The 144,179-nt window shown below is 44.7% G+C and overlaps 1 protein-coding gene across 1 annotated transcript; it reads right to left on the reverse strand.

Moving 5' to 3' along the window:
• Positions 1 to 18,566: 18,566 nt before the first annotated feature.
• smad6b (SMAD family member 6b) lies at positions 18,567 to 74,942 on the reverse strand. The gene is made up of 4 exons (XM_048562520.2): positions 74,186 to 74,942; positions 71,359 to 71,415; positions 70,121 to 70,189; positions 18,567 to 19,469 (listed from the first exon to the last, which is right to left on the reverse strand). Exons 1-4 carry the CDS (start codon positions 74,601 to 74,603, stop codon positions 18,928 to 18,930), a joined length of 1,086 nt encoding a protein of 361 aa, XP_048418477.1. The 5' UTR covers positions 74,604 to 74,942; the 3' UTR covers positions 18,567 to 18,927.
• Positions 74,943 to 144,179: the final 69,237 nt, after the last annotated feature.

The following is a 144,179-nucleotide window of genomic DNA, read 5'->3' on the forward strand; positions in this document are numbered from 1 at the left end:
CAAGCAAGTCCTGCTTGAAGGTCTGTGTGTAATAATTCTAATGAGGGCTGGCTGTGATGATCGATTAGCTCACCTTGCACCACCTTGGCATCTTTTCTACCTATTGCATCTACTATCCCCTGTGGCATTCTGTATAAGATTGTCTGTAAGCTTCTTGTGGTGTGGTGGAACTGCCCCTACCTCTGGGCCAGGATGCCTGCTTTCATGTCCCAGTTCCCAGCAGGGCAGTGACTCCTGCCCTGACAGTACAGGGACACATCTGTTCCCTTGCTCACTGCTGCAAATGTCAGATCGGTTTTCCTGGGAGTCAACCCAAGGAAAGTGACAAGCCTGGACAGTGTCCCCAGCCAAGCACTCAGATCCTATGTGGGAGTATTCACTGAGATCTTCAACCTCTCCCTCCTACAGGCCAAAGTCCCCACCTGCTTCAAGAAGACCACCATCATCTCTGCATCTGAGAAATCACATGTAATGTACTTTAATGACTGCCGCCCAATGACTCTGACCTCAATAATCATGAAGTGCTTCGACAGGCTGGTCATGGCCCACATGAACTCCAGCCTCCCAGCCTGCTTCGATCTCCTACAATTAGCCTACCGACGTAACAGATCCACAGAGGATGCCATATCCCTAGTCCTGCCCTCATCCCTGGAACATCTGAACAACAAGGACATCTACAACAGACTCTGGCTTATTGGCCTCAACACCGTTATCCCCTCCAGACTGATCTCAAACCTGTGAGACCTTGGTCTCAGCTCCAACATCTGCAACTGGACCCTTAGTTTTCTGACCCACAGACCCTAGTGAGGATAGGTACCTGCACCTTATCCACAATAACACTCAACACTGGAGCCCACCCCCCCCCCCCCAGAGATGCACCCTCAGCCCCCTGACTGTACTCCCTGTACACCTACAAGTGTGTTGCTAAATTCCGACGAATGCCATCTGCAGGTTTGCTGACGACATCATGTCTTGGGACGGATATCTAATAATGACAAGTCAAAATACAGAACAAAGATAGAGGGCTTGGTGACGCAGTGTGATGAGAACAACCTCTTTCACAACGTTGGCAAAACTAAAGAACTGATCATTAATTTCAGAAAGAATGGAGCAGACCACACCCCTCCCATCTACATGAATGGAGCTGAGGTTGAGAGAGTGAAGAGCATCGAGATCCTCAGAGTGACGATAACCGATGACCTGTCCTGGTCCTCCCATGTAGATGTGATGGTCAAGAAGACACAACAATGCCTTTTCTTCCTCATGCAGTTCAGTAAATCTGGCATGTCCATAAGGGCCCTCACCAATTTCTACAGTTGCACCATTGAAAGCATACTGTCCATGTGCGCAACGGCATGGTACGGCAACTGCTTTGCCCAGGACCATGAGAAACTACAGGGGGTGGCATGTATAGCCCAGACCATCACAGAGGACAACCTTCCATCCATGGACTCTATTTAGGCGGCTCACTGATCCTGCTAATGTTGATCTCACCTTGCACAAACTCTGTGCAATGTAACCTGTATGCTTCCGTCTTTTTGATCTGAACATCCTTACTTACTATAGTCTGCCTGTACTGCTCATAAACAGCGCTTTTCACTGTGTTTCGGCACAAACGACAATCAATCAATCAATCAATCTAGAGGACTTAATAACATCTCAAGCTGATTGGAAACTATAACTGCAGTGGGTACAAATTTGCTGCAATTGGAATTAAAACTTCCTAAACCCTCAACCACTGGTCTCAGTAATATCAAATACAAGTTCCAAAACCACTACGGCCTCATTCCCCCTGGGGGTTATACTTTGGCTGTGTGGCCTGTGTGCAGCATTGATTTACCATATAAAAAAATTAGAAAAAATATATAAAAAATTAAGCGGTGATTAGATAGATGTGTTTAGGATAATGAAAGGAGATTTCAGTTACACCGTGTACCCTCTTTCCCAGGATGGGTGTTTATACAACAGGGTACAATTTAAGGACTGAGATCAAGAAACATTTGTTCACCCTCCAGGTGGCGGAAATGTTGACCTCTCTCACTCCAAGGGAGACTGTTGAGTAGGTGGAGGCAGGGGAAGACTTGCAAAATTGAAAGCCAAGATGGATAGATTTTAGTTCAACACGGGCGTCAATAACTACTGAATCAAGACAGTTAGATCGAATTTAAGGTATAGATCAGTCATGCTCTTATTAAATGATAGACCAGGTTTGAGAGGCTGGGTGGCCCCCTCCTGTCCCAATGTTCCTGGACTGTCGTTGTATGATGTTCAGTTTCTTCAAATTCTAAGTGCTTTTCAGATGCTTTACCTTCGAACCATCCCTTTGGCCCTTGCTTTGGCCTGATTGTGTGGCTCACTCCATGTGATACCACTAAAAATACTTCCAAGTAAATGATAAACAAACAATTGGGGGTCTAGAGACCACCAAGGAAGCACAAAAGCATTTACACAATGGTCACATTATGTCCCAGTTGGATGTGTCTTGTTTGATCTCATGTATTTACATAAGTACGTTCTTCGTAGTTATCTGGTATGAGTGTCAGTCCCAAAAATAACTAGCTGGTGTTTTAAATATAATGCAGAGTTTAAGTCTATTTTAATTAATCACATCAAATGTGGAACGCAAAGTGATACCTAAATAAATCCTAGGAGTCAAGTGTGCTGAGGAAAAGTTGAGTTGCAGCTTTCTTAAAGGGGCAATGTCTTCACATAAATCTGGCAACATGTAATGATCTGAATAAAGTAACTGAGCGCTGGCTTCTGCCAAAGTGCTTATGTCATCCTATTTTCTTTTTAATTTTCAGGCACTGAGCATTTTCAGCACTGTTTAGCTTTAACGACGGTTTTTCAGGTTTTTTGATCAAAGTTTTTATTTACTTTATGATCGCACATAGGCTGACCACCTGAACTGGGAAATGTTTGGGCACTCAGCCAATTTCAACCTGCACAATACCACTGCAACAACAGTCTGCATTCTTACAGTGCTTTTAATGCACTAGATTCTCCCAAGGCACTTCCCTTAAGCATTAATCAGAGACAATTTTTTTTTCTATTCATTCGTGGGACGTGGGCATTGCTGGCTGTCCAGCATTTCTTTCTCATCCCTACTTTCCCCTTGAGAAGGGGGTGGTGAGCTGCCTTCTTGAGCTGCCGCAGTCCATCTGCTGTAGATTGACCTACAATGCCCTTAGAGAGGGAATTCTAGGATTTTGACCCAGCAACAGTGAAGGAACAGCAGATATATTTCCAAGCCAGGATTGTGAGTGGCTTGGAGGGGGTCTTGGCATGGTAGTGTTCCGAGGTACCTGCTGCCCTTATCCTTCTAAATGGAAGTGGTCATGGGTTTGGAAGGTGCTGCCTGAGGATCATTGGTGAGTATCTGCAGTGCATCCTGTAGACAGTACAAACTGCTCCTACTGAGTGTCGGTGGTGGAGGGAGTAAATGTTTGTGGATGTGGTTCCAAACAAGCAGGATGCTTTGTCCTGGATGGTGTCAAGCTTCTTGAGTGTTGTTGGGGCTGCACTCATCCAGGCAAGTGGGGAGTATTCCATCACACTCCTGACATGAGCCTTGTAGATGGCGGAAAAGCTTTGAGACATCAGAAGTTGAATTACTCACCACTGTATTCCTAGCTTCTGGCCAGCTCTTATAGCCACTGCGTTTATGTGGTGAGTCCGGTTGAGTGTCTGGTCAATGATAACCCCCAGAATGTTGATAATGGGGCATTCAGTGATGGTAACACCATTGAATGTCAAGGGATGGTGGTTAGATTGTCTCTCATTGGTGATTATCATAACCTGGCATTTGTGTGACGCAAATGTCATTTTCCACTTGTCAGCCGAAGGCTGAATATTGTCCAGATCTTGTTGCATGTGAACATGGCTTGATTCTGTATCTGAGGAGTCACAAATGCTGAACATTGTGCAATCATCAGCGAACATCCCCACTTCTGACCTTATGATGGAGATAAGGTCATTGATGAAGCAGCTGAACATGGTTGGGTCTAGGACACTACCTTGAGGAACTCCTGCAGAGATATCCTGGAGCTGCGATGATTGACCTTCAACAACCATGACCATCTTCCTATGTGTCAGGTATAACTTTAACCACCAGAGAGTTTGTCCCTTCATACCTATCGAGTATAGTTTTGCTGGGGTTCCTTGATGCCACACACTGTCAAAAACAGCCTTGATATCAAGGGCTGTCACTCTCACCTCACCTTTTGTCCAGGCTGTAATGAGTTTAGGAGCTGAATGGCCCTGGTGGAACCCAAACTGGGCATCACTGAGCAGGTTATAGCTGAGCAAATGTTGCTTAATAGCGCTGTTGATGACACCTTCCATTACTTTACTGGTGATCGAGAGTAGACTGATGGGGTGGTAATTGGCCGGGTTAGATTTGTCCTGCTTTTTGTGTACAGGACATACTTGGGCAATTTTCCATGTTGTTGTGTAGATACCTGTGTTGTAACTGTACTGGAACAGCTTGGTTGGGGGAGCGGCATGTTCTGGTGCACAAGTCTTCAGTCCTATTGCCGGAATGTTGTCAGGGCCCATAGCCTTTGCAGTATCCAGTGTCTCCAACCGGTTCTTGATACCACATGGAGTGAATGGAATTGGCTGAACGCTGGTATCTGTAATACTGGGGACCCACTGGAGGAGGCCGAGATGGATCAGCACTTCTGGCTGAAGATTGCTGTGAAAGCTTCAGCCTTATCTTTTGCTCTTCCATCATTGAGGATGGGGATATTTGTGGAGCCTCCTCCTCCCAACACCATTCACGACTGCATATGGCAGGACTGTAGAGCTTAGATCTGGCCCATTGGTTGTGGGATTGCTTAGCTCTGTCTATCACTCGCTGCTTTTGCTGTTTGGTGTGCAAGTCATCCTGTTTGGTGGCTTCACCACATTGACACCTCATCTGCAGGCATGCCCTCCTGTACTCTCCATTGAACCAGGGTTGATCCCCTGGCTTGATGGTAATGGTTGAGTGGGGGATATGCCGGGCCATGAGGTTACAGATTGCGCTGGAGTACAATTCTGCTGTTGGTGGCCCACAGCGCCTCATGGATGCCCAGTCTTGAGCTGCTAGATCTGTGCAAAGTCTGTCCCATTGAGCACAGCAATAGGGCCACACAACACGACGGAGGTTGTTCTCAATGTGAAGGTGGGACTTCATCTCCACAAGGACTGTGCAATGGTCTCTCTTACCGATACTGTCATGGATAGATGCAACTGCGGCTGGCAGTTTAGTAAGGATGAGCTTCAGCTTGTACAAGGGGCCATAGCTACAAATTGAGGGGTGATAGATTTAAGGCAGATGTCAGAGGCAGGTTCTTTACTCAGAGAGTAGTAAGGGCGTGGAACACCTGCCTGCCAGTGTAATTAACTCAGCCACATTAGGGGCATTTAAACAGTCCTTGGATAAGCATATGGATAATGATGGGATAGTGTAGGGGGAGGGGCTTAGATTAGTTCACAGGTCGGCGCAACATCAAGGGCCAAAAGGCCTGTTCTGCGCTGCATTGTTCTATGTTCTATATTCTATGAGGTCAAGTATGTTTTTCCCTCTTGTTGGTTCCCTCACCACCTGCGCATACCTGGTCTAGCAGCTATGTCCTTTACGGCCCAACCAGCTCGATCAATATTACTGCTGCTGAGCCACTCTTGTTAGTGGACAGTGAAATCCCCCACCCAGAGTACATTTTGTGACCTTGCCATCCTCAGTACTTCCTCTAAGTTCAACATGGAGGAGTACTGGTTCATCAGCTGAGGGAGGAAGGTACATGGTAATCAGTAGGCGGTTTCCTTGCCCATGTTTAACCTGAAGTCATGAGACTTCATGGACTCTGGTGTCAATGTTGAGGACTCTCAGGACAACTCCCTCTCGATTGTATCCTACTGTACCACCCCCTTTGCTGGGTCTGTTGTGCTGAGGGGACAGGACATATCCGTGGGGCTAGTGATGGTGGTGTCTGGGACATTGTCTGTAAGATATGATTCTGTGAGTATGACTATGCCAGGCTGTTGCTTGACTAGTCTGGGAGACAGCTGTCTCAATTTTGGAACCAACCCCCAGATGTTAGTGAGGAGGACTTTGCAGGGTTGACAGGGCAGTTTCTGCCTTTGACGTTTACAGTGCCTAGGTCAGTACCAGGTGATCCATCTGGTTTCATTTCTGTGAGACTTTGCAGCAATTGGTACGACTGAACGGCTTGCTAGGCCCTTCAACACACACACAGTCACACCCACCCACACATTGCTATGGGTCTCGGGTCATGTGAAGGCCAGGCCAGGTGAGGGTAGCAGATGTCCTCACCCGAAGGACATTTGTGGACTAGATGGGCTTTTCCAAAAATCAGCAATGATTTCATGGTGATCAGTAGATTCTCAATTCCAGACTTTTTAAAAAACTACTGAATACAAATTCCACCATATGCAAACCTGGGTTCCCAGAACATTAACTGAGTTTCTGGATTAATAGTCTAGTGATAATACCACTAGGCCATCACCTACGCCCACTGGGTGAAAGTTGCAGATATGTGGACTAAAAGGTTTGTTCGAGGTAGGCTTGGAGGAAATTTTTTAAAGGAGGGTACAAATACAGACAGGACGAGTCAGAGAAGTGTACTCCCACAACTGTTAGACACAGAAGGAGGCCATTCAGCCCTTTGCCCTTATGGTGGCTCTCCATATAACTGAAAGAGGAAGATGTTCAGCCGAGGGATCATTCCCAAGTAACTCCTGCTTAGAAGATTATACGTGTGGAAATCTTATGGAAGTGGGGTTGGGGTTGGTTGGCTGTGATGCTTCAATAGTTGAATAGTTCACTTTGCTTCTCTGTGCTCTCTATCTCACACACCATCATCATCAGCGGCCCCTTGCAGATGAGGATGACTCTCTTCCACTCTCAGCAAGAGTCTGTAGGTGGCTGTACAGTCCGTGAGGCTACCGCAGGCTCTGTTACACTTGGGGCAGGTAGTGGTCACAGGAATGGGTGGGTGGGGTATTGGTGTGGCAGGGTGCGCCTTTCGCCCAGCTTCCACTATTGAATGCTCCTCCTCCAGTTTGGACAGTCTCGGGACAGTGATACCCCAGGTGTCTGTGGGAATGCTGCCCTTCGCCAGTGAGGCCTTGAGGGTGTCACTAAAGCACTGCCTCTGTCCACTTGGGGCTCCATGCACACTCATACACACACACACAGACACACACACACATACACACACCCACACCATCATACTGACACTCTCTCACACACACGCACACCCACACACGCACACACACATACATACACCCACACCCACACTCACACAGTCATACTGACACTCTCTCACACACACATAAACACACACAGTCACGCTGATATTCTCTCTCACACAAACACACACACACTCTCTCTCTCACATGTATACACACTCTCTCTTGTGCACACACATAAACACACACACACCCTCGCATACAAACTCACACACACACATTGTGTAGGATGTTATATGCATGAAATCTACATCTTCACCACAGTATACTGTACAAGAAATCAATCCTCGCTGCTTCTTCCCTCTGTAAAGACAGTGACATTTCAGTGAACAGCAAATAGATGTACAACCATGGTTTCAGTTATAAAGGATGATTTTTATAAGGTGAGGATGTGATATTGCAGCGGCCTGCTCCTCTGATATGCCAGTTGCCGGAGGAGCTGCTTTTTTCCCCAAGGTACAATAGCCCTTGCCTTTATTAACTTCTTTCTGAGCTGCAGTCTTTCCAGTTCAAGGACGGTGCACGATACAGTTCAATGGCTTGTAAAAATACCCAGAGAGGCAGACTGTGCAGTGCCCATGAATTCACAGGATAAGTAATGAGTGCAGGATATTATTTGAGCTGACCAGTGAGATAATGATGGTGGATACAGTGTGGGGTGGGGGGGGGGGTGCATACACAGGTCACTACCATTTAATTGTGCCCCTTAGGCAGCCTTATGGTCCGCAGTAGATTTCCTGAACTGGGGAATATTACCCTGTGACCAGTTTTATTTAGCTGTTGTGAAAAATTCCTATTTGCTCATATGACAGGGTAACTACTCTGTAAACAGGAAGCAATCTAGTTTTCCTGAGTTTAAACAAAATACCAAACGCTCCTTTAGAGACTGACCTTTGATTGACTTGTTGCTCAGTGTGATTTTGAATGGAGTGTTTTTTATCGCAGTAGCTCTTGTCTACATTCTAGCAGCTGCCCACAAAGCAGGTCAGTGAGAGGACCATTCAGCCCACGCTCTTTTGCAAAGGGCAATCACAGGATGGTTACAGCACAAAGGTGGCTACTGAGGCTATCAAACACACACTGGTTTCCTGCAGGAGCAATTTTGTCAGTCCCCTACCCCTACCCTTTCCCTGCAGTTCTGCAACATGTTCCTCCCCAGGAACTTATTCAGTTCCCTACTGAAAACCATGACATTTCCTCTACCTTGACCCCCTCATGTGTTTGAACATCTTTATCAAATCACCTCTCGACCTATTCTCCCTAAAGAGGACAAAGCCAGATCTTTAATCCACCCAATTAGCTGAAATCCCCCGCCCTGGAACCATTCTCATGAATCTTTTCCTCTGCTTCGTTGATGCTTTCACATCCTTCTTAAAAAAATGATCCCCAAAGTTAGTCTCACAATACTCCAGCTGAGGTCAATCCAGTATTTCCCTATAGTTCAGCCATGGTGCTGATTCCAATAGTATCTTCAAAGCCCATTCATCTTGATTGTGGCTGTAAGTGATTTGTTCTGTAAGTTAAAACTTCTAGAAGAACGTTGATTACCATTTTCAAGAGACTAAGAGAAACAGATAACTTCTTTCAACAATTTCACTGGTGATGAGTCTGGAACTGGGGCACACAATCTAAAACAGACAGCCACGTCTTTAGGTGTGAATCTTGGAAACTATTCCACTCACATGCAGGCGCATAAATTTGGAAATCTCTTTCATAAATGACAAGCAATGCTGGGTCTTATATTAATTTTGAGCCAAAGTTCCTCAGGGATTTAGGGCATGGTGAGGTATGTGAAGTTAGTGTCCAGATCAGCCAGGCTCTGGGTGGCAAAACAGGTTTGAGAGGCCAAATAGCCTTCTCCATTCCCTCTCATTCATCAACTGATTTTTATTCTTCCAAAACACTGTGACAAAAAGGCCATCTCCACGTTAGCTCAGTAATAATTAAGTGCAGCATTAAAACTGATCCAGTCTACTGTTACTATAACCAGCCAGCAAGTAACTCACCTCCTCACTCCCCAAAGCCTGCTCACCATCTATAAGGCATGAGTCAGGAGTGCAATGGAATGTTTCCCACTTGCAGCCCCAACAACACTCAAGAAGCTTGACACCATCCAGAACAAAGCATCCTGCTTGTTTGGCGCCCCATTCACAGGCATCCACTCCCTCCACCACCGACCCTCAGTAGCAGCAGTGTGTACTATCGACATGATGCCCTGCAGGAATTCACCAAAGACCCTTGGACTGCAAATTCCAAATCCATAACCATGGCCATTAAAAAAGACAAGGGCAGAAAATACCAGGGAACTGTAAGTTCCCCTCCAAGCCACTCACCATCCCGACTTGGAAATATATCATTGTTCCTTCATTGTCACTGGGTCAAAATTCTGGGAGGCTTCTTGCAGTTCAAGAAGGCAGCTCACCACGGGTTTCTTGGAGTCATTAGAAATAGGCAACAAATGCTGGCCCAACCAGAGATATCCATAATCCCTTGAATGACTAAAAAAATTGTGAAATGAAATTTGTGACTCAGAACGTAAACTTTCCTGCTCCTCTGATGCTGCATGGCCTGCTGTGTTCCTCAGCTCCACACTGCGTTGTCTCTGTTTCCAGCATCGGCAGTTCTTACTATCTCATTGTGAATTAAAACCTCTGTTTAAGAATGCATTGCAACATCTGTTCATTTATAATATTGAATGTTACCAATTGTTTGCACACATGTCAAAAAAATTCTCTTTAAAAAGTTTCACCCCATTTTTCTCCCTTATTCCGAGTCCAGCAATTGGACATGGCTTGAATCCAAGAGCAAAAAGATCCTTTGTAGTCCAGCCAAAGAGAGCCACAATATTCCATTGCTGGGCATTTAGTAAATCTGGTCACTACTTTAAATTAAACAGCAACATTAAGACAAGGGGCACAGGTTCAAACCAGCAACTGGCAAGTTTAGGACTGATGACAGGAAGTTATTAACAGAAACAGTGATCAACACATGCAATGGACTTCCTGGCATGCAGTGAAAACAAAAACTCTGGAGTCACTTAAACTGGCAGCTGGATTCTGGAATGTGGAGACTAGAGATTATTTCTAGTCAGTTACAATGGCTTGAATGGAATTACATTGAATTTTCAACAGAGGACCAGGCCATTCAGCTGAAACAATCTGTGCTGGCTTGGTTCCACACAACCACTAACCCTTCTATTACTTTTAACACTATAGGCTGTAGGAGTAGAAGTAGGCCATTCAATCTGCTCTGCCATTCAATAAGATCATGGCTGATCCGATAATCCTTGACTCCACATTTCTGTCTTTTCTCCATAACCCTTGATTCCAGGCCCGATTAAAAGAATTTCAATCTCAGTCTTGAATGTCCGTAATGACCCAACCTCGGCCCTCTGCTGTAAAGAATTCCACAGATTCACTAGCCTCTGAGAGAAGAAAATGCCTCCATATTTCTCTGTTTTCAGTTTGTAATTCCTTATTCGGAGATGATACCCTCTGGTTTTAAGGTTCTCCCACAAAGGGGAACAACCTTTCCACAACTTACCCTGAAATATTGCTCAAGAGTCTCACAAAATTGAGCTGCAAATGATTTAATACTATTGCAGAAAAAGGCACTTTCTGTCAAAATCTTTTGCAAGGCTTTCATCAGAATATTTCACAAGAAAATCAAGGCAAAAGGTTTCTTTCCTGTACGATAAATCCATTTGACATCACAAGTGAAGCTTCACGCAGTCTCTAACATTAACCCTTTCAGAACCATTACTTTATACAACAGTTTTCACTTGTACATGCTGGCGTTGGAGGGGCCTGGTGTCAGACTAGAGGGGCTTGAGCATGTCCTGGATTATTCTGAAACTGACTGCAATGCTTGATGTGGATTCTAGGAGCTTGAAATAGGCGAATGGTGACCTCTCATTTCTCAGCTTAATGTGGAAAAATTAACAACATCCTTTAGTTCACATTGATCCACCCATTGGCGACAATGTAGCTGTTGGCAAAGGAAGCCACATTGAAACAAAAGGGAGACACATTTTACAGACAGTCCCCGCGCAGTGGTAGTGACACTACCCCTGGACTTGGAGGCCCGGCTTCAAATCCTACATGCTCCAGAGATGTGTAGTAGCATCTCTGAACAGGTTCATTAACAAAAAAGGTTAAATAAAAATGAAAATTGCAGGCAGTCCCCGAGTTGTGAAGGGATTCTGTTCTAGGGTCTATTTCCGATACAAATCGGAACCTAACGCAGGACTATGTGAAGATGTTTTCTGTTAAGTACAGGAGATATTCACATGTCGTGTCTTTATGTTTACAGCCCTGCGTGGCGTCGCATTCGTAGTTACAAGCGTTCGTAAGTCAGACGTTCGTAAATGGGAACCTCCTGTATCAAGCTCGACTGTACAGACTGTTTAGATGATGTGAGAAGAATTGCAACGAAGCCGGTTTGGTTTGCTTTCTGTGCATGTGAATGTAGAGCGGGACTAGGCCACTCTGCCCTTCAAACTCCATCCCCCATTCGCTCAGATCATGGCTGACAACAATCCACCCGCCCCTCAATAATATTTCGCTCCATTGCTCTTCAATTATTCTAATGCACAATTGTGTGGTATTTGTTATGTTTTTATATATTTGGCCCGTGCAAAATAATTGACAGAAAAGACTGGAGAAGATACAGATGTTATTCTTCTTACCAGAATTTAGACATTATTTTTAGTGAGGCTGACTTTCATGACAATGTACTAATAAAGTCTGCACGCACATCAAGGCTGTAATCACACCTTTATAAAGTACCACTCCTTCATTACAGGGAGGCAGTTGGTAGTGGTTTAACCTGGGGGTCACTAGGTGAGGGAACTGCTTGAGATGGAGGTTATCTCAGCCACTGACAGGAATGTTTATTTACTACCTTATACCGAGAAGAGCTGTAAAGTTGAACTTTTAACTTACTTCTGTCTACTTTTTAAAAATTTAAATATAGAATCCTTGCAGCGTGAAAACAGGCTCTTTGGCCCAATAAGTCCACACCAACCCTCAGAGCAGCCCACCCTCCCTATAACCCAATCTACAAATCTCTGAACACTGCAGGCATTTTAGAGATAATGGGAACTGCAGATGCTGGAGATTCCAAGATAATAAAATGTGAGGCTGGATGAACACAGCAGGCCAAGCAGCATCTCAGGAGCACAAAAGCTGACGTTTCGGGCCTAGACCCTTCATCAGAGAGGGGGATGGGGGGAGGGAACTGGAATAAATAGGGAGAGAGGGGGAGGCGGACCGAAGATGGAGAGTAAAGAAGATAGGTGGAGAGGGTGTAGGTGGGGAGGTAGGGAGGGGATAGGTCAGTCCAGGGAAGACGGACAGGTCAAGGAGGTGGGATGAGGTTAGTAGGTAGCTGGGGGTGCGGCTTGGGGTGGGAGGAAGGGATGGGTGAGAGGAAGAACCGGTTAGGGAGGCAGAGACAGGTTGGACTGGTTTTGGGATGCAGTGGGTGGGGGGGAAGAGCTGGGCTGGTTGTGTGGTGCAGTGGGGGGAGGGGATGAACTGGGCTGGTTGAGGGATGCAGTGGGGGAAGGGGAGATTTTGAAACTGGTGAAGTCCACATTGATACCATATGGCTGCAGGGTTCCCAGGCGGAATATGAGTTGCTGTTCCTGCAACCTTCGGGTGGCATCATGGTGGCAGTGCAGGAGGCCCATGATGGACATGTCATCAAGAGAATGGGAGGGGGAGTGGAAATGGTTTGCGACTGGGAGGTGCAGTTGTTTGTTGCGAACTGAGCGGAGGTGTTCTGCAAAGCGGTCCCCAAGCCTCCGCTTGGTTTCCCCAATGTAGAGAAAGCCGCACCGGGTACAGTGGATGCAGTATACCACATTTTAGCATGGCCAATCCAACTAACCTGCACATCTTTGGACTGTGGGAGGAAACCCACGCAGACACAGGGAGAACATGCAAACTCCACAGAGTTACCTGAAGCTGGAATTGAACCTGACTCCCCTGGCGCTATGAGACAGGAGTGATAACCATTGAGCCACAATGCTGCCCGAGTACTTTGTACCTAAAACGACACTGTGAATAGCGAGCGACATTGTAAACCTTTCACCATACTTCTCCATCCATGTACTTGGGAGCACATGACAATAAAACCAACTTCCAATTTGTTCTACATTAATAAACCTTCTGTACAGCCAATTGTATTAACCACTCATGGTGAAACTGACGTTTCTGCGTGTGTTCTTTAGCTTAATCCAGGCAATCTGATTTTCTATCTATAAACTTGAATTAGATTCCAGTTTATAATAGTCCTGCAAATCAATGACTTTTGATACATAAGCTAGCTGAATCCTTCAGTTAGATTCCAATCAGGCCCAGTTACCACTTGATTAAATCTGTTCAAAATCTTCCCCTCAACCAACATCATTAAATCATTCATCCTGCAATGGCTAGGTGGGAACTTGCTGCCATATTTCTTACATTAAGACAGTGACTACGTTTCAAAAATACTTCATTGGTTTTGGTGTGTCCTAAAGACAAGGTGACAGCGGAACACAGATATCCTCTTTCTGGAAGCATTTGGACTCCTGAGTTAGACTCCAATCTGCAAACTTCAAAATTCCCAAGTAAATGTTAATCTATACAAATATCATGACTCCGACAATTATATTCCAGACTTTAATTTGCCCCTGGATATCCATTATATCAACATGTAAACTATTCAAATCCCCCCAGTTAGATTCCAGTCTGTATCTCAGTCCTAGAATGCCAGTATTCTAAAAATAAACTATCTTAGAGCATCATTTAGATTTTAATCTGCTGTTCCCTCAGGTATTGGTTATTCCATATTTATAAACCATCTAAATCCATCAATTAGATTCAAGTTTGTGTGTATGTTACAGAAAATAACCTCATGGCCTTTGTTAAATTCCAGTCTGCAACTTGTGCCGTGGGTAGACTTTACTAGGTACGTCAGTTTTAAACATTCCAAAAGGGGACCACTGATGATGGGACCTAATTTTTCAAGATAAAAGATAGAAGTCGCCACATTGTCCTCTGCTATGCAACTTCCAACTATTCCACTTTGTATATAATTTATTCCCCAATGAAGCAACGGATATTAAGTGCATATTCAATTATGTCACTGACTGCATTTCCTGGCCTCAACCCTGACCTCTCTCCACAGTTGTATTCAGGATTCATTGCTCTTCATATTAAAACTGTAAATCTTCTGAAACAATTCCTTTGGTACCGAAAGGTGGTCATAATCTTACCAACTCAACCATTTTCCAAATCAGCCGAGCCACTGTCAACAGATAGAGATAAATTTGTCTCTTGGAATCCGCAGATATCATTCTCACGAAGAAACAGTAGCTGGGAATGGAAATGATGTCTCATTTACTACTACCTAGTTCATAGGCAATTCCCTACTACTGCCGAGATAGTTAGCATGGAGTGGAAATCCATCCCAGGATAGACTGGAGAAGCCTGACAGATTTTGGTAAAAGTTTTCCAAATCATGAGGAGTCTGAACAGGGCAGATAGGAGAAACTGTTCCCATTTGTATGAGGATCAAGAACCAGAGTGCATGGTTTTAAAGGGTTTTGCGAAAGAAGATGAGAAAAAAAAACTTTCATTCAGCGAGCAGTTAGGTCTGGAAGGCACTACCTGGAAATACTGTGGACGCTGGTTCAATTGTGGCATTCCAAAGGACATTGGATGGTTATTTAAACACAAACAATTTGCAGGGTCATGGGGAATAGGCAGGAGTTTAGCATTAAATCAAAATGTTCAGTGAGCCAGTGCAAACACGATGGACCAAACGGCCTCCTTATGCAGTCGTATAATTCCCTGATTTTCTACAGGCACAGTAACACAAACCCAGCACTGTCAGGGATCAGGCTGTGTTGCATTTCTGACATTTCACCATTTCAAGTCGAGTGGTTCAAGCCATTGGAAGTTCAGGTCAAGCTGGATTCAAGGGTCACTCAGAATGTGGAACGGAATGGGACATGATGTGGCAAAGCCAGCAACTGCTCTGGAGTTACACCACGCGAATGTAGCATGTCACTGAATTGTCCAGGTAAGTTTTCTTTAAATGCAAATTGGACAAACAAAAGTGATACATGGATTATTATTGAAACATCTTCAGATGCCACTAGTTTTTGGGTTGCTGGATTTGAGATCATCTATAAAACAATCCATATGTGTTATGGATATATCTCACTGTAAGTGGCTAGTTTTTATACTATCTGTTCTATATAACTAGTTATACATTTGAGTGAGAGATAGGTGGAAATTACAGAGATCAACACTATCTGTAGAATCGTTTAACTTTTCTGGATTTCCATTATGTCACACCTACTTTACACCATATTTTATTAAGCTGGAGAATGGGAAAGTACAGCTTCTGCATTTGTTCAGGAAACATTAACACCAGTTCTTTAACCCTCCTGTCATCCATAGCATTGTTATGCAGGTCTACCATCATTTCATCTGGTTACACCAAAACAATGTCCTCTATCCAGGATAATTAATGTCGTGAAAATTGATCTCAACATATTTTGACTGTTATTTGCATTGTTATAGATTCCCAAAGTAAAGACACAGGTATGAACCTCAGATGTGGCTTATTATAATCAGCCTCAATGTTCAATGGTCAGTGAATAGATCACATAAACATCAACTTTTGTATCAGAGATAATGGGAACTGCAGATGCTGGAGAATCCAAGATAACAAAGTGTGAAGCTGGATGAACACAGCAGGCCAAGCAGCATCTCAGGAGCACAAAAGCTGACGTTTCAGGCCTAGACCCTTCATCAGAGCTGAAACGTTAGCTTTTGTGCTCCTGAGATCTGCTTGGCCTGCTGTGTTCATCCAGCTCCACACTTTGTTACCTTGGACATTCCAGATCAAAACTCACTGACTGGGTAAGAAAGTGTTTCTTCTGCCATTGGAGCATTGACTCTATCTAAGCATAAGTTAAGCACTTCCATGGATGATCAGTAAACACAACAACATATTTCATAAAATGTCTGGGCAAAGAGCAATAAAAGATTAGATTCCCTACAGTGTGAAAACAAGCCCAACAAGTCCGCACCGCCCCTTGAAGCATCCCACCCAGACCCATTCCCCATAACCCACAAACTCCTGAACACTACGGGCAATTTAGCATGGCCAATCCACCTAGCCTGCATATCTTTGGACTGTGGGAGGAAACTGGAGCACCCAGAGGAAACCCATGCAGACACGGGGAGAATGTGCAAACTCCACACAGACAGTTGCCAGAGGCTGGAATCGAACCCAGGTCCCTAGTGCTGTGAGGCTGCAGTGCTAAACACCAAGCCACCGTGCCACCCAATGTTTGTGTTTACTGGTATATGACATACTAAGATTACTGATATATACAACTCTCATTATCAGTCCCTTCCCTCACAAACGTGTGAAGTTTTTGGAATTATGTCAATATTTAGGATTTCATCCCAAAAGTTGGACAATTCCTTTAACTCATCCCTACAACAAATTCCTAATAATTAGAGTCACCTTGCTGACCTTTCTAACTTCTGAAGGGCAGTAATCTGGCTGGGAGATGAAAAGGTACAATATTGGGAGGTAGGAAATAGCAAGGAAATGTGGATTTTGGAAGTCAGAGTCAATAACCTGTGGAGCTGGGGGAAGCACAGCAGGTCAGACAGCATCAGAGAAGCAGGAAAGTCAAAACTTTAGGTTGAGGCCTTCATCAAACTTGCATTTCAGTGAGAATGAAACAAGGATGAGTAGGCCCTAATCAAATACTAACTCCATGATTCTGGCTATTAAATATCGTTCAATTAATGATTAGTTAATAAACAGTAAATCAGATTTGAAGTGTTTTTGTCAGTATTTCATGTTAGAATGTGGGGTAATCTAACTAGGGCCATAGATATGTATCTTCACCTGACATCAAAATGACATGCTTTCTCAGCAGTGATCAATCAGAAATTCCAGCTCTCAGGATTTCACGCAGATGTCCCACAAAACAACCAAACCCTAAACCCTACACTGCAGATTGGAACCAGGAATCTTACTGTTTCAGTCACTTGTAAATGGAGTGATGGTTTAACGGAGATTGACAGGTCAATCGGGATCGTAAGAATTTAGATAAGTGGTACTCATTAGAGAGCATCCAGCTCTCCTGTCCCTCATCTGCTGCTTGAAGCATCACTGGGTGTGTATTTGAGGCCAGCCTCTTTGAATGACATCAAACAACAAAAGCCAAGCTAATGCCAGGAGGACAGAAGGCTACATCAGCTCTATTCAGGTGACAGTGTTCCACTAAAATATCTTATTCCACTTAATAGAACTACTGGCACTAATCATAGTTACAGAAATCCTGATGAACAGGGTTTGTATTCCTCATGAATATCCTCCAAATGTTTACCTAACTTCCCTTTAAATGTAGCTTTAATAACCTTCCCACCCACTAAAACTCCAGAGTCTGACTACTCTCTGGGAGAGAAGTTTCTCCTGAATTTCTTTGCCAAGTGCAAGTGTTTTGATGTCAGACGAAGATATTATTTTACATTTGCTGTTTGGTCTCCCCCACAGTATAACATTTGGGACGTTTTGTGGAAGATGCTGCAAACTGCAGGGGTGCTACTGAAATGCAGAGTTGATCATATGAGGATATATGGTCCATCATTAACTACTGTACTTCACTCTTCACAGCTGGGGTTAGGGGGATAGTTCTTCCACACTCACCCAGGGGAGAATACAGCATGTATTTATAACGCACCTTAATTGTAAGAAAAGTTTTCAAAGCATTTACAGCAAAGTTAGCAAACAAAATCTGATTGCCAATTACTTGCTCAGTCAAAGAGGGAGGTTTAAAGGATTACGTTTTAAGGTAATCAGGTTTAGAAATTGAATTCTTGAGTTTAAAGAGAAGAAACTGCCAGTAATGGAGAAATTAATAACAGGAGGTATATGCAGCGATCTCAGGGGATGGTATGGAGCCAGTGGACATTACAGAGTTGGAGGTAAACTCAGATATGGAGGTATTTGAAAACAAGTATGAGAATTCTAAGCCTAAGGCTTAATATGACTAATACAGGTTAGCAAGGTTAGTAGGTGATGGGTGAGTAGAATTTGTTATCAGTTATGACAGAGTTCTGAAAAACCTCAACCTTCCAGAAGCTAGAAGGTGGAGTGCCAGCCAGAGTGCTGGAACAGTCAATCCCCCTGGGAAGTGGAAATGCCAAACCACCCTCTTCACCAAAAAGAGATGATAGCCTACAATCTGAAACAAAGACTTGGCACAACTGATTTATAATGCAAATACTTTATTATCAATGAGTGACTCATTTTGTTGTTTTACGGGTAAGTTAGCTTTTCGTCTGGGTACTAAAAGTACGGCAGAACTATACATCAAAACTAGGCTCTGTCCCCATTTTTGCTGTATAATTTAATCTGATGTTGAATGAGCATATATAAACCAAAGTGCATTTTCCTGTTGTGTTCTGTATTCATACACATTGCACCATACATAAATAATTACAATGTAAAAATGACTCCATATTTACAAGTACAATATATATTTCATATAATATATAAAACTTTATATTAAATCTAGGTAGATGATATTTGGAATAGTCTTGTATTTTTTTTCTAATATAGGATTTCATTCCTGGAGGGTGACTGTTGTTATCTGCTACTGTTCAGCATTATTTCCAGCCAACATGGGCAAGATGTTATGAACTGTCTCGAATAGCAAGGTCCCCATCCTTTTGCAAAGCTGATTCGAACACTGTTGGGATCATATGGCCCGTCTGCGTAATCCATATCTGTGGCTTGCTGCAGCAGGCAAGACTTTTCATAGTCAAAAACCTTTATTGAGTATCCTGGCATCACCTTCCGAACAATCAAAGTCCTAGAATTGGGAATGTCCAGCGTCGGAGAATTGACAAAGATTGGATGCTCGCTCCGGTTGTAGGCCCAGACCCCATCTGGCTCTCTGCTCAGCAAGATCCCATAGCCAATTTTGCTTCGAGTCCTTTTGACAGTCTCGCTCCTGTTGTGCAGGGCTAACTGTCCAAGGCAGAAGCCGTTCCCATGAGGTAGGTCATAGAATATACTGACAGACTGTTCATAAACAGTATACAGGCGGCCAACCCTGGTCCGATGTTCCCAGTATGCCACAATACACCAGTGGCATTGCTTCATTGTGTCAGGTGAGAGGCTGACATCTGGAAGGGAGAAGAGAAACCAAAACATTAGGACAATCCAAACTCAATTCACCAATACCTGATGAGAAGCTTAACATCAACCTGGTTCTGTAGGTAGCAGTCCTCCTTTCCACATTACGCATTGACCCTCCCACAGACAGGCAAAACACCAGCACTCTTACTAGACATGTTGATGTCATGGGTGGACAGGCATCGTTTCACTCGAATGGTGAGGAACACCCAATGAAACATTCAGACCATACAACCTCTACTTAAGTGAGGCGAGTTTCACGTATGGGTGGGTACAGGACAGCTGGTGGCTGTGGTTGGAGCTCTAAGTGTGGGTGGAGGCAGGTGTGATTGAGACATTTGAGAGGGTAGAAACACAATGCAAGCCCATGGGGGACACGATGGGCTGATAAGTCTCTTTCCGCTTTGTATCATTTCCATGATTACAGAAAAATTATGTGGCATTAAGGTGTGCTTAAGATCAATGTTCCCAAAGGCCACTTGTATCCATATCCAAGTTTAACAAACTTGCTCACTCCAGTATGGTCTCTTTGATGATACAGTGGTTATGAAATAAAGTGAACACAATAAGTTACTCAACTTACTGTAGATAAGGGACTATTACATCACCTTTTGTCTTTGATATCATGACTTCAAGTCTCACTGCAGAGCCTTGAATACTGAAACCTATAGTGCTTGGGAGTGCCTTACAGTCACAAATAACATTTCTTTTCCCTTTATTCATTCATGGGATGAGGGTGTCGCTGGCCAGGCATCATTTGTTGCCCATCCCTAATCGCCCAAAGGGCAGTTACGAGTCAACCACATTGCTGTGGGTCTGGAGTCACATGTAGGCTAGACCCAGTAAGGATGGTAATTTCCTTCCCTAAAAGGACATTAGTGAACCAGATGGGTTTTTCCAATAATCGACAATGGTCATCATTAGACTTTGTTGTGACACAGCTTCAAAGAGGGGTAGGCGAGGTCTTTCATGTGTCCTGCCCAATATTTAAGCTTCAAATCAGTAATCACTAAAAAACATTATCTGGGGACTACCACATTGTGGTAGATTAGCTACAATGGCAAGATAATAAAATGTGAGGCTGGATGAACACAGCAGGCCAAGCAGCATCCCAGGAGCACAAAAGCTGACGTTTCGGGCCTAGACCCTTCATCAGAGAGGGGGATGGGGGGAGGGAACTGGAATAAATAGGGAGAGAGGGGGAGGCGGACCGAAGATGGAGAGTAAAGAAGATAGGTGGAGAGGGTGTAGGTGGGGAGGTAGGGAGGGGATAGGTCAGTCCAGGGAAGACGGACAGGTCAAGGAGGTGGGATGAGGTTAGTAGGTAGCTGGGGGTGCGGCTTGGGGTGGGAGGAAGGGATGGGTGAGAGGAAGAACCGGTTAGGGAGGCAGAGACAGGTTGGACTGGTTTTGGGATGCAGTGGGTGGGGGGGGAAGAGCTGGGCTGGTTGTGTGGTGCAGTGGGGGGAGGGGATGAACTGGGCTGGTTGAGGGATGCAGTGGGGGAAGGGGAGATTTTGAAACTGGTGAAGTCCACATTGATACCATATGGCTGCAGGGTTCCCAGGCGGAATATGAGTTGCTGTTCCTGCAACCTTCGGGTGGCATCATTGTGGCAGTGCAGGAGGCCCATGATGGACATGTCATCAAGAGAATGGGAGGGGGAGTGGGAATGGTTTGCGACTGGGAGGTGCAGTTGTTTGTTGCGAACTGAGCGGAGGTGTTCTGCAAAGCGGTCCCCAAGCCTCCGCTTGGTTTCCCCAATGTAGAGAAAGCCGCACCGGGTACAGTACTGCATCCACTGTACCCGGTGCGGCTTTCTCTACATTGGGGAAACCAAGCGGAGGCTTGGGGACCGCTTTGCAGAACACCTCCGCTCAGTTCGCAACAAACAACTGCACCTCCCAGTCGCAAACCATTTCCACTCCCCCTCCCATTCTCTTGATGACATGTCCATCATGGGCCTCCTGCACTGCCACAATGATGCCACCCGAAGGTTGCAGGAACAGCAACTCATATTCCGCCTGGGAACCCTGCAGCCATATGGTATCAATGTGGACTTCACCAGTTTCAAAATCTCCCCTTCCCCCACTGCATCCCTCAACCAGCCCAGTTCATCCCCTCCCCCCACTGCACCACACAACCAGCCCAGCTCTTCCCCCCCACCCACTGCATCCCAAAACCAGTCCAACCTGTCTCTGCCTCCCTAACCGGTTCTTCCTCTCACCCATCCCTTCCTCCCACCCCAAGCCGCACCCCCAGCTACCTACTAACCTCATCCCACCTCCTTGACCTGTCCGTCTTCCCTGGACTGACCTATCCCCTCCCTACCTCCCCACCTACACCCTCTCCACCTATCTTCTTTACTCTCCATCTTCGGTCCGCCTCCCCCTCTCTCCCTATTTATTCCAGTTCCCTCCCCCCATCCCCCTCTCTGATGAAGGGTCTAGGCCCGAAACGTCAGCTTTTGTGCTCCTGGGATGCTGCTTGGCCTGCTGTGTTCATCCAGCCTCACATTTTATTATCTTGGAATCTCCAGCATCTGCTGTTCCCATTATCTCTGATAGCTACAATGGCAACTATTCTTTAAAGCTACTGAATTGGATGTAAAGTGCCTTGGGATATCCTGAAAAGGTATTAGATAAACAAAAGCCTTTCTTTTTCTCCAGCTCATTGTAAGATGCAGTGGGAACTGTGGAATAGCATTAAAGAATACCGGAAAACACATTGACATGAGAGAAGCAGTCAGTGTGGTTTGAAATAATATTGGACTCTCTGACACAGAAATTTCTCACCATTTGTCGCATTGTTATTAAACTAAAACTCTCATTTCACACGGACCTTCTGTTGACATGATTTTTGGTCACAATTTTATGTCAACATTCGAACTGCCCAGATAAACGTTGAGCATCAAAATCCCCAAAGTGGAAACATGTGAAGTTGCAGGTTATATCTACAGAGTAACACCACGGAATGAGACGGTCACAATTTCTTGCCTAAGGGTCCCATGGAATCTGCTCACTTCTTACAAATGCTCTTCATTATTCTCAATTCGTAGCTAGGTTAAATAATAATTTGCCATGGTCATATTTGATGAAATTGCTGACCAGAGAACCATCCCTTCAGCAATGTAACTGTCGGGTTGTGTAGATTTGGGGCTCTCAAAAGGATTCATAACATTAATGACGTAAATCATTCATTGATAACTTAAGATACTGTCGATGGAAGGACTGGATTCTCCTGTCTGACACTTGGAACAATTGAGTGACCAACTCTCAATCTATGTGAATATCAGAAGACCTCAAGTGCTTGGGGAAACCTGCCAAGAAAACCATGTATATTAAAGATTAAAACAAGGGAACCCAGATACTGGTTTCATCAGATGAGCTGCTACATTCAGCTTTTACAAATCTGCATTTATTGCCTGTCCACAAATACCCTGAAGGAGAAGGCTTGCTCTCACGTCCTTAAGTCACTGTAGTCCACTCCAACAGTTTTGGTATGCCAGATATCTTGCTAGGCTATTTCAGGAGGCAGGTCGACATTAACCAAATTAACATGCAGTGGGGTTCACTGTAGGCCAGACTAGATGAAATAGTTGGAATTTTATGACATGGTCACCATTACAGAATACTAGGTGTTTATTCTAGATTTATTTAATGCACTGCATTTAAATGCTGCTGTCACAGTGGGATCCAAAGTGGTAGGGTTTATTTAGACCAAGTTTCTCAAATACTAGTCCAAGAACGAAACCACATTGTTGTCCCATGTAATTGCAGCCTCAAGACTGACTGGGCCTTGCGTCTGGTTCAGTGGTCAGGGCTGAGAGACACAAAACTCAGCAGTAATTGTGCCTGGGAAATCCTAGGATATGAAGCTCATTTCTTCTCAAAATTGTAAACCCAGACTACAGCAGAGGAAAGTTCACCACCTCAGTGGTGGGATTCACCCACTTTTCCCATTGTCAGTTTACACAATGTGAATCCCTGATCAATCCGATCCACTGCGTCAAACTTCACTGTGAAAAAGTAAACACCCGGAATTACATCCAACTTTTCCTATACAGTCTTGGTATGTTTACATAAATTTTCCTGCAGATATACACACACATTTATGTCATTTATCTCACTTAAGTACCAAGCATTTCAGAGCTATTACTATGTAGTCATAGTATCGGGGCAGATCTAGTGGGGGCAATTGGGCTGATTTGCTAACAACACCACACCAGTACATCCCATGTTAAAGTATGTGAATGAAGTCTGGCCTGATTTTATGCCAATTAACTAAGCAGGCCTCATAACAACACTGACTGGAACCACTCTTACTTATTAATATTCATTCTTGATTAAAGCTCAATTGTCATTGAATCCAGAACTTCTGGCCATTTGTTACATAGAGTGTACTGTAAAGACAAGGAAACATTTGCCAGACAACAAACTTTTCAACTGCAATCCCTTCTGCTCAACATCTTCTTATTCAGACACTTTTGGACTTGCCAAAGAAAGGGAAGTTTAAACTATGGAATACTACAGCCCAGGATGAGGCCATCCAGCTCACTATGCCAAATCAAAAAGGTGGTGGATAGAGAAGATTTCCCCATTTCAGCCACACTCTGCTCTAGCCAAGCTCCCCAACGCATGTACATTTTTGTTTTAATGCTAGGCCAGCATTTACTGACCACCCCTAATTGCTCAGAAGGCTGTTAAGTTACATGTTTGGAGTCACATGCAGGCCAGATCGGGTAAGGATGGCAGTTTCCTTCCCTAAAGGACGGTGAGCCAGATGGATTTTTCCATCAATTGGCAGTGGTCATCATTAGATTCTTTATTCAAGATTTGTACCGAATTCAACTTCCACTATCTGCTGTGGCGGCATTCCAAACCAGGTCCCCAGAACTTTGCTTGGGTCTCTAGATTAATAGTCCAATAATAAGACCACTAGGCAATTGCCTCCCCACTATGAAGTAGATGTTAGTAGTTCCCTCTGCTCGTCCTAGAGACTCACTGGGTGGATATTGGGAAGAACAAAAAAAACCTATCAGCACTCCCTTTACGACATGTAAATGCTGTTTCCTCCACTTCCCCTGGCTGAGATTGGTACAGTTTTGTTAGTCAGGATAGTCAGAGATATGGAAGTGGAGCAAATGGATGGAGTTAGGATCATGATCATCATGACTTCCATGAATGGTAGGGAGAGTGAATGCCACCCCTGACTTATTTTGGAATAACAATTTTCCATTGCCTGAAACATCTGTCTGTTACCTCACTGCGAATTGGTGAAGGCTGGGTTAACAGAAAAATCTGACTCATCTCTTCCAAACACTTCAGGATATTATCCAATGTAAAAAACTGAAATAAACTGCGGGGTCAGGGCTTTGGATCAGGAGAGTGACAAATTCAATATGAAATATCAATCACTGGGGTTTCCTCTGCAAAGACAAAAAAAACATGAGATTACGTGCATCTGAAATTTCAGACAAAACCTAATTATTAGGTTTACAATTTGAGTTATTAGCAGGTCCCATAAAGTCGAAAAAGAAAGGACAAGAGTTAGGTTCCTGAGAACTACTCCCGGGATGGGAAGTGTCAGTGAAATGATGGATTGGAGAAGCTGAGACGGTTTCCCTTGGAGAAGGCCAAGACAGCATTTGATAAAAGTTTTCAAAATCATGAGGGGCCTGTGCAGATTAGATATGGAGAAATTGTTCCCACTTGCTAGAAGGATCAAGAGCCAGGGAGCATAGATTTAAAGTGATTCACAAATGCACCAAATGTGACCATAGAACTTTTTTTTTCCCCTCCACAGTCACTGAGTAGCTAGCGTTTGGAATGTGTTGCCTCGAAGTCTGGTGGAGGAAGGCTCAACTGAAGCATTCAAGAGGGTATTAAATAATTGTTTAAATAGGAATAATGTGCCAGTGAAGGAGGGGAAAGGCAGGAAAATGTCTCCAAGTGCTAACATGCACTGGGGGAGCTGACGCAGGCATGATGGTCCCCTTCAGCACTGTGACAATTGTGTCAACCCTCTGAACTCTGCAATCGACACGAGCGAGGTGAATGCACATTATGGCAAGGTCTGAGCCATCTCTCAGGAACATCACAAGGAACTACGTCAGAGGGCAGCATTTGTGATTTAAGCAAGTGCCGAGCAAAATTTCAGACGTCTACTTTGTACACAACGACATCTCAAAGGGGGTCAGCAGAAATTGGCTGAATGCCAATTGCTGCCTAGGGTGTGAATGGACTCTCTACGGCACACCTCACCACCCACTGGAAGAGGCCTGTTGCTTTGATCAGTGGCATCCTCAGGCAACCCAGCACTCCCTCAGTGCACCAGAGTGTCAGTGTGGCATATCACAACAGTTCCACTTGCAGCAGGAGGACTTTTGCCCACAGCCCCTTGAGCTAAGTGGTTAGTGGACTGAGCCCACTGTTATAACAGCTGCTCAACAGACAACATACAAGCCCCTGGGCCCTTTCCAGCCAGTTAAGGACCGAGGATCTCACACACGCGTGTGTAGAACACGCACCCCAAATCTCATGGGACTGTGCGGGTTAAAATAGCACGGAACATCATGGACACTAAGGGTAGACTCATATTGCTTCAACTAAGGCTAGGTTCTGGAGAAGCTGTGTGTATGCCAGGCCCATTAAGCACAGTACAAACATGTAATTAACGAGAGTTAAACAGTTCCATGCATTTTTTCCATATACAACACACCCACAAGTGATTAAATAGCAGACAAAGTAAGCACACGAAGGAAGGCCATATCCGTTTGCTTTAACCTTTTATTTTAAAGAAAAGCTCCTATTGGTCACACTATGCACTCATTTCTAACCCTACACTAACAATTAAAAGGAAAGAATTATGTCCAGCGGTCTCTATTTGGGCATTGGTCCCAGGTTTTCAAGCTGAGTACAGGGGTGGGTTCTGAGCCAGTGCGTCTCTTGGCTCCCACTGACAACTTATCAGCAGATGAAGGCCTCTTAACCTCCTCCCCCTCACACCATCAGCTCTGATCAACTCACTCACGTGACAATCTCATTGTTTCCCTTCAATCAGCACAGCACCGGTGACTGGTGTTCCCAAACCTCTGCCACCCCACTCCCACCTCTTCAAATTATCTCTGAACTCACTCACTTTTAAACCTCCTATCCAAACCCTGGCCTCGGAAAAATAATTCCCATCCCTCACCCAGTACACACTCTCCATTCCCCTTCTGTCAAACCGTCTCTCCAGCTCTCAGCTCTCCCTCCCCCCCACCCCATTGCCCCTTCTCTCCCTCCCTCTATCATCTGACAAAACACTCTCTGCACTATCTTTCCTCTCCCATGCCCGAGGACTCTTCCCATCACCCCTCAGGAGGAGTGCTGTTGGCAGAAACATGTCTGCCACAACAAACTGGCCCCTCTCTCCACATCTTTGGGGCTCTGTTGCTTTTTGCGGGTGGGTGTACTGAACTCTGGGGACTTTTTTTAGTTAAAACAGTCAATGCAAAAGGCAGCCCTATCCTTTGCCCCCAATTTTGCAACTGCTTCCAAGGCGAGGAACGCGCCTCAAAAGAGGATAGAATTTTCTCTCAACAGAATTAACTAGTTAATTAATTAGAGCTTCCTGTAACCGGTAAACTAATGATTCTCCTCAGGAGAAAATTAACCCTTTTTAACTGTTCCATTGTTGTCTCCCTCTGAACTGACCCTCTGATTTTGGGGGGCGGGGGCGGGGGGGGGAGAAAGAGGGGGTGGTGGGGGAAAAGTCCAGTTAAATACATTGCCCCTTCCTCACGTCCAACATTATCTGACTACTGCGGTGATCCATTTCAGTGGGACCTTGGTCAGTCCTCCCTCACTGGCAGGTACAGGCCAGGGGCTTTGTTTGTCGTGATGGATCTGAGCTTTCCTGTGATCTCTCAACACTGGGAGCCTTGTGGACAGTCACAATCTGGAAAACACAGGTTTAAACACAACCAGCAACAGAACCAGAAGGGCAAACATTTTCTTATCCACAGAGAGCCGTGAGCTGCAATGAGCTGGTCTGGAAAGGGTGGTGCAAACAGATAGGGGCTGCGTAACCACTTAAGGGGGAACTTTTGCAGGAGCACCGCAAAAAAACAGCATGAACTAACTGGACGCACTTCTCAAAGCTTCAGCACAGACATGGGAGACCCAGGTACTGGATCATTTGCTGGTTTTGTATACCTACCCCAGTACTCCAGAGTGAAGGTCCCAGAGTTAACTTCAGCTATCTCACAGGCTGGGAATTCATACAGTCTGAATGTACCCGTTCCTCACTCTCTCTCTTATCAGAGGCTGGATTCCCCAACAGCTAGGTTGCTGCTGACTGATGAGGGCTTAACACGCTGTGTTTAAGTTCTTTAATCAACAGATGCCAGTGTGTAAGAGTTTCCAAGCTTAGGTGTCCTGATTTCAATCTGGTTGAGACCCTACAGCCCACCAATTTGAGATATGAACTGACTGCCTGTGTCTGAGTCTATGTATCCTTCGCTAAGTGGGTCACATGACATAGCCAACGGTTCTCCCAGCAAAACTGGAGATGGTTAGTAGCCACCCACCAGACTGGTTACAATGGTTAGGGAGGTGGGAGGTGGGAATTGGACCAATCAAAAACCAATTCAATCAAGAAGTACAAACACAGAGGGCACCTGAACCAATAGGGCTGAAGGCTACTGTTACTAACTGACTGGCTTTGACAATCCTCAGCCCCACCCTCTAGCCAATCAAAATCAGATGGAGGGCAGGACTGAAAATTGTTGGGAGACTTATGTCTGAAACCTTTCATGACCCCTGGGTGTCTCAAAGTGCTTTACAACCAATTAAGTATTTCATATAATGTGGTCACTGTTCGAATGTAATAAAGACAGCAGTCAGCCCATGCACAGCAAGATCCCACTGCTGCCATGAAGAATGCTCCAGTCTGATGGCTACAGAAACAGCTTAAAATAAACAGATGACAACCATTCTTGGGTTTATTCCCCGGGATAATGCTTTGATGAATGAGAACCTACCTGCCCAATTTAAATTTAAAATGGAGATTTGCAGTTAACTGCCAGTCATCACCTAACTAGTGCATGCTCCACAGCATCACCAAATCTGCCTAGGGGCCTATGTTGATATGGATCGATGAGGCAGACTGGTTTAAGGTGCAGGTGCAGTATACACATTGGTGGGGACCAAAAGGCATGTTCCTGCACATTGTAATATCAACAACAAAATGCAGTTTACTTATAATTTTGTATATATAATGTTATTTCTAAGAAGAAAACTTGGCCACTGGGGGAATACAGGGTAAGTTTACTGAATGATGTGCTGTACTACATTCACCACACTTTTGCCCTCTCATTCAACTTGTCTAAATCACCTCAACATCTCCTTGTATGAAATCTCAAAACCAAAATCCCACTTCTTCACTCCAGTGCAGACAAGAGGTCCCAGGATGCTGTTCGGAAGAAGAGCAGGAAGCTTCAATACCACAGAAAATCATTCTCTGGTTGTGTGGCTGGATAACTTGCACAAACACAGAAGGAAATCTGAGGAGAAGAGGTGGGTGGGGGGGTGGTGGGTAAGATCAACTTCGTTATTGTCGAATATTTTTATGTGAAGGTTGGCAATGACAGTGTAGCATCCTCTCAGCACAGCATCAGTCTGGATCTGTAAGATCAGCTCTCTGGTACAAACTGATCCAGGGTGCTTTACATGGGATTCTCTTCATCCTGTGTTTAATTGCCACTAGAATGCATTTCACATGCTGTTAAATGAATTCCTGGTACGGACGCTTGAGTATCGCATCCATTAAAATACTCTTGGCAGCTTTGATAAACTGCACGGTTAAATTTAAGAGGACAGGACAGGTCCGCATTTCCATTGGTATGGAGAGTTAGGGGATGTTCTTATCAAGGCAGTTAAAATATTAAAGACGCTGATTGATTGGTAAATAGAGAAACATCACAACTTCTGCCATTGAGAATGTCAAGGGCAGCAGATACATGGGAATCCCACCCCTGCAAGTTCCCCTCCAAACCACTAAACATTCTGACTTGGAAATATATCATCGTTCCTTCAGTGTCTCTGGGTCAAAATTCTGGAATGCCCTCCTTGAGGGCATTGGGGGTTAACCTGCAAGGGGGGGGGGGAGAGAAGGGGGGGGGGGGAGAGAAGGGGGGGGGGGAGAAAGAGGAGGGGGGGGGAGAAAGAGGAGGGGGGGGGAGAAAGAGGAGGGGGGGGGAGAAAGAGGAGGGGGGGGAGAAAGAGGGGGGGGGGAGAAAGAGGGGGGGGGGGAGAAGGAGGGGGGGGGAGAAGGAGGGGGGGGGGAGAAGGAGGGGGGGGGGAGAAAGAGGAGGGGGGGGAGAAAGAGGAGGGGGGGGAGAAAGAGGAGGGGGGGGGAGAAAGAGGAGGGGGGGGAGAAAGAGGAGGGGGGGGGAGAAAGAGGAGGGGGGGGGAGAAAGAGGAGGGGGGGGGAGAAAGAGGAGGGGGGGGGAGAAAGAGGAGGGGGGGGGAGAAAGAGGAGGGGGGGGGAGAAAGAGGAGGGGGGGGGAGAAAGAGGAGGGGGGGGGAGAAAGAGGAGGGGGGGGGGAGAAAGAGGAGGGGGGGGAGAAAGAGGAGGGGGGGGGAGAAAGAGGAGGGGGGGGGGAGAAAGAGGAGGGGGGGGGAGAAAGAGGAGGGGGGGGGAGAAAGAGGAGGGGGGGGGAGAAAGAGGAGGGGGGGGGAGAAAGAGGAGGGGGGGGGAGAAAGAGGAGGGGGGGGGAGAAAGAGGAGGGGGGGGGAGAAAGAGGAGGGGGGGGGGAGAAAGAGGAGGGGGGGGGGGGAGAAAGAGGAGGGGGGGGGAGGGGAGGGGGGGGGAGGGGAGGGGGAGGGGGGGGGAGGGGAGGGGGAGGGGGGGGAGGGGGGGAGGGGGAGGGGGGGGGAGGGGGGGAGGGGAGGGGAGGGGGGGAGGGAGGGGGGGAGGGAGGGGGGGGGGAGGGGGGGAGGGAGGGAGGGGGGGGAGGGAGGGAGGGGGGGGGAGGGAGGGAGGGAGGGAGGGGGGGGAGGGAGGGAGGGAGGGAGGGAGGGGGGGAGGGAGGGGAGGGGGGGAGAGGGGGGGGGAGGGGGGGGAGGGGGAGGGAGGGAGGGGGGGGAGGGGGAGGGAGGGAGGGGGGGGAGGGGGAGGGGGGGAGGGAGGGAGGGAGGGGGGGAGGGGGGGAGGGAGGGGGGGAGAGAGAGAGGGGGAGGGGGGGAGAGAGAGAGGGGGAGGGGGGGAGAGAGGGAGGGAGGGGGGGGAGAGAGGGAGGGAGGGGGGGGGAGAGAGGGAGGGAGGGGGGGGAGAGAGGGAGGGAGGGGGGGGAGAGAGGGAGGGAGGGGGGGGGAGAGAGGGAGGGGGGGGGGGGAGAGAGGGAGGGGGGGGGGGGAGAGAGGGAGGGGGGGGGGAGAGAGGGAGGGAGGGGGGGGAGGGAGGGAGGGGGGGGGGAGAGAGGGAGGGGGGGGGGGAGAGAGGGAGGGGGGGGGGGAGAGAGGGAGGGAGGGGGAGGGGGAGAGAGGGAGGGAGGGGGAGGGGGAGAGAGGGAGGGAGGGGGAGGGGGAGAGAGGGAGGGGGGAGGGGGAGAGAGGGAGGGAGAGAGGGAGGGGGGGAGGGGGAGAGGGGGAGGGGGAGAGAGGGGGGGAGGGAGGGGGGGGAGAGAGGGGGGGAGGGAGGGGGGGGAGAGAGGGGGGGGGGAGAGAGAGAGAGAGAGAGGGGGGAGAGAGAGAGAGCGCGAGAGAGAGGGTGGTGGGGTGGGGAAGAGAGAGGGAGAATGGGGGAAAAAAATTAGCCAAAAAGGAGACAGACAGCGTGCGAGTAAGTGAGAGGCAATAAAAAGGATTATGCCTTAAGGAAACTATTAGCGAGCGGAGGAAGGAGGCGAGCTTTGTTGTGTTGTGTGCTGTGCTCATACTGAACTAGTGTTGTGATTCTTGCCTAATACTCTGCTGAAATGAATTTGTTTCAAATTTTTCTCCCCACTTTGACTTCCAAACATACACTTGAACAAAGTCTTGAGGTTCAAGCAGCAGAACCCAATGAGAAGCAAGTTTTCTCAGCCAGGCCCCTGATACACGAGGCCAGCTCTGTCTCATCTGCAGCCAACTCTGAGCTTTGCCTGGAGCTATTAGGTGAAGCCATTAAAGAGACAGCGGGAGGTCTGAAAGGCTTTGAATGTCGAACAACACTTTGCCACATAAAATGGGAAGAAAATGCAACATTTGAACTCAAAACCTGATGCTGCGCCATTAAATGTTTTGACAGTAAAATGTTTGCAATGACAAAAAGAAAAGTTAATCTCATGGTACACTTCTTCTCCCCCCCCGAATGGAATGGTAAAAGCCCATAGCTTTGAACAACTATTATTACAGGGACAACCAGAAATTATAACAGCAACATTCAGCCTGGCGACACAGCTATCTCTCCCATCAAAAGCCAACTTATCAGCCAGACATATACACTGAAACACTGCCCTTGTTTATATATGAGGCTGTTTCAAGCAGTCACCATTTCCCCTCTGCAAGAACTGTGCTTGTTGGCTGGCAGACCAACATGACTGAGCAAACATACAACATGTCCCTCAATAAGAAAATATTAAATACCTATTCCAAAATAATTATTTTTAAAAACTATCAAAAGAACGAGGGAAGAAAGATTTAAAAGAAAAACTGGGTGGGTCGGTTTAAAAAAAAGACAAAGAAAGTGACTGTTTAATGCAAAACTCAGGATTTTTTTGCCGTTCTAATTCCTTTGTACTCTAAAAAAGAAATTGCATTTATGTAGCAGCTTTCACGACATCAGAATTTGCCAAGTTGCTGGACAGCCAATAGTGTGCTTTTCTAAAAGAAAACTTGGCACTGTTGTAATACAGGAATTGTGCATCCAATTTGTGCATGAAAGACTCCCACAAACAGCAATGTGAAAGTGCCCAAATCAGCTTTTTAGTCATGTTGGGTTGAAGTATCAGGCTGCAGGAGACAGCAGACTGGTGTGGATGTGATGGGCCAAAGGGGCTCTTCCCCAACCCTAAAATCTCTTTGCCTCTCTACTTTGGGGGATGGTAGATATTGCAGGGGTTTGTGGGGCTCGGGGGAGGCCACAGAGAAGGTAGAAGAGGGTGAGCAGTTACCTATTGGCCTTTCCAGATTATATGATGGGGCTACAACTGAAGAACTTCTGTGCAATGGGGCATGACGTTTGAGAGCCCAGCAAAGAAACAAATCACAGTCAGCTTTCAGTCTCAGACCGGCCCACTGGAAATTTTACTCACTTTGGTCAAGCTCCCAAATTTTATTTTTGTAGTGATGACTGGGAAAACTCCCTTCTTTTTCCTTTGAATCATGGGATATTTACATTCAACTGAGAGTCTATGGACACAGGAGAAGCAGGCCATTCAGCCCACTGACTCTGTGCTGCCATTCAATGAGCTCATGGCTAATGCTCAACTCTACTTGGTCCACTTACTGATTAAAAAAAATGTCTCTCCACCTTGAATACACATAACAGCAACAGCCCCAAGAGTCCTCTGTGGTGAAGGATGCCAAAGATTCACTCTCCTCAAAAAATTCTTTCGCATCTGTCTTAAATATGTGGTTCCATATTCTGAGGTGATGCACTCTGGTCTGAGGTTGTCATACAAGGGGGAAACAAGCTTTCTGCATTTACCCAGTCAGGTCCCCCAAGATCTTAAATGTTTCCATGAGATTGTCATTCTTCTAAAATATAAGTACAGGCCCAATTTACTCGATCTCTCTCCACCTGGGATCAGCCTAGTGAACCTTTTCTGGACAGCCTCCAATGGCGATACATCACTCCAAACAGGACGGGCCCAAAGCTGATCACAGTATTCCAGCTGGGATGCAGCTAGTGCCTGGTGTACTCTTCGCAAAAACCTTCCTACTTTCAAATAAACGCCTTGCTCTCAGCTGAGAGGCAGTGCCAATGACGGTGCTGACCTGGCGCGTCAGCCTGGATTTGTGTGTTCCAGTACCTGGGAATGAGAACTGAGCCTTTTGGCCCACCGGCCGCAGTGTCGTCTGATGTGTCTCTGCTGACACTGGTACAGGCATTCCAGGAACTTCGTGCCACTGTTGAACAGCGCAGAAAATCCCAGGCACTCGCTCAGAAAGCAAAACATACTCCTCTCTCTCCCGCTCCTAGAAATAAGGCCACTTTTTCGGCCGAAAGGTGTTTTGCCCTCTTCGAGAGAGCAAAATGGGATTACTCAGTTTGGGAAGAGGAATGCGGGTTTCACCAGACAGAATTCCTGACGACGAGGAGCCCCGCGAGGGGCCCAGCTCAGAGCTGTTCTTTTTCATGAGGTCCAGTTGCTGACCTCCTTCTCCTTATCTCAGTGCAGTGTAGGGATGGAGTCAGATTACATCTCGAGGGCAGGCTCAGAGAGGCAAATAGCTTTACATTGTTTCTCTCTCTCTCTCTCTCACCTTCATTCCTTCTTTTTTTGCTTTGTCAAGCTACACTTTACTGCTCATTCAGCAGCCAAAAAAGGAGACAGAGATCACTGCATCAGTTTTGAGTTTCCACTCTCTGTGATTGCCACATATCAGGAGACACTTCTGCCAAAACCCCAGAGTCTGAGTGACCACAGAGCTTAGGGAAAACAAGAAACTTCAGGCTTAATGGCTGATCACTGATGCGGTCACACTTGAATGTACTGCAGATTCCCCCATGACACAGGAAGCAAGGCAGCTCACACGACTATCCCCACCTTGTCACCCCCAACCCAAACCCTCTCCCGGCACGTCTCCCAGCTAAAGGTCTTCCTTAAGCAATATCTGTGCTTTAGTGCTAACTTTCACTGAGACAGACAAAGACAGAGACAGACACACTCCCACAGACACATACAAAGACAGACCAACACACAAAGACAGGCATGCTCCCACACACAGACAGACACATACAAGACAAACGTGCTCCCACACACAGAGACACGCACATACAAAGATATGCATGAACACACAGCCAAATGAAAATTCTGCAGGAAGACCCCCTTCATTCTGAACTGCTGCTTATTGTGCCAGTTCCCTGCAGCCTGTATGGGAGGCAGGTCAGGCAGCAGAAGGCACATTCCTGGGGTGCTGGGGGTTCGTGCACAAGCCCAAACCGAGTGAGTAACAAAAAAAATATAAATAATAAGCATTCACATCATTAGTACACAGAGTGGGAGTGAGGGGGATGTAACATAAACCACCAGAACAGAGAAATATAAATTATGAGCGAGAGGCACAGCAAGTAAAAGCAGAGAACAAGAAGGTGAGACGGAGGAAAGAGACTCTCTTTGCAGAACCTTTTCTGGATCTTGGGACATCGCAAGGGAAATCCGGAAAGCTACAGAACACAGAGGTGGTGCCACGGTTTGTGGGTTCAGCAGCTCATTTATGCACAGCAAGCTCCCACAAAAACAAACATTACGACCAGACCATCCACTGTGGTGATGTCTGGTGAGGAGTAAATATTGCAAAGGACAGACAGACTGACAGAGAGAATCTATGACTTTTGTGTACGCGCAGTATCGCCGACCACATGCAGATTCGTATAGTGTTTCCTGCTTTCAGAAACTTTGAAGGAGGTTTGAAACACAGGCATTAGGTAACGATTGATAAAGATCAGTGTTATTTGCATGTAGGGTTTACTTTGCCTGCATCCATTTCTACCCTTAGAGCCTACAGGCAGTGAGGAAGAACCAGCTTGAAGGATGGCATTAGAAATCCCCTTCTTACTTGCTCAGTGAGTGGAAAGCCCCTTCTGTAAAGGCTGAATGGCCTCCGGCTACAGCCACTCCCCACCCAAGGAGCACAGATAAATTTCCTACCGATTAGCGAAGGAAAAATAAGAATTGCATTTACACAGCACCTTACACAGACTCAGCATGTCAAAGAGAGATTTCACAGCCAAGAGAAGTATTTGCTGAACAGCCATCATTGTTGTGTTCTCAGCCTAGGCTCCGCACACAGTGATGCTGTCTGTGTGAACTTATTGGGCCGAAGGGCCCGTTTCCACACTGTAGGGATTTTATTCACAAAAAAAACACAGGCATGTGTGAAGCACTGGCTAGGACAGGGAGCACTGTCCCTCCCCTTTGTTCTTTACATTGTGGTAAAGGATCACCTTCCAACTGTTTGGAGGGACAAAGTCACTACTTAACATTCAAGCCCAGAAGGGATAACCTCATCAGTGTAACTCCCTTCAGGAGCAGAGACAGTGTGGCCTGGCTGAACTTTCTGTTCAGCGTTCCAGACTGGGACTTGGCCTTTGAACCTGGAGGGGAGCATGGCACCCACTGAGCCACGTGGAGCCAACCCCACTCTCCCTGATGGAAGCAGCCGGGCAAAGTGGGTTTGGGGCCGAAGTGGGGTGATCCAGAGCCACATCGGCTGATGACGACTAAAGTTAATTAAGGCAACTTTGATCACTGATGTAAATAGACCATTCAGCCCATCAAGTCTGCTCTGCCATTCAATGAGATCATGGCTGACCCTCCACTCCACTTTCCTGCCTTTCCCCCAGCCATTGTCCTCAATTTCGCTATTGATCAAAAATCTGTCTATCTCAACCATGAATGTATTTAAAATGACTCAGTCTGCACAACACTCTGCAGTCAAGAATTTCAGATTCACCACCCTCAGAGACAAAATTCCTCCTCATGTCTATCTGAAACGTGGAACCCCTGACTTTGAGACATTGCCCTTTGGTCCTACGCTCACCCACAAAAGGAAACAAAAGTGGTGCCCACATTACATGACTGGTCAGAGCATCTCTTCAGCTGTTTCGAATGGTATTTTTTAAGTCCCAGTGCTCTTCAAATAAGAGAGACAGGGAGAGAAACGATTCTCACTGATGCAATGGTAACCCTCAGGAACACAGTTTTTTGCCCCGGATCTCCAGAACCACTTCATCCTGAACTGAGTCTCAAACCTGTTAAACACGACAGAGACAGGAAAGAGCATCATATGTCTCAATCCAAACTTTTTCAACTATACCTAAGTACTGATTGCAAAACGCATAAACTTTTTGCATTTTCCTTTAAAAACAAGAGCAGTACAATTTTGGCTCGAAGAGGTTTTTTTTTAAAAAACAAAAAATATCTTATAAACTTTATGCCCTGTGTACTTTTTCCAGCTCCATTTGCCAGTAAGTTAAGGGTCACTTCTGTAATAAATGAGTCCTAATAGATGCCAAGAACATAGGTCTCCTGCAACAGGGTAATTCAGCTCAATAAATCATTCATTTCTGTACTTCCTACAATCCTCATTCCACCACCCCCCCACCCCCACAACCACATGCCAGCCTCAGCAAATTACAATGCTCTCCCCTCACCAAGAGGCCTGCCAGTCCTCCTCTGGCTTTATCTCTTCACAGTCCTTGCAATGGCCAGCATCCAAGCCTCATTACTAGCTAATCTCAAAGACACAGGGCATTCCAAACCATCAAAACCACTTCTCTTCGCTATCTCCCACCCATCAACTCAGCAAGCAAGGCAGCCAGTTTTTCGACTCCATAGCCAGAGTCCTTATGCCTGCCTCGCTGATGGCCAACTGGAAGAAATTACTACCGTAATGCGAAAGCAACAATTTGCATTTATGTGGCACCGTTGAGTCAGTGGAAAAACCACCCCATAGGGGCAATTATCAACCAAAGCTGGACTTGGTTGTAGACAGACGACTCATGGTTTGATCAATGAGGAATGTGCTAGAATGACAGAGGGATGGAGAGATGGAACGGTTTCAGAGAATGGAATCCCAGACCCTATGGCAGAGAAGCAGAAGTGAGCAGTAGGCTGCAACTGGAGGGACAGAGGCATGGCAGGGTTGGAGGACATAACAGAGATAGCAAAGTGATAGGTCATGGAAGGATTTGAATAAAGATGAACAAGTCAAGCATTCTGCGACTAGGAGCTAAGGTCAGTGACCACAGAGGGTATGGTAATTAAAATGCATAGAATAAATATGTAAAACCAAAAAAACCCAAAAATTATTACACTTTAAGGTTACTATTCATTAACTTCTCCAGGGATTGGGGCTCCAGCCTCACCTCAAAACTGAAAAAGTTACCACGGTGACAGTTACCAGATACTTAGGATGAAGCAATCTCAGTAGACATGGTGGGTCTCAGGTCCTGGAGTTTCTAAGCAATGTGCCAGGCGGTCAGAAAGAATAGCTTTCAGATTTCCTAAGAAGGGTCCCAACCCAAAACATCAACTTTCCTGCTCCTCTGATGCTGCCTGTCCTTTTGTGTTCCTCCAGCTCCACTCTGCATTATCTCTGACTCCAGCATCGGCAGTTCTTACTGTCTCTGTCTTTCACACTGCATAGCACAAGTATTGAGAGCACCCAATATAATAAATCAGCCAGGTATAATCTTTAAGATGTAACTCCTTTATTCTCTGTTCAGTTGTGTCCTGTGTGGTGCCATTCAGTTATTCATGGATTAAACAATATGAGGAGGGTGGTGCGTGTATGGAATGAGCTGCCAGATGTAGTGGTTGAGGCAGGTACAGTTACAACATTTAAAAGATATTCGGACAGCTACATGGATAGGAAACGTTTACAGCGGTATTGGCCAGCAGCAGGAACCTGATCAGCATGGGCAAGTTGAACCAAAGGATCTGTTTCAGCGCTGTATGATTCTATGACTGCGACCAAATGAAGTTTTACACTTCTATAGAATCCTTCGTAACCTTTAATGTGTAGCAAAGATTTTATGGGCAAAGGAAATGCCTAAGGGGGTCCTCAAGGCATCCCTGAACACAGGACTGTACCACCCCCACCCAACCCAGGAGTAATCCTTGGCCCAAGACAGCCCCAAATGGAGGAGCAGCACCAGTGAAGGTACCAAACAGTCCAAGCACCTCCAAGAAACCCAGCTAGCGGACCCGAGTATCAAACTGCTCACTTCTTCAAACCCTGGCTGCCCCATCACTGGCGGTAGGGTCTGCAGACTCAGCGTTAGACTCCTCACTCACCTTAGCACCACAACCCTGGAGAGGAAGGAAGTCATCCTTGATGCTGAGGGCCTGCCCATGGGAAAAGATACTGGCAACAACCAATAAAGGGTCTTTGCAGTTGGTCACTGTTGCAATGACTTTAAGAAGTGGGAATTAAAACTGTAATCCACTCTCCGCAGCATGGGTTTCGGGGACAGTCAGAGACCAGAATCTGCGCCTATCAATGACTGGTGGTAAAGGAGTACACAGCCGTGGTCTCACTATTCCGTGAGGGGACAGCTTGAGCAAGTGTGACAGAGTGCAAAGAACACGCAATGGCACAGGCTGAGTGAAAGCCATCACCATTGTTCTCCTACTTACCAGGGATCATCACATCAAGCATCGGTTACCGTTCAGCCTCCAGGATTAACTCCTCTCTACAACTCAGGCCCAACAAACCCACTGAAAATAATGTAAATTCCTGGCATTCCTCAGGGTGAAAGGGTGAAGGCTGAAGCTACTATCAGGCGAAGGGTTAGCTTTGCAGTTTAAGACCATTAATTAAATCTCTCTGCGGGTCCACCAGATAACAGCCTCCCTCCGTTTATGAGCATCTCAGTCCTTTATGAGTCCCAGACAAGGAGAACTGTATTCAACGTGAAAGAGTCAGCCTGTTTATAAATTCATGCTTTTCTAACCTTCCCAAGGCTGGTGTGTGAATTTCAGGGAAGTGAAATGCACCAGAGGGTGTGTGAAATCTTTGTTTAATCTTCAATTGCACTGTGAAAAACCACACTATTTAAACACATGCTGGTGTCCAGAGGAAAGGTTGCAAGCCATACAACGCGAGGGAGAGGTACAGTTGGGTGTAGAGATGTCTGCGCTGGGGAAATATCTCACAACAATGACAACATTCCACAATAAAAAGGTGCTGCACAGATTTTGCCAATTCCTCTGGCAGCTCTTGCTGCAGTTCCCTTCTTGGTTCGCTCCTCACTCGCATACAAAGTGGTCAATGAAGTGAAGGAAAAATCAGCCGCATTTTTATAGATCCCTTCCCTGACATCAAGAGGTCCTAAAGGCCCATGTAGATAAAACAGATGAGACAGGAAGAGGCACTCTGTCCTGGAGCCAATTCGACCTTACGCTCCGATCCTGCTGATTTATCAAAGAACGTTATCCCACTCCCCGTCATATACTCCTCACTACCTCTTTGCTGAGCAAAAAATCCATCCAACTGAGCTGTTACATTTTCACTTGACTTCGCTCCTTCAAAAAGAAGTTTCAGGGCTAGAATTCCAAATTTCCTCTTTTGTCCCGAAAGGCCTGACTCTGATTTTAAAGGATATCCCACCCCCCCACCATTGTGTTTGTGACCCCTCCCCACACTTCACCCGAAGGGAATAGTTTATGATCTTCAGGAAATGCTGTCAAAAACAAGCAGTCCTCCAAGCTTATCACTTTTTACTGGAGTATTATTCGGGTAAGTCTGTGTTACACTCTGTTTAAGTGAAATTTCTGCTTGCTATGTTTTTCACTGTGCAATTTGTTGTTTACTAATGAGCGTAAAAATTAGGAACAGGAGGCCATTCATTCCCTCAAGCCTACTCAGATTACTTCACATTTCCACTTCTTCCTGATAACCTTAGATTCTTGAACGGCAAAGGAGTCTACCTACATCTCTGTAAAATTGATCAGCACCTCCTTTAGTGTCTAAGGAAGAGAGTTCCTCGGGCTAAAGACCTCCGGTTTCATCTTAACTGAGAGGCACTTTGCTTTTAAACTGTGTCCCTTCATTCTGACCATCCACCATGTCACGCTCTGCAGGAAGAACAACTTTCATTCCTCTGAACTCAAATGGATACAGGCCCAACCCGTGTTCACAATAACCTCTTTGTCCCAGCAATCAGTTGAGTGAATCTTCTCAAAGCTTACTCTCAAGTATTCCTGTCCTTTCTGAAATAAGAGACCAGTCCTCTAGGTGTGGTCTCACCAGTACCCTGCACAGCTCTGGTTTAGATAAACAAAGCCAGAAATTGCTGGAGAAACACAAAGTCTGGCAGCATCTGTCGGGGGAAGACAGAGTTAACATATGGACGCTGTCTCTGAGGGTAACTGGAAATTTTAATTCTGTTCTCTCTCTCCGCAAGCTGCTGAGTTTCATCAGCAATTTCTGTTCCGGTTTCAGGTCTCCAGCCTCCGCAGACCTACACTCTAGACCACCAGTTTCAATAAATACCTACAAGTTAGCTAGCTGTTAGCCTCTCACGGCCCATGGGCTGTTTGGCAAAGGAAGGTGCGCAGTTGCTCCACCTAAAACCTGAGGTTCAAGCCACACGCTGTAGATCTGACCAGAGCCCAGGCCGAGTCGGACAGAATTAAAAAAGAAATGCCAACCCAGAGATCACAGTATCCTCACTGTCCGCGAGTGGGCCCTGGTCACCACAGTGCGTGTGACAAGTAAGAACAGGAACGTGTGCTGCTTCTCCCCATACTGTCACTGTCCCGAACAAAATACCCTGAGGAAACCCACCAGCAGTGGATGGAAAATGGGAGAAGAGTTGTTTATGTTCTTCACAGGTACCATGGGGAAAAACAGCTGCCCTTTGCACAGTTATCACCCCATCGTGTACCAAACAAGTTTAACTTGTCGGCATTATAACACCATGTCAAAAATTGACTGCATTATCAGAGCCCACAGCTAAAAGGTGCATGAGGAAGTAGTCATCTCCAGGAAGCTTACCCTACCAGGGAGTTAGCTAGAAACCAAATGAGGTGAGGATTGAGGCAACACAGTCATTAAAAAAAAAGAGATAGAAACAGCCAAGTCGAAGCTTGTAAACTGGGCCCTAATTTTACGTTCCAGTTTTCTTCTCACTGCTCAAAAATGTCAGCCAGCTTTTAAAAGATGAAAGTTACAAACTGTACACTGTTTAAACAGTCTGAAGATCCAAATTCCAGAGTCAGCAAAGATGTTCTGATTGTTGAAAGGCACAGAAAACCCAAAGGAGGAAGCCTGAATTTCAAAAAGTTACTGTTGTCATCTTCAATTAAGAGCTGCTTGGAACGCTGGGAGTGGATCCAAAATGGCCTCCACAGCAACAAGAGGCCCACATTCTTCTGCTCCTTTTTAGCAGGGAAATGCGAGTTTACGAGTCACCAATGCATAAAAACCCCCGTCCTGGCAAGTCTTGACCCACTGCCACGAGACCTTATGCTTACACTGAGGAAAACAACCACCTATTTGCAATCTTCTGGAAAGAAAACCAAGTGGCTGGGAAAGTTAAAAAAAAGCAGAGTGTGGGGGTGGGGTGGTGCGGTGATGGGCAAGAGACAGCAGAGAGTGAAGAAGAGACAGAAGACAGAGAGAGAAGGGAGAGAATGAGAGAGAAAGAAAAAAGAGAGGGAAAAAGCAAGAAAAAGAAAAAACAGAATGAGGAGAGTGAGAAAGAACAAGAGACGCACACAAAGAGAAGTCAGGGAATGCCCACCATACTTCAAACTGGGTGCCATGGCTTTCTCCAAAAGGTCAGGTGTCATGACCCTGACAGAGAAGGCCTCTAACTGAAAGGAAACAGCCACTAAGAGGCCCGAAGCCGTTTATACAAAGCCAGCTGAACCCAAGGGTCAGCACAGCATGGATCAAATCTGCTCACAAAGCAATGGGAGCTCATTAAGGCGGTGGTCAGCTTTCTATCTGTGCTGCTGCTGTCTGCATGGCTGTTCGTCTAACTGAAGGCAGTGTAACGAAAGAAGAGCTCCTTTAATAGTGTCCCTCTCGTTCAAGAGGAAGATTCAGCTCCGTGTTACAGGTTCCACTGCGTTATGTTAAGCAAGAAGATTTTATTTTCCATAGTGACTCAGGGAAATCCCTTGCCCACAGCTGTTCCTTTAAAGTGATAACTGTCAAGAAGCTGAGATTCCCAGATTGAGCACCATGACTTTATCCTCAGTAACCCTGGTTTGGACATAAGGTCAGACCTATCTGTCAAAACACAGATCATCCTATGCATAGTTTCCACAAATTTACAAAGTATTTAAAAGCCCAACACGTCCAGGTTAGTGTTTACCACGCACACAATCTCCTTCTCCATCACCCCCATCTGCTCCTCCTTTCAGCTTCATCTGTTTATCCAGCTCCCTTCCCCCCACCTTTAAACTATCTATAGTATTCACCTCAACCACTGTTTGTGGTAATGAGTTCCACACTCCAGCCATTCTTTAGGAGATAGGAGGTTCCTCCTTGTGTCCCAACTGGATTTCTATTAACTGCCTACACATCCTGAAGACTGCTGCTTTCGCCAGCAATTACTAACCATCCTTAGTTGCTCCTAAGAAATGGTGAGTTGCCTTCTTGAACCACCGAGCTCTGTTTATTGTATGTAGATCCAATACCATTGGAGAGGGAGTTCCAGGATTCTGACCCAGCGACACTGATGGAATGGTAATATATTTCCATGTCAGGCTGATGAATCGTCTGGAGGGAACTTGCAGGGAGTGGTGTTCCCATGTACCTGCTGCCCCTGCCCAAGGTTCTCGTGGGATTGGAAGGTGCTGTCTAAGGAGCTTTGGAGAATTTCTGCAACATATCTTATAGATGGTACACACTGATATTACTGAGTGTTGGTGGTGGAGGGGGTGGATGCTTGTGGATGGGCTGCTTTGTCCTGGATGGAGCCAAGCTTCTTGAGTGTAGTCGGGCCTGAACTCATCCAGGCGAGTGGGGAGTATTCCATCACGCTCCTGGCTTGTGCCTTGTAGACGGTGGACAGATTTTGAGAGTTGGGAGAGGAGTTACTTCCTGCAGGATCCTTAGCCTTATTAGTGACCATCGAGTATTTATCGTTTGTAGCCACTGCAATTAGAAACACTTTCTCTACATTCGCCCAATCAAGCCGTTTTGTGCTTTTAACAAAGGCTACTCTTTGAAGGTTTGTTCAGACAAAATCAAAGTTTGGTACCTGCTCTGTACTGAGCTGCAGACCACAGCCTGAGCAATGTGTCTTACAATTGATCACAGCTGATCTAATTGACTAAAGCGCATGGCAAACAGGTCGAACAAAATCTCCTGAGGCAAAGGGCTTGACTGTGTGCGCAGTGATCTACCCGTGGTGATCTAGTGATCTCTGAGCATCCAAGTACATCACTGATGCCCACTGTGTAGGTCATAAACAAGGCAATGCCATTCTCACAAGTCACTGGAGCGTTGTCAGTGCCTACGGAACTCTCATTTTAACAAAACTCAGCAGCTTCTGGCTGCAGTACAAGAAAACTGGGGCGGGCACAGGTGGTTTGGGGGAAAACTAGCAAGGCAAGGAAATCCATAAAAGTGAAGGTACAGAAATGAAGTGCAGAGAGAGTGCCCAGAGAGCCATGAACACGATTGGACAGCAATACAGATTTGACTTGTCTCATATACTTCGAAGTGGAGCCCCTGTACCTTCATTTCAAAGTGGGACTGTTTGGAGGTTTCTCTCTGGTTTGTGTCTTCACTAACTGAACCCTAGAATACAAAAGCCAGGAAGGCTACGTTGGAGCTGTTTAAAACCGTAGGTAAAACAAAGCTGCTGTTCTGGGCATCTAGCTTTGGAAGGATGTGAATGCATTGGAGAGATCGACAGAAATGTCACCGAGACAGAGCAATTTTAGATTTGACATGCTTGAGCTGTTTACCGTGGAACAGATCAGGGTGTAGAGGAGAGCCAAATGAACAGCAGTAAATTATGACAGATGTGGATAGAGTAGACAGGCAGGTCCTACTCCCCTGTTGCTTGAACAGTTTCTAATCAGGTTGGGGATGGGGGCAGTTTTAGATTCAGTGGTAACAGGTGTAGAGGGGATTTGAAGTAAGTGCTTATCACCCCCACATGTTGGCGGGGGGTTTGGAAATCACTGCCTGATAGGCTGGAGGAGGCAGGTCAGATTTGAAACATTACTGAAATATCAACAGCTACAAGGCTCCAGGTCAAAAGATGGCAAACGGGATTAGACTGGACAGCTCCTTTGTTGGGACAGCACAGGCCACTGGCTGAATGGCCTCCTCCTGTGCTGTAAATCTCTACGGTTCTGTGAAGTGAAAGGTCATAAGACCATGAAAGAAAATACAAAAGCACAAAAAAAAGCTAAAAATGCTCCTGGCTTTGTGGGAACACAGATCTGAAAGGATGATCTATTCCAACGGCGAGGGAATTCAAATCCCAACGCACAACTCTCCCAATGGGTGGGCGATCCCATTGCTTTTAAATTGTTCGGGCCAAGGCCTGTCTTTATTGGATGCTTTCCAGAGAACAACTGTCTTTGCAATTCCTCACAGCAAGAGGCCTGCCCAGCAACTGTCACCTACACTGTGCCTCGCTCTTTAAATAGTCAGTGCTGGGAAAACGAGCCAGGCACCAGTTAGACTACCATCGACCCACTTCAGGCAGACTTCCTGACTACTCTCTGCTCTGCTTACGAAATGGGTGCTAGCAGTCAGGCCCCAGGGGTTCGGAGACAGAGAGAAAATTCCGACTGACAATTTTCCCCAACCGGTGGGCTGAGGCACTCTGTAACCATGGGACCCAAGGACCCTGCGAGAGTGAGCGATGCACTCTGTCCTTTTACTGCACGCTTCTAGCTGAGGGGGTGGTATATCTTATTACGAGAAAACGGGGTTTTTGAACATATTTAGAGAAAGGAGAAATTTTTTAAAAAACTTTACATCTGGACTCTGCCAGCGAAGAACATTTGGAGTTTGAATTCAATCCAATTTGAGGCTGACAATATCCGGACCACTGAGATTATTTATGGTGGTTAGAAGCCAAACAATTGTCCTGATGTTTGTGTAGTGGGGCAGTAGTTGGGGGGGGAACATAGTAGTTGATATTGAAGAGGGCAATGGGGTAGTGACGGAGCCAGGGGTGGTAAGGGAATTCAGCTCCAAAAATACCTCCTGTGTAGGTTCCAGGGGCATCACTCTGCTGAATGGTGATGGTTCTGCAGTCAAATAGTGATACTCAAATAGTGATACTCACTTTCACAACCATTCATTGGTGTGCGTAACGAATGGGTCTCTAAGCACTGGACAAAGGTACTGTACAGAGGCTGTTGTTTGTGGAAATCTCTCATGGAGAGAAACCTGGGGAGATGGACTCAGAAGTGAAGATTATTTCTCAGGCTGTCGCAATCAGCTGCTGGCAAATCATGGAGCTCACTCTGCTCCTGAGAGTGATTCTAAGATTAGTTTTCTGGCAGTGAGAGGGATCAGAGATTTTCGCTGCAAGTGTAGAACATGTAATACAACAGACAGTACAGCTTCCATGTAGCCCTGTGCCCAAGGATATTTGCCCTTCCTATGAGGGATGTGATATTCAATTAGCTCAGTCCACCTGGCAACACAGATTCACTTCTCCAACTCATCTAATCAACACTGACACCACTCACAAAACCCCAGTGCACCACCCTGCTGGACAACCCAATGTACACAACAACCTGCATTTATATAGCAACTCTGACCACAGCAAAATGTTTCACAGTATTTGCTGAGAGCCAACTACAAAGCAACTCTACGAGCAGTGGCTTGTTCTAAGAAGTCAAGATCAAAAACCGAAGAAAAATGGCAGAGTTAACGTTTCGGGTCCAGCGACCCTTCCTCAGAACTGACCAGACCCGAAGTAGTAACTCAGATATTTTTTTCTTCACAGATGCTGCCAGACCTGCTGAGTTTTTCCAGCAACTTCTGGTTTGATCCTGATTTACAGCATCCGGTCGTGGGTCTAAGAAGTGTCCCTTAAAACGAAGAGGACAGTTGTTGCGGGGGGGGGGGGGGGTGTGGGGATTTAGGGAGCGCGTTCTGGAAGTCAGGGTCTGGTAACTGAGCGCATAACCGTCAGTGGCACCGAGGTGAAAACTGGGGAAGCACGAGAGGCCAGGAGGAGGTTGTTCACTGAGATTTCGGAGGAGGTGACCACAGGGTTTTCTTGTCCATATTTCAGTGACCCTGTGGAAATGTTCCAGAGCACACCATCAATGTATTCAGGAGAGGAGTGGGCAAAAATGGGAAGAGGTCACAAGATTAGTGACACCCTGAAAACACACAGCAGTGAGGCAAAGAGCCAGGGGTGCCCTGGGAAGACAGGAAATCCATTCCCAAACATTGGCAGGGCATGCAAGGAGGAATGAGGGAGAGATCCTGCCGTGGGATATGGTTCGTGAGAGGTTTCTGGCTCTGCTGGGAACTGGCCATCTGATGTGGCCAATTTATGTTCCAATTGCAGGGGTCAACTCCACGCACATTGCCACAGGAGGGCCGCCAGTTCAGTCAATAAGCAAACTGGAAGACTGATCGTTTACTCCTCTGCATTTTTCCGGAGGTTGCAGTCTACTCTGATCTTTCTTGCTGTTACCCGATCTTTACCGCGTGAGCACTTCTATGTCAACAAGCTACAGTTTAATTGCTGCTGCCAATTTGAAATGCTGGAGCTGAGCAAAATATTCTCTGAATGCAAGACCCAGGGAGGATCACATTTCCCTGGATACTATAGGAAGGCTGCTGAGCTCTCCGTGAATGGATTGCAACAAGTACCCTGAACTCCATTCGCTCACTCTGTCCAGCACACAGGCATGGAATGTGAAGTCATATTGGGACTCTCAGTGACCTGTTTAACATTCTCATCTCTGTTTTCCAACCAACCTGCCACTTCACCACCATCCCCACCACCACCCCCGCCCCCAAATATCCGTATCTCCCCAGTTCTCAGGAGAGCTCTGCACTCCTTGGATTCTGGCCTTATCCGCTTCCCTGATTTTTGTCCGTCCTACCATTGGCTGCTGCTCCCTTAACCGTCAAGCACTGAATTTGTGGAATTCCATCCCTAAGTATCTGCAACTTCCCGTCTTCCAGATATTCCTAAACACCTACATGTTTAGCAAGCCTGTCTGTCTGTCTGTCTTTATATCATACAATCCCTTCAGTGTGGAAGCAGGCTATTCAGCCCAGTGAATCCACACTGACACTCTAAACAGCATCCCACCCACCCACTATTCTATCCCTGTAACCCCCCATTTCCCATGGTTGATCCACCTAACCTGCACATCTTTGGGCTGTGGGAGGAAACCGGAGCACCCGGAGGAAACCCACACAGACACGGCGAGAATGTGCAAACTCCACACAGACAGTTCAGGGTGGAATCAAACCCAGGTCCCTGGCACTGTGAGGCAGCAGTGCTAACCGCTGAGCCAATGCACCGCACTGACGCTGTTCAGTTTCACATGTCATTGTGAATACTCCTATACACAGTGCTTTGGAACATTTTACTACATTGAAAAAGGCATGATTTAAACATAAGATGCTCAAGAATTTTGAACAGTTCCCAATTCAGTCCATAGAACAAAGGTCGTTCCACTGCTTACAATCTTCACTATCAGTTTCTTCTTCCTTTCCGCTCATTGCCAACTCCTGAAGGGACTGTCACTATCTGACATGTATCCAGTTATCAGCCAGTAGCTATGTAAAAGCCCCTTGAAAATTCCAAAGCTCGATATTCCAATTTCAAGATTTTCACATCTGTGATAAAAAAAAGTCCAGAAACTCAGCTAGTGTCTGTGGAGACAGAAACAGGGGTTAAGGTTTTGGGTCAATGAGCTATGGTCATTGAATCCACAAACCCATTGTAACATCCAAACCAGACCCAGAATTCAAGGGGCAGTGCGCTGCTGGAGAACCATCATGAGACATTTATAAACAAAAGAGAGTGATCCTGTCTGCTCTCTCAGGCAAACATAAACAATTCAATAGGAAAATTTAATAAACAAAGAGAACTCTCTAAGGTGTCTCTGGCCAAGAAATGTCTCATCACTACTTCGGACAGATCATCTGGTCAAGATTGTATTGTTGCTCAATGCAAATTGTAAAAAAAAATGAAGCCCATTAATCCAAAAAAACCTTCATTGCAAAATGACCTGGGACATTAAGATGTGATCAATGCTATGAAAATTCAAGATCCTTCTTACTTATGTTGAATGGTTTTTGCAAGAAATCCCAATGTAGCTTTCACCCAACTGCAACTCGCAATGAGGGACCAGCGCAGGAGATAGCGGGCTGGTATCAATCACCAGGGAAGCTAAGAGTCAATACCAGTCCTGCCCCATGCCCACTCGTCATCAGATGGGAGGGAATGGGAACCAGAAGCCGTTCTTGCTGGGTCAGCGCTAACACATGGTGCCAACCTGTCTGGGAGCGCGATGCCACAGAGTTATCACGAGTAGTTAGCGGGGGCTGGATGGCCGAACTCGAACAGTCATTCCAAAGCCCGAAGTCTTGCGGGCGCCCAAGAACAATGTGACTTTTGATCAGCAAAGAGTTCAGAGAGAGGTTCCTAAACTGAATGTCACTGGCTGCTTTTGAATGAATGCTGCAAACAGGCCCTGAAGTCAAACACACTGACCTGCACTGTACCAAAACCTTCCATTACACACAAGGGTCAGGGAGAGAACTTGACGTTATGTAGTATTTTACATAAACTGGGAAGATCCATAAAGTTCATGAAGCACTCTTGAAGTGGAGCCACTGTTGTCTTGTAAGAAGCACAGCTGCCAAGTTGGGCACAGCAAGCTCCCATAAACAGCAAAGCAGTAATGACTTGAAAATCTGTTTTTATGATATTAATTGGAGGAAGAAACAGCAGAGATTGCTGGAGAAACTCAGAAGGTCTGGCAGCATCTGTGATCAGAAATCAGAGTCAATGTTTCAGGTCTGGTGAGCCGATCGAAATATTAATGCTGATTTCTCCTCACAGATGCCAGACCTGTTGAGCTTTTCCACCAACTTCTGTTTTGGTTTTTGATTTACAGCACCTGCAGTTTGTTTGGTTTCTTTCAAAGAAAGTCCACTCAAAATGCTGACTCCGTTTCTCACTCCCTGAGAGTCAGTGCGACCTATTTCTTGTGGAAGGTGGGGGGGATAAGTCAATGCACCTAAGGGGATATGGATCTGTTGCTTTTCAAAGGCTGAGATTGAGTGTGTTGGGAGGAAAACCTCAGCTCATGCTTCCATTCCTAATTCCATGCAGGGGAAGCACATGATTGTCAACACTGAGCAAAGGCACAAGATCAGCTGAGCAGCGGTGCACCACATTGCTGAATAGAGCCAGGCAACACTCGTGTTCGCAGCTGGAAAAGGAAGGACAAACTCCATGAGGAACAGTTCTCCAAGTTGGATTAAGGTTCCTCGCATTTGCAGGAATTGCCCAATTCCTAACTGGACAACACCGAAAACAGGGCCTTACAACACAAGCCAACTGCATATTCCTCTGCTCAAAGCCAGCTCCTGCTGGTCTCACACCCGTAAGATATTTTAATCGACAATTTACCCTCATCAATAAAATAGCAACCAATTGATTTTTCCAGCTTTATTAGTTTGTCGTCGCCTATTTTATGATTAGCTGCAAATTCAACAGCAAGTGGGGAATAAGGCAGCAGGAACAGAAATCCACAGATCCACATTGGATACTTCCCTTGAACACTAAGCAAAACAAAAACAGGAAAGATATTTCCAGAATACAAAGGTGTTAGACCATTTTATTCCTTTTAGCACTGACTCGCTAAATGTGTAGCTGATACAATGGGGTCGATACTTACAACAGTGCTCCATGTCTGTTCCTGTGACACAAACCAATATTTCACACCAAACTGGAGGGACGTACAACCTCGTAGTGACCTCTCAAGACAGGCAACAGTGCTCTACAGCACTCCTTCACAGCATAGACGTACAAAGTGTTTGGATCAGTGGCAGCCTAAATGGAACCAGGCTCGCCTGTACTCGAATCAAACCACTTGATGACTATTACTGTGGGAGCTCACTGGTGCCAAGCACACAACTTTAAAAAAAAGGGAACCAGTTAATCATTACGAAGTTCTTTACCAGCGCACACTCCATAGTTTCACAAACCTGGGCAATCGCCCATTTTCCATTCAGTTAACCCTTTGAGCTCAGAGCTTCCCCAATGCACTTTGCAGCCATTCGGTCCATCTGGACTGTGCCAGTATTTATGGTCGACCCAATTTCAATTCATTATTAATACACCTCTCTCCCACAAGAGCATCCAAACCACTTGCCTTCACCATATCCCATGTGGGAGGAAGAGATATCAGTTTGTTCTCCATGTAATGGAGGAACATTGGGCCAATGGGCATTCATTTAACCACAGAATGAAACAGACCAGAAACAGGCTATTCAACCCATCATGTCTGATAGCTCTTTAGAAAATCTATTCAATTAGCCTCACTCTCCTGGTTCACAAGAACGGACATGAGAGATTAGACCTTCAGCCTATTAAGCTTGCTCCAAGATAATTAAAAAATCTATTTGGTCACAGCCTTGAATATTCTTACTGACCCAATGTCTCAACAGCCCTCTGCTGTGAAGGTCACATGTAGGGCTGAAGGAAGCATTTGAAAGGATATTCCCGGCTTCAGTGAAATGGGAACAAATTGACATTGGCTCATGGGAAGAATCCTATAAATCATGGCAGCAGGGAGCACGCCAACTGTCTAAACTCTGGAAGGCAAGAACCCGGAATCAAGCATTAAACACCAGAGGTTACATTTTGGCTAAAGAGAATCCAGGCATATGCTTTTCTGGTCACAGTGAAACTGCAACTCACACACCACCGACTCCATCTCCCTTGGTCACTTGTTCTCCCTACTCACACTCAGTTACCCAATTCCCGCACAACCGTTGCACGTTCCTCAGTTTGGCCTCCAATATCTCTGATAGACCCTACTACATAATAACATTGAAAACACCATGCCTCCCAACACCCACAGGTCCTCCCCCAAAACTCAGCCCCTCTTTTTCCCAGTGTCTCCACAATCCTGCAGTTCCCTTTCCCCCAGGGACATATCCCCAAACCCCACCGCCAGCCCCACAGTCTCTTTCACAGGGTAGTTCCTGTCCTCTCCGCCCAAAGACATTCTGCCAAGTCCCAGAGGAAACAGCTAACCGCGCAGCACACCAAACAATGCCCTCATTTTGAAGGATTGAAGACAACGCAACATAAAATTAATAACTTTTCAGAAACATCCCAATACCCTTTATACTTCCCAGCACAATACACAATGTTTCTTCTCTATTATCCAAACGCTGGCCTCAATAATAAACAAAATAGTCACTCATGAGGACAACCTCAGCTAATAACTCTGCTCTAGCACCAAGAGTTCCCCTCACTTTGCTGGGCAGAGGGGGAAAATGAACCAGGATATACTAACCCAGCAATGTAAGCCACCTTTGCCCATTAGTTACATATTAGAACATAACAGCTTGCAGCAGGAGTAGGCCATTCGGCCCTTGAGCCTGCTCCACCATTTGACAGAATCATGGCTGACCTCATCTTGGCTTCAAATCTACTTTCCTGCCTGCTTGAGAAGGTTCTATTGAATAGATGTAGGCTGGGAATCCCAGGGACAATTAAACTGAAATATTGAACTTTTTATTACTATTTTGTAAAACCTGTGCCAATTTGGAAATGTTTGCGGGAGATCCTAACTTTGGGTGTGTGTATGGAGTGGGGAAGCAAGAAAAAAGGAAGAGGAAGAGGAGAAAGACCAGGAAATGAAAGAGTGACAAGGAATGATAAAGGATAAAAGGAAACACAGGAGTAGAGGGAGGACAGGAAACGGTGACATTCAACTATAACTTGCTTTGTACTCTTGAATTATGCAATTCGCCAAATATCCCAGCAAGCCAGATACTTTCAAATTTCGCCATTTTCCAAAGCAGTTAAGACGAAGACAATCTGAAAAGTTGGCTGGAAACGAAAACTGATTAAACCCACTGACATACTCTCCAGGTAGCAAAGGGTTATTGTACCTTGACAGGCTCAGCTACTGTGTTATTTATATCACTGAAGGGTCTGACAGTAAGCACAGAGTAACCAGGTCTCAAACGGGCAAGCTGTAACCAAACGATTAGGGAAAATAAACTATGAAGATTCCAGCTTTCCTTCAGAATTTAAGTGAAAATTCAGTTTTAGAAGTTCTTTGCGTGATTACACTTAACATTTACTTTGTCTCAACTTTTACAAGAGACTACACTCAATCCCAGAGCCTTTGTTACAAAGGGCCTTTCGAAAGCAATTGGACACTGAGAATATGCACCCTCTATTCTGACTGACGTGAGCTGTAACGTTGCAGCAGATAATCAAACAGCATTCCCACGCCAATCAGTGAGTGTAATGCTAAGATTTCATTTTGCAATGGTGGGGTAGATAGTCAGATGACTTGCCCAAGAGTTTCTAAACAAAACAGCTCCAAGTCCGACTGGAAACGGTGACACCATCTAGAGCAGCCTGCCCCACTCCTGAACTTTGGCTGTCTCGGAGTAGCAGACTGAAGCTGATCGGGAGTGGGGACACTGGCTGATTCATTTTCTGCCACACGTAGCACTCCTTTCAGAAACCCGGATTAGCGTTGGCTGAAACGGAAATTCCCAAAAAAGGAGGCACGTGCACAAGCACAGGATGGGGGTACCCACTGATGCTTTCACAGTCGAACAGCCAGCCACACAGTGTGATTCACCAGACAGCAAAACCTTGTCTCTTCCTACAGTACACAAGCCTTCAGGGGGAAGAGGAATAGCGGCGAATGGCTAACTGTAAAATCAAAGATAAAGCAACGTTGAGTTCCTTTAACTATGAACGGCAGCGAATGGTGCTACTGAATTGCTGAAAGAAACAATAGCAACAGAGTAGGAAGCCTGATTGAGGCACACACTTCCCTCAAGTAAACAATTCACAACCAATTCAGAGAGTGTAAGGCATTATAGTGGAAGTACTCAAGCCATTATTTTTCCATATCCCTTACCTTGATGATCCAGCCCGCCTGGGGGATGGAGTTAGATCCCCCACAACAGAGGCTTTGGAAGCAGGAGAGCCGAAAGGACAGAGAGCACTTGGCAGGTCAGGCGAGAGCTGGCAAGAGCAGGCACTGTCGGTTGAAAACCCCCTGCCAGGCTTCCACTGCTCCTGCCTACTTTCTAGGGGATGTCTTAAAAGGGCAGCTGTTTTCGTTTTACATTTCTGGCCTCAAGGCTCAGAGAATTCAAGTAACACAGCAACCTACTCCCTACAACTGCACTCATAGGGGTCTTGTGGCATAGTGGTGGTATCCCTATCTCTGAGCCAGGGGCCCAGATTCACATGTCATTGACTCTGGGAGCTGTTGATGAGAATGACTACCTTAGGCACAAGGCACCTAATAGGTTCAACTAAACTCACAAGTCAACCAGAAAGGAAGAGTCAAGAGTCACAGGCTCAAAAAAACATCAGCTCCAGCAACTTAAGGAGGCCATTCAGCCCATTGTATTCTTACTGGCTTTCTGCTGAAGCAAGCTGGTTAGTCCCACCTCACTGCCCTTTCCTAATTACTCACTGTGTAAAAAATATTTATCACCATGCCCCTGCCTCTGCCTTTCATCTTTTTGCCAATCACCTTAAATCTGTGCGCTTTGGTTCTCAACCCTTCTCCAGCTGGGGAGGTCTCTCCCCATCCACTCTATCCTGACCACTCGCATCTTTCGACAGTGGAACACTTATATTGTCACAAGAATCACCATTGAGACAAAATGACCAGAACAGGACAAAACATTGCAGTAAACTGAGGACCTAGCTCCTACCGGGTTTCCACAAAAATGGCCACATTTGGTTCTGAAGGGGGAGCTAGAACTGGCACAAAGGACCATGTTTCTAGATCCGGGGACCAGGATAATTAGATCATGAATTCAGGTGTAAAATGGTCTGTAACTGTCCTACAAAACACAAGGTATTTTGGAAATGGAACCCATTGGCCAATCTTACAATCACCCAAAACCATCTTCCTGGTTTCAGAGTTGATGTCTATTTCTCTTACCTCTGCTCTGTGCAGAGGTTTACCCCAAATGCTGTTCAGCCTTCTGCAGATTATCCTGGTTTAACAGCTGTCTCTTTCACAAGCTGGAAGCTCCAGATCCACGCCCACAGTTTCTTGAACCTCCAACTCTGGACGTATGTCAGAGAGCGAGTGAACAAGCGACAGAAACAGAGACAGAGACAGACAGAGGCTAGAGTGGGTCTTATGTTCACCGTCCCAACTTAAAGAGGCTGATTTTTCCGCACTTTTCATTGCACTCGGAGCATGACGAATGATCATGCTGCACAGTTCCCAGTAATATCTCTATTTCTTGGGAATGGATGTAATTTTTGAGGTGCAGACTGAAAAGACCACTGTGAACAATCATTTATATTCACGGATTTTGTTCAGTCAGAGGTCAATGGCAGAAATTTATGTTTTTTTAAAACATAACATCACAATCTTGGAGGTTAACCACCTTGACACCTGTGCAACATTTCCTTTGTCGCTATCCCATGGCAAGATTATCTATTTAGTGTCAATTAATGCATGATTCTTGCATTTTTAGCAATCTTTTAAACTGGAAGGCTGACAATCTAAAGGCATGACCCTCGTCTTTCCCCTCTGTGTCAGTGGTGCTGATTCAGGCCCATTGCAGGATCTAATAAGGATACATCCCCCCGCCCCACGTCGCGTTCAAATTTCCAACAAGTTTAGATTTCCATGGACAGACAGGTCTACGTCACTTGTGATTGCCACAATTAAAGTAGCACTCAGAGATCACATATCAACAGTGACCATTATCAGATATTTAATGCACCCCCTCTGCAGTATTTGCCACTTTGCCCTCCAACAAACTTTTTAAATAAGTTTTCACATCTGCCTTTGAATTAAAATTCACTCCAAAGAGGAACGCAACCCCTTTATTTCATCTCTGCTCAGAATGATCAATAGAGCCTCTTGGTACCAGATGTAAATAGCTGGTTTTCCGAGCAAACCCCAGGTAATGTGAGCGTGTACGTCTGGGCCTGGTCACACTGGCCACCATCAGGTCCAGGCAGTGGGTCTTAGAGGGGACCAGTATCTAACTGCCTGCCTCTCTCTGATGGTTACATCTACAGCTGGGTGCGCCCTTGGAGAGAGGGAACATGTGGCACCCACCAGAACATTTCACCCTTCTAAACTCATATGATGTCCAGATACAAGCACTTTCCAGGAGGAAATTATTCGGTCCTGGCCAATTAATTTCAAACAAACACTGGTGGCTTTCTTGAGGCAGTGTATGTTACCTGAAGACCACCCAAATTGCCTCTTTGATCTTAATCCAAGATAAGCAAGTGTTATCACCAACCAGTACAGGATGAATAGATCTGAGAGATGAGGACAAAGTATCAAGATATTGTTCCACGCTGACGTTTGGAATGACTACCTTTTGCCTACAATGCCACAAGCAGGAAAAGAAAGGGCTTACTTTTTGTGGCCTGGTTCAGGACCTCACGATGGTGCCCGAAGTGTTTTACAGCCATTGAAAGAGGTGGTAAGTGTAGACACTGTTGTGAATATTGGGGTTGTTTATACTAATATTGTTCATTAGTATTGGGAGCCTGACAGCCAATTTACACACAGCAAACAGTAGTCCAACCATGAACCGTGAATTTCCTTTGAAGGTACTGATTAAGGGATAAATATTGGTCATGAGTCAAGGAAGAATCTACCTCGTGTTCTCCCAAATACCGCTACAGAATCTCCTATGTCTGACATAGCAGATATTACCTCCAACGTACAGCGGCCCTGCACTGGGAATGTTAGCTTGGACTTATGTGCCCAAGTTCGGATTGGGAATTGGATACCCGGTCTTCCAGCCTAGAGGTGAGAGGTCTATCAAACCACAGCCGACACACGAATATGAAGCAGACTGCAGTCCCAACCACTAGCAACGGTAATCTCTGGCCAACAGCTTAAGCAGAGATGAAGTAGTAAGTGTGTTACTTGGGAGTGATGCGATGCGACAACATCAACAGGAATTTATTTTGGGATCCAGTCACCTTCAAGATTCCTCAAGTGGCAAACCAATGTACTGCTCAGAGGTAATGGGAACTGCAGATGCTGGAGAATCCGAGATAACAAAGCGTGAAGCTGGATGAACACAGCAGGCCAAGCAGCATCTCAGGAGCACAAAAGCTGACGTTTCAGGCCTAGACCCTTATTTCATAAAACACTTCCTACCTACTAACCTATCCCGCCTCCTTGATCTGTCCATCCTCCCCGGACTGACCTATCCCCTCCCCACCTATACTCTCCTCTCCACCTATCTTCTTTTCTCTCCATCTTCGGTCCGCCTCCCCCTCTCTCCCTATTTATTCCAGAACCCTCTCCCCATCCCCCTCTCTGATGAAGGGTCTAGGCCCGAAACGTCAGCTTTTGTGCTCCTGAGATGCTGCTTGGCCTGCTGTGTTAATCTAGCTCCAAACTTTGTTAACCAATGTACTGCTGTCAGGCTTGCATGACTAGGGAGGGTACAGAAGACAGATGTATCTGACTGGTGCTGATAGAGGCTGACTGATACAGGAGAGTCCCAGCCATCAGTCTTCACTCCAGCAAGCACACAAAACGGCTGCAGCTTCACATGGTTCTAGTCGGTGTTAGTGTGTGTTTTTGGGGAGCTGGTTTTTGTGAAGGCTTTAAAAAAAGCAGCTGTGTTTAATTGTCCCCGAACTGCTTAGCTTCACCATTTTCCTCAAAAAACATCCATGCCACTGCGATGTAAATTGCGTCGGGCATGTTGCCGACAGACTGGGAGGAGACCACAATATTAATTTCAAGCAGCTGGCATTAACATCCACAGCCCCCTGCCCCTTGTGCCGCCCCACCGCTCCGAACCAATAAGTCAATACAGGGAAGAGCAACTTAAGCCCAGTGCATGTGAAACAGGATAGATCATTGACAAGATGCATCCATTCAGGTCATCAGACCTCTCCTTCTGCCCCTCTGCAGTGCTCTGAGTCAGAGAATAATTAGCTTGTAGGCTATTCAGCCCATCAGGACCATCCTGGCTCTCTGTAAAAACAATCAAGTCAGCCCCATTTCCCTGCCCTACTCCTCACATGTTCATTTCCTTAACCTTCCTTTTGGAATCGTTGATTGTTTGCCCCTGAAGAGAGACTCCAAGTTTACTACCACTCTCTTCAGTGCAATAGCCATCTCCCACACATCTCAGCAGCTCAAAGCCCTATCCTTAAAGCTGTGTCCCCTCAGCTACTTCAGCAACAGGGGATAGATGTTCTCAGTACGCCTTTCCAAAACCAATCAAGCTTAAACTCCTAACTGCATAGGTAAACAGACGGATAACCAAACATTTTGCCCAACGTAGGTGGTTTTAACAGGCATCTTAAGGGAAACTGCAATTGTTTAGGGAGGGAATTTCAGAGCCTTAGGGTTACAGTCACTGTCACCAACAGTGGACAGTGCTAACAAATAAAAAGATGGCTTTATATTGGCTGTATTCAAGAGTCTCTCCCCCACCCCTGTCAACTTTACTCTTCATCTTCTTTCGTTCGGCAGTTCCTACTATCTCTGAATCGATTGAAGGGTCCAGACCCGAAACGTCAGCTTTCCTGCTCCTCTGATGCTGCTGGTCCTGCTGTGTTCATCCAGCTCCACACCTTGTTATCTCAGATTCTCCAGCATCGGCAGTTCCTACTGTCTCTTCATCTTTTTTCATTGTGTTTCCTCATGTCTTGCCCTCACCAGTGGCTCACATTTCTACCCCCGCCCCCCCCCACAAATAAAAGCCATATGACCATAAGACATAGGAAGGGAAGTACGGCCATTCGGCCCATCGAGTCCACTCCACCATTTAATCATGGCTGATGGGCATTTCAACTCCACTTCCCTGCAGTCTCCCCGTAGCCCTTGATTCCTTGTGAGATCAAGAATTTATCGATCTCTGCCTTGAAGGCATCTAACGTCCCGCCCTTCACTGCACTCTGCGGCAATGAATTCCACAAGCTCACCACTCTCTGGCTGAAGAAATGTCTCCTCATTTCCGTTTTAAATTTACCCCCTCTAATTCTAAGGCTGTGCGCACAGGTCCTAGTCTCCCTGCCTAACAGAAACAACTTCCCAGCGTCCACCTTTTCTAATCTAAACTCTAATGAATACAATCCCAGGATCCTTAGCCATTCATTGTATGTTAAACCTACCATTCCAGGGATCTACCAAGCCAGTGCAGACACAAGCTATTTACCCTCACTCTTGTCTTCTCAAATACTTATCCATCTCATTTTGGTTCCTGCATGACTCTTTGTAGGAACTAGGATCTCAAACACTTATGAATTAGAACACATCGAAAGAGATAAAGTTACTGTCCCATGTGGGAATGGGAGTAGCAAGGTGTTTAATAATTATTGGGTAATATTCACTACAGAGAGTCTCTCCTCTTCCTATACACACCACTACCCTCTGAATACTGCACTGTTATCCTTTGTTAAAAATCTAAACCATCTTAAACAGTGCAATTAAATGGGAACTAAGTATTTAAAGAACGTGAACCACCAGATGACTGGAATGGAGTGAATTGGAATTGAATTGTCGGGAGGAGACCCCATGATACACATGCTGCCTGACGTGTCCTGCCTGAACCTGTGGACTGCATGCTTAAAGACGGCCAAAGTACATCATACACACTGACATTTTTCCAGTTTTGTTGAGAGTCTGAGTTCTGGGCTAAAAGCCACAATTACCAGCCACCAACCTGACTGAACAGGATTGGCACAGGACACAGATCAAGAATTTGCAGTTTACAGAATAGATGCTGAGAGTTTAGAGCAAATTCATGGGGGAAACCAACAGTGATACAAGAAGTGCCCAAGTTTTGAGATCCTGGCCAAGAAACAGATGGAAGCAGAATCTGAAACCTTGTCCTTGGCCCCCTGCTTTCATCAACTCTCCTCAAGTTCATTCCTCTACTCTTTTTCAAACTAAGCTCCCGTCCATCGGCCTGCTCAGCCTCACATACAAAACACAGTTTCTGAAGAAGGGTCCCAACCTGAACCGGCAAACTTTCCTGCTCCACTCATGCTGCGTTCCTCCATCTGCACACTGTGTTATCTCAATTTCAAAGTGGCAGATTATAGCATGAGAGCAGGAGAAGGCCATTCAGTCCCTTGAGCCTGCTCTGCTATTCAATAAGATCACAGCTGATCTGGTCTTTCCTGCCTGTCCCCAAATAATCTTTTACCTTCGTCGTAACAACAATTTCTCTTGTTCATTGACTTTACTAGTCTAGTAAACCTTTCACGAACTGCTTCTGAGCACCATCACGGCCCAGTTCTAACCCCGCAGCAATGTCTAATCTGTGATACTGCAGCAGTCTGTCAAGCAACTGTCTTTGCTTGTACTTCTCACTGTGATTGTTACTCAGAGAGGAGGGTAGTGTCGGGACTTCAGGGGTGGGTCGATTATTTGAAAGCAAGTTAAGAAAAACCTCACCGACTGGAGAAAGATACTTTGGTAAAAGGTAGCTGCAAGTGCTTCAGAGACCACACCCAGCTCCCAATCTCACTTGGAGAACTACAGGTTTGGTTAATAGCCCCAAGGCTAAGATCTAGGCTTCCAATGGATTCCCAGCGAGCGAACATGACCCTGTCAGGATTGAGAGAAGATACCGCAGAAGCCAGGTTGAATTCCCTAGAACATGTAAACTTTCAAGGATGTCTCACTGAAGACTAACTAGGATGTCGAGAGGATTTATTAATGTACACAGAGAAAAACCTTTCCCCTGTCAGAGAAACTGAGACTTCGATTCTCACTGCAAAGCAAGGCTTTTGGGGGAGAAGGTAGGAGGCAGAAAGTGGGACAAGCATGCAGCTCTCTCCCACAGAGAGCAGGACATGGTCATTCAATTAATAATTCCAAATGTGAGCAATGGAGTTTTGTTAGATGTGAATATAAAGGGATATGGAATATGAGAAAGATGGAGTTGGGACATAGAAAGATCATGATTGACCAGAACTGCTGGAATAGTATTGAGGAGCAGACCTTTCCTCAGAGTGCGAGAGAGATTGAGAGAAAAATCGAGAAACAAAAATCCTGGATGTTGGAGATCTGAAATGAAAACCAGATGCTGAAGAAACTCAGCAGGTCTAGTAGCTTCTGTGTGATAGGGTTAATATTTTTCTTTATAGAAGTCATGTGCTCAGTGGTTAGCACTGCTGCCTCACAAAACCAGGGACCCAGGTTCGATCCCACCCTCTGATGTCTGTTTGTGTGGAGTTTGCACATTCTTCCTGTGTCTGTGTAGGTTTCCTCCGGGTGCTCCAGTTTTCTCCCACAGTCCAAAGACATGCGGGTTAGGTGGATCGGCCACGCTAAATTGCCCATAGTGTTCAGAATTGTGTAGATTAGGTGGGTTACAAGGGGATGGGTCTGGGTGGGATGCTCTGAGGTTCGGTGTGGACTTGTTAGGCCAAAGGGCCTGTTTCCGCACTGTAGGGATTCTACGTTGGACTCGAGATGTTAACTCTGTATTTCCTCTCTCCACAGATTCTACAAGAAAACCAGTGAGTGAAGGCCAGATTAGAGAAAGAAAGAATTTATTTATTTTTATCTGATCTTGGAAAAATAACAGAGAAGACATGTAGCAATGGCACAAATAGTAACCAATTCTACACTCTCCAGCGTACCTATAAATATTCACCTTAGGGAGTGGAGGGGGGACTGCTCACTTCTGAGAAAGCATCTTATGTACAAGTGAAGGAAATCTTTGGTTGGAAAGAAATTCTTGCAGCATTCCATTTTTAGAGCTCCAACAAAACAAAGTTTAAAAAACCACTCCATATGGAGACCTAATCTTAATAAAAATGGTTTTCATGAATGAATTCAATGGCCATTATCCTAACTGGCTCCAAGTTTGTTTCTGCATCTCATGGAGGTTACTGTGATGGATTAGCTCTGGTGGTTAGCATTAATCACAGCAGAAACGCAAGTTTCTCCTTTGAAGCATGCCATAGGCAGAAAGTCATGCAGCCTCTGAGCTGATAATGATCACACAATAACTCATGCCCTCCAAAATTCCCAGTCTGCACTGCGCTCCCAGTCTGATGTTATCAATGCCAATTGTGCATAGAGGTGGAGCAACAAGAAAAAAAAAATCACTATTTTTAAAATAAAAGGTTTAAAAATTGATTGCCTGTCTGCACAGAGACAGACAGGCAGGCAAGGACTGGAAGTGATGCAAACAGGGGAAGACAGGCCGGTCTCTGGCTAGATTCACTTAGAGAGGCCACCAGCAGCAGCCAGAACCAACAAAATGTGCAAATGACCCGCATTTAATACAAGACAAATTGAATGCTTCCAAATGGAGGACGAGAATGTTCATTGCTGAAAGATATGGATTTTATTGAATTTTTCCCCCCCTTCCCTTCTCCACCCCTGTGGTAATGTCAGAGCTCAGATAGAAAGGGAAGAGTGAATTGACAGAGGGTGGCTGCGATGGTTGAAGGGGGTGGGGTGGGTGCAAGTTATCGGATATTAAAGGAGCACAGGGACAGGACAGTTACAAACGTGACACAAAGTTAGGGGAGATGGTAGCACAGTCTTGCTATCACTAGGCTAATAATCCAAACTCAAGACTAGCGCCTTAGAAATGTGGATTCAAATCCCACCACAGCACCTGGGGAGAAATTCAAATTCAGTTCATAAATCTGGAATATAAAGCTAGTTTTCGCAATAGCGACCATGGAAGTCACCAATGTTGTGAAAACCCATCTGGATCACTGAAGTCCTTTAAAAGGAAGGAAATCTGCCGTTCTTACCTGGTTTGAACTAGACAAGTCCAGACTGCCCCATGAAATGTCCCAGTATGCCATTCAGTTCAAGGGCAATTAGGGATGTGCAACTAGTGCTAGCCTTGCCAATCATGCCCACATCCCAATAAAAGAATTGTAAAGGATTCTAAACAAAAAGCCCCACTTCACTGAGACTTAATCTTCGTTGCGTCCATTTGTATTTCTTCAATTGGATGTGAATTTTAAAAAATGAAACTGGAAACACCCACTTACAACATAATATTCAATAAACACTTACATAATAAAATCCTGGAAAAGTTCACTTCATGTGGGGTTTAATAACAAGAGGCATTGCCAACCGTAAGGCCTAAGTTCAAAGCCAACCTGCTTCATTCCAAATTAGATTCTAAATGTCAAGGGTCATTCAACCACAGCAGCCAATCAAACAGTAGAGACAGTTTAAGGAAGTCACATGTTTGGGCACCTCACTCCTGCCAGCACTTCAGCTGATAGGTGTACATCCTGTGAAAGACTCAACCATCGAGAATGGGACTTTTCTGGTGAATAATGGACTTGTGCGTGGGCAGATCTGTGTCAAGTCATCTTGGACAAGACCATCTTATTGGCAGAGAGCCGACACCTGATTGTGGGACTAAACCATCCAAACACAGGCTGCGAAATGATAGAGAATGCCATTAGAAGACTCTGCTGAAATGTCAAAAATGCATACAGTGAGCTGAGGTCATCCTATGTTCTAGCTGCTGATCACTTGTTATGCTTCCTCTCAGGAAGTGTGAGGAACAGAAAGAAGTATTTAATCTTTCAAGACGTTCCCACCATTCAATGACATCATGGCTGAGTCCATAAACCAGCTACGCTAACTAATCCAGTACCAGTAGCCACTTGTGGAAGAAAGTCTTGGGACTTTTATCATTGTTTGTCGACACATTTCCATTTTCACTCTTGGGGGAAAAAGAAAAAAAAAAGTCAGGCCCTAAATTTCTTTTGGTGATATCCCCTAAATTATCTCAATTTGCTGCATCGATTCTGCTTCATATTTTGAGAACTCAAGTTGTGCTCTTAAGATGCTGCTTGGCCTGCTGTGTGCATCCAGCTCCACACTTTGTTATCTCAAGTTCTCATGTAAGTGTCCAAATCCCAGGATATCCAACCAACTATCCTTTTAACTCAAAATTATTCACAGAGGCTGCGTACACATTGCCCCTTTAAAATTGATATGCATGCCTGGCTGCTTGAAAGAAAATGTAAAAAGTATTGTGCACTTAAATACAGATTGCTCACACACAAAGAAAATTAGACTCAGCATTGCGTACAATCCTGGCCTGTGTAAAGCCTCCTTGTCATTTGACCATTGCAGTCCAGGGACAATTCTGGAAAATTCACATCGCACTCCATCCATGATCAAAATTGGCCTCTGACAGTGTGGGACTCAGAATAAAGAAATGCCAGTTGTAATCGTGATTGGTCTCCCATCCACCAACAACACTGATGCTCAGTAGCAGCAGTGTGTATCATCTACAAGATGCACTGCAGAAACTCACCAAGGCTTCTTAGACAGCATCTTTCAAACCCACAAACACTTGCATCAAGGAGGATAGGGGCAGCAGATACATGGGAGCACCAGCCCTTGAAAATTCCCCTTCAAACCACTCACCATCCTGACTTGGAAGTATATTACTAGTCTTGCAGAGTCGCTGAATGACTTCCTTCCTGTGGGTATCCCCCACACCGAACGGATATCCTGTCACCTTTCTTAGGGTAATTAGAGACAGAAAATATACGCCAGCAATACCTACACCCTTTAAATGATGAAAATAAATTAAATATTACAAAAGATTATCAGTTTGCAAAGGAAAAGTAAGATTTCCTCAAACTCATGCGATACAAAAAACTGCCAATGCTTTGAAAGACTTGTGACATCTAAGTCCTCATCTCTCTCAGTGCCAAGATCCACACTGAGTGAAGGATTTCAAAGGGTTTCAAATTAACAATGGTCAGATCGTCAAAATGCTTGCACACAGTGTGTACAGAAGTGAGCAGAGCCAGGTTTATCTTTGAAAAACCTCCGATAAAAAGCTAATCAGGCAAGTCTAGAGGGAGCATGTGCAAATAAGAAGGAAAGGAAGGAAGAAACATCCTGGTTTATAGTGCAAGCTATTATCAGCCTGACACAAAAGGGTTAAAATGAGTCTCAGAGGTTAATGCACAGTAGGGGTCAGTTTGAAACTCTTTAAAAACTCCCACCCTCTTAACTAGAAGTCTGACCACTGGGAGTGCATTAATCAACTAATGCAACAGTCTGCTATTACAAGTCTCAGTATCTGAACTTGCACAGTCGGGAGACAAAGTATCCGATTTCATGGAGACTGCACTCCATTTTATTGTTATATTGTTCTAGTTAAACTCATTTCCATTACGGAAAGCCTCACCAATTCTCTCCGTTAAGATCATAGCATCTAGCAAGTCACATGTTCTTTCCAGTCTGTAAAATGTAATAAATTCTACTCAACCTGGATGGACTAAAAACAGAAAAAAAAACCAACCTAAAAAAAACTTGACTTGACTTCAAAGGGCCAAAAGGAAAAACGTTAAGTGCTGTTCAGCTGTAATATAATTGCAAAGAAGAAAAATGATTAAAGTTACAGCCAGCTCTGAGCATTCTTTCTTCTTTTGTGCGTTTCTCTCTTTCACTGCAAATGATTATTACTAAACTTGGTTGAAAGATCAAGGCAAGTGTTAGCCAAACAGATATTTTATTAATAATTTATTAAATTGATTTCTATCCCAATATTAAAATTCACTGGCAGGAACCTTTTATTACCTTTCTCTTAGAATGATTAGTTACATCTGTGTGCAGAGTTAATAAAATAAAAATGCTCTTTAGATTGGAAATTTAGCTTCTGTTCAGGGTTGACACTGAAGGTATTAACAATGGCCTGCTGCCTAGCCCTGCATAAACCAGTATCTACATGGAATTCACTCACGGTACTCCCATACCCAGCAAGACAGCGTGCGTGCATTCGTGTGCACCTTCGAGAATGCACTTCATTGGGGCTGAGGAAGTAAGGAGGCTGTAGAATGACTTGGATAGGCTAGGAGACTGTGCAAAGAAGTTGCAGATGCAACATAATGCAGGGAAGTATGAAGTTATGCACATTGGAAAGAGGAATATATTCAAGTATCAACAAGGGTTAGCTTTGGGAATTTGAACTACAGAGGGACTTAGAAGTCCTAGTTCAGGATTCCTTTATGGTTAATCTGCAGGTTTACCTGGCAGTTAGGAAGGTAAATGAAATGTTAGCATTCATTTCAAAAAGAGCTTGAATACAAGAGCAAGGATGTACTGCTGAGGATGTTCAAGCCTCTGGTCAGACTGCTTTGGAATATTGAGACAACAAAATGTGAGGCTGGACGAACACAGCAGGCCAAGCAGCATCTCAGGAGCACAAAAGCTGACGTTTCGGGCCTAGACCCTTCATCTCTGATGAAGGGTCTAGGCCCGAAACATCAGCTTTTGTGCTCCTGAGATGCTGCTTGGCCTGCTGTGTTCGTCCAGCCTCACATTTTGTTGTCTTGGAATTCTCCAGCATCTGCAGTTCCCATTATCTTTGGAATATTGAGTGTGGTTTTGGGCCCCGTATCTAAGGAAGCATGTGCTGGCCTTGGAGAGGGTCCATAGGAAGTTTACAAGAATAGTTCCAGGCATGGAGAAGCAGTTGAAGGCTCTGGGTCTGTATTTGAGGAAGTCTCATTGAAACTCACAGAATGCTGAGAGACGTGGACAGAGTGGATGTGGAGAAGATGTTTCCATTAGCAGGAGAGAAGAAGACCTGCTGACTCTTTAGAACTGAGATGGGAAGGACTTTCTTCAACCAGAGGGTGGTGACTCTGTGGAACTCATTGCTGCAGAAGCCAATGGACGCTAAGTTATTGAGTGTATTTAAGGCAGAGATAGACAGGTTCTTGTTTGGCAAGGGCATCAAGGATTTCAAGGAAAATGAGGGTTGAGAAACTCGCTACCTATGATCAAGTGGTAGGGCAGTCTCAATGGGCTGAATGGCCCAATTCTGCTTCTACGTGTTATGGTCTTATTATAAAATTAGACCTTAAGTCATACTATGGCAAACATTAAAGACAGATGGCTAGGTCAATGATACGTGAATGTAGGAGAGAGATGGAGAGGTGTGGAGGGGGAATTCCAGAGCTTAGGGTCCAAGCAGCTGAAGATAATGCGACGAGTGTCGGAACAAGAAGAAATGGGGACGCACAACAGGCCAGAGAGGGAGGAGAACAGATCTTGGAATATGGTTGGGCTGTAGATGGAGGCTTGAAGGAAGTTGCAGGGGTTGGGGGGCTCGATGTTAGAGAAGAGGCCTTGAAGAGATTTGATAAGACTGAGGAGATGTTAACAGAAATGTATTTTAGGCGTAGCTGGACCAGAAGCCAATGTGGTCAGCCAGCATGGGGTAGGTGACTAGAACTAAAGTCTGAGAAAATAAGGACATAATTGGAGAAGCAGTGTGTACCATCTAAAAGATCCTTAGACAGCACCTTCCAAACTCATGATTACTATCATCTAGATGGGCAAGAGGTGCAGATACATGGGAACACCACCCCCTGAAAATTCTCCATCACTGACCATCCTGATTTGGAAATATAATCGCTGTTCTTTCACTGTTGCTGAGTCAAAATCCTGGAATTCACTCCCTAATGGCATTGTGGGTCAACCCAGAGAACATGGACTGCAGCGGTTTAAGGTGGCAGATCAACAGCATCTTCTGAAGGAGCAACTAGGGACTGGCAATACATGTTGGACTAGCCAGCGACGCCCACATCCCATAAGAGAATAAAAAAAGAGTGCAGGGAACTTGGAATGTCGGAAGGCTCTGGGAGGTGAATGTACAACCTTGTATTGTGACTGTAACTGGAACTATGACCTTTCTCGTCACCTAAAAGCAGAAGCACTGAGGCCAACAATTTCAGTTTTTGACATTCCAATCCGGAACCTTCGGGGTCACATAGCTTGGCACAGTGTCAATTGATTCAGGTTCACTGTCATTCATAAGGAAATGCTGATGTTTCAGAATATCCAGGGAGAGGACAACGGATGTCCTGGGAACTACTGGTCTAACACTAGCTCAGAATGCCAGACTCAAATATCAGGTCTCTGCCCAGTTGCTGGATCACCAGGCAGCACTTAGGGCTCGAGAATGGGGTGGTAGGGAGGCTACAGAAAGAAGGGGAAATTAGCCAGACTTACTGGCCAAGGTTCCTCTCTTTAGGAAGCTGTGGATGAGGACTGGATTCGAATTCTAAGAGATGTCTTCATGACCAAATGGTATGTAAAGGCTATTCTGTGCCAGACCAACGCTTTGAGACTGGACATTTCGGCAAAATTACTGGAGGCTCACTGACTCCCGCAATGTTGCACAAGAATCATTTTGACTTTACAACTGTGGTGTTATTTTGCTGAAGTGCTCTGTCTGGCGCCTAGTCAATTATCAATAATTAATTTCTATGGGAAAAAAACATAGTGCCATCATTACAGAAGTACAAATCCTGCCAACAACAAACTTGCACAGGAACTGGGAGGTATCTGTCCTTAAACACTTGTACAATGAATATTCACCGTAATCTTCCATCTCACAAACTGTTGGAGCAGAGCGCGCCTGCACCTCTGACAGCTTGGGCTTTAAAACCACAGAACACACAAAACAAATGAGCCTGGCAAGATAATCTCCTCATTTACATTTCAGGGTATGATAAACAATTGGTCAACCTCAGCTAACGTGCAGAGTTAGATATCACAGAGCCAAAGTCTCCATATTAGCCACCTAGCAAGTATTGATAGGGAAAAGAAATAATAACATGCTCATGTATGGACTCTGCTCCACAAACATGCACCCAGACCCCAGCCAGACCACGTCATACACTCCGTTTTTCACCACCCGCCACTGACAGCCTTATCTTCAGATAGTGAGGCCTAAATTCTGCAATTCCCCTCAAACCTCCCTGCACCCACCTTTGACCAAGCTTCAGTCCTAATATCTCCTTATGGAGCCCACTATCAGATTTTGTTCAACAATGTTCCCAGAGATACCTCGGGACATTAAAGGCGCAAGATGAAAGCAAGTTGTTGTTGTTGCAATGGTGAAACCAAACCATGCTCCTGCTTCTCAAACAATGTGTAGAGAGAAAGAGAGAGAGAGCGATATGATTATTTTCACCCCTCTCTCCTGTTGGTGCCAACTCAGCCTTAACTGATGACCTTTACATAGCTCAAAGCAACTGTTCTTCTGGTTGTCTTGTTGGACACTAGATGTCAATGCAGAGATGTGTCACATTAAGCATGGAGATGTGTCACAGCCAAGTGCAATGCTGACCTGACATAATGCCAGAGGCCTGTTTCACACCCTCCAAAGTTGCCTGTTGAGACTAGAAGGTGGCACTTTGGTTGAATTTATATTCCACTAACTTTGCCCAGGGGGCAGCACTTATCCAACCAGAGGACAGACAGTGAAAAATCGAGCCCAGGACCTTTGTTCTCAGGAATCAGCGCCAGGCCACCTTTTACCGACTGAATCACTACAGGCCAACTCACTCCACACCCCCTCCCCAAAACAATACTCGTTATAAATATTACCAGCAAATTCAAAACCAGGCATATTAGCACATGCCATCTCATGCATACTGATTTCAGCCCATATAGTCACTGAGAAACGAAATGCTGAAAGGTATAGGCCCTTCCAAAATGTCAGCTTTCTTGCTCTTCTGATGCTGCTTGGCCTGCTGTGTTCATTCACCTCTACACTTTGTTATCTCAGATTCTCCAGCAGTGGCAGTTCCTGCTATCTTGAAACGAAATGCTAATATATTTTAGGGAAGGAAATCTGTCATCCATAATTGGTCTGGCCGAAATGAGACTCCAAACCCATACCAATATGAGTGACAGTTAACTAGCCAACCATGTCCTCGTCACACGAACAAATAAAGAAATAAAAGAAGTGCAATTCTTCCAACTGGTATCATAGCCATGTCCAAAATTGCAAGAACCAAAGGGATCCATTTATGTCAACCTTGTCTGTCTACAGTCTTGGTGCATCTGGGCAAATGTGGTCCCTCCCCTAACTAGCTGGGAAGTTAAAGGAGCACATGAGAGTTAGTCATGCTGCGAAATAAGTGAACTGTCTGACTTGACCCCACTCTCCTATTGATGGTTTTAGTGAAAGGGTTGTGAATACTAACACAAAGTCTAGTACTGTACGCAAGTGGCCATTCGTCAGAAGAAACTCCTCCTTGAATTTCATATCAAAAGATCCTTTTAGTGACAACTTGACAAGATTAATTCAACTAAAGTAGCCAACCACTTTGCTGCCATTTCTGTCATCGCACTTAGTCAAAGAGGCATAAAACATTCAGTCTCACTTGGCAAATCAAGAAAAAAAGGTCAAGGAAAACAATAGGGGGAGGGGGAGACATGCTACAGCAGCATATTCCACACCTCACTCCCAACTAAGAGAGCTTGACAAAGTCTTCCCAAAGCACATTTCCAAGACTTGATAATTCCAGCGTCCAAACCAAAACAAAACTTCAAGTGGGAAAGCCATGTACAAAACGAAGCGGTTTTGAAGCAAGTTTTAAGAAACGGACTCCACCTCTCTCTCCACTGATACTGCCCAACCTGTTGTGTACTTCCAAAACTTCTGTTTCTATTGCAAATCAACACAATCTCAAAAAAGGACCAGGTGCGTTTCCAGGTGACATCGGCACAGACTCAGCGCAATACTGTTCATTATTCCACAACATACTCAGATAATAAACCCAGCATTATCAAAAATTCCCTTGAATATTTTCCACAAGGATAAATCACCTTGAAGAATTTTAAAGAGATAGTAATATCCATCATGGCTACTGTGGTATCTATCCTTCCTAACAAAACGAAGCCTCTGAACTCTCATTAATCAAATCAGTCTCATTTCCTTCATGTTTACACATTCAATACATAATTCAAAAGACTTACCTGAGAAATCTCCAGGTGTGATATTTGGGGAGCTGGTGGCCTCTGTTTCAGTGCAGGATGCCGTGCATTCTGGGGAATGGTAAAAGATGAAATTAAGGATGCGGGAACTGTAAACACAGATGTATCAACACCACTGTACAGGGTGAATCGCCACAATGCACCTCCCAACCCATCGTATACAACCACTCCGTGACAATGGAAAACAGCCAAATCATACACATTACCCTATTCCTCAAGCATGTTATGATTACACAGGGAAGCTAGGTGTTACGTTGGACTTGGGCTTTACAATGCTGTGGGGCGAGAACATCTCATACCGCACAAAGTTTGTAACATTTCAGAGCAAAGTTAACGGGTGTTCAGCATAAATAGAAGCCAGGAGGGACTACAGAAACAAAAATCTACAAAACTTCCATTCGCCAAACCTTGCATCAAAGATCCAGCTCTCAACAAGCAAATTTTTATAATCTTCCTCAACCCTAACTTAGAAGCACTGGCACAAAACAACATTGTAAGTGTCTTTATATTCTTTGCACTGCTCTCCTCCTTTATTCAGAAGTTTGGTTTTTTCCATAAATGCCACATAAAAACTGTGCGATTATTAGGATTTAAATAGTGGAAGAGTTTAACCCAGGACAAACAGAAGCTTGCCTCATGACTGATCCTGTGCAACCCCAGCACTACACACTCCCAACCACAGCCTAACTCACTGAAGCTCTGCAGTGTTTGGTTGGCAAACGCACAAAATAGCAGCAAAATTCACAGGCTTTGCTGAAAAACTACAGGTGTACACTCGGTGGGGTAAATATAAAACTGAACTGGATAATGTGCAGTTACTGTACCCAAACAATTAATAATCCTTCCAAGCTGGATTAGTACAGTCTTAACAAAACTCTGTTTTTAAAACACTTGAAAAGTTTAATGAAAAGCTTTGGTGATTTTTTTTCCTCCTTTCCCCTACATTGTCCCTTCTGAAACCACTGGTGGGGTACAGTCCCAGAGTTTTCAGGTAGCCTGTGGTAACAAGGGATGATAAATTCCTAAATCACATTAAAATATTTTAATCATGTTTAATCAGAGCATGGACTGTCTACCTCTCGCACACAAAAACGACAAGCTGGCATACAGCTGCTGTGGCAGCATGTTTATTATAATATTCTGGTCTAGCCACGATTCCCCCAAAACTAACACCAAGTTTCTAAAAACAGTTGTAATTTTAGACATATTTAAGAACTTACCCAGTGGCTTTTCCTCATCACTTGTAGAGAATCTGGAGTAAGGAGGTGGTGGAGAGTCTGAAAATGACGACATGGGAGTTAAAAACAGAAAGAAAAAGTGGAGAAGAAGAAGAGAAAAAAATCCTTTCTGTCTTGGGAAAGGTTTAAGTGTAGGGGGAGTGAGCTTGCAGTAATTGCCTAGATGTTCAATCGTCAGATGAGCGAGGGAGCCAGGCTGGCGCCAGACATATGGAAACTGCATATTACTGCCACTCCTTTACCTAAATAGCTTTCGAACTTCTTAGGGAAAAAAAAGGAGAAAAAAAACACGAGTTGAAATCGATCTCATTTCAAAGGGATAATTCCAGACCTCAATCCCCTCCCACTAGAGGAGGGGAGAGAAAAAAAAACCTTGAGATTAAAATCACATTCGCTCGAATCCGGTCCGGTATGTAGAATTAAGAAAATTTAAATCTTTTTCCTAAGGAAAAATTCAACACGAGATGACCACAACTTCCTTAAAACAAAACGGAAACGTTTGTCTCTGTTAGAAATGATAAAGGGAGGGTGAAATTGACTCGCTAAGTCTCCAAAAGCGAAGGAAACACACACGTTTTCGTTACTACTGTAAAACGTTACAATTGGCTAGATTAAAGCCATTTCGCGTCAAAAAATAGATGTCTTCGTGGGTTGGAAGTGAGCTAGGGAGGAGACTGCAACCGACAGCGGTCGAATCTTAAAGACTTCTTCCAAAAAACATTTTTTGCTCACTCGTAAAAAAACACAAAGGACATATGCAGGTGAAAGCCAGAATCCGCATCAGTAACATTAATATAAACGTTATCACGTCACGCATCAGTGATCCTCAGCTATTTGCAAAATGCAACAACACCGGACGAGGCTAGGAGCTTGTTTTTGGGTCTTTAAAGCGATAGTTGTAAACCAAACCCCCCCCCCCCAACGTTTTTAAACAGACCCCCGAGTTTAAACAGCGCTGATTATTTCAAAGTAAACAGATTGAATTCACAATTCTCCGCATCAAGTTATCCCCCTCTCCTTTGTATTATTAGATTCTCAAACAGGGCCTGCAGGTTCTCCTCGTCATATAAACGGCGCTTACATTATTTATCCACGATGAATAGGAAGATGCTCGCCCAGTTCCCCGCAAAAGCGTCTGTCAAGTTGTGTGTCGCCGCCACACTATTAGAACCAAAGTGACAGACTTAAAAGAGCTCAGTTGGCTAATTGCTCTAATGTGGTGATGACTGATGCCAAGACAGCGGGCACTCCATGATGATCGCCTCCTTATCTTCACGCCCCCGCCCTCAATATTTGTGTGGAATGGTGCCCCCCCTCCCGTCAAATACATGACAAGTTGTTTCTGTCTGTAATGGAGAAAGATAACTGTGGCTAAGCACCTCACTCAATTTAGAACTCAGATCTACGACCCACTTTTCATGCCGTTCCCATCATGTGCAAGGAACACCAGAGAGTGTGAATTCTAAATCACTAACTGCAGAGATGGATTGATGACAAAATAAAATCCAAAGCTAACTCTCCCCTCCCCACAAAAAAGCGCGTGAATAAATTGTAAACATCAATTAAAAAAAAAATTTAGACCCAGCACTCTCTTTTCAAGTTTCATCCGAGGAATTGGATGTATAAAGCAAAGAGCAAATTTCTCCTTTTGATAGTTAACGTATGAAATGGTTCAAATCTCCAGTACTGTTCCCCTTAAACCGTTACCCACTCACCAAGTGCTATCCACGACACACATTTGCAATCGGAGCGCCTTGGTCTCTCGGTAGGTTTGACACGAGTCAGACAGACCATTTAGGGCGCCTACAACATTTACTTACAAAGACAAGTTGGACACAATCTCATGCTTTCAAGCCTGAACATTGCTTGCCCAGGAGGCCGGGGGGAGGGGGTGGAATCACAAGGCGCATATCAAATGCTATGGAAGTTACAAACTCCCACCTTATTTCAGCGATGACTGTTGAGATTTTGTCCCGTCTGGAAGTAACTGCCCTTTTCTCCTATCTCCCGCCCCAAATTAACCACGCACTAGGCCAAGAACTCCAAAGTTCACCTGTTCCAAAGCCGTGCCATTGTCTGAGCTCTGTTTACTACAACAGCATTTTACTTTATGAATGACTGAAACAGGCATTCCGCTTACACATGGCTGAAATGTTACATCTACTCCATATGAATGATTGAAATGTACAGCTCCCGTGAATGAAGCCAGCCTGAAGCTCAAAAGTGATATCAATTTATGTGTTTGAAATCGAAATTATGTATGGTCTGCATTTTCTTAAATATATTGTATTATAAACACTTTCTAAGCTCCGTTTATATATTGAAAAACTGGGTTTTACGGTGGTAGCAGCAAGTTATGGGATCTAATTTGAGATTACGGTTAAAAATAAAGATTTCACATGAGTTTTTTTGGGAAGGTGAGGGTGGTTCTATATCCATTCACTCTTCTCACACACTGCAGTACTGAATTGTTTTCAAAATGTGACATCTTAATGAAGGCAACCCACATCGTCCAAAGCTTCTTCTCACGTGCCTCTTTGCATAGTCTGGCGAGAACCAGCCGTGTAAAAGTGATACCTTCCACGAGGAATAGGATTTTAAACCCATGTAGTTTTATAAAAACGCTAAAAATGCAAGTCTCAGCCGCGAGTTGAGTCCCCATCTGCACCTACCATCTCCATCATTACAAAAGCACCCCCTCTTCCAAAATAAACAGCCTTAATTCGAAAAAGTCTCAACACACCCCTCAAGATTTTCTTAATATGTGAAGGCTGGGCACCTGAGATGAGAGAGACAAGGGAGGGCTCACCTGGTCCACAGAGTCTGCTGAAATGGTAAGGGTTGCAGCAAACGGTGGAGCTGTCTGCGTTTCTGGAGAAACCCTCGCAGGAGTACAGTCGCTTGAGTTCGAAGAGATGCTTGAGATCAGGCCAGCGGAAGAGTTTGCAGAGTAACACCTGAGGGGCCAGTGTCTGCTTGCCAACCCTCAGCTCGTTCTTGGCCATAGGTACACAGGCGGTGTGTAACCCCCCGCTACTCTGCACCGCCTGGCTCAGCACTTCCAGCGGCTTCTCCTTCAGCCTCTTCAGCAGCAAGTGAGTGACCGACTTCAGCTCGTTTAGCGATCCGGCCAGGTCACTCCAATCGTCCGCCTCCTGCCCATTTCCTCCCGTTACCCGGCTCTGCCAAAGTCGCCGTACAAGGCCCGACCGTTTAGACCTGAACATACGACGGTTATAGACGGAATAGCCGGGGAAGGAGGGCAAATTGTAACGCTGCAGCTTCACAATGCCAGTCTGTCTCTGCCTCTCCCCTCCCGACCTGGGCTGGGAGTGAGGGGGTGGGGGGAATAGGGAGGGGGGTAAGGGAGGGGAAGGGAAGGGAAAGGGAGGGGGGATTTTTAAAAAGGGAGCAGATCACACGGCATCAAGCTGAGAGCAAAGCCATGCGTTAGCACAGCCAGCTAGCTCCGGGAACAGATCACAGCTACACTGTAATCCAAGCTGCAACATTCGGCTGGGGAAAAGGAGGCTGTGTGCAACAGGACAGGGCGGGGGGGGGGGGGGGGGGCAGAAAGAGAGACAGATACACCAACAGTAACCAATGCAAAAGGGGGGGGGGAAATAGTGAAATGTTGCAAAAAAATAAGCAACTTGGAAACCACGAGCCAGATCTTAGAGATGAAATATATCGAAAACACGCGATTTTCCTCTCGTGGGGACGGCAATATCTCCAACAACTCCTCAACCTACACCTTGCTCTTCCTCAACAAGACAAAAACGTTCCTCTTTAAAAGCTGCAGTCTTCACATTGAATGCGTGTCCTTTTCCCTCCTTTGCAATAGATCCAAGTGAGCTGCGTCTCTCCTGCAAATCACATTGCAAATTTCAGCAATGTAACAATTCAGTACATCTGCTAGGTTTCGAAGCTGTTAAAAAATCATCTCACACACACACACACACACACACCCTGGCAGGCAGTAGCGAGCTGGAGAGAGGAGTCCCTGTGATCAACATGTCAGGTTACACTATGTGGATTTTTCTCTCTACTGGTTCTCTTTCTCACTCTCTCTCTTTACAACACTCTGGGCCTCCTAACACATAACTCACCCATTGGCTCTCTGAAATCATGTGGTAGTCTAGACATTTTGGCGCGGCATTGATTTGCACTGATTGTTGCGCAAACAACGTTTCTAGTTTTTTAACCCTTTGCACACCAGAGATTTTTGTTGTAGATATTTTAATGATTTTTTTCCAAATCGATCCACTGATCACAGTTATTTTTTTAAATGCCTGTATTTGTGGTTGGCATTGCATAAATGAGTTTGCAAAATAAAACGAACAGCTAAGTCAATTCTGCATTTTCAATACACCTTCTCCTTCACCCCCGCCCCTTTCGCCGCCTGCTATCGATTGGGATTCTGCAGGGTTAGATTTTAATTCATGTCAAAGTCAATGGGGTTTTTTGAATCAAGGTGCTGACCAATGCCCGCCCTCCAGTGCCTAGCTCTGTTTCAGGGCTGATCCCACCTCTTGCAACTCCAGGGCAACTAGGGACAGGCAATAAAAGCTGGCCAGCCAGCGACGCCCACATCCCACAAATGAATTTTTTACAAATTCACCGGGAGGGAAATGGTGGAAATATCCAGCAGGAGGACAGGGAAACCAGAGCACAATCTGACCTAGCTGTGTGAATCATTTGGACTGTGAATGTTCGTAGTTGATGCAATCTCATAAATAGCCTGAGGATTTGGGGCAGGAGTAGGGCATTCGGCCCCTGAAGCCTATTCTGCCATTCAATAAAACCATGACCATGGTTTCAACTCCATTTCCCTGTTCCAACATCGCCCCCCCATTATTCTTAACTCTTGTCAATCAAAAAGATTGCCTAATTGAACACATTCAATGACCCAGTCTCCACTGCCTTCTGACTACAGAATTCCTGAATTCACATGACACCAGGTTATAGACCAACAGTTTTAAGTGAAATCACAAACTTTCGAAGCACTGCTCCTTCATCAGGTGAAGTTCACCCCAGTCCAACACCAGCACCTCCATATTACAGAATTCCAACAATTACAGACCCTCAATGAGAGGAAATTTCTCCTCATCTCTGACTTAAATGGGAGACCCCTTGTTCTGAAAAGGTACATCCAGCTCTAGTTTCCTTCCTATCTCTTGGCATCCACACATTTAAGCCTCTCAGAGCTTGAATTCTCCCAAACTCTAATGTGTTTGGGTCCTATTCAATCAACAGCGCTTTGAATACCCACATTCATCAACCTTCCTGTCCTCAGCAATGGGAACTTTGGCTGATTTCCCACATTACAGCAGTGACTGACCCTCCAACGTACTTCATTCCCTGTAAAGTGCTTTGAGATGTCTGTTGGCTGTAAGGTGTACAGCCCCTCTCCTGCTCTATTGAGTTGTCACCCTCCAGATTGTCTTGGAGTCTTGAACTGAGCTTCAAGGCCAAGATGCTGTGTCAACCAATAACTCAAGGGAACAAAATTGTCAGGGTGCAAAAAATGTTTGCTTTTCAAAAATTCTCCTCAAACATTTTCATTCACAGTTGGAGATGGGAAAATTGGTTGTTTGGCCAACAGTCAAGGGCCGTTTGATAGAACAAAGCAGAATCTATTCACTTTACATTTGGACTGGGCAAATGGTGTGTCTGAAAGATTTAGATGTTGGACGGCTCTCAGCGTGAATGTGGAAGCTGCGGTTTAGTGGTCCTCAGGTAAATCTCATGGGAATATTACCCAGAGGAACTGACACCCCTGATTCACTTCCCTGGTTGTATGGCGCGATGCTCGTGGCAGCCAGAACAATTGAGCCTGCAAAGTTGTTTACTTTTAGGTTCCAGCCCAAAAATCAGCATTGTGCTCGCCAAGTGAGCCAGAGTGGGAGCCTTCGGAAAAAGTTAACTAAGGTGCTTTTTGACAAAGCTGCTTTAATAAACGGTTGGTTTTGTTAATTCCCAGTAGATGCGAGACTGATATGAAATGACATTTATGGCAAATACACCACATCCCCTTTTGTGCGTCTGTATTCAAATCAGCAATTTAAAACCGTTTCCCGTAAAGCAGTTAATTACACTGTTTCAGAATGTGGTTGACGGGTAATCATGAGCAGCATTGACAACAACAACAACTTGAATTTGTATAGCAAGATGTCCCATGATGCCTGCAGCAGCATTATCAAATGAAAACAAATGGCAGTCGGCCAAAGAGAGAGGCATTAGGACAGGTAACTGAAAGCTGGATCAAAGAACCAGGTTGTACACAGAGTCTTAGAGGAGAGTAATCAATCGGCAATGAAATAAAACAAGGAATTAAATGGTAAAACAATAAAATGACATAATGACAATAGTTATGGATAGCTCATTTTCTGGAGGAGGGTCCAGACCTGAAACATCAGCTTTCCTGCTCCTCTGATGCAGCCTGGCCTGCAGTGTTCATCCAGCTCCACACCTTGTTATGTAGTTATTGGATATGTTTTTCTCCAATTTGTGTTACGTATTCCTTGTCACTCTCCCTCTCCCCCCCCCATTCCCCACTGAAGTACGGAGAGGCTGGTGAGGGTCCCTCAACCTCCACGTAGTGTCTCAGCCGAGCAGCTAACATTAATTTGAGAATCAGTGAGAGTTGCTGGCCCATTTGACTACAAAAGACGATAAGAAATAAAAGCAGGAGCAGGCTGTTCGGCCCTATGAGTCTATTCTGCCATTTAACAGGGTCCTGGCTGATTATTCTTCTTGCCAGCTGGTGACACTGGGACCTGTTGCGGTGGGGAGTCATTGAGTACTGATCAGAAACAACCCTTTCTGAGTCTTGTCCATCCTCAACCCAGAGCTATTGAGCTCAACAGTATTGAGCCCCACTGAAGCTGGTTAACTCTGCTAACACAGTACAAATCTGGAACTGAAAATTGAACCTTTGGTGTTGCAATTACTCTGTAACTGTTTTCACTATCATTTGGGGAAACAGCGCATAATGAGGGATTGTTGAATATTGTTCCCATAATATAAGTGGACTATTGAAAAACCTGCTGATCCTGCTATAGGAAGGATGTTGTCAAACCTGAGAGATCACAGAAAAGATTGACAAAGATGTTGCCAGGACTGGAAGGTTTGAGTTACAAGGAGAGGCTAAACAGGCTGGAGCTTTTTCCCCTGGAGTGTGGGAGGTTGAGGGATGACCTTATAGATGTTTATAAAATCATGAGGTCTTTTCCCTGGGGTGGGGAGTCCAAAACTAGAGGGCATAGGTGTTTACAGTGAGAACGGAAAGATTTAAAAATTACTGAGGGGTAGCGTTTTCATGCAGAGGGTGATGTGTGTGTGGAAATGAGCTGCCAGCTGAAGTGATGGAGGCTGGTACACTTAAATTTAAAAGCCATCTGGATAGGTCCATGAATAGGAAGGGTTCAGAGGGATAAGGGCCAAACACTGGCAATAGGACTACGTCAGATTGGGATGTCTGGTCGGTGTGGATGAGTTGGACCAAAGACTGTTTCCATGCTGCCTGACTCTATGACTTCACATATTTAATTGATGATGTCACATCAACACTATTAGCTCAACCTCTTGCTCTCCTAAACCTGTCCCATTTCAAATTCTCGCCAAATTACCATGCTTTCCAAAGCTCCCAGATATTGTGATTGCACGGTTCACTGTACCCTCTCCTTTAAATCTGCTATCATCACCGCCGCTCAAAAATCCAGCTCCTTTTTCACACTCAACTTTTCCTTCCCATGTAACATTGTGGAACCCATTGTTGCTGTCCAGCTCAGTCCTCATATCCCCCACAGTCTGCTGCTCGATTCCCATTCGTCCAGTTTCTGTCCTGCCTGCAGCACCAGACGTGATCAAAGTTAGCCACCAAGTCCATTGTGAAGTTCACTATGCTGGGCTATTCGTCATTATTCTCAGGCCTTTTGTGATGTTAGAAGCAATCAACTTCCATTCATCTTACAGTAGCCCTATGCCAGAGAATGCAGGAACATAAGAACAGCAAATGGAAAAAGACCATGGTCCAGATAATTCGTCTTTTACGAGTCACATGATGTGATAGCGGAGTTATTGACTAATCGTGACAATCAATCTTTATAACAGGTACAGATGATTATGTGTGGAAGTGAAGTAAAGCTTTGAAACAACAGGTCCAAAATCACTCATACCTCCGAAGCTATTACATTCACCACACATCATGTCTCAAGTTACATGTGTCCTGGTTTCTGTAATGTTATTATCATTGTAACATTATACCCTCCCTTAGGGAGGGAAGTCCAGGATTTTAACCTGATGATGGTGAAGAAACATAGAATCACAGAATCCCTACAGGCAGAAACAGACCATTGGACCCATTGAGTCCACACCAATCCTCCAAAAAGCATCCCACCCAGACCCAACTCCCTACTTTAATCCTGTAACGCTGAAATTCCCATTGCTAACCCACCTAGTCTGCACGTCTCTGGAACCAATGGGTAATCTAACATGGCCAGTCTACCTAACCTGCACATCTTTGGACTATAGGAGGAAACAGGAGCTTTTGGTCTAATATTATCTGAACCTCCGAGTGGCACAATTGATAACCAACTAGAAGTTCTTGTATAATTACTAAGCATGCAACACTGAACACAATAAGGATAGGTTTAACATAACACTGACAGAAAATTATCATGGGAACTTTGTAGGTTAAGAAAGTAATGTTAACCATTATATCTAAGGAATCTCAGCCTCTCACAGTTAAGCAATAAATTCTTTCTTGTACACAGCCAGACTTTTAAAATATATTTGTTAATAGGTTTGGGTATCACTGACTGGGACAACATGGATTGCCCATTTCTAATTGCCCCTTGAGCTTTCAAGGATAACTTAAGATGGGAGGTCACAACTTATCCTCATTGCTATGGGTCTGGAGGTGTTTCACATTCCAGATAAGGACAGCAGATTCCTTTCCCTAAATGACATTAGTGAACCAGATGGGTTTTCTTTAATTGGCAATCAGAACTAAAAACCAAAAGAACTGCAGATGCTGTAGATCAGAAATAAAAACAAAGTTGTAGGAATAGCTCAGCAGGTCTGGCAGCATCTATGAAGAGAAATCAGAGTCCCGAAAAGTTAACTCTGATTTTTCTTTACAGATGCTGCCAGACCTGCTGAGCTTTTCCAGCAACTTCAGAATTAAGTTCTGGTTATGCAAAGTTGAGGTGACTCAGAGAAGAACAGGAATTAAATACTCCAATATTAATCCTTGACTGTATAATAAGCATTCAGAAGTACAATTAAAAACTTCTAAAATTATTTCTACATTTTCACTCATGCTTTACTCATTATTCTTCAGCCTACGTTTTCTAAACAAGCTTCATTCTCTCACTCCAACATCGATGATTTCAATTTTCCAAGTGCTTGGAAATCCCAACCTTTTCTAAAAGTCATGCTTCAATCTCACTGACAGGGCTAGTATTTATTGCGCATCCTTAGTTGCCCTTGAGGAAATGGTGATCTTGACCCACTGTAGTCCAAGTGGTGTAAGTACACCCATGGTGTTGTTTGGCAGAGAGTTCCAGGATTTTGGTACGGTGTTATTGAAAAGCGAGGGCATAAAAGATCTTGTAAAAAGCAGCAGATTCACAGAACATTATTACCTGTAAATCACATCGGCCAAGATCTTATTGAATAGTGGAGCAGTCATGAGGGGCTGAATGGCCTACTCCTGCTCCTGAATCAATGTTAGGAATTAGAAGGAGAATTTGAGGATATTTCTGTTCCATTGAACTTGCTACCCTTTACAGGACTAGTCATGATCTTTCCATTCATATTCTCAGTTCCTTAGAGACAGTAAGGACTGCAGATGCTGGAATCCAGAGTCTTAGAGGTGTGTAGCTGGAAAAGCACAGCAGGTCAGACAGCATCAGAGGAGCAAGAAAGTCAACATTTTGGGCCGAAACCCTTTGACAACTCGAAACATTGACTTTCCTACTCCTCTGATGTTACCTGAACCACCGTGCTTTTCCAGCCTCACACCTACAGGTTCTGACAGGGCAGTATGATGGCTGAGTGGTCAGCACAGCTATCTCAGAGCGCCAAGTTTGGTTCCACCCTCGGGCGACTGTCTGTGTGGAGTTTGCACATTCTCCCCGTGTCTGCATAGGTTTCTTCCAGGTGCTCTGGTTTCCTCCAAAGACATGCAGGTTCGGGGGATTGGCCACACTGCCCATAGTATCCAGGAATGTGTGGGCTGGGTGGATTAAGCCATAGGAGATGCGGAGTTATAGAGATTGGGTGGGATGCCCTTTGGTGATTAGGTTTGGTCTCAGTGGGCCAAAAGTCCTGCTTCCATACTGTAGGGATTCAATGCATCTAAACATAATTATGCGTGAGAGTGGGTTTTAATAAACACTGTAGATGACTGAATAGAAACAATACAGACCCAGGGGTGAGAAAAGAATTGTATACTTTTACAGATCATTCAACATCTCTACACCACCTACTTAGGAGCATGACCCCAACACCTGACATCATGTTATACTTTTGGTGAGATGTTTACATTAATACAGTAGTTAAGGGGTTAAATACACCACAGGCCTGTGGGTGTGTCTCTGCGAGGTCACGCCCCCTTGTGTTCTTCTGAAATTCAGCTTTTCAAGTGTTTGCATATTTAACTTCATGCAGTGGGGGGTGGGAGAAAAGCAACGAAAATCTCCTAATTTTAGGCAGATGGTGTTATTGCAAGTATATCAGAACGATAATGTTCACAGATATCTTAAACAGTTTAAGTAAGGAGCAGCATTGTGAGTGGTTTGTTGATTCGCTATTTGATTGCAGCCGTTGTTGTTGCATTTTCCTTCTCAATGATTGGTTTCGGCTTAATAGGAACTGTTTGTCTTCTCACTGATTCATCCTGGGCTGTACCACCTTGTACCTCTTCTGGTATTACAAACATGGAACTGGGCACTTCTTTTGTGAAGCAAAACTGGAGTTAAAGACACAAGAGCTTTCATTGACAGAAGATGTTGGAAAAACACGATGTTGAACACTTCTATCAGATCTCATTTGCCATTACGTTTCAAGGAAGGGTCACCGGCCCTGAAACGTTAATTCTGATTTCTCTTCACAGATACTGCCAGACCTGCTGAGCTTTTCCAGCAATTTCTGTTTATGATTTATAGCATCCGCAGTTCTTTCGATTTTTATAAACTGTTAACCTCATCTTTTAAGGTTTGCTGTAGCGTCATTGAGTTATACAGCACGGAAACAGACGCTTTGGACCCATTTGTTCTCACAGACCAGATATCCTGAACTGATATAGTCTCATTTGCCAGCATTAGGCCCATGTCTCTCTAAATCTTTCTAACTCATATGCCCATTCAGATTGCTTTTAAATAGTGTAATTGCTTTTAAATAGTGCATTTGCAGCATTCCCTGTTTTTATTTCAGAATTCTAACAGAACCAACTTTTTTAAGGAAAAAGAGATCTGTACAGTCTCCAATCCTGAAGCTCCTAGCCATTCTTTTGTTATTATAAGTGCAACACAAAATACACTTTTGCGTCCTAGGAGTTTACTGCCACAGTATGTATTTATATTCCAAGGTGCCTCAGAGGAGGGTTTTGTAAGACAAGGATTACCATCAAACTAGGGAGGTACTGGTACTTGGAGCCAAAGGTGTATGTTTGGACCGGGCACTGAGAGGGGAGGGAGCTGGAGAGGTGGAGAGGTTTAGGGAGAGAATTTGAGAGCCTAAAAATTTACACACAATGTATATCTCACAATTCATTCATATTTCCTGAGCCCTATATGATCTTACATTGGAAACAAGACATATTGCACAGACTATCCCTTTCCTGTTCTATCTTGTTCCTATCTCTATAACCTATACTATCCTGTAACTCTGCACTCTACAGCTTTGATCTCTTGTGAACCCTTCAAATATCATCTGGAATCTCAGGAAATGGACATCTATACATCACGTTAAACTCTGACTTTCATAGCTCCATCATGTGTTTCAGTTGTCACAGTTCCTAAACTCTGGAATTCTCTCCCAAAGCATGTCCACTTCTTAAGATGTTTCTTAAAATGTAACTCTTTGGCCAAGCTTCTGGGCACCTGCCCTAATATCTCTTTGCCTGGCTTAGTGTCATATTTCGTCTGAGAAAACATTTTCGATGTTTTCACTATTTTAAGGATGTTACACAGATGCAAACTGTTGTTGCCTTCTCAATTAATTGCATTTGCTTTCACATAAGCTGTTTGATTTTTTTTCTTTAGTCTGTACAATTGGTCCCAAAGCTAGTCAACATGGCGATTCATAGCACAGGCCCCTGGGGATGATGGTTCCTTCCAACATGTAGTTTCACATACCTGTACATCCCAATAATTGCAGATTCATTGGAAGCAAGTGTTCCGTTTTCCAGCTGGCTGCTGAGAAAGCTGGTGGAGGCCAACACGAAGTGCAGGCTTCCTCTTCCTGTCCATCCAGGTTGAGTCTGGAGAGCGCACTTTAAAAAAAAGAAAGCAAGTGAAGAAGCAGAATTGTTACAGTGCAGAAGGAGGCCATTCAGCCCATCATAATGGCACTGGCTCTCAGAATGACACTTTGTGCCATCCTCTGCCTTTCCCCCGTGATCCTGTACATTCTTTCTTTTCAGAGAAGGGTCTGGCTGCGTTTTGAATACTGGAGCCACCACACTCTCAGGCACACAAATCAGCCGTTGCATCGGAAGCATCTTTTCTCTCACCTTGACTTTGCTTCTTTAGTTTTACTAGTAATTCAATATAATTATTTGGCCTTAAACAAAAACAAAAAAAAGCTGTAAAAACTCCACTGGTCTGGCAGCATCTGTAGAAAGAAAACAAGAGTTAGCATTTTAGGTCTGACCCTTCTTTGGAACTGACTTTTTCAGAGTTTAACATTTTGAGTCCGGTGACTCTTCTTCAGAACTAACATCAGTTCTGAGAAAGAGTCACTGGACTCAAAATGTTGACTCTGTTTTCTCTCCATGGAGGCTCCCAGACCTGCTGAGTTTCTCCAGTTTTTCTGTTTTGTTTCAGGTTTCCAGCATCAGCAGTTCTTTGTTTTTTATTTACTTTCATTATTTGGTCCCTTGTCTTAGAGCCTCTCGAGAGATAGGAAGGGATGAGACTGATGCAAAGACAGAAATTGTAGGGAATATTTACCAGGTCTGGCAGCAGACGAGGAGAGAGAAAAAAAGTTAATGCTTTGAGTCCAGAATGACTGTTCTTCAGAACTATTGTTGTGAACCTTTGATTTGCAATATAAGTGGAATAAATTAATCAGATCAGTGTGGGTGTTGACGCAGAATGAGTTCTCGCTACGAGTCTAAAACATTGGTTCTTTAAAAAATGTCATTGTGCAATGTATTTGTGCCATCATGTCTTCTTTTAAAAAAAGTCAACCTGTTCAGATTGGAAGTGACACATCTCTGGAGTAGGTGGAACTTGAACCTAGGCCCCCTAGCTCAGAGGCAGGGACATTATCACTGAATCAAAAACGCACATTGTTATGCTATCAAGGCAATAGAATCAACTAGATAACAAGGTTTTGAGCTGGATGAACACAGCAGGCCAGGCAGCATCAGAGCAGGAAAGCTGACGTTTCGGGTCTAAACCTTTCTTCTGAGATTCTTCTGTGATTTTCTGAAGAAGGGTCCAGACCTGAAATGTCAGCTTTCCTGCTCCTCTGATGCTGCTTGGCCTGCTGTGTTCATCCAGTTTCACACCTTGTTATCTCAGATTCTCCAGCATCGGCAGTTCCTATTATCTCAGAATCATCTGGATAACCAATTACTTAACTAGTTAACCAATCACCCTGTCAGCTGCAGCTTTCTTGGTAGAACTCTTGCCTCTGAATCCCAAGGGTACAGTGAGCAGACAATCCGCGTTTGACACTCCAATGTAGTACTAAGGGGTAGTGATAACCTCATGGCTGGTAGAACAAAAGGAATTTGCCAGATTGGCCAAACAGGAAGGATGCCATGGATGGGGACACCTTGGCTGATAAAGTTCTGAAAATTGCGAACCAAGTAATGAGGCACAGTGAAAGCACAACAGCCAAGTGCTAACGACATTAGCATTGTGTAGAAGGCCATATCTTCTTAATTGTTCAACCAGAGGAGAGAGGAGTTCATATTTTCGACAAATAAACCAGACTGATGGATCTATAGAAAGTTCTAGAAAACTGTCCAAAAAGATGTGAAGTTGGCTTAGCTGCAGGTCTATCGCTTGGACCTTCTGGAGACGAAGAAGGAGCGACCAACATGGCAAAGGCAAAGACTAACTGACCACCTGGAGTGAGAGAGGAAGAGGACAGCCACTTCACAAATCAAACTAAAGTTCCTCTGGGAAGTACTGTAATGACTACGGGGATCGGACAGGATTAGGAGTAGAGATAATGGGAACTGCAGATGCTGGAGAATCCAAGATAACAAAGTGTGGAGCTGGATGAACACAACAGGCCCAGCAGCATCTCAGGAGCACAAAAGCTGACGGTTCAGGCCTAGACCCTTCATCAGAGAGGTTATGAAGGGTCTAGGCACAAAACGTCAGCTTTTGTGCTCCTGAGACGCTGCTTGGCCTGCTGTGTTCATCCAGCTCCACACTTTGATATCTAGGATTAGGAGTAGTGTTGTTAATATTAAAGTCTCACTTTTACTTGTTCCTTAACAAAGTTGCGACAGTTTGAATCGATGCCAACAGTAGTTTGCAGTAATTTGACCAATCTGGTATTGTAGGATACCTGGGTAATTCATTTATAACCAATTGGTTAAGGTGTCTGATGAGTCTGAAAGGGTTTGGACAACAGGTGGTGCTACACTGGGGGCACTGTTTTGTTTTTGGAGCAGACATTAAAGCTGCTCAGCTGCCCTCTCAGGTAGGTGGAAAAGATCCCACCGTGGCAGTTTGAAGAAGAGCAGAAAGTTCGCCCATGTCCTGGCCAAGACCTATCCCTCAGTCGACATCACACAAACAAATTATCACAGGACTGCTGGTAGCACCTTGCTGTGTGCGGATTAGCTGCAGTGGTTTCGCTACATTTCAACTGTCCAAAGATGTGCAGGTCAGTTGAATTGGCCATACTAAACTGCCCCATAGTGTCCACAGATGTGCAGACGAGGCGGATTAGCCAGGGGAAATACAGTATTATATGGATAGGGTCTGGGATGGGTCGGAGTGTGATGCTGTTTGGAGGGTTGGTGTGAACCTGATGGGCTGAATGGCCCACTTCCATGGTGTAGGGATTCTATGAAATGTTACTTCATTTGGTGTAAAATGCTTTTGAGATTTCTGGTGGTTATGAAAAGCACTATATATAAACATAGTATCAGAGATAATGGGAACTGCAGATGCTGGAGATTCCAAGATAATAAAATGTGAGGCTGGATGAACACAGCAGGCCAAGCAGCATCTCAGGAGCACAAAAGCTGACGTTTCGGGCCTAGACCCTTCATCAGAGCTTTGTTGAGTGTGAGGACGAGTTCAGCTAGGCGGATGAGAGTGTCGGTGGAGGGGGACTGGTCGGGCCTGCGGGACAGGAAGAAGCGGAGGGCCTTGAGGCCATCTCCATGCGGAATGCAGGTGTACAGGGACTGGACGTCCATGGTGAATATGAGGTGTTGGGGGCCAGGGAATTGGAAGTCCTGGAGGAGGTGGAGGGCGTGGGTGGTGTCACGGACGTAGGTGGGGAGTTCCTGGACCAAAGGGGAGAAAATGGAGTCCAGATAGGTGGAGATGAGTTCGGTGGGGCAGGAGCAGGCTGAGACGATGGGTCGACCAGGGCATGAAGGGTCTAGGCCCGAAACGTCAGCTTTTGTGCTCCTGAGATGCTGCTTGGCCTGCTGTGTTCATCCAGCCTCACATTTTATTATCTATATATAAACATAATTCCTTCTTTCTTTAATCAGCATAACAAACCTAGTAATTATTCAACAACCAAATTATGCTTAGCTTTGTGATGTTGGTTGAGCATGAATATTGATGAGGAGACCAGATAGAACTCTCTTGTTCTTCAAAATAGTGCCATGGGATCCTCAATGTTCTGTGGAGAGTCCAGATGAAGCCTCTGTTTAATGTTTCATTCAAAAGATAGCACCTCTGATTCTGTGTGTGTGTGTGTGTGTGTGTGTGTGTGTGTGTGTGTGTGTGTGTGTGTGTGTGTGTGTGTGTGTGTGTGTGTGTGTGTGTGTGTTTGAGAGAGAGAGATCATCCACGTAGGTATGAGCACTAGACTGCACCACAGGTGCCTCAGTTCAGAATATAAACCCATCCTCTTGAGACAGGACTTGAAGCTAAAGTCCTCTCATTCAACATAGAGTATAAAACCAAGTTGATTGTTGCATTGAAGTAAATGGTTAAATTTAAAACTGTACAACAGTGAGATGAAAACTTTTATGCAGGTTAACCATTGGACTTTTTAACTGGATGAATCTGTAAAGACTCCTCTAAACTGTTTCAGTGTATCTGCATATTAAACTGTCGGCTTAGTTTACTGTCAGATGCATACTGGCTCCACAGCACAACCTGGTTTACATTTACAGATACGTACTTGCTGATAATAGTCTTAATATCACACCTAAAGGTCCCGCAATAACCCTGGGTTATCCAGTCCAGCTAGTAAAATCTGAGTGAGTGTGTTAGTGTCTGGAATTCCCACACCAGAGCTCCCTGCTAGATTTTCTGGCTCTTAAAATCCTTTGACTTTTGAATATTAATATTTGGAATTTCTCCAAATGGCATGTGAAAATCAGGAACAAGTATCATGACAGGAGATATTGACTTTTATCCAACAAATCCTGGAGTTTAGAAAGTTGAAGATTTTTTTATATTCCTGTGTTAACAGCTTGCTGGGCATGGCCATAAATGAGCTTATCTGAGTGGGGGGAAGAGTGTGGTTTATCCTGTATGAGGGGAGACATAGCAAGAGCTAAAGCCAAGTATATGAAGTTAGTCTGTAGATCAGTCACCATCTCACTGAAGATTGGAGCTGGATTAATGAACTAAATAATATACTTCTGATTCTATGCTCCGGTTCTCGAGTTTCACTGCACAATCCAGGATTACGCTTCAGATTCAATATTGAGGGCCGAGTAAAATCTCAGGTAAAATGGTAAATTAAAATACGATCATCACCTGCCACTTCACCACCTCCAGATCCATATTCCCCTCCCCTCCTCTGTCAGTCTTCCGCAGGGACCATTCCCCTCCCCCGTATACCTTGGTCCATTCTTCCTTCACTCCAAACAGCACCCCCATTTTCCCACGGCACCTTTCTATGCAACTGGAGCCTGTTTACATCCTCCCTCCTCAGTATCCAAGGCCCTAGACACACCTTCCAGGTGAAGCAGTGATTCACCTGCACTCAATCTAGTCTACTACATTCATTGCTCACAATGTGGTCTCCTCTATATTGGGGAAACAAAGCATAGATTGGGTGACAGCTTTGCAGAACATCTACATTCCATTCACAAAAAAAGGCCCTGGGCTTCCTGTTGCCTGCCACTTCAAAACAGCGCCATGTTCCCTGGCCAACACCTTGGTCTCAGGCTTGCTGCTGTCTTCCAGTGAAGCTCAGTGCAAGTTGGAAGAATAGCACCTCATTTTCTAGTTGGAACCCTGCATCTTCTAGACTCAATATTGAGTTCATCAATTTCAGGGCTTGAGCACCTTCTCCCATATCCTAATCCCAATCTCCACACACTAGGTCTTGTCATCACTTAGGCTGCTATCATACACAACCCATTGTCAGGCACCAGCAGACCGCATTAGCAGCTAATCATTCTCCCAGGCTGACCTTTACCCACTCTTTTGTCTGCCCAAATCTCCACCTTATTCACTCCTGCTCCCCTTCTCTTTTCCCTTCTTTAGCATATCCACCAACCTTATTCCAGCTACAACCAATTCTGAAGAAGAGTCTCTGGAGCTGAAGCATTAACCCTGTTTCTCTCGGTACAGAAAGTACCAGATCTGCTGAGTTTTTTCAGCAATTTCTGTTTTTGTTGTTTAATAAATTCCTTTACATATAATCTCTCTGGAGTCCTGGCCAACACTTATTCCTCAGCCAATACAATGAACACAGACTATCTGCCCAACATTACAATGCCATGGGAGCTTGCTATGTGCAATTTGGTGACTAAATTCCTAGTCAATCTAATTTACAGCAAAGTAATCCAGGACTTTTCTGAGATTTTGGAAGGGGCTAAATTGATACAAGTTCTCCCTTACCCATGTGATTGGGTGGGGTGGGAGATAAAATGAACATTTCAACATAAGATTTTCCTGGTAATTCTCTGAATTGCGTCTGTACCATCTAAACTGTGTGTGTGGATGATGCACTCTATCACTGGAGCACATTATTTGGCGAGCTTTACATTTTCTTATAAATATGATATACTCACATACACTTGGGAAATGTAACTTTTAATTTGGATGTGAAACTTAAACACAGTAATTCCATGTGGGATGTCAAGAAGCTAGAGATTAGTGATATTTGTACCATCTTCAAACACTATCATTGGCAAAACGTCCAAATATGAGTTAGTGAGAAAGGGAAAATGGGAAGTTGTAATTAAGTTGTTCCATGAGCCGGGAAAACAGTTTGTTGAAGGCAGCCAGAAAGGAGAATGCTGTTTCAGCTATTTGAATCCTGCAGCACAAGATTTGCAAATTTTCCAGAAATAAACCAAGGATATAATTTTCAGTGAACTCACAGAAATCCTGTCACACAGAAAGAGCTCTACAGAGTCTCTGGGCAGGATACAAAAACGTGTTTTGTGTCTGATGGGTTATCCATCTTCTTGGCCTCCAACCAGTCTTGCTTTCTCCTTCTCTGTGCCAAGTTTCCTCATCTCCATTTATTTTATTTACACTCTTGGTTGATGTTTGTTTCTTTTACATTACCTCCCTTAAGTTTCACTGTGTTGCAAATTCCATCAGATCCTGATCTCATTCCTAACCAATGTCTCTTTTCAAAATTAGGGTGCAGAGTTAGGCCACTCATTTCCACTATCTTTCTCCTGTTGTACAAGGGTGCAGAGGTCTGTATAGGTTAATACTGAAGAATGCCTTAAACATCACCCACTATAACGATGGCATATGGACCCAGTAGGAGTATAGCTTAACATCTTGAAGGACCAAGATCTACCATCCCCAGCTTCTTCCCTGCTTTTGTTGGGCTTCTGAATGGGTCTCTCAAATTTCAAATTTAATGTTGACCTCACTTCTTGTGCACCTTCTCTGCAGCTGGAACATTGTATTATTTGCATTGTTCCATTACCCGAAAGCACTTTGAATGGGGGGTTAAAATTGTGTTCAGAGGTAATGGGAACTGCAGGCACTGGAGAATCCAAGATAACAAAGTGTGGGGCTGGATGAACACAGCAGGCCAAGCAGCATCTCAGGAGCACAAAAGTTATCAAGCAGCATCTTAGGAGCATAAAAGCTTGGTAGCTTCTGTGCTCCTGAGATGCTGCTTGGCCTGCTGTGTTCATCCAGCTCCACACTTTGTTGTCCAGCACTTTGTTTGGTATGATCTGCATGTACTGCACACAAAACAAAACTTTTCACTGTACTTAGGTACATGTGACAATAAATCAAATCAAATCAAATCCAGGTCCTTTTTACAGTTTTTGTAATAATGTTGGCCATACCAATGTAACCTGCACTTAAATGCTAGCATTCACCAAAATAAGTCCTGCTTAAGATATGAGCCTGTTTCTGTTAGACTAGCAAATGCGTTTCCTATATTATACCAGATCAGGTAGATCATTACCTTAAAAGAAGATGGAGGCAGCAACATTACCCCATGATGTGCAATAGAGCAATGAGCCTCTAACAACATAGGAAGGATTTCCCAGATAACACGGTGAGCAGTGGTGTGGCTTCTCTAATAGCTGCCCGAAGCTGGCAGCAGTGGAGGTGAGAAGGTTTCTTTAGCCACAGTTTTAAGAATCCCACTCATGCAAAGCGTCAACAATAGGGAAGCGATGAACATTCAAAAACCATACTTAAGTAAGCCTGATGGAAACATGGTCGTACTTACAGTCAGTGGTAAAAGGATTTCAGACAAGTTAAGAGATATGCTGCTTGATGATAGTTAGTAACTCTCTAAACCTGAAATATTAATCATTCCAACACAATATTCTGCTTGGGAACCCTGCAGCCAAATGGTATCAATGTGTATTTCACAAGCTTCAAAATCTCCCCTTCCCCACCGCATCCCAAAACCAGCTCAGCTCGTCCCCGCCTTCCTAACCTGTTCTTCCTCTCACTCATCTCCTCCTCCCACCTCAAGCTGCACCTCCATTTCCCACCTACTAACCTCATCCCAAACCCTTGATCCATCCGTCCTCCCCATACTGACCTATCCCCTCCCCACCTCCCCACCCATACTCTCCTCTCCACCTATCTTCTCCTCTATCTATCTTCAGTCCGCCTCCCCCTCTCTCCCTATTTATTTCAGAACCCTCTCCCCATCCCCCTCTCTGATGAAGGGTCTAGGCCTGAAACGTCAGCTTTTATGCACCTAAGATGCTGCTTGGCCTGCCGTGTTCATCCAGCCCCACACTTTGTTATCTACAAATGGCGGTCCCTAGCAGGCGAGAATCACTCTCTCCCATAGGTGACTGTACAGTCTGAAGTCACAGTGAGTCTACACCATGATACACAAGCAAGGTGAGGGAAGTTAATGGCCACAGAAGCAGCTCAAACCATGGTCACAGATCTAGGGATTTCCGAAAGGCAGAATGAAAGTAATAAAGGGCATGTTTGAAGTCTAAGCTGACAAGATCTAATGGAAGAATAATTTTAGTAGGCTTTATCAAGGCCACAGAAAAGGTGGGAGATCCATTACTGCAGTTAATGCAGGAAGCATTAACTTAAGCTGCAGACAGTGGGGATCATTCATAAAATCCCATGAAAGAAACAGGGATCCTTATATAAATAACAGGCAGCGGAATTCATTCAATAAAGCTATTAAGGAAATGGAAATCATTTATTTCAATTTCATATAATGAAATTCACCTAGAGAAGCCATGAAAAATGTGACAATCCTCCATTTTGACAGTAGAAAGGCAGGGAAACCCTCTTATTAGCAATAAAAATGCAGTCTGACTATAACTGCAACTTTAAAAGCATTTAAAACAAGGGAAGTAAATAATCACATTTGTAGGAAGATGAAGCATCAGGAATAACACTATCAGAAAGCTTGAATTTCAGAGATGGTGGAATAAGACACGGAATCAAACATTTTGGAGAAATTAGTTCTTAAGATATGGAATATCTCCCAAATTAGAGACTAAATTAGTGGCTGAACAAATAAATATGCTTCTACATATGGTTGGGTGTATAGCTGATGATATTGTGGCTTACAAGAATTGTGGTTTATTGTGGTATAAAAGGAGCAACAGGTACTTGTGAAGAAATACAGAGAGCCTTTGACAGTTAATTTACTTTCAGACTAAATACAATACTTGAAAGAGGAATCAACAGAAGAGTCCAGCATCCAAGGGGTAGACAATTTCATTAATGCTCCCCACAGATGAGTGGGAAAATGCAATGATAATAATGTAAAATCAAAATCTGTGTGGGAAAGAATTTTTGTTAAAATTGCTGATGAGTCTTTGTCAGATTTATTTCAGTCAAAAAAATCTGATTATCAAGAAAGCCATGCAGATTGTGAGTGAAGTTGAACTCCTGAGGCAGCACAGATCAATCCTAACAAGAGAAGATCAGCCTTTTCATGGGAGTGTTTATGGTGTAAACTACAAAAGACACATGTGAGAAATCATCATAGCAAGTAAGATGGACTCCAGATTCTAAAATCCTTGTCAATGCGATGGAACAAGAAAACCACACACAAGCAGTGGGAGAGAGATTTTTCTTTGTGGTTATTGCGGGTACGGGGGTGTGAGAGATGAGTTGCAGAAAATGCAAGAGATGTGGTTGAGAGTGTTTTCAACCACTGTGGTGGGGAAGTTGCGGTCCTTGAAAAATGGGGACAATTAGAATGTCCGGGAGTGGAACACCTCATCTTGGGATCAGATGTGGTGGAGGCAAAGGAATTGGGAATAGGCCATGGCATTTTTGCAGGAAGGTGGGTGAGAGGAGGTGTTTTCCAGGTAGCTGTGGGAGTCGGTGGGCTTGAAATGGATATTGGTTTCCAGGTGGTTGCCTGAGATGGAGACAGAGAGGTCCAGGAAGGAGAGAGAGATATCGGAGACGGTCCAGGTGAACTTAAGGTTGGGGTGGAAGGTGTTAGTAAAGTGGATAAGCTGTTTGAGCTTCTCATGGGAGGCACAAGCGGTATTCTGTTCGTTTAAAAAAAGGAACGTTTTATTTGTAACACAATAAGTCACTTCCAGCAAGTGTGTTGAAGTAGGACGCAATCACAAAAATAACCAAAAGATGTCAAGTATCTACCCATACACAAAAGAAGTCTTTCTGGAGGAGGATAGTTACATCAATGGGCATTTCATTTGTTTCAGATTTGAATCAGGTGCAAGTTACTATAATATCAGATAATGGTCCATGGTTGAAATGCACTGGCTACAGCAAACAGTTGTGCAATTACATGATCCAGGAGGCATAGCACTTAAAATTAAAAGTATACCACAAGCACTTCTCCAACACAAATGACATTAGATTATAAAAAAACCTATACTTAACTTTATTGTCACTTTACAGGCAGATGCCACTGGACAAGCAATCAAGAATTCTTACCACATTTCTTACTCCATTTGTGGGCTTTTGTTTCAACAGACTGCTGTTTGATATCATTTCAGCCCCAAAGGTTTTTCTACAGACTACACTGATAAGATTTCATGCTCTCTCTGCTCATGCTCTTCTATATCACAAGGTTTTAAGGAGTTATGTGTGGATGACATACTGTCACATAGCAAAACAACTGAAGAGCAAGAGTAGAGAGAGCATGGAATCTTATAGGTGCAGTCTATAGAAAAACCTTTGGAGCTAAAATGATTTCATACAGCAGTCGGTTGGAACAAAAGCCCCCAAATGGAGTTATAAATGTGGTAAGCAATTTTGATTGCTTGTCCAACGGCATTTGCCAGAATCCACTATAAAGTAACAATAAAATAAGTAAAACAAAGTGTGATAATAAAATGTGAGGCTGGATGGCCACAGCAGGCCCAGCAGCATCTCAGGAGTACAAAAGCTGACGTTTTGGGCCTAGACCCTTCAGCAGAGAGGGGGATGGGTGAGGGTTCCGGAATAAATAGGGAGAGAGGGGGAGGAGGACCGAAGATGGAGAGAAAAGAAGATAGGTGGAGAGGAGAGTATAGGTGGGGAGGTAGGTAGGGGATAGGTCAGTCCAGGGAAGACGGACAGGTCAAGGAGGTGGGATGAGGTTAGTAGGTAGGAAATGGAGGTGCGGCTTGGGGTGGGAGGAAGGGATGGGTGAGAGGAAGAACAGGTTAGGGAGGCAGAGACAGGTTGGACTGGTTTTGGGATGCAGTGGGTGGAGGGGAAGAGCTGGGCTGGTTGTGTGGTGCAGTGGGGGGAGGGGACGAACTGGGCTGGTTTAGGGATGCGGTGGGGGAAGGGGAGATTTTGAAGCTGGTGAAGTCCCCTCTCTCCCTATTTATTCCAGAACCCTCACGCCATCCCCCTCTCTGATGAAGGGTCTAGGCCCGAAACATCAGCTTTTGTGCTCCTGGGATGCTGCTTGGCCTGCTGTGTTCATCCAGCCTCACATTTTATTATCTTGGATTCTCCAGCATCTGCAGTTCCCATTATCACTAAAACAAAGTGTGAAGCTGGATGAACACAACAGGCCAAGCAGCATCTCAGGAGCTCAAAAGCTGACGTTTCAGGCCTAGACCCTTCCTCTGAGAGGGGGATGGGGAGAGGGTTCTGAAATAAATAGGGAGAGAGGGGGAGGCAGACCAAAGATATATAGAGGAGAAGATAGGTGGAGAGGAGAGTATACGTGGGGAGGGGATAGGTCAGTCTGGAGAGGACAGACAGGTCAAGGAGGCAGGATGAGGTTAGTAGGTGGGAAATGGAGGTGCAGCTTGAGGTGAGAGGAAGAACAGGTTAGGGAGGTGGGGATGAGCTGGGCTGGTGTTGGGATGCATTGGGGGGAGCTTTTGTGCTCCTGAGTTGCTGCTTGGCCTGCTGTGTTCATCCAGCTTCACACTTTGTTATCTTGGATTCTCCAGCATCTGCAGTTCCCATTATCTCTGAATAAAATAAGTATGGTGCTTACTGGGAGGGTATATTGTTAATGGCAATTCTTCTTCACTTCTTGGTTCATTTCTTCAACATTGATGGGACATTGACAGACCCTCAAAATTCCAAAGCCATTGGGAAATTCCTCACTTTAAAGTCAGTTTATCACTTCCAAAATTTTTTGGGGATGGCGAACTTGGTGAAATTTTTGCCTCACTTGACAACTCCTATAGAACCTTTGGGACACCTCCTGAAGAAAACAGAAGAATGCATTGGAAAGCACATCAGGAAGATGCTTTTTAGAGGATTGTGGTCATGCTGACTTCCATGGATTTCCTAGCCCACTGCAATATGTCCTTTCCAGCCTCTATCCTTGCTGTCACTTCAGCTATAAGCTTGGAAGCTGTGCACTTCCAGGAACAACTAGAACAGTTTCATAATCAAGTTTATTATGTATCATGGGCATCATCAGATACAGTCTGCAGCAATTATGGAGGAAGCCCCTTACATTACATAGATTCGAGACAGATTTTCAGAATAGATCCTTGGTCTGAAGGCAGTCATAGAGACAGACCACAAACCCTGGTCTCTTTACCAGATGAGAAAGAATTAACAATAACGCCTCCAACTTTACAGTGATTTTGCCATGCCTTATGAGGTTTGCCAATGGAACAGTGTCTGTGCAGGGAAACCTGCAGGCAACTGCAAATGCACACTTCAGAATAACGATCAGTATCCTTATTGGGCATGATGTTGAGTTTGTTCATGAAACAGAGCCATTTTCTCTGTCCAAACTGACCAGCAAGCTCAACCCCGTGCATCAGGAGCAGAAGAGAGAGTAAGACCATTCATTAGTAATGTGTCAATGATTGGCCAGATCAAAAGCCCAGTCAGTTGACCATGAAAATGTAATCTGGGAACTGATGGCATTTCACAATCATCAATGGCCTAATGGTGTTGATGAAAGGCTTGTTATTCCAGCTTCACTTCGGGAAGACACCTGCACGCAATACACCATGGACACGTGGCATCTCTAAGTGCATGGCCAGAGCTAAGCCATTGGTGGGATGTCTCCAAAGAGATTGGAAGTCTCATGGGTAACAGTGATCCTTGTATGACTCACATGCTAGAACAATGAAAACAGTTGATAACCATCACCTTTCCCATCTGCAGTGTGATGGTTATCAACTGTTCTCTGTGCTCTGTGTGCGCAGACTGAAACTTTTTTTGATGGAAAGCCTTATCTTATTATCATTACCCATTTTTCAGGATGAATAGAGGTGAAAAGGTTACTTACCACCTTTACAAATGACATCATCAAGGTTTCGCAGGAAATTTTTGCAACACATGATGTCCTAGATGTGGTTGTATCAGATAATGGGCCACCATTTGCTCATGGGCTCTTCAACTGTTTTACAGACAGTTCTAGATTTGAACATGTCATGAGATCGCTGAGTTACTCATAGTCAAGTGGGGAAGCTGAGTTTGAGCTTCAGGCAGTCAAATCACTTTGAAAGGAAAATGCTGACCTCTAGACAGCATTGCTAAGTGACTGATCCACCAACCCCGAAGACTCAGGTCTCTATCCTCCACATATACCCCACGGAACTCTGATATCTGTCAGAAGAAACAGTCCTATATAGGACAGCAGGTCCCACACTATAGGAGGGATCATTGCGTGAGATGTTTGGTGCATTGAGGGCACACACAGATGTGGATAAGGGAGCAGAAAGTCTCGTCATTCAAGGGGCTGCAAACCAGTAGCAATACAATATCTTTTGGACAGCATGAGGAGCTGCATGAAGGAGCCATTGTGGATCAATCACCCATCTTTGCTTGACTGCAGTGAATTGAAAAAGGAACACCATAACAGGAGGGACCTTCAACCCTTACTCTGACAGGGTCAGAATCAAAGTTAACAATCTTCAACCCAGAGATCTACCCATCTTCAAGTTCAAAGAAAAGACATTCTGGGAGAATAGTGAAACCTTCAGACCACCAGAATTTGTAATGTCAGACTCTCGGAGAGGAGATGGGAGGGAGGGAGTTGTAGTACCTAATAATGTAATTATATGATCAAATGTATAATATAAATAATGAGAGAAAAAAAAGAGCTTGACAGGAGATGTTATAGAAGGGGGTAAGGATACAAAAGGCTTGATAGTGAGAACTGCCTGAAACACCACTCAGTATGATGTAACACAGCCTCGGTGAGAGAACAGTTTAGGATCTTGAAAAAGTATGATCTACCATCCTGACCCACCTCATTGTCTCTGTAACAATGTCAATCATATCAGTGTAATCTGTATTTACCTGTTGTAATCTGGTACAATAAATGACATCTTGTTTAAGACAGGTTTCTGTTCTCATTTGAATTACTGTTGGTTACCCTTTACTGCCTTAAAAATAGACTCTGATAGGAAAGCCCATGGGGAGTAACAGTACAGATAGCATGGTGATCAGCAGTGAGCATTGCTCCCACAGCTCCTCCTACCTAACTCCATCTCATCAGTGTATCCTTTCATTCTCCTTCATCTATTTACCTAGTTTCCCTCTGCATGCATTTATGCTATTCCCTTAGACCATTTTTTTGCAATAACCAGTTTCATTTTCTAACCACTCCTTCTCCAGAATGACTTTTTGGATCAATAGTTTTGGCCTCCTCCTTAAGTGAAGCCATTTGTGCCCCATTGGACCCTGCTGTTGTTTTAAAGAGTGCCATTCAGTCATCTGTCAATCTTGATGTTTCTAAATCCAAGAAACCCAGTGTGCTCAGTTCTTCTGGATAGCTATAACATCCCACACTGCTGGGAATGACAGCCTGGTGGAATCTAAGTTCACTAAATAAAGCTGAGATTGAACAAGAGTTTCAGTAATGATGACCATATTAATGATCTTCGATTGTTGTAAAAGCCCATCTGACTCACTAACGCCCTTAAGGGAAGGAAATCTGCCATTCTTGCCCAGTCTGACCTACATGTGACTCCCATCCCACAGTGTTTTGGTTGACTCCTGACTGTCCTCTGCATTTGTTGGGTTTCAAGGGCGAGTAGAAATGGACAACTACTGCAGGTCTTGAATACCAAGAAAGAATTTTTATAAAATTATCCTCTAATTTTTAAAACTTCATTCCCCTCAGTTTTCTTTATCACTTACAATCAGCACAAATTTTGCATCAACATCTTCTCTACTTCTCTCTCGAATTCTTTTCCCTCCTCTTCCTCTTTTTTTGGCCTGTTCTAATGCCTTTGTTTACATTGTTGATGGAGGCCAGGGCACCAGGGATAACTTCCCAGCTTTTTAAAATCAAATAAGTCCCAGACAAACTTTTCTGACCATTTGAAGAGGCAGGCACGTCTATGTTTCAACATTTCAGCATGAAATATGGCACCTGTGACAGTTCTGTGCTGGAATGTCTGTCTCAATCATGTTTGTGTCAAAGTTGAAAATAAACCCATAGGTGTGTGTAAACCAAGCCACACAAACGACACCACAAATGTTGGATATGCTATTGGTAAAAGATCTTATGAGATCTTGCTGTGCACAAAATGGCCACCTCACTTTCCGATATAATGAGTGTCGTTGCTCATTATTTGAGGGTGAAGAGCTTCCAGTTAGTTCTTGTTAGAATCAGAGAGCACACCTGAAATCTGTTCAATGTTCCTTTCTCAACAAATGAAACCAACAGAATAAACAGTTTAACCATAAGCCTTGTTAAGTCAAGACAAACAGAGAGATATAGAGAGAGAGACAGAAAGAGGTATTCACAGACTGGAAAGATTTGCCAAACACGCTATCTTACTTCATTCTTCCAACAGGAGGAAATGAAAGCTGTAAATGGGAAGTTCTCCCACCCTTCTTATAGACAAACAGATGGCTCCATGAGCCCCACCTTTGTTTTGTAGACAGAACGGTGCCAGACATTACATTGATTTCCCCATTAACCAGTTTGGCTGGGTTCTTCTCATCATCCTATGAAAGCTAAATAAGGTCAGAGTGGAGAACGCTGTCCCTAAACAGATGGTATCCAAGATATAGGGAATAAGTTTGATGCTGTGCTACACCAGTTTGTTCTTTCACTGTCTGACCTTGCCTTCACCAGTTTCAGAGACACAGGCACTGAACCAAACATGATGGGTGTTGGGTTGAGAATACTCAATATTGCCCAGCAACAAAATCAGGAATAATTTGGGGAATCATTTCATCCCTGCACCATGTGTCTTTAAGTGTTGTGTCAGGACGAACAGGGAATGATTTAGTCCATGGGAATGAATGGAATAGAAACTAGAGGAAAGAGTAGGCCAACTGACCCTTTAAGCCTGCTCTGCCATTCATTATAGCACATAGAACATAGAACATAGAACATAGAACAGTACAGCACAGAACAGGCCCTTCAGCCCACAATGTTGAGCCGACCATTGATCCTCATGTATGCACCCTCAAATTTCTGTGACCATATGCATGTCCAGCAGTCTCTTAAATGTCCTCAATGACCTTGCTTCCACAACTGCTGCTGGCAACGCATTCCATGCTCTCACAACTCTCTGTGTAAAGAACCCGCCTCTGACATCCCCTCTATACTTTCCTCCAACCAGCTTAAAACTATGACCCCTCATGATAGCCATTTCTGCCCTGGGAAATAGTCTCTGGCTATCAACTCTATCTATGCCTCTCATTATCTTGTATACCTCAATTAGGTCCCCTCTCGTCCTCCTTTTCTCCAATGAAAAGAGACCGAGCTCAGTCAACCTCTCTTCATAAAATAAGCCCTCCAGTCCAGGCAGCATCCTGGTAAAACTCCTCTGAACCCTCTCCAAAGCATCCACATCTTTCCTATAATAGGGAGACCAGAACTAGACGCAGTATTCCAAGTGCGGTCTAACCAAAGTTTTATAGAGCTGCAACAAGATCTCACAACTCTTAAACTCAATCTCCCTGTTATCCTACTCAATTCAATCCCCTATTCTTGCTTTTTTGCCAGACCCTTTGAACTGTTTAGCACTGTGAACTATATCTAAGTCCTTTTGGAAACACTCAATGTTTCGGACTCAAACTGTTTCAGGGGCAAAGAATTCCACAGGCTCACTGGTCTCTGGATGCGTTTAAGGATTAATTTACAGACTTTCTCTACATTTGAAGCATTCCCTCCAACTTCTAAAATATTTATGTGAGCTTTCCCTCTGCCATACTCTATCTCATTGTTAACAGCAAGGGGTCTTGCAAAGGTTTTTCTTCAGGAATGACATTCTCTCCAGAGTTTGAATGCTCCTTCTGGATCAGCATCTTGTGTGGAGCTGTCTTGGTTACTTCTTGACAAGACATCATTAATAACGAGCATTCAATGATTGGAGAAACATGGCCAACCACCCTGAAGCCTTCCAATCCAAGATTAAGAATCGCTATTTCTGATTGGTTATATAGGCTTGGTGACCTCAAGTCAATCCCATTATATAGAGAGAAAACACTCTTGAGAGATAATTTTAGCGGTCATTTTCTTCTACTATGGGACAAGTTTCAATTGAAAGTGAAATTAGAACTTCCCCTCAGTCACAGACAGGAACATTGTGTAACTGTTCAGACACTGAAGGCAGATGCCTAAATTTCTGTTGCTATTTAATCACATCTCTTTATGTGACACAAAGACGTTGCTCTGACATCTAGATCGGTATATTAACTCCATTCACCCACACTGTATCGCATTGCATAATCCTGATAACTTGCAGACTCTAACTATGGTTAATTGATGGCCTGAGGAGATTAAATGGATTGAAACCACATTGGGAGTATCAGATTGGGTTGCATGGTCAAATTGGGGGAGGTTTGCAAGGCAGATCCCAGGTATGGAGAGACTGTTTTACGAGGACAGGTTGATTAGTTTGGGCCTGTACTCATTGGGGCTTAGAAGAATGAGAGGCGAACTTATTGAAGCATACAAGATTCTTAGGGGAGTTGACCAGGTAGATGTGGCAACATTGCTCCCCCTGTGGGAGAGTCTAGGGCCAGAGGGCATCATCTCAGAATAAAAAGTCTCACATTTAAAACTGAGATGAGGAGGAATTTTGTCTCTTGAGGGTAGTGAATGTGTGGAATTCTTTACTACAGAAGGCTGGAGAGACTGCGTCATTCAGTATATTCAAGACAGAAAATCACAGTTTATTTTTATCAGTAAGAGAATAAAGGGTTACGGGGATAAGGTGGGAGACCGGAGTTGAAGATGATCAGATCAGTCGTGATCTAAATGAATGGTGGAACAGAATCAGTGGGCTGAATGGCCTACTTCTGTTCCCGTGGTTTATGGCCTTGTGACTGATTACTAGTGGATTACTGGGAACTATGGAAATGAACCCAACTGTTAAATTGGCAGCACCGAGAGAGGGCAGTGAGCTATATGGCAAGGAAAGATGATGAACTTCATCAATGCATTTGCAATGAGCTGTGGCTTAGTTTGCTAAAAACATGCATCACTCCCTCGTAGATCTCTGATAATCAGTTAAATCCTTTTTCTTTCCTTTCTCCTGCTGATGGTCCTATTTTTACCCATCTTTCCTACATTTCAGCCTCTTTGACTCCAGCTGTCTGCTTATTCACGGTGGATACACTGCAGTAACAGCGCTGACCCTGGATTTGTAAAGCCAGCCGAGGTCTCCGACTGATAGACAGGCTGGAGCTAAGAATAAAGTTCAAAGTCTGACTGATTGTGCTCTCAATGTCATTGTTCTCATCAAGTCATTACCCACAGCACCTGCCAAATGCAGGGCCCACGTCACAACATTCATTCATGTTTCCAATTTATTCTTTTAATTCCATGGTTCACACTCTCTGAAATGTGCTGGTACGCTACGATTCAGCTCCCCAAGACCCCACCCTCACCTTGCACAAGTGAATTGTCAACTGCAGTAAGAGAAGCAAAAGTTATGCTTTTTTTAAACTCAGCCTGAGCCAACATTTATTGTCCATCCCTAGTTGTCCCTTGAGAAGGAGGTGGTGAGCTACTTTCTTGAACTGCTGCAGTCCATGTACTGTAGGTAGATCCAAAATGCCCTCAGGGAAGAAATTCCAGAGTTCCGACCCAGCAACACTGAAGGAACAGTGATATAGTTCCAAGTCAGGATAGTAATAGGCTTAGGCCATAAATAAAAGGAATAATAGGAGAATTAGGCCATTCAGTCCATCATATCTGCTTGGCCATTCAGTCCATCATGTCTGCTTTGTCATTCGATCATGGCTGATATATCCTGACTTCTCCAAATAACCGTTGATCCCCTTATTGATCAAGAATCTAACTGATCAAGAATCTCTGTCTTAAAGACACTAAAGGCTTGTCCTCCACAGCTTTCGGTGGCAATGAGTTCCACAGATTCCTACTCTCTGGCTGAAGAAATTCCTCTTTATCTCAATTCTAGGGGCTCATCCCTTCATTCTGAAACTAAGCCCTTGCATCCTAGTCTCTCTTTCTAGTGGAAACATCTTCTCCACATCCAATCTATCCAGGCCTCTCAGTAATCTGTAAGTTTCAGTGAGAGTCCTCCCCACCCTTTTAAACTCCATCGAGTACAGGCCGAATGTCGTCAGCCGCTCTTCATATGACAAGCCCTTTACCCCTGGGAATGTTCTTGTAAACCTCCTCAGGAACCCCTCCAATGTCAACACATCCTTCCTTAGATATGGGATTCAAAACTGTGGATAATATTCCCAAGACCGAGGTCAGGCTAACCGCCTATGACTTCCTGTCTTCTGCCTTCCTCCGTTCTTAAACAGGGATGTGACATTACCCATTTTTAAGGCCTCTGGGAGACTCCTGGGCTCTGGTGATTCCTGAAAGATCATCATCATTGCCTTTACAATCTTCTCAGCTATCTCCTACAGAATTCTACCCTGTAGTCCATCCAGTCCGGATGATTTATCCGTCTTCTAACCTTCAACTTCCCTGGCACTTTCTCCTAACACTACACTCACCTCTGCCTCCTGAGTCTCTTGAGGTTCTGGTATGGTGCTGGTGCCTTCGATCCTGAAGATGGATGCAAAGTACCTATTCAGTTCCTCTGCCATTTCTTTGTTCGCCATTACTACTTCCCCAGCCTCAATTTCAAGCTGCCCAATGTCCACACTTGCCTCTCTCTTTTGTTAAAAACTCTTACAATTTTCTTTCATACGATGGCCTAGCTTACTCTCGTATTTCATCTTCTCTCTCCCATTGCTTTATTTGTTAACCTCTGCTGGTTTTTAAAGGCTTCCCAATCCTCTGGCTTCCCACTAAACTTCACCACATTGTTGGCGTTTTCTTTTGCTTTTATGCTTTCTCCGACTTCCCTTGATAGCCACGGTTGCCTTGTCTTCCCCTTATTATGTCTCTTCTCCCTTGGGATGAATTTCTGCTGTGCCTCTCGAATTACCCCCAGAAACTCCTGCCATTGCTGCTCCACTGTCTTCCCTGCTAGGCCCCCCTTTCACTCAATTCTAGCCAATGCAGGACTGAAGGTGTTGTACTTAAATATGCGCAGTATAAAAACAAACAGTTGAACCCACCCCTCCACTATTTAGTTTAAAGCCCTCCATGCAGTCCTTTTTCTGCAATTTGCCAGGACTCTGGTCCCATCCTATCCAAACGGCTCCGACCCCTCCTGGTTCTGGTGCTAATGTCCCACAAATTCAGTCCCATTTCTCCCACACCAATCTTTCAGCTACGTGTTTACCTCTTTAATCTCATTGACTCTGTGCCAATAGCTCATGGCTCAGGTAGTAATCTAGAGATTCCTACCTTTCTGGTTCGGTTTTCTAATTTAGTCCCCTAGCTGCTCATATTCCCTCCGCAGAACCTCTTTCCTCTTCTACCTATATTGTTGGTACCCACAGGGACTGGGACAAATGGATCTTTCTCTTTCCACCTGAAGTTCCTCTGCAGCCTAAATGAAATATCCTGAACTCGAGCTCCAGGCAGGCAGCACATCCCTTCAAACCAGCCATGGAGAACAGTCTCTACTCCCTTGAATATAATGTCCCCGATTACAACTACACTTCTCTTCTCTCCCCCTCTCTTGAATGGTTCCCTGCAGGTACAATGGTAAGTTTGCTCATCCTCCCTACAGCCCCTGGCTCTTGTCCACACAGGGAACAAGAATTTCAAACCTGTTAGGACAAGCTCAAGGGCTGAGGTTCCTTCAGCACTATCTCCTAGATCCCTCTATCTTCCTCACTCGTAGAGTGAAGAAGGGTCCTGACTTGAAAATCAGCGTCTCTGATGCTGCCTGGCCTGGTGTGTTATCTCTTACTCCAGCATCAGCAGTTCTTACTGTCTCACTCATAGTCATACCTTCCTGTCCCTGGCCACTGACCAAGTTAGTCTAACGGGTGTGACTGCCTCCTGAAACACAGCGCTCAGGTAACTCTCCCTTTCCCTGATGTGTTACAGTGTTCAAAGCTCAGGCTCCAGGCCATCAACTCTGAGCTGGAGTTCCTCAAGCAACCAGGACATGCTGCAGTGTTCACTCTGAACCACAATGGGGCCCGTCAGCTTCCACATCATGTAGGTACATCACCTAAACCTGCACTTCTATTTTACTTGCTTAGTTCCTAATATTTCTTAATGCATCCTAACTGGTTTTTCAACACAGTTGATCACTATTCCATCTCCTTGCTACCTGAAGTATTCAGCAATAATCACATCCATTGTTTTGTTTTAGTAAAGAAAACCCCTTTGATTCTCCTCCCTGGTCTTTGCACCCAGGTAGTGACCTGAAGGTTAATTTTCATTTGGACACTCTAGGACAGTCCTAGACCATTGACAGCCACAGGCTTGAATTACTGGTATGAATAGGTCCCGAATTACTAACTCCACCTGGATTGACGTCACTGCAGAAATAAACCAGCAATCAGAACTGAAGGCTTCTGTTCTTTTTGACTTAAGTGGTGTATGGGGCGGTGCCCTCACCATTGAGACAGCGACAATCTTAACTCAGTGAAGGGAGACAGAACATTAAGACCCTCAGACACCAGTTATTTCCAACTTCCCTGAACGAACAGCCTATCTGTTTCTGCTTCAAGAATTGTTCCTTAAATTGTCTCAACTGTGAGCTGAAGCAATTTGACTAATCACAGAAGTTCCAGTTCCAATGGAGCCTGAAATTGAGAGACAGTCTGCTTATGATGGCTTTTGTATCATTTTTTCCTTTTTTTGCAACACTTAGATAATTGCCTGAGAGCTGAAATGTCAGAAGTTGATGCCATAATTGCAGCATTATTCCAATGAAGGAAAACACCAGCACATTTGGCAACATATGCCTGCAAGGATATGGTACCAATATTTAAATTCCATTCCCCACCTACTAATTATGGAGATTGTATCCTTTTTCAATACCTTATATAGAGGTAGAATCACATATCACATACCAAGAGGCTCATCTCAGATGTGATGTGCTAATCCCAGGGAATTGGTTATCTCAAACATCAAACAGACAAACATGTCACAACTGGCAAGGAGGTGAGAAGGACCAGAGAATTTCAGAGACGAAGTCTGTGGCCGGTTCTAAACACAGCCTTTAGAGTGGAATAATATGATGGGATGATGCACTTAATTTATATTCAGTCAATAGCCTTCTACGCATTTGACCTGTTACTATCACACCAGTGACTGTGAATCTGTCTCAGAACCACGACAGCTGAAGAGGTCCCATCATTTCCTTGAGATTTCACATGAACAGGCAGTTGTAAATGCAATTTCAAAGTGACAACATGAGTAGGCCATTCAGCCCCTCAAACCCATTCCATTATTGAATGTCAGAGACAGTAAGAAGTGCCGATGCTGCAGTCAGAGATAACAAAGTGTCGAGCTGGATGAACACAGCAGGCCAGGCAGCATCAGAGGAGCAGGAAAGCTGACGTTTCGGGTCAGAACCTTCAGAAAGTTGAATGTGTATCCTTACTCCATTTACCTCCTTTGGTACCATGACTCTTGGCTCCCAAAAACATATATGGATTTCCGATTTTATATTTTTAAATGTATAATGGGTATATTTTACATCAATTAACGTATTAGGTATGAGTTTTCAAAACTCATGCAAAACAAAATCCCATTTATCGCAACTCCGTGACTTTACAGTACTCAAATACCAGGGAATGTTCCCTTCTCTATCACATCTGCAGATTTAGCTTGGCCATTCCTTTCAACCTTGGGAAGTGTAGTGAGTTGGATAGAAATCTGGTTGGCAGAGAGGAAACAAGCAGTAGGAATTCATGGGCCCTTTTCAATTTGGCAGGCAGTAACTAGTGGGGTGCTGCCGGGATCAGTGCTGGGACCCCAGCTATTCGCAACGTATATTAATGATTTTGATGACAGAACAAGTGTAACATCTCCAAGTTTGCAGGTGATACCAAGTTGGGTGGGAGGGTGAAGTGTGACGAGGATGCAGAGATCCCTCAGCACGATCTCGACAGGTTGGGTGAGTGGGAAAATCAATGGCAGAAGCAGTATAATTTGGATAAATGTGAGGTTATTCACTTCAGAAGCAAAAACAAGACAGCAGATTGCTATCTGAACGGCTGTAAATTGGGAGAGGGGGCTGTGCAGTGGGATCTGGGTGTCCTTGTGCACCAGTCGCTGAAGGTAAGCACACAGGTGTAGCAGGCGGTAAAGAAGGTAAACAATATGTTGGCCTTCATTGTGAGAGGTTTCGAGTTCAGCGTGGTAGCTCAGTGGTTAGCACCGCTGCCTCACAGGGCCACAGACCCGCATTCGAACCCACCCTCAGTTGACTGTCTGTGTGGAGTTTGCACATTCTCCCTGTGTCTGTGTGGGTTTCCTCCGGGTGCTGTGGTTTCCTCCCTCAGTCCAAAGATGTGCAGATTAGGTGGATTGACCATGCTAAATTGCCTGTAGTGTACCGGGATGTGTAGATTAGGTGGGTTGTGAGGCGTGATGGGTCTGGGGGATGGTGGGGGGGCGGGCGATGCTCTGAGGAGCGGTGTAGACTTGTTGCTCTGAAGGGCCTGCTTCCACACTGTAGGGATTCTATGATCTAGTGCTGGAGTAGGGATGTGTTGTTGCAGTGATACTGGGCCTTGGTGAGGCCACACCTCGAATACTGTGTGCAGTTTTGGTCTCCTTTTCTGAGGAAGGATGCTCTTGCTCTCCAGGGAATGCAGTGAAGGTTTGCCAGGCTAATTGGCGGGGAGAGAGTGACTATTTGGGATTGTTTTCTCTGGAGTTCAGATAAATGAGGGGGGATCTTACAGAGACTTATAAAATTCTAACAGGACTGGACAGGGAGGTTGTCTCTGATGGTAGGTGTGTCTAGAACCAGGGGCCACAGTTTGAAGATTCGGTGTAGTTGATTTAGGATGGAGATGAGGAGACACTTCTTCACCCAAAGAGTGGTGAGTCTGTGGAGTTCATTACCACAGGAGGTAGTTGGTAGCAAAACATTGAATGTATTCAAGAGGCAGCTAGATGTAGCACTTGGGGTGAATGGGATCAAAGGTTATGGAGAGGAAGCAGGAATAGGCTATTGTGTTGGACATTTAGCCATGATCATGAAGAATGATGGAGCAGAATCGAAGGGCTGAATGGTCTCCTCCTGCTCCTATCTTCTATGTTTCTATGTTAAATTCCAGTTTTGAGATTTTGGTAGTCTTTGTCTTGATTATTCACACACACTGAGCTTGTACTTTCTTACCTTCAAATAACTCTAAGTAAACTCTTCTGGTCTGCAATTTTCAGACTAAAACCCAAGCACTGTGGTGTCCTATAACTATTCTAAATCAACTTCTTTCTCCAAGAGAGACTGTTCTTAAATTTGAGCCTAGCCTGGTCTTCTGTAAACTGAAACAAAGATTTTCCAAGATAACAAAGTGTGGAACTGGATGAACACAGCAGGCCAAGCAGCATCGTATGAGCACAAAAGCTGACGTTTTGGGACTCTTTTCCAATCTATGAGGATTTCTTAAGCAATTGAGTCAATTCTTGATTCTACTAAATCAAAAGTAAGCTAAGACCTGTCAATGTTTGCTCTCTCTGGTTGTAAAACTCACACAATACAAACAAATTCACATTATCGCGCTAGCAGAGCCCCAATCAGCTGCTGTATTGCATGTATTTGTTTAAAACCATGGCTCCAGAAATACTTACAAGTTATATACTAAATCCCTTTATAGAACACAGACCAAAACCCCATATTTAAAATCCAAACCCTGAAATAAATGATATTAATATCTATGAATCATACACCTTCCATTAGAGCTTGCAACCTGAGCACTGGCCCTTCATTCCCTGAAGCAGGAGTTCTGATTTTGCTGGTCTCTCAGGTCTGGACATCTTGACATCTGGTGACCTTCATCACCAGAAGCCCCACGACTGGCCAAGAAGTGCATCTGACAACTGGAGGCACATTGATTGTAAATTGTGCAAATGGATAAAGAAGGCAAGATTGGATAGGAAGAAAAACGATTAAAAACACTCGATGCAATTTTAACTAACTGTTGCAAAACAGATGGGCTAGAATAAAAACCATTGCAAGCAATTGAGAAGGTACTGTGCATGGGGCAAGCAGTAGAGAGGCCTGGATTTCATAAACAGGAGACAGTTGAGGATCACAGAGCTGAGCCTTTGAGGAGTGGTGACTGGTGATAGGAGCAAGGGGGAGCCAGAAACCTTCACTTTCTAGAGAAATCAACGTGGTCTTAAAGTTCTCTTAGCCTCAGAGGGATAACTTGCATCTTTGTAGTATGGGAGTGTCAGGAAATGGCAGATGTGTTAAATGAATTCTTCACAAACAATGACTGTGGACAAACTCCAGATTCAGTAAAATTGGCTTGGGAATCTATAACACATGTTCAGGCCAGGAAACCATGTGTCAGGAAAAAAGTAAAAGGAGGGGGTAGATGTCTGTGGTGTTAGGCACTGGGTCGCTGTGGCCATTTCTGTGACGTTAACTACCCTGTTTGCAGCCTTCATTCCACTGACACCCAGGTTACTGTTCAATCCCCCATGCACCACCCTGAGCCCAGTGAATTCCCCCAGCACACTTCAGAATTCCTTCACTTCAAAATATTAACTGCACTGCTGCAACAATATTTCCAACTCTGGTGTCTGGTGCACAAATGCCAGGCTAATGATCCAATGCTGCACACAGTGTAAACAAACAGAAAATGCTGCAGAAACTTAGTAGGTCTGGCAGCATCTGTGAGAGAGGAACAGAGTTAATATTTGGACTCCAATGTGACTCCCTTTGTTTGAAGAACTGTCATAATGGACTGGAAATGTTATCTCTGTTTCTCTCTCTCATAGATGTTGCAAAACCTGTTGAGTTTCTCAACACTTTCTGTCATCATTTCGGATTTCGAAAATCTGCAGTATTTTGGTTTCATTTCAGTATTGATTAACAATATGAGTTGTTCCAGCGGTCATCTTCCAAATGAGGTGTTAACCAAGGCCTTTTTGCCCTTTCAGATGGATGTTAAAGATCCCAGGTCACTAATTTTAAGAGATGAGGAATTCTACAGAGTGACCAAGCTTTTTTCCAGCTATCCAATTCATTTATGTATCAGACCTTGTGTGATAGTATCTTTTGAAACACCTTTGGATATTATATTCTATTATAAGACACAAATGTCTGTTTATGAGTTCAATTGCAATTGGCAAGCACACAGCAATTCACCACCTTCAGCAATCATTCACTCCACCACTGACGCTCAGTAGCAGCGGTATGTACCATCTACAAGATGCACTGCAGGCATTCACTACGGCTCCTTAAACAGCACCGTCCAAACCCACAGCCACTTCCATCTAGAGGGACAAAGGCAGCTGGTACATGGGAACCACCATGTTGAAGTCTTCACCTGACAGGGTAACAGCGCTGCGAAAGCTTGTGATTTCAAATAAACTGTTGTACTATAACCTGGTGTCGTGTGACTTCTGAATTTGGAACAGTGAGTAACCTCTGTTTTCATTTCTGTAAGTGAATGTATACAGGAAACAGATTTGACAGGATGGAATCACAAGATAGTGAGGTCCCATTGGCAACTGATTGCTTCCCTGACCCTCTCACTGCATTCATTCATACACATACAGTTCACATGGACACACATATGCCCTGTACACACTGACAAACTCAGATGACGACAGGTCAGAATCCTGAAGTACACTGGACATTTTCAAAATGCCTATTTCCAAAAGGCTTGTGCGGGACCCATGAAATGCTATACCGTTAGACTGTCAAGAAAACCAATGGAGAAGTGTGACAGGGAGTGATAATAAGGGAGAATAACTATTTCCTCACCTCAGCAGAAAACCAATTTCAAAATTGTAAAATAAAAATTGTGGACAACTTTTGTATTTTGTCCTCCCAGGAATATACAAAAAAGGGTAAACAGCTGGCTGCGACCCTGGTGTGAGTGTACGAGTAGAAAAATGTGTGCTCATGGACTGAGGTTCGTATGTACTAGCCCGGGGTGCAGCGTTAGAATGCAGTGGAAGTCACTGTTCGAGAAAACAGCCACTACTCACCCCTACGTTACCAGTAAAACAACTCTTTTGCTTTGAGTGCTAAACACCAGCTCAAAAACATGCTCAACAAATAGAAAGTGGACAACCGTTTTGTCTCACTCCAAGTGGTACTAGCCAACGACCAACAAAAGCAAACAAGATGATAGGATTTCAACTGACCTGCAAAAGCCAAAATCCCATAATTGATTGTCTAACTATCCACTATCCACTCTGCATGAACCATCCAAGCAGGCTGACCTGCATATCGTTTGCTTTGTTCGAGACTCGCTTCTTATTCCTAATCGGAATTCTTTACATTAGTAAATACTAAACACGCTCTGTCATTGACTCCAGAAAACCTGGTTAAACTGGCTCCTATCAAAATATAAATTTATTTTGTCTGGGAGAAAAAGGTGCACTTTGGAGGGATCCTTTCCATTTAAGCTTGTCGTGACCAAATTAAGAAGCTGGTGAATAAAAAAAGGGGGGGCGCCAGTTCATCCATTCTTTCTGGGGCCTTAACGATTTGGGGTATCCTTTTGGAACTGTGGTAATTTGGTAAGCCTCCTCTGAGTTCTAATATTAACCGTGCACACTGACATGCGCTGCAATAACACATGATCTGCATGTAGAAACACACACACAACATATGCTTTTGCGCACACACACGTGCACCTGCATACAAATGCTACAGGCGACTTTTCACTAACATGCACCCTACATGTGCATTTACACACGCACACACACTGCACCTATATTTGCACTAACTACACATGTATTTACTCAGGGACTCGCAAACGTATGTGTGCCATTGCACACACATACTCCACGTGGGCATTTGCACACAAGCACACCTGCATTTGCATGAACACTACATGCGCACCTTAATACACTGCACATGATTTTATGCACATGTGTATTTACACACAAGCAGACACACCACACATGCATTTGCACATACACTACATGTGCATTTACACGTGCCCACGCTACACACACATGTGCACACATTACATGTGCATCTGCACAGACACATACTTCATATGTATTTACATGTGCACTCAAATACACATTATAAGCGCAATTGCACACACAGCTTTTGCATGCATTTACACCACCACATAAGCACACATTACACTTTCAGCAGGAACCACTGGATATTTGTCAATGACCAGAACACTGACCAACATTTTACCTTCCGAGCTCAAGGACGTTGATGCCAATTAGAGACTTTATCTCGGGTTCTGGCTGTGCAGAGCAGGCATGCATGTGATTAATGACTGTTTCACAAACGTTAATCTGCTAATTGGTTGTCTAAACAGGTCAGTCGAACACCTCATTATTTATGAAAGGCTGGGAGTCACAGGGAATGTGAATGTTCTCTGGCTGCGGCACTATCCTATCAGTGTGAATGTAAAACAGCGTGCTTCAGAATAAATTAGTTTGGACTTTTTTTTTAAATGCATAAAGCTTTTATTCATTGAACATTTGTTCGCAAGATGAGATCGCAGTGACCAGACACTGATGCCCTGGGTTTAGGTTCTTAAAAGGAAACCTCACAATCTTCAGAAGGGGCATCTTAATCCAGGGAGAAGTGGATCTGTGAGTTTGCTGTTTTCAGGAGGCAAGGACTCAAAACCCTTTCCTGTGATCCAAAGTATACAAGCTGCAATTCCCAAAGTGATAGAGATCCCTCACTCTAAAATAGGGCTATTTATTCAAAACTGGGGGAAATTGATCATCATTTAAGGGGCACAGCACCTCCTTTTTCAAAATACCATTATCTTCCTTGATGAAAGTTGGACTGTGTATTACTGGCAGGAATGTTTACTTGGGTTAGAATCTAATGACATGTCTGTGCCACTGAACTTAATGATAAGCAGATGGTTCCAAGGATCTGAAGTTGCCCTCATTAAAAGCATATGAGAACTTTAACCCTTTCACTGGCATTACACCACAGAATTCAGCTGAATATCTAGGCGAGGAGCAAAAGCAATACTTGGTTAAATCACTAATGGTTGTGCGCTGTTAGGCTGTGTATACATAGAATGTTCCGGCTCGGCACTAATGCTGTCAACCCTACTCATGTTGCCACGACTGGTTTCACTGTCCCCGGATTCTGGAAGAGAAGAATTTGGTGATATTCCCATCCTTTCCCCTCATCAGGCTGGAAAGCCCAAGTGGGATAGTTTTGAATTTGTACAAAGAAAATTCCATCATTTCACGTGATGAGGTTAACCCAGGATCTGGGCCAACTCTTCCAAACCATGGGCTGGTTTCAACATTTGGCAGCAAAGGAATTCGCAATTATTTAGCATGTTTCACAGCATCCTGTATCACTTCACTGCCAAGGAAATACTTCTGAGACATATTGACTCTACAATGAAGGAAGAATAGTTGCCAACATGTGCACAGAAAGATCCCAAAGATATGGAATCAGTAGCTAATTTATTCTCACTAATGCTGGTTGAGAGGCACTCATTGGTCAGGGTGATGAGTGAGTTTGGATCAGCTGTTCTTGTACAAACCCCACCATTTCCACTGAAGTTAAAAGTTGCCCAACATTGAAATGGTGACTCTCAATGTGTAAGGTTGAGATAAGGATTGATTCAGGTTTGGCAAAGATGGCTGCATAATTGGAGAGTTTATTAACTCTCATACTGCAGACTCTGCCACGAATGTGAGATCTAGGAACAGGAATAGGCCATTCAGCCCCTCAAATTTGCTCTGCCATTTAATATGATCGTGGCTGGTCTCATGTCTACTTTCTTGCTCACCCTTCATAACCATTTAACCCATTACTGATTAAATCCATGTCTATCTGCTCCCTAAATTAACCTCAGTGTCCCAGGATCCACCGAACTCTGCAGGAGTAAATTCCACAGATTCACGACTTTGACAGAAGTAATTTCTCCTCATCTCTGTTTTAAATTTGCTACTCCTTATCCAAAGACTGTAACCTGTCATTCTAGATTGCCTCACATGAGGAAGCATCTTCTCTATGTCTAGTTTGTCAATCCCTTTCGCACCTTACATATCTCAATGAGATCTTCCCTCATTCTTGTAAACTCCAGAGAATATAGGCCTAAACACCTCAATCTCTTTTCATACAACAAACTCCTGTCATGAGTAATTTAGGCTTATACTCCCTGGAGTTTAGAAGAAAAAGAGGAGGACTGTCAGGTTATGCGTTAAACAGTACTGTGTGCCCCTTCAAACGGGTGTAAAAGATCATATGTCATTACTTTTGAAGAGAAATGGAGATCTGTAATATCCTGGACCAATATTTGTTTATCCATCAACCAGCATTACTAAAGAGCAGATCATGAGGTCATATCTCACACTCATATTTGTGGGAGCTTGCTGTGCATAAAATAAGTCCCGTATTTCCTACACTGCAACACAAACTACACTTCAGAACTATTAAATGTTTGTAAATTGTGGAGATTTTGAAAGGCACCACTTAAATGCGAGCATTTCTTTTTATTGGGTTAATGGGGGCTCTTCAATTCACATGACGTCATACCTTGGAAAGTCAATGTCAATGATGAGAAAGTAAAGAAATCTGGCTAGTTGACCCCACAGTTTATGGCGAGTTTGCCTTCCAAAATCTAATCCCTCTTAATTACCCAATCCTACACCACCTCCACAATTTCCCCTTGCGCCACAAGCCTACAATAGACTGCAGACCATTCTCACAGACCGGCTCTCCACATTTAGCTGTTCATACCGAAGTGCTTATGCACCTACCTCATCTGTAATTTTCAGCAGTAGGCCTCATAGCTCAATGATTTGCACATTTGCATCTGTGTCGGGAGGTTGTGGGTCAAATCCCAGTATGGGAAGCTGGAGTCTTAACTCTAGGCTGGTACACCCATTGTAGTACTAAAGCATTGCAGCACAATTAGAAACTCTGCCTTTAAAATCAGATGGGAAATTGGTTACTCCCCTCAAATTGATGCACAAACTTGTTCTGAGAAAGCAAGGAAGGCATTGCGATCTTGGCCAATGGCTGCTCCTCAATCAAGGTCTCTTAGTATAAATTATCTGGTCATTTCCATATTTTGGGAGCTTGTTGTACATTCTGTGCTTCTTGCATGACAATGCTTGCTACATTTCAAGAAGTACTTCATAGGCAGTAAGGTACTTTGAAAAGTGCTGTAAAAGGTGCTATCTAAATGCAAGTCCCATTGTTGTGAAACTTTGCAAGATTGGCCTAGATCCTGGGTTAACGTCCTCAGATGAACCACTGCCTAGGTGGGTGGTGCTATGTGTGATGATGTTGACACTGTGCCGCTATTTATGTTGTTTGGCAATCAACAAAATGCCTGGCAATTTGTGAATGAGTCTCAGAGAAAACGGATGCAGGTCAACTTAATGCAGGAAATGTAGGACTGTCAGCATCTGAAAAGACAGAGAACGGACTTGTACTTGCATCGTTAGCACACCCGAAAGGACTGTGTTCAGGTGTAGTCTCTGGATCACCTGCTTATATCTGTGGAATATGGGGAGGCAATGACCTACTGGTATTATTGCTGGGCTGTTAATCAGATAACATTCTGGCGACCCAGGTTCGAATCCCACCATGGCCGATGTGCAATTTGAATTCAGTAAATATGCGGAATTAAGAATCTAATGATGGCTGTGAATCCACTGCCGATTGTCGGAAAAACTCACCTGGTTTACTAATGTCCTTTAGGGAGGGAAACTGCCATCCTCACCTGGTCTAGGCCTACATGTGACTCCAGACCCACAACAACATGGTTTACTCTGAACTGCCCTCTGGGTAATTGGAGATGGGCAATAAACGCTGCCTAGCCTGTGACATCCTCATCCTGTAAATGAATAAAGGGTATCAGTTGAATAGGATTTGAAAATCTGATAGGCAAGAGCGAGCCAACGCAAGTTGGAAAGAGACAAACAAGCACAGAAGTTGCTGGAGAAATTCAGTAGGTCTGACAGCGTCTGTGGAGGCAGAAACAGAATTAATGTTTCTATTCAGTGACTCTTCTTCAGATTTAGTTGGAAAGAATCCTGAATAGTCTGGTTGGAGACTTGTTATCAGAAGTCATTCCCAAATCAGATTACTAGCTTACAGCCAAGTTAGAGCCAATTTTATGCAGCAGACAATTGAAATTGTTAGAACTCACCACAAGTATTTCACAACAGACTATACTACCAGGTATTCAGAAATTTACTACTAGTTACTGGCGGAGGTTCCCGAATTTATTACAATTTTAGATGGATTACCCCAACTTGTCAAGTCCCAGGAGAGGAAGTATGAAATGACTCTCCTCCCTTGTTTACCCATCCCTCAGTTGGTTGCAACAAGGTTAATTTTTTTTTAGAAAACCCTCCCTTTAGTCTCAAAAACAACCACCCAGAAATTGCTGGAAAAGCTCAGCAAGGCTGGCAGCGTCTGTGCAGGAAAACCAAAGTTAATATTTCAGGTTGAGTGACCCTTCCTCAGAACTGATGGTAGCTGGGAAAATGTTGATTTACATGTGGAAGGTAGGGTGGGGAGAGGAGGTAAGCTGTAAACAATAGGTGGGGATAGAGCCCAAAGAGAGAGAAGAGGAGTGGATAACGATCTGGCTGGGAGGGTGAATATTTGTTAATGGGGACTGTTAGTGGCTAAAAATGGGGGGTGTGTAATGACAGGCGATGTGATAACAAGGCCTGGTGCGTGGGTGTGGGATAAGGACAGGGGAGAGCTGTTACTCTTTGGTGCTTTGGAAGTGAGGAGGGGAATACTGTCGGAATTGCCAACTCGAGTAGGGCATCTTCCTCGAGATCACATCACATGACCTCAACTACCCTACCCCCTCCCACCCCAGAACCTGCCCCATTCTCATGATCCATTCGGCAGGCTCTTTGTTGTCACAATAGTTTAATCTTGTCTGCCAACGAAACCACCTCTCCCTTCTCCATCTCCAATGTTTTTACAACTAACGAAATGAAAATATTTAAAGTGAAAGAAAACAAATACAAATTTTGTCCATGCCCCTGCGATTTTCCCCTCTGTGTTTACTCCCATTTGTGTTCAGGACATGAGCCTTCCATTGCTGGTCCAGTGACTATTGACTGAATAATATTTCTGTCAACGTTTTCTCCATTCTTCCCCTCACACAGAATCATTTGAAAACACATGGCTTACTTATGCCAGAGCAAAAGAGGGAATTCAATCATATACTTAAAGTAATCTGGATTATGGGCCATCACTTATTTATCTTAAATCACCTTAATTCATGATTGTCTCAATAAAAGCAGGGAGACGAATTTCGGGTGGTGTGGTAATAATGCCAAGACTGTGTATTTGGTCCCTGCACTGGTCACAGAGTCTCCCCCCTGCTTTCCCAGGATCGGGAGTGCCCCTTAGAATAGGTCTTGTAGTGAAGTGGTGTCACTCCTACCTCTGGGCTAGTTTCAAGACTCAGTTGAAGCTGTGATGGTAGTGGAAATGTGTCTGAATGGGTTGATTGAAAGATCTTTAAGCATGAATTCTGTTTAGCCTAAATCTCATTAAACCACTGTTGCTTGACAACTAAAAGCAAACATGCAAAATTTTCAGTTTATGAGGTGGATTCAAAGTTCTTTCTTTTTGTAATTGCCTTTGTAGATCTGAACCTATTCAACTGTGTATTTTATGTACAGTTTCATTTCCAATCAAGGAAAGCTTCTTAAGTTAAATCTAACAGTTACTGCAAATATGGCCTTGGAAGTGATGGGAAGCATTGAAAACAAACTGTAAGGAGGTGGGAGGAGCATTGGGCACACACTAGACTGAGGAAGGAGAACAAGGAAGACTGGTGACTGGAGCGTCTGGACTTTGTTATGAAGACAGCTCATGACGAAGATTTTTGGGGAGGTACAGAGCCAAGGGGGAGCTAGGACAGTGACTACCACTCCAGCTGTTTCTAATCCAGCCACACCCAGACTAGAGAGGCTAGGAATACAAATAGTTGATGTCATACTGTTCACCAGCAAACCCTGCGACTAAACACAGTAACCAAGGCTATATCACATGCCGAACTCTCTTACGGGATACAATCATAGAATCCCTACAGTATGGAAACAGGCCCTTCGTCCCAACAAGTCCACACTGCCCCTCAGAGCATCCCACCCAGACCCATCCCTCTATAATCCACTTAATCTACACATCCCTGGACAATTTAGCATGGCCAATCCACCTGGCCTGCACATCTTTGGACTGTAGGAGGAAACTGGAGTACCCAGGGGAAACCCACGCAGACACAGGGAGAATGTGCAAACTCCACACAGGCAGTCACCTGAGGGTGGAATCAAACCCAGGTCCCTGGCTCTGTGAGGCAGCAGTGCTAACCACTGAGCCACCGTGCCACCCTAAATCTGGTAGATGTGAAAAAGAAAAGAGTTTTGATTTGTGGAGGTGAGTCTAGAACTAGGAAATCATAAATATAAGGTCCTTACTAATAAATCCAAACAATAGTTTAAAAGAAACACCTTTACCTAAAGACTTTTTCAAATGTATAACTCACTACCACAGTTATTGTGAATAGCACACGAATAAATAGTGAAAGCTGGAGAAACTCAGCGGGTCTGGCAGACAGAGAATCAGAGTTAATATTTAGGGCGTTCACACTGAACACACAGCTCCTGTCTCCACAGATGTTGCTTGACTTGCTGAATTTCTCTGTGTTTGTTTCAGATTTCCAGCATCTGTAGTATTTTGTTTTTATTCAAGAGGGCAGCACACTTCACTTTAAAGACAAAGTAGTCAAACATATGAGAGGGAAAGAAAATGAGGATTATGCTGGGATGGAGGGGTTCATATGCATAAGCAATTGTGGACCAAGCAATGTTCGATTCTTTCTCCCTCATGTCCTTATCATTCTATGTGCATCCCTGGACTCAGTTGACCAGGCCTTCCTCTATTCTCTCCGACACCACCAGTGCCCTGCCTGGATTGCACTCACCGGGTTACATTCTTATCTATCCAGAGAAATCAATACATTGCTCCCCTCCTCAATCCTGCAGAATTACCTCTGGGTGTTCCATTTTTGGTCACCTCAACTTCCTTGTGGAGATACTGCCCCTCAGCAACATTCCCCAAAAGCACAGGATCAGGCTCCGGGAATTAGAGAGGGGCTGCAGGGTACTAGATTGGTTCTGGTGATGAGGGATTACAGTGACGTGGATAAATAGGAGACACTGGAGTCTGTTCTCCTGAGGAAGAGAAGGCAGAGAGGAGACTCGCTGAAGGCATTAAAAGTCACAAGGGATTTGGATTGGATTGAGTTTGTTTCTACTGGCAGAAATGCCAAGAACCAGAGGGCACAGGCCGAAGGCAATTGGCAAAAGAACTCAAGGAGGCATGAAGAAAGCAATTCACAGAGTAAGTAGTCAGAATCTGGATGAACTGTCTGAATATGTGGTGGAGGCAAGTTCAATTGACTGTTCTAATAGGAATTAGATAATTTCCTGAATAGAGAATATTTGAAGAGGCCGAGGGAAGTGTGCAGGATTGGAAACTGCTGCAAGCTAGCACAAGAACAGGCTGAATGGCCTACTTCCACACTGTCTCCATTCTGTGATTTGATGATGTACAATGAGAACACCCGGCTCAAATTTCCGCAGAGAGTTGTGAAGGTGTAACCTACTGAATCTGAGACGGGCATCCTCCTCCCTGAGCCACAGAAACTGCTGTCTTTGATAAGGTGCTTCAAACCAGATTAAGCCACAGTCCATTATCACATACTGGCCACTAAAATTTGCAAATGCAGAAATTAATTGGGAGCTCGGTCTGTATAAGCACATTAAGCTTTTGCAGCAGTTTTAAATCAGACATTAGCAGTCGCCATGAGCAACCCAAAACTCATTTCCATTGGCAACTTCACTGATGTTTTTAAGAGGACAATTTGCCTGTGGGGAATGTTTGCAGGAACAATTTTTTTTGCCAGACTAAAGTCAACACTAAATGGAGACCATTGTACAAAACAAGCTCTGGCAGCAAATTGAAAACAAGCTGAGGGACAATTCCTAACATTCTGAAAATGGTGTTGATCACATAACAATTTAGAAGTGCATTTATATAGTGCTTTAGCTCATCCGTCAAAAATATCTCAAAATGCATTGCTTACTGGGAAGCCAATTAAAGGACCAGAAATAAGTATCAATTAGGAAAAAATACTGCACTCACTTTCCACACAGTAAGTCTGCATAGAAGGCACTGAGATAATTGACCTCTACTTTTCATAGAATCGCTACAGCATGAAAGCAGGCCACTCAGCCCACACTGGCCCTCCAAAGAGCATCCCCCACCCAGACCACACCATCACCCTATGTATCTCATGGCTAATAGATCCCTGGAAACTATAGGCAATTTAGTATGACCGATCCACTTAATTGACACATCTTAGGACAATGGGAGGAAACTCATGCAGACACAGGGAAAACACGCAGCTCCACACAGACAGTCGCCCGAGGGTGGAATTGAACACAGATTCCTGGCGCTGTGAGGCAGCAGTGCTAACCCCTGAGGCACCATGCCACCCATTTGCAGCTCTCTTCCTAAAAAGGCAGGGGAAGTAGGGTCTTTGATTATTTTTAAGTGAGTGCTGGACAGATTACTGGAATAAAATGCTGGCCACGTAGCCGCTATCGTTTGTTGTTAAAACCCAATGTCCCGCCGTCTTTACCTGTTCTGGCCTAGAAGTGACTCCAGACCCTCAACAATGTGGTTGACTCTTAACTGCCTCTAGGCAATTAGGGATGGGCTAGCCAGTGATGCCCATATCCCACAGACAAATATAAAAATAAGTGGGGGGCAGTGAGTTGGCAAGAATGTGCAGATCAGCCATGATATTTGTGAATGATGGGGCAAGCTTGATGGGCTGAGTGGCCTACTCCTAAGTCATTTTATCACTGTTTGAAGCAGCCAATAAAGGCAAAGAATCAGGATCAACTTCAGCCACTGGAAGAGTTACATATGTAAACAGTTACCCTTTAAGCAACCATAACTGGACCCTGCTTGTAATTCATTCAAATACTAAGGGCAAATTCTGTTGCAAGTTATTTTTTTTTCATCTTGCTTTGTGATTCTCCTGGAATTGAAAGATTATTTTGGATGTGAAAAGTGAATCTCATGCACGATAAAAATGTACAAAAGTGCTCGCTTCAGTCTGAGTAAACTCCCTTAACCAATCTTTCCTTCCACTGAATAAAATACACACACAGGCAAACTGGAGTAACAGCTACACATTTCCTGTCTTTGCATCGAAAAGAATGCAGCCCAGCTCCGTGTTCTAAACAAATCAGAATCAGGTTTCAAGTCTGCTTTTTATCACTCAATGCCCCAGCTTCAACCAAAAAGTTACTCTTTTCAGATTTTTTCGGTTTAACATTCAGCAGGTTAGGATTTCTCCAAAATATGACAAGCAAACGCAGGCTAAAGTAGAGCTCTGAATATCACACGATCTTATAGGGTTACAGCCACAGTCAATGTTTGGTTTCCCATAAGTGCTCACCTGTTCCCCACTCATGGAAATAGAATAAAATGATCTCGGGATCCTCCAATTACGATATTCCATACCCATTGAATCAGAGTAGGTGTACAAGGATGCCATTCAGCCTGCCAGGTCTGTGCTGGCTGTCTCCAACAGCAACTTAGTCAGTGCCACTCCTCCATCCTTGCCTTGTAAATTCTTTCTTCGAAATCTCTTAGTCATTGCTCAAGTTGCCTTTGGTTTTGCTCAATCCCTTGAAATCTGTGCTCTTTGGCTCTCTGCATGTCCACCAATGGGAACGGTTTCTAACTAACCCCTCTGTCCCCAGCTCTCATGATTTGGAACAGCTTGATCAAATCCCCTCTCAATCTAATCGTCTTGAAAGAGAACTCTGGCTTCTCCAAGTGACCAAAGTCCCTCAGCCTGGGAATCATCCCAGTGAATATAGTTGCTGCATCCCTTCTCTGAACCCTCTGTGTCTTTCCTAAGGAGCTGAAATGTCCTGGGCAGGATGGATTTTTGTTGATTTTCTCAAGGTATACTGATCCCGACCAGCCAGATACGGGAGGCAACTCAATGACAGTGTGGCTGTCAACCTTCAGGCTCCTCAATCATACCCATAATCCCCACTGGAGAGCCTCATGCTGGTGGGTGTCAGATGTGGTCTGGACTGACCTTTGTGATCAGGAAATTTGGGACAGGGGCTGAAGTGAGGTGAAGAGAATAATAAGGAGGATAAACATCAGCAAAGTTAGAAAGCTGACAGGAAACATTATGCAAGATTTCAGAGAGTATTGCGTGTAAGAGGAATGTTGTTTGCATTACAAAGGACACGATAGGGCTCAATATTTTTTCCTGATTTTGTGATGAAGGTCCTTGTCAAAGTGGTGCAATAATGCAATCAATACCCAACACTGGACCATCCTACAGCACACAATCTGCTCAACTCGTCTGATACCTTTTCTTTCACTTCCTGTAGTTCTCCAATAACGTCAAAAATCGCACAACACCAGGTTACAGTTCAACAGATTTATTTGAAGACTCAAGCTTTCGGAGTCTTGCCCGTTCTTCAGGTGTCAGTGAGAGAGGTGCCATCAGACACTGAATTTATGAGCAAAAAATCAAATGGTCGTAGAACTGATGCAAATGTGTTGAACAAACCTAAGATGACTATTAGATCTTTAATCAGTTAGAAAGGATTAATTTGCAAATCCCCATATTTCTTTTAAGTCACTGACCCAAGATAACTTAAGGTTTTATCAATATACCAGAGGTAACATCTCAGGTTGGACAATATATTTTAGGTGTGAGGCTTTGTTTAGAATCTGGCCGTATATCAAACTTGGAGTCAGATTGGTCTTATTTCCAAAGTAGGAATTTATAAAATACCACATTGGCTGTCTGCAAATTGTGTGCTTTTTGAACAAATTAGAACATACCTGCACTTACAAATCTGCAAATGCAAATTCACTCCATGGATTAAGGTGTGTGTGTGTGTGTGTGTGTGTGTGTGTGTGTGTGTGTGTGTGTGTGTGTGTGTGTGTGTGTGTGTGTGTGTGTGTGTGTGTGAGAGAAAGTGTGTATGAGGAGGGACTGTGTGTATGTGTGTGTGTGTGTGTGTGTGTGTGTGTGTGTGTGTGTGTGTGTGTGAGAGAGAAAGTGTGTATGAGGAGGGACTGTGTGTGTGTGTGTACCTGTGTGCGTGTGTGTGTGGGTTTATGTTTGAGAGAGAGCGTATGAGTGAGTGTGAGTGTGTGTGTGTGTACGCGCATGCGCGTGTGTCTGCATGTGTATGCTTGAGAGCGAGTGTATGAGTGTGTGTGTGTGTGTGTGTGTGTGTGTGTGTGTGTGTGTGGGTGAGAGAGGGTGTGTGCATGCGTGTGCACGTGTATGTGTGTGTGTGTATATGAATGTGTGTGTCAGTGTGTGTGTGTGTGAGAGTGTATAGTGTGGTGAGGTCACCTGTAGTGCGACATGGACCCAAGTTTCTGGTTCAGGCCATCCTCATGGGTACGGAACTTGGCTAACAGCCTCTGCTCGGCAGCTCTGTGTTGTTGTGTATCCCAAAGCCTGCCTCGGAGGATGTTTGTGGAGCAGTTTTGCCACAACTGAGGAAAAGCAGTGAAAGAGAGAGAGAGAGAGAAGCACAAAGAGAGAGGGAAATAAAGGAAAGGGGGTGATGGGGAAAGAGAGAGAAAGGAGAAAACAGGGTTTGAGAAAAGAGAAAAATATATATAGAGAGATATGGAAAGAGGGATTAAGAGAGGATAAGAGAAAGGAAATGGAAGTTGGAAAAAGCGTCAGTGAGAAAGATAAAGAGAATGTGAGGGCAATGACAGAGATCGGGAGAAGCAAGAAAGAGATAAGGAGAGGGAGGAGGAGGAGAGAAAAAGAGAGAAGTGAAAAAATAAAGAAAAGGAGGGAGAATGAGAGAATTATAAGGCAATCAGAGAAAGGGAATGAAAGGATAGATGAAAGAGAATAGTTGAGGGAGAGAGAGACACTGGAATTTATGAATGCCTGACCGAGTCTATTGCCATAATTTAGAAAAAATATCAGCAGAAGCCCATTGGAAAAGCATTTATTAAAATTACCCCTTTGCACCATTTCACTCACTGTTTGACCAATCAGCTGTGAAGTTCCTGCAGGAAGTTAGGGCTAGTGTCAGTGAATGAGGAAAATGGGCAGAATCTGAGGGAATTGGAGAGTGAAATTCAGTCAGAAAGAGAGAAAGAGACTAAGAACAATAATGAGTGAGGTTAGAAATCACATGGCTCCATGTTATAGTCCAACAGGTTATTTGAAAACACGAGCTTTTGGAGCCTCAGTCCTTCAGGTGTTACTGCTTACCTGGTGTAGTGTGATTTCTGACCTTGCCCACGCTCGTCCAACACCAGCACCTCCACATCACAAATACTGGGTGAGAAAGACAGTGAGAGAGACAAAGGAAGAGAAAAGGAGGAGCAATGTTTCTCATTGAATCTGTTCTGAGGCAGAAACAGGGGGATCTTGGGGTTCAAGTCCATAGTTCCCTGAAAGTGGCCATGCAAGTAGATCGGATGGTAAAGAAGGCGTATGGCATGCTTCCCTTTATTGGTTGGGGAATTAAGTATAAGAGTCAGAATGTTGCAGCTTTATAACACTTTGGTTAGGCCACACTTAGAGTATTGTGTTTAATTCTGGTTGCCACATTACAGAAAGGATGTGGAGGCTTTAGAGAGGGTGGAGAAGAGGGTGATCATGATGCTGCCTGGATTAGAGGGTGTGAGCTATAGGGAGAGGAGAGAAAAACTGGAGTTGCTTTTCTGTGGAGTGGTGGAGGCTGAGGGGAGAATTAATATCAAACTATGAGATACATATATAAGGTTGACGGTCAGAATCTCTTTTCCAAAGTTATAATGCCTAATGCTGGGGGGCATGCATTTGAGGTGAGGGGTGGGGGGGGAATTTCAAAGGAAATGTGAGGGGTGAGTGTTTTTATAGAGAGTGGCAGGAATGTGAAATGTGTTGCCAGGTGATGGTGGTGGAGGCAGATACAATAGGCGGTGTTTCAGAGCTTTTAGATAAGCATGTGAATATGGAAGGAATGGAGGGATATGGACCAGGGGCAGACAGGAGGAATTAGTTGAATTTGGCATCATGATCAGCACAACACTGAGGGCCAAAGGGCTTGTTCCTATGCTGTGCTGTACTGTACTGTTCTATGTTCCAGAATATAAGAACAAATCTGATTGATTTTGGAGCTAAATGCTTCACACCCCAAGGTGAGGTCCTGGCTGGATGTTGGGTACAGAAGACACTTAACATCTCTGGCTGTTTAAATCAAAGTGGCTGTACGATCCACCAGCGCTCTCAATGTCTTTCAGCAGAGGTGGGCATCACAGAGGGTAGAGTGCAGTATCTCTCCTTCCATTTTGGCTAAGCTCATTTCCGCTCTCCCTCACCTTCAGCATTGCCTTTGCCAAGCTTTGCATGTAAACTAATCAATGGGAAAACGTAGGCAATTCACTGGTGGTTAATAGTTAGAAACAAATACCATGGTGTTTCAGTGATGGGAAAAGAAACATGCAGTTGTGTGTAACAGCACACCTGGATAAAAGACAGGATGACCCATTAAACATGTTAAAAAGGAACTGACATCAGTTTAGTTTGCATTCATTACAGCAAGTGGAACAGGAGCTGGGTGAGCTGTCTCACTGTACTGGATAGTGGCAGAAAGGCTTAACTGAACGAAACCACTGGAAATCAAAATAAAGTTAATTAAAGGTGAATGTTAGGTTGAGCCTGGAAGTCCAGGTGTTCTCCTCCCTGTTCCTCAGGGCTCCTCCCTGATTGCTTTCAGTATTAGTATGCTGCTCAGCAACAAGGCTGATTCTGGCCTGAATTAACCCTCACCACAATGTCCTCTCCTGCCTAGCTTTGAAGAATGGCATCTAAACTGACATAGTGGAGGGCCCAGGTCAGAGAACCCCCAACCCATAACATTAGTCTGTACCCTCAATTTAGCAGCAAAGTGCAGGTAGCCAATAGCAACAGCCTGCATTTACATATCACCTTTTATATTAATATCCCAAGGCACTTACCATTGAAAGCATACTGTCCGGGTGCACAACAGTCTGGTACAGCAACTGCTCTGCCCAGGACCGTAAGAAACTGCAGAAAATTTTGTGCACAGCCCAGGCCATTATGGAAGCCAACCTTCCACCTCAATGCCAACATCAATAAAAACCCATCCCACCCTGGTAATTCTCTCCTACAGCCAATTTAATCGGGCAGTAGTTACAGAAGCTTGAACACATGCACCAGCAGGCTCAAGAACAGTTTCTTCCCTGCTGTGATTGCTGAATGGACTCTCGAATTTCAAATAATTTTGCTCTTGTTAATGTCGATCTTGCAATGCGTACACTCTGTGTAGTGTAACCTGTGTGCCTTACTCTGTACAAGTTTGTTTTTGCCCTATGATCAGTATGTCCTTGCTTACTACGATCTGCCTAAACTGTGCATAAGCAAAGCCTATCACTTAGATACACATGACAATAATCCAATCAAATCAGAAGCACCTTCATACAGAAATTTGATATTGAAGCACTTAAAAAGACTTTAGGATCAAGTAACCAGAAGCTTAGCTAAAGAGATGGGAACATCTTAGAGGAGGAGAGACAGGCAGAGAAGATGAAGTAGGGAACAACAGAGCATAGGACCCAGACAGCGGGAGGTGTGGCTATCAATGGTACAGGAATGAAACTAAGAGATGTTCAAATCTCCAAAATTGGAGCTGTGGGAAGCTCTTGGTGGGTTCTAAGAGGACCATGCAATGTCTTCTACTGTAAGCAGTAAAGTTTCAGTAATGGAATGTAGACTGGGTAATGTTAGCTCCCAACATGAAGGGTAAGACGGATCTTAATGTTATAAACTGCTCAAAAATGCTCCATCCTTTCTTTCATTGAGCAGGCCCACTGGAATCAGAATAAACAGGACATTCCTGTTGCCAAATATCAAGTATATGCTGAACTTGGTTTGAATGTAATAGCCTGTTTATTCCAGTGAAAATAGCTGTGGATAAATGTAGAGTCAGCATCGTTAAATAATAAACATCCTCAGAAACAATCTGAATAATGAAAACACAATATTTGGGAGAGTGGATGACATTGTGTTTACACTGTCAGTCTCCTACATTTTGGGCTTGGGTTCAGAAAGCTAGACACAGGATGAACGTCCCTTCTCCCCATTGTTTTCTTAACCTATTCCAAACCAGTTGGTGAAATCAAGAGACATATATAAGGTTTTGGAGTAGATCTGTAGCTTGGGTTGTGGGTGTTGATGTTGGTTGGCTCACCGAGCTGAACTCGCGGAACGGCAAACCAGCTTGGCGAGCCAACCAACCTCAAGAGACATATATATTTACATTTCTAGAAAGAGTTTAGTTTCTGGAGATGTACAGCATGGAAACAGACCCTTCCGTCCAACTCGTCCATGTCGACCAGATATTCTAAATAAATCTTGTCCCATTTGCCAGCATTTGGCCCATATCACTTCATATTCATGTACCCATCCAGATGACTTTTATATATTGTAAATGTACCACCTCATACTTGCTCTGGCAGCTCGTTCCACCCTTTTTATGAAAAAGTTGCCTCTTAGGTTCCTTTTATATCTTTCTCCTCTCACCTTACATCTATGCCCTCCAGTTTTGGACTCCTCTATCCCTGGAAAAAGACCAAGACTATTGACCCTATCTATGCCCCTCATGATTTTATAGACTTCTGTATACACCAATTTTATTCAGCCTGTTCAATGCTGCTATTACACACCTCTGGAACAGGTAGGACTTGAACACAGGCCTCCTATCTCAGAGGTATAGATGGTATCACTACCCCACAATCAACCACAAATTCTCCTAAACATAGGTAGGTATTTTTTATCAACCTATCTGGACATACCTCCAGGGGTGGGACTTGAGCCCTGACCTCCTGGCCCAGAGGCAAGGACACACCCATTGCACCACAAGACTCCAGTCTACATTGACCCAAGTCTCTGGTTTACAAGACTACTGAAATTAACATTACCTCACCTCGATAATGCAACAATATTTCCAACCCCACCACCAAAGACATTTTTCCATCCCCACCCCTTGTCTGCTTTCCGGAGGGACCACTCTCTCTGTGACTCCTTTGTCCGCTCCACACTGCCCTCCAACCCCACCACACCCGGCACCTTCCCCTGCAACCGCAGGAAGTGTTACGCCTGCCCCCACACCTCACCCCTCACCTTCATCCCAGGCCCCAAGAAAACTTTCCACGTCAAGCAGATGTTCACCTGCACATCTGCCAATGTGGTATACTGCATCCACTTTTCCCATTGCGGCCTCCTCTACATCGGGGAAACCAAGCAGAGGCTTTGGGACTGCTTTGCAGAACACCTACGCCCGGTTTGCAATAAAACCTCCCAGTCGCAAACCATTTCTACTCCCCCTCCCATTCCTTAGATGACATGTCCATCCTGGGCATCCTGCAGTACCACAATGAAGCCACCTGAAGGTTGCAGGAACAGCAACTCATATTCCGCCTGGGAACCCCGCAGCCCAATGGTATCAATGTGGATTTCACCAGCTTCAAAATCTCCCCTCCCCCTACCGCATCCCAAAACTAGCCCAGCTCTTCCCCTCCCCCTTCTGCATCCCAAACCAGTCCAGCTCGTCCCTGCCTCCTTAACCTGTTCTTCCTCCCACTATCCCCTCCTCCCACCTCAAGCCACACCCCCATTTCCTACCTACTAACCTCATCCCAACCCCTCGACCTGTCCGTTCTCCCTGGACTGACCTATCGCCTCCCTACCTCTCCACCTACACTCACCTTTACTGGCTCCATCCCTGCTTCTTTAACTTGTCTGTCTCCTCTTCACCTATCTTCTCCTCTATCCATCTTTGATCCTCCTCCCCTTCTCTCCCTATTTATTTCAGATGCGTCTTCCCCTCCCCCATTTCTGAAGAAGGTTTCGACCCGAAATGTCAGCCTTCCTGCTCCTGAGATGCTGCTTGGCCTGCTGTGTTCATCCAGCTTCACACTTTGTTATCTTGTATTCTCCAGCATCTGCGGTTCCCATTATCTCTGATCACTTCTACATATATATTTTTCATGAATCCCGAAATGTATGCATATGTTCGGAGCTTTTCTTGTGCACCCCTGGAGGTAAGACTTCTAACTGGCTGTCCTGGGTCAGAAGTAGGAACGCTGTAACTGCACCACATAAGCCGCAATCCTAAATATATGATATTTTTCCTAAACTGCTAAATATATGATTGTTTTAATTTGAGGACTTTACTGAATTCAAATATCACCACCTGCCATGATGAGAATTGAATCCATTTCCCCAGACTATTAGCCGAGAGATCCAAATTAGTCATATGATGACATTACGAATACATTGCCATCATCTTCCAGGTTCCCCGAAATGTATGCTCTTCTTGTATTCAGTGGTGGTCTTACACATAAATGAACCATTATTTTTCTATCATTACAGCAATGCGAACACCTTTAAATATATTTGTACAGTCCATTAATCACCATCACCTGATCTTCTTGACTTTCAATAAAGCCATAACAAACTTAACAATGTGATTTGCTGGACATTAATATGCTATTGTGAACAAAACATGTTTGCTAATCCCAGTCTGGTTTCTGAAATGGAATGGGCCACATCACAAAAACCCACAGGACTAACCACAGTCACTGAGGACCTTACTGAAGTGAAATCCCTGTTGCAGTGTCAGGGATATTTTTTCCATAGAACTAATAATTATCTCAGTGGGTATGTGGTTAAAATCAGGCTGGAGGATTTGAAGTCCATCAATTGTTTGGTCATCTCTGTCAGCCAAAACTGAAACCGTCATCGATAACTAACCAATCAAAGGGCAGTTTCTCCCCATTGGGGAACTGGTTTCCAATAAATGATGCAGAATAATGTACACTCCCTGCATTCACTATGAGCTAACACTAGTTCACCCACTAAAGTGCCTGACAGGTGAAGATATTGTGGTGAGACTTTGAACTCATGTCCCTGAGCAATTTGCCTGGATGTCTAAATAGCCAGCCCGGTGACATTATTAATTCACTGCTGCCTCTCACACTGCATTAGTGTAGGAAATGCAGTAATTAATCCAGACACAATGAGGGCCAACAAACAGTAATGATAGTAACCAGATAATTTTTTTAAATTCACTCATGGGACGTTGGTATCACTGGCTGGGCCAGTATTTTTACTGCCCATACCTAGTTGTCCTTGAGAAGGTGGTAGTGAGCCTGCCTTCTTGAACTGATGCAGTTCATGTGCTGTTGTTGAGGGATTTCTAGGAGTTTTAACCCAGTGATACTGAAGGAAGGGCAATATATTTCTAGGTCAGGATGGTGAGTGGCTTGGAAGGAAGCTTTCAGTGATTAGCTGAGTAGATTTTAGTCTGGAGGCAGTGCTGTAAGGTTTGAAGGCTATTTTTGGATTTACAAGGATAAAATGAATATACACAAAAAGGCAGCAATATGCTGTTTGGTCTTTTCTGCGGTTTAATAAGGTCATTAGTGATGCTATAAGCAGGTTCCCTTGTCTAAGCAATGATAGTCTGCCATTGGAAGTAGTCCAGCTAAGATCCACATGGTTTGGAGCGGGTGCCTTATGAGAGTTCGAGGAGGTTGGTCTGTGCTCTTTGGAACTTAGAAGAATGAAAGGCAACCTTATTGAAACATACAAGATACTTAGGAGACTTGGAGAGATTAGTGTAGAGAGGTTGTTTTCCCATCTTGTGAGAGAATCTGGGTCTTTAGGGCGTAATCTTGGAGTAACAGGTTGCCTAGTTAACATAGAACATAGAACATTACAGCACAGTACAGGCCCTTCGGCCCTCGATGTTGTGCCAGCCTGTCACACTGATCTTAAGCCCATCTAACTTACACTATTCCATGTACGTCCATGTGCTTGTCCAATGACGACTTAAATGTACCTAAAGTTGGCAAATCTACTACCGTTGCAGGCAAAGCGTTCCATTCCCTTACTACTCTCTGAGTAAAGAAACTACCTCTGACATCTGTCCTATATCTTTCACCCCTCAATTTAAAGCTGTGCCCCCTCGTGCTCGCCGTCACCATCCTAGGAAAAAGGCTCTCCCTATCCACCCTATCTAAACCCTCTGATTATTTTATATGTTTCAATTAAGTCACCTCTCAACCTTCTTCTCTCTAATGAAAACAGCCTCAAGTCCCTCAGCCTTTCCTCGTAAGACCTTCCCTCCATAACAGGCAACATCCTAGTAAATCTCCTCTGCACCCTTTCCAAAGCTTCCACATCCGTCTTATAATGCGGTGACCAGAACTGTACACAATACTCCAAGTGTGGCCGCACCAGAGTTTTACTAACCCATCCTTCTACGCCCTCATCCAGGTCATTTATAAAAATGACAAACAGCAGTGGACCCAACACCGACCCTTGCGGTACGCCACTAGTAACTCGTCTCCAGGCTGAACATTTCCCATCAACTACCACCCTCTGTCTTCTTTCAGCAAGCTAATTTCCGATCCAAACTGCTATATCTCCCACAATTCCATTCCTCCGCATTTTGTACAATGGCCTACTGTGGGGAACCGTATCGAACGCCTTGCTGAAATCCATATACACCACATCAACCAGTTTACTCTCATCTACCTGTTTGGTCACCTTCTCAAAGAACTCAATAAGGTTTGTGAGGCACTACATTCCCTTCACAAAACCATGCTGACTATCCCTAATCAATTTATTCTTTTCTAGATGATTATAAATCCTATCCCTTATAACCTTTTCCAACACTTTACAAACAACTGAGGTAAGGCTCACTGGTCTATAATTACCAGGGTTGTCTCTACTCCCCTTCTTGAACAGGGGAACCACATTTGCTATCCTCCAGTCATCTGGCACTATTCCTGTAGACAATGATGAGTTAAAGATCAATGCCAAAGGCTCGGCAATCTCCTCCCTGGCTTCCCAGAGGATCCGAGGATAAATCCCATCTGGCCCAGGGGACTTATCTATCTTCACCTTCTGAAGGATTTCTAATACCTCTTCCTTGTGAACCTCAATCCCACCTAGTCTAGTAGCCTGTATCTCAGTATTCTCCTCGACAACATTGTCATTTTCTAGAGTGAATACTGTTGAAAAATATTCATTTAGCGCTTCCCCTATCTCATCTGACTCCACACACAACTTACCACTACTATCCTTGATTGGGCCTAATCTTACTTTCGTCATTCTTTTATTCTTTAAATACCTATAGAAAGCCTTAGGGTTTACTCTGATCCTATCTGCCAACAACTTCCCATGTCTCCTCCTGGCTCTTCTGAGCTCTGTCTTTAGGTCTTTCCTGGCTACCTCGTAGCCCTCAAGTGCCCTAACTGAGCCTTCACATCTCATCCTAACATAAGCCTTCTTTTTCCCCTTGACCAGAGATTCCACCTCCTTCGTAAACCACGGCTCCCGCACTCTACAGCTTCCTCTCTGCCTGACAGGTACATACTTATCGAGTACACACAGGAGCTTTTCCTTGAATTATCTCCACATTTCTACTGTGTCCATCCCCTGCAGTTTCCTTCCCCATCCTATGCTCCCTAAATCTTGCCTAACCTCATCGTGATTGCCTTTCCCCCAGCTATAACTCTTGCCCAGTGGTATACACCTATCCCTTTCCATCACTAAAGTAAACATAACAGAATTGTGATCGCTATCACCAAAGTGCTCACCCACTTCCAAATCTAACACCTGGCCGGGCTCATTAGGATAGAGATGAGGAAGAATTTCTTCTCGGAGGAAAGTGAATCTGTGAAATTATTTACTGCATCTGGGTCATTCAAGTGTGTTCGACGCTGAGATAAACAGATTAATAATCAGTGAGGGAATCAAGGGTTATGGGGAAAAGGAAGGAAAGTGGAGTTGGGGATTATCAGATCAGCCATAATCTCATGGAATGGTGGAATAGACTTGATAAGCCTCTACTGTTGGTCTTCTGCCTGGTGGTCTTATGTTATCCTGGTGTCATCAGCAACTTTAGCGACCATACCTTCTGTCCCTTCATCCAAGTTACCTATGTAAATTGTAAATGGTTGAGTTCCAGGCACAGATGCCAGTGGGTTGTTGCATGTTAATCGTGCCAGCCTGAGAAGGACACCCTATGCAGACTCTTTGCTTCCTATTAGCAGGCAAACTTCCGTCCTTGTCAATACGATACCCGCTACACGGTAAGCTTCTATTTTCTACAAAAACATTTGTGAAATGCCTTCTGGAAATTTAAGAACCATGTATTCTCCTGTATCCACGGCATGTGTTACATCACAAAGAACTTCAGTAGATCGATTAGTCATGATTTCCTTTTCATAAAGCCATGTTGCTTCTGTTGATTCCTTGAATTTATCCACATGCCCTGCTATAACTTTGCTCACAATAGCCTCTGCCTTCTTCCCTCTGACAGATGTTAAGATAACCGGCCCATAATTTCCTGCTTTCTGTTTCCCTCCCTTTTGGAATAAAAGAATCACATTTGCTACCTTCCACACTAAAAGATGCTTCACCAAATTAAGTATGTTTAGGAAAATTAAAGTCGGTGCATCAACTATCACATTAGCGACTTTTTTAAGATCCTAGATCTGTCAGAACCAGGGGCCATGTTAGCCAACAATTTGCTCAGTCTCATAGTGATTATAATTTTCATGAGTTCCTCCCTCCCATTTCTTGGTTCATTGCTGTATTTGGGATGTTACTTTTATTCTCTGTAATGGGCATTTTTGCAAAGTAACTGTTTGATTCATCTTCTGCTTTCTTATTTTCCAACTTCAATTCTTCAGACTCACTTTGTATAGGATTCATCATTCTTTTCTTTAATACAACATATAGAAACACTGTCTGATCTTGGATTTCTGGCTGACTTTCTCTCTTATTCTAATTTTTCCTTCCTTATTAATCAAAATCTTCGTGCTTTATTTCTTCATTTTTGTTCATCTGATATGCCACCTGTATTTCCCTGATTATTTGCTTTTTCTTTAAGTTGATACTATCTTTAACCTTTCCAGTTAACCATGGACAGTGGATCTGTCCATTGGGATTTTTTAAATTTGTTGAATGCAGTTATCTTGCATATTCTGAAATATCCTCATTATTGTCTGCCACTGCGTCTCTATTGATCATATCCTTTAATATAATTTGTTAATTCATTCTAGCCGACTCTGCTTTCTTACCCTGGTTTGAATTGAAAAAGTAGTCTTGGACTCACTCCTCTGTTCCTTGAACTGAATGAAAAATTGAACCATATTATGGTTGTTTCTACTGAAGGGCTTTCAGTGTGACATCGCTGCACAGCATCAGGTTTAGTGTAGCTGGCTCCAACTGCTTTCAGCATGATCCTGAAAACATGAACCCTGCAGCCCAATGGTATCAATGTGGATTTCACAAGCTTCAAAATCTCCCCTTCCCCTACTGCGTCCCAAAACCAGCCCAGCTCGTCCCCATCTCCCTAATCTGTCCTTCCTCCCACCTATCCCCTCCTCCCACCTCAAGCCACACCCCCATTTCCTACCTACTAACCTCATCCCGCCCCTTGATCTGTCCGTCTGCCCTGGGCTGACCTATCCCCTCCCTACCTCCCCACTTACTCTCACCTTTACTAGCTCCATCCCTGCCTCTTTAACTTGTTTGTCTCCTCTCCACCTAACTTCTCCTCTATCCATCTTCGATCTGCCTCCCCCTCTCTCCCTATTTATCTCAGAATCCCCTTCCCACCCCCCTTTTCTGAAGAAGGGTCTCAACCCGAAACGTCAACATTCCTGCTCCTCTGATGCTGCTTGGCCTGCTGTGTTCATCCAGCTCCACGCTTTGTTATCTCGGATTCACCAGCATCTGCAGTTCCTACTATCTCTGATACAACATTCTCTGAACTACTCTTTTAGGCTTTTCCCCTTGGCTGTCTGACTTTTCCAGTTGATGTAGAGATTAAAAACTTCCATGATATCATGTGACTTTCTGACAGGTTCTCGGTACTTCTTCCTCTGTCGTCTGTCCAGCTGTGTGGCCTCTGTAAGGGCTCTGTACACACCCTCACAAGTGATAATGTGGAGCAGCTCTCAGAAGGTTAATCATTGACATTGTGAAGTTAATTGCAATGGTGTGGATGGTATATAGGTTAGGTTATAAATGTGAGTGCCAGTGTGGGTGGTATATGGGTGTTTGTGGTATGGTTGTAGATGTGGGTGAGGGTGGTTGCGTATGACTGGGGTGGATTGAGGGTGAGGGTGGGTGAGGTATGGTTGTAGATGTGGGTGAGGGTGGATGCGTATGACTGGGGTGGATTGAGGGTGAGGGTGGGTGAGGTATGGTTGTAGATGTGGGTGAGGGTGGATGCGTATGACTGGGGTGGATTGAGGGTGAGGGTGGGTGGGGAACAATTGTTGAATCAACTATTCTCTCCCTGCAGTTTGACCTTGGCCAGGCAGGAGGTGGTCTATGTGTTGTTGGAGTGTGACAGGGGTGGCTCCAGGGGGTTAGCTTGGAATCTGACCCCCCTGTCAATATGAGAGACAGTTTACTGAAGGTTGTGTGTACGTGCCCACATCCTCAAACTTCCTCTCTGCCGATCTGACCTGGGATTTTAACTGGGGTACTTGCCTGTCCCAGGAGATGGTTTGATTTTGTGGGTGTTGCTGGCCGTGTCTAAACACACGATTGTTGCAGCTGTGTGGGATAGGCTGGGTGCAGCGGAGGGTATTTCCCTGCAGTGAGGGGTCACTGGACAGCGGCCAGGAGTGAGAGCCCTGGTTGACCTTTTTTTTGAAACCAAGCTCTGAAGCCAACTAAAGTAATAGCCCACCGACTCCCACAGCTACCTAGAATACACCTCCTCCCACCCACCCTCCTGCAAAAATTCCATCCCCTCTTCCCAATTCCTCTGCCGCATCTGCTCCCACGATGAGGCATTCCACTCCCGCACATCCCAGATATCCAAGTTCTTCAAGGACCGCAACTTTCCCCCCACAGTGGTCGAGAACGCCCTTGACCGCGTCTCCCGCATTTCCCGCAACACATCCCTCACACCCCACCCCCGCCACAACCGCCCAAAGAGGATCCCCCTCGTTCTCACACACCACCCACCAACCTCCGGATACAGCGCATCATCCACCAACAATTCCGCCATCTACAATCCGACCCCACCACCCAAGACATTTTTCCATCCCCACCCCTGTCTGCTTTCCGGAGAGACCACTCTCTCCCTTGTTCGCTCCACACTGCCCTCCAACCCCACCACACCCGGCACCTTCCCCTGCAACCGCAGGAAATGCAACACTTGCCCCCACACCTCCTCCCTCACCCCTATCCCAGGCCCCAAGATGACTTTCCATATTAAGCAGAGGTTTACCTGCTCATCTGCCAATGTGGTATACTGCATCCACTGTACCCAGTGTGGCTTCCTCTACATTGGGGAAACCAAGCGGAGGCTTGGGGACCGCTTTGCAGAACACCTCAGCTCGGTTCGCAATAAACAACTGCACCTCCCAGTCGCAAACCATTTCCACTCCCCCTCCCATTCTTTAGATGACATGTCCATCATGGGGCTCCTGCAGTGCCACAATGATGCCACCCGAAGGTTGCAGGATCAGCAACTCATATTGGGAACCCTGCAGCCCAATGGTATCAATGTGGACTTCACCAGCTTCAAAATCGCCCCTTCCCCCAACGCATCCCAAAACCAGCCCAGTTCGTCCCCTCCCCCCACTGCACCACACAACCAGCCCATCTCTTCCCCTCCACCCACTGCATCCCAAAACCAGCCCAGCCTGTCTCTGCTTCCCTAACCTGTTCTTCCGCTCACCCATCCCTTCCTCCCACCCCAAGCCACACCTCCATCTCCTACCTACCAACCTCATCCCACCTCCTTGACCTGTCCGTCTTCCCTGGACTGACCTATCCCCTCCCTACTTCCCCACCTATACTCTCCTCTCCACCTATCTTCTTTTCTCTCCATCTTCGGTCCGCCTCCCCCTCTCTCACTATTTATTCCAGAAACCTCACCCCATCCCCCTCTCTGATGAAGGTTCTAGGCCCGAAACGTCAGCTTTTGTGCTCCTGAGATGCTGCTGGGCCTGCTGTGTTCATCCAGCCTCACATTTTATTATCTTGGATTTTCCAGCATCTGCAGTTCCCATTATCTCTGAAGCCAACTGTTGCCTCTATAGGAGCACTGCAGATTGGAGCTTCCACACGGTGACACCTCCTGTTGTACGCGAGTGGGGTCAATTTTAATTTAACCTCACTCTCTACCCCATCAGAAAGAGGGAGCATTGAAGCCAACATCAGATCCAAAGCAAAAACACCCAAACTCCTGATCTTACTGCTGAACGAGTTTGTTTAAAATGGCATACCAGTGCCCCCCCCCACCCCCCCACCACCACTTCCCCCAGCCCCACCCAACTGTCTACATTACGCTGTTCATTTATGGCACCAACTTTTTTAGTTCCCTGATTAAATCTTATGGCTAACCCATTTGAATAGGGGGACTGAAACTCTTTCCAGTTATTCCTGTTTGTCAGTGAGTTCTGTAACTGTTGAAGGCACTGGCGTCAGTCTGCTGTTTTTGATCACTCCCATTCATTTTGTTGAATGAGTGGATAAAGATATCAGTGAAAGTGCCAGTATAGATTGTGAGGCCACGCTTGCTTAATCAGAGAGTGGAAGAGGAAAAGAACATTTAAAAAAAGCTCAGAACATAACTTGGTCTCCTGGCGGCAGAGCAGACAGGGAAATAAATTCCATAGCATTCACAGGAATGAACTGTCATCTTGGCGATTTCTCTTCATCAGTGTGACTGGGATTTAACAACTGCCTCCTCCATTAAGAAAAGCAGTGCGCATTCGGCTGTAGACTTCCCCAGCAGTGTTCGAGCAGTCCCTGTAATCCAGACATTCAGAGAAGACTTCTCGAGATAACAGACGCCTACTTGGCTCTGAAAGTCCCAGCAGCAAGCAGCAAACTCCCCCGTACTCCACAACCAGTTCTGATCTGAGTATAGAATCCTGGGGTGGGGGCCTTATATGGAAACCCTTTGAAAGTAAAGGCGGAAAAACTGAGCAAACAAAGTTCAATGCAGAAAAGCAGAAGCGGGCTTTGTAAATGGGTACAAAATGTAAGAAGTCACGGTGAACCTTTGTGAAACGCTCAATAAACGGCCACATTAACCGGCTCCTCAGTTTCGCAACAAGGTTAAAGTGAGAAACAAAAACAGAAGTTGCTGGAAGAGCTCAGCAGATCTGGCAGCGCCTGTGAAGAGAAATCAGAGTTAACGTTTTGGGTCTGGTGACCCTTCCTTGAACTGATGGTAGCTAGGAAAATTGTATCAGAGATAATGGGAACTGCAGATGCTGGAGAATCTAAAATAACAAAGTGTGAAGCTGGATGAACACAGCAGGCCAAGCAGCATCTCAGGAGCACAAAAGCTGACATTTCCGGCCTAGACCCTTCATCAGAGAGCACCTCTAGGTCCGAAACATCAGCTTTTGTTCTCCTGAGATGCTGCTTGGCCTGCTGTGTTCATCCAGCTCCACACTTTGTTATCGTAGCTAGGAAAATGTTGGTTTATATGCAGAAGATAGGGTGGGGTAGGGCTAAGGTGTAAACAATAGGTGGGAGTAGAACCCAAAGAGAGAGAAGAACAGTTAGACAGACAATGGAGTGGATAACGATCAGGCTGGGAGGGTAAGTGGCTGTTAATGGAGACTGTTAGTGACTAACATTAGGTAGTGTGTAATGGCAGGCTATGTGATAACAAGGCCTATGTGCGTATGTGTGGGGTGGAGTGAGGGTGAGCGTGGGTCGGGGGTATGGTTGTAGATGTGGGTGAGGGTGGATGCGTATGACTGGGGTGGATTGAGGGTGAGGGTGGGTGGGGGGTATGGTTGTAGATGTGGGTGAGGGTGGATGCGTATGACTGGGGTGGAGTGAGGGTGAGGGTGGGTGGGGGGTATGGTTGTAGATGTGGGTGAGGGTGGATGCGTATGACTGGGGCGGAGTAAGGGTGAGGGTGTGTGGGGAACAATTGTTGAATCAACTATTCTCTCCCTGCAGTTTGATCTTGACCAGGCAGGAGGTGGCCTATGTGTTGTTGGAGTGTGACAGGGGTGGCTCCAGAGGTATTCAGGGGGTTAGCTGCGAATCGGACCCCTGTGTCAATATGAGAGACAGTTTATTGAGGGTTGTGTGTATATACCTACACCCACACACTTCCTCCCTGTGGGGTAGTGGGCGCTGGGACATGGAAGAGCTTTGGCCTTAAAATGATTGAACTCGATATTGAGTCCGGAGGGGCTGCAGGGTCCCCAAGTGGAAAATGAGGTGCTATTCTTCCAGCTTGCGCTGAGCTTCACTGGAACACAGCAGCAAGCCTGAGATGGAGATGTTGGCCAGGGAACAGGCTGGTGTGTTAAAGTGACAGGCAACGGGAAGCTCAGCGTCTTTTTTGTGAGCAAAACATAGGTGTTCTGCGAAACGGTTGCTGAGTCTGCACTTCATTTCTCCAATGCAGAGGAGACCACACTGTGAGCAGCAAATGCAGTAGACTAGATTCTGGGAAGTGTACGTGCAGTGCTGCTTCACCTGGAACGTATGCTTGGGCCCTTGGATACTGGGGAGGGAGCAGGTAAAAGGGCAGGTGTTGCACCTTCAGTGGTTGCAGAAGAAGGGGCTGTGAGGCTGCAGGGGTGTGTTGCGGGGTGAAGGAAGAGTGAACCAGGGTGTGTGCCTGCAGTATGCAGTAGGTGGACAAGGGAGGGGAGGGTAATATGTGTCTGGTGGTGGCATCCTGCTGGAGGTGGTAGAAATGGATCCTGATGATCTTCTGGATGTGGATGCTGGCGGGATGGAAGGTAAGGACAAGGGGATCCCTATCGCTGTTGTGGGAGGGAGGAGAGGGGTGAGGGCAGAAGTGCGGGAGATGGGTCGGACCTGATTGAGGGCCCTGTCAACAATGGAGCTGGAGAATCCTTAGCTTGTGGAAAAGGGTGGACATCTTAGTGGCTCGCTAGTTAAAGATGGCATCACTCGGAACATATATGACAGAGATGGAGGAACTGGGAGAATGGGATGGAGTCTTTACAGGAAGTAGGGTGCTAGCATGTATAGTCCAGGTGGGTGTGGGAGTCAGTGGGTTTGTAGTGGATATTAGTGGCCAGTCTATCCCCAGAAATGGAAGCAGAGATGTCAAGGAAGGAAAGGGAGGAGTCAGGGAAAGACCAAGTGAAAGTGACGGCAAGGTAGAAATTGGAAGCAAAATCAATGAGCTTTGCCAATTCCAGATGAAAGAGGGAAGCAGCACCAATAATATCATCGATACAGCAGAGAAAGAATTGTGGGTGGGGGCCGAAATCGGACTGGAGCAAGGAATGTCACATGTATCCTCCAAAGAAACAGGTGTGACTGGGGCCCATGTGGGTACCCATTGGCAACCCCTCTTACCTGAAAAAAATGAGAGGAGTTAAAAGAGAAGTTGTTGAGGGTGAGGATGAGGATGAGCTTTGCCAAGCGGACGAGGGTGGTGGTGGGTGGAGATGGTTCAGGTCTTTGCTCCAGGAAGAAGCGGAGAGCCCTAAGACCATCCAGGTGGGTTAAATTGAGACTGAACTGAAGTGATCAAAATGATAAGGGATACTGACCATGTAACTGAGGAGGAACTGTTCCCAAAGACAGAAGGGAGGGTGGGTCAGTAAATTAAGGGGGTGAATTGAAAATAATTAGCAAAGGGAAAGATGAGAAAAAATATTTTGACACAATGAGGAATTGTGGTCTGTCTTGTGCTGCCTGAAAGGGGAGTGGAAACAGATTCAAGTAGAAACCCCAAATGGTTTGGATAACTATTTGAAGGGGAAAATAGTACATGGCTGTGGGGAAGATGTAGGGGTAGTGGGGCTAATAGATTTGTTCTTTCAAAGCAATGTCACAAACATTGTAGGTGAAATAGTCACTTTCTGTGCTGTGAGGGTCTCCCTGCATGAGTGGCTTCCATTAACCTTGTAATCAGCTCAGGGTCATGATGGCAGTGTTTTACCCCAGTGTACTGAAGCAGATCAGAACGGCAAAATGGTTCTCAGCAACTTTACAAACCAGTTTGCCCTCATTATGAAATAGACAGGTGTGGTTCGAGAAAATTCCTTTGCTTTGTTTAATAAACTCTTTTGATCTTAATGAAGAAAAAAAATTAATGAGATACACTACCAGGAATTACAAGGGAAAGTCTCAGCACTAAGCTTAATAATGATAGATTAGTCTGAAATTTGTACAAAATTTATCCTTTGTTAAAAGAAATTGGAATTTATTTACATCCCATCTGGTCCCACTTTAAGAGGATAATGTATCCCCTGGGTTTCAGTCATCCTCTCTAATCACAGCAACTTGGTTTGGAAGCATAGGTTCGAATCCTGTTATAGCAGAAGGTGATGTTTGAATTCAATAAAAATCTGGAATTAAAAGCTCACCAAAGAGTGACCATGATCCAACTCTACTGATCGTCATTAAAAACCTGTCTGGTTCACTCATGCCCGTTTAGGAAAGGAAATCTGCCATCCTTTCGCAGTCTGGCCGACATGTGACTCCAGGCCCACAGCAATGCGATTGACTCAACTCCCCTCTGGGCAATTAGAAATGGGCAGTGAATGCTGGCTTAGTCAGTGATGCTCACATCCTGTGAATAAATAGGAAAATAAAGGACCTGTTCTCTAATGGGATCCTTGACAGTGAGCAATGGCAAGCTATTTGACCAGAGAGGGATCACAACACAGATTAATCCCATGTTAACCGCTCAACAGGGGGCTCTGATTAGGTGCACAAGTATGAACTGTGGCTCACTCCTGTCCCCTAAGTTCAGATGCCAGAAATAAATTCCAATGGGAATTCAGGAGAAACTTCTTAACCTAGACAGTAGTTAAAATTATTGGAACTTGCTACTGCACAGAGCAGGTGAGGCAAATGGCATCAGGAGGAAGCTGGATAAACACGGGGGAGAAAAGAACAGAAAAATACAATTGTGAAGTGAGACGAGGGAGGGTTGTGTGATGCAAAAACACTGTGTTACATTTGATGGAAGGGTTGCCCCGTTGCTGTGTTGTGAGCAGTATGTATTATGGAAGGTGTTGAGTTTGTAAAGGTATATAAATCGATAATTAGATGTCTGCATATTTCATTCCATAATTCATAATTAGAATAGCATCATGCCACAGCTGACATATTTGGTCAGTACCCAAACTGGATGTGGAGCCAGCAGCCATAAGCCATTATTAAAGCAAGTTTAATTTCCAGTGATGTGGCTACATGAGTCAGACATACCATCAGAAGGTACTCTCGGGGGCACCTTGGCTTCATTACTCACATGTTCACATCACACCTTCCCAAAGGGAAATCTTAGGGCAAGTTCGACAGGAACAATCACAAGAAGTTGCAGCCTAACCAGTGTCTTTAATGTTATCCTTCGCCCCCATGTAATGATCGAGCGTATAATACATCAAAATACATCTTGTCTCAACCATTCCCTTGAGAGCAAGTTCCCCTTTCTAATTACATTCTGAATGAATGGTTTCCCTTGAATTCTTTATTTCATTTAGTCAAGGCTGCTATATTTATGTTTGACCCGTCATCTTCTAAGTGCTTCCATGATAAATTCCACATTGCGAATGGCGACTAGAGATTTTTTTGTCACACTGTAATTACACCATCCTGCCGAAACTGGGACGTGACACTGTCGTCCATTTACCCCCACACTCTAATTCCATCACCCAATAATGATAGAGCATTGCTGAGGAGCAGGACGCAACCAGGCAGGCCTCTGGTTGCTGATGGACTGTACCTGAATGAAGTGGATGTTTTTTGATCTTCCAGTATAAAGACAGCCCAAAACCAAGTGTTGCAAACTGGCACATTCTAAGGCCCTGGATTACAAACGCTTAGGCCAATGAATGCTCAATGAAGGCTATGTCACCCACTTTTGTCGTCCACAGATGGGCTGCAAACTGCAGAAAATCCCTCAGGGAGAATGTTTTGCCCCTTGCAAACATAACCTCTACAGTTTTGGAGTTTAGAGTCACAGCATGAAAGAAGTGAGACTCAACTGCATTATATTTGTGATGGATTTTGACTGTTACCTCAAGTAGTCGTAACAAATTCTATGAATGAACAAAAACTTTGGAAAGAGTTAGACATCAGATCAGAACAGAAAGATGTGATGCACCCATATTTAAACAGCTGGCTGACATGCACTGCTAAACCATGAGAAGGGGAAGCTGGATAAGGTTTCAAAAGGGCTATTGGTAACCATTGCAATGAACCTTGTTAGGAATTGCATTAACAGAAGAGAAGAGGAGCAAGGTAAACTATTCAGACTCTTGAGTCTTCATCACAATGGAATTCAATATGATCATGACTGATCATCTTGACGTTAATTCTTTGCTGCCGCATCCCTATAGAAAGCTTAGTACATCAACAACTCGGCTTCCAGGAGTCTCTCCCTAGAAAATTCTGAACACTTGCAACTGAGTGAAGAACTTTTCCCTTATTTTATTACAAAATGACCAACCACTTCTCCCAAGGTCACAAACCCTCCAGCATCATTAAAACAAATTACTGCAGATGGAAGGTCAGCAGCATGGAACACTAACTCCTTTCCTCTCTCTCGCAGGTACTCTCTTTCACCAGGGAGTTTCCGCTTCCATTTTTTGTTTCTGTTTTTATTATTTTTTTTATAGTCAGTCCCTTCATTGTCTTTGATATAGATTGTAAATAGCTGAAGCCCCCAGCACTGACCCTTAAGGCAGTTAAAATCTGTCACCCTCAAAAGAATCCACTTATTGCTATTCACTGCCGTGTTTTTAAAGTTTTCCATCCATGTTAATATATTACCCTCAATCCCTCAGCCTTGATCTTTTTTTAACTCATCTGAGGGACTTGGCTGGGCCAGCATTGATTGGCAGTGCCTAGTTGTCCCTTGAGAAGGTGGTGATGAGCTGCTTTCTTTAACTGCTGCAGTCCACTTGCTATAGGTTGACCCATGATGCTGTTAGGGAGGGAATTCCAGGATTTTGACCTGGTGACAGTGAAGGAACAGCG

This window comes from Stegostoma tigrinum, chromosome 33 (assembly GCF_030684315.1).
Source record: "Stegostoma tigrinum isolate sSteTig4 chromosome 33, sSteTig4.hap1, whole genome shotgun sequence".
Taxonomy (NCBI): Eukaryota; Metazoa; Chordata; class Chondrichthyes; order Orectolobiformes; family Stegostomatidae; genus Stegostoma; species Stegostoma tigrinum.

Coding starts and splice junctions, on each gene's coding strand:
- smad6b (XM_048562520.2), bottom strand. CDS start 74,603: ATGTTCAGGTCTAAACGGTCGGGCCTTGTACGGCGACTTTGGCAGAGC. Junction 71,416..74,185: donor CAGCAGACTCTGTGGACCAG/GTGAGCCCTCCC, acceptor CGTCATTTTCAG/ACTCTCCACCACCTCCTTAC. Junction 19,470..70,120: donor CACACCTGGAGATTTCTCAG/GTAAGTCTTTTG, acceptor TCTCCCTTCCAG/ATGTCAGCCTCTCACCTGAC.